At 41.6% G+C, this 121,896-nt stretch overlaps 3 protein-coding genes and 1 long non-coding RNA gene across 4 annotated transcripts in view; 2 read left to right on the top strand and 2 right to left on the bottom strand.

The window, feature by feature from the left end:
* The first annotated feature begins 15,377 nt into the window (after positions 1–15,377).
* tmtopsb (teleost multiple tissue opsin b) lies at positions 15,378–61,764 on the top strand. The gene is made up of 4 exons (XM_030079929.1): positions 15,378–15,765; positions 25,189–25,517; positions 53,096–53,329; positions 61,462–61,764. The coding sequence occupies exons 1-4, from the start codon at positions 15,378–15,380 to the stop codon at positions 61,762–61,764; spliced, it is 1,254 nt and encodes a 417-aa protein (XP_029935789.1).
* LOC115378854 (uncharacterized) lies at positions 41,648–42,649 on the top strand. Its single transcript, XR_003930172.1, has 2 exons — positions 41,648–41,735; positions 42,499–42,649. It is a non-coding gene; the product is annotated as an uncharacterized LOC115378854 (long non-coding RNA).
* Positions 61,765–104,086: 42,322 nt separating the features above from the next.
* Positions 104,087–113,861, bottom strand: and1 (actinodin1). Its single transcript, XM_030078791.1, has 7 exons — positions 113,264–113,861; positions 111,222–111,313; positions 108,947–108,991; positions 108,250–108,395; positions 106,824–107,234; positions 105,807–106,061; positions 104,087–105,638 (listed from the first exon to the last, which is right to left on the bottom strand). The coding sequence occupies exons 2-7, from the start codon at positions 111,292–111,294 to the stop codon at positions 104,607–104,609; spliced, it is 1,962 nt and encodes a 653-aa protein (XP_029934651.1). The 5' UTR covers positions 111,295–111,313; positions 113,264–113,861; the 3' UTR covers positions 104,087–104,606.
* A 2,248-nt stretch (positions 113,862–116,109) lies between these two features.
* The window catches only part of cops9 (COP9 signalosome subunit 9), a 7,007-nt gene continuing 1,220 nt past the window's right edge, over positions 116,110–121,896 (bottom strand). Inside the window, exons 2-3 of the mRNA XM_030078775.1 lie at positions 120,903–120,975; positions 116,110–116,347 (exon numbers count right to left, since the gene is read on the bottom strand). Of these exons, the coding sequence (XP_029934635.1) occupies positions 116,310–116,347; positions 120,903–120,975 (111 nt within the window). The 3' untranslated portion in view covers positions 116,110–116,309. The remainder of the gene's footprint in view (positions 116,348–120,902; positions 120,976–121,896) is intronic.

The following is a 121,896-nucleotide window of genomic DNA, read 5'->3' as shown; positions in this document are numbered from 1 at the left end:
TATAGCTCGGTAACCTCACAATGTTTACTTTTTGTGGCTTTACTAAACAAAAAAATATTTTTTAAGATTTAAAATTTCGGTCATAACACCAACAACTGGAATTCTGACTCCATGGATTATGTTAATGTTAGATTTAACCCCTTCAGACCCTGCGTCCATTGGAATGGACATGACATATTTCTGTCTCTAAACCAATAAATACTGGGTAATTGAATGATGTCAGTAATGCTGGTTACTGGTTGGATCCTGATTATCCAAACATAATCATGTTATGACTTTGAGCACGCTCTGAGAGAGTGACAGACATCGGACAAGACAAGCATGGCTGAGCGACTGTATTTTTGAACATACATCATATGGTTAATTTACAGGATTTTTTCAAAGTCTGATGTCCATTTGCAATGGACATGAAAAAATTCTATTAAAAACATGAGTTAGCAAAAATGTGTTTTTTCCACTTTGTTTTTATGTTGGAGAGGAGTCAGAATCAGTTTAAAAAAATTTTTTTTTGCCTAGCAGAAAAAATGCGGGTCTTTAAGGGGTTAAGGAACAAAACACGTCCAATGTCCTAAAGAAACAATGAACAAGTGTGACTGAAAACAAACTGTTTGCCAGAACATACTGTTGCCTCTCTTTATTATCTCTTCATACAAACTTTATTGTAACATCTGATTTTTTTTTTTTTTTTTTGGCATATTTTAGGGCAGAACTGAGAACAGAAAAATTCCCATCGTCTGTGTCCGAGTCGGAGTCCAGTGACCTGCCCACGTTGCGGTTCATTTCCAAGCTGTGCTCAGAGCCGCAGACACAATGCGATGCAAAAATGTGACTCTTTATATTGCGACTCTCCTAAAGCAACAGTTCTGCTATTAGCTGCAAGAAGATTAGCAGTGCTGCCTGATTATTTCAACTGCTGTTTGGCACATTTTGCAGAAAGGTTTAGTGGCACAGTTTACCATCTTTCTTACAAAGCCCAAACTTATTCCCCACTTGTGGTTTTTTGGTAAACATCTTTGAAGAGAAGAAGAGGAGACGTTGCTTTTCTGCAGGCGAGGGGATTGTTCAGTGATTTTTCAGCCGGCTTTGTACCGATGCAAGCCGTCTGCACCAACGTAGCCGCGTCAATCCCAGTGCCTCTAGATGCATCGATGAATTGTCACCCCCCGTAACATTTAGGATCCGGGAAACATGTCACCGCACCACTATCTGCCCTCACTGCCACGTTAAAAAAAAAAAATCAAGCTGTGTTTTATGGACCCGGCCACTTGTCGTCTAACCCCGCTGCACCCTGCTGAATGCCACAGTGTCCTCAAAGTGCGGCGTTTGAGTTATTCGGGGTGATGTCTTTGATCCTCATGCCTACGGACTGGCAGAGAAAGGATCCCTCTAATGCTGCTTGCCAGGTCTGCTCTTTCCTCCGGGTTGGACGAGGAACACGATACCGCCGGCCAACTCGGCGTCCTCAGGGGGGGCCCCGGTCCTCATTTATCCTCCGTTCAACCTCCCTGTGATGCTTCCAGCTGCTGGCTCCTTCTCTCATGACCCAGTGATGAGCAGGACTGCTGGCACCACGCAGCCACGGCCTTTCTAATGATCCCCAGCGATATGCCAGATGTTGCAGTCAAGTGGGAGACGACAAGCAAAACTCGGCTGTTTATCCTCCGCCTTGGCTACGATCTCAGCCGGTAGCAGACTGGCTGTCCGGTGACTGAAATGCCACAGGTTGGATTAAACAGTTTTACGTGCTCTTGAGTGAGAAGTTGAATGCCTACCAGCTCTGTTAAGCCATGTCATTCAGGATAAGAGCATGGGCTAGGAGTCTGGCTGCAAACAGTTTGCAGGAGCAATATCGTTTCTGTGGAGCGAAGAGCTGAACAAACAGCCGTGTTCATTTCCAAATCGCAGAAGCTGCAATTTCTGGTAAAATGTGACCAAATAGCATCATAAAAGAGGTAGTTCTGGTCCTGTAAAGATGCCATGGCTTACAAAAAGAGAAGAAAATATGTTTGTTTGTGACAGAACCAGGCAAAAAACAAAAACAAAAAAAAAAAAAAAAGCCATCATCATCATCGTTTTAATAATATTTTAAATTGTGGTTAACCCTATAAAGCCTGAACTATGAAAGAATTGGCAGAAAATTCCAATTTTTTGAAATTGAACCCTTTATTTAGTCCTATAACAAAATGTTAAAAAAAAAAAAAAAAAAGATTTTTCAAAAAAATATGTTATTACATACGGTTTTTCTGGTGTATGATATATGATATGTACTTGAAGTGCCAATGGTATGGTCCAGGGTGAACAGGGGAAGTGTTCAAAGGTATACAACAGTATTTTGGTCAAGTATTGATTAAACTGAAAATGGAATGTGTTATTTGATAACGTGTATCATATATGATACAAATGGCTTTATAGGGTTAAGAAATTCCCACTAAAATCATGTCACAATATCTGTCATTTTCTTGGTTTAACTCAATATCAATCTTTTTTTTTTTTTTTTTTTTGTATTGTAACAAATTCTAGTAAATTAAATTATCGTGATGGGAAATTATTCCTCATTTTGAAAACCAGTGATCCATAGCAGATGATGAGAAGCGCCTACAATCCTTCAAAGCAACCGGATAAACTCAAAAAGCCTCGCGGTCGGTCACGCCGCGTTTCTTCGTTCCTCCAGGTGACATTTTGCAGATACCAGGTTTTTTGCCCGACAGCAGCGGTGCATTGTGGGTCGGTCTCTGCCGCTTCGGCCTTTTGTAATGACGTGCCAGCGCTGAGCGGAGGTCAGAGAGTCATGTTGTGGATGCTCAGATCGGAGTCTGCGGAGTGTGTGTGTGTGTGTGTGTGTGTGTGTGTGTGTGTGTTTGGGAGAGAGAGATGGAGATAGATGTGGGTAATGGTGTGGATAAATGGATACTGATGCTTTTCTCAACTCAGGCACTCATTCACAGCCAAACTAGTCCCCTGGCAGAGGACAGAAGCAAGAGGCTGAGAAGGACAGAAAGAGAGAGAGAGAGAGAGAGAGAGAGAGAGAGAGAGAGAGGTTCCAGATGAAAACTCTCTCCGTTTTATCTTCCTGTCAATTTCCTTCTCGTCTCCCTGCATGAAAATTAATCAAACAAACCTGTGACTGACATTTGATTTGCGAGCACTTCCTTTGCTCTCTTTTTCCAATTCAATCAATTTATAGGCCTCACAGCCCAAAAAAAAAAAAAAAAAAAAAAAAAATCACTCAAATGGAACAACAAAAGCCAGTCTTTCTGATCTCTGTGATTTGGTTATTTGAGGTTTGATGCTGGGCTGTTTTGATAAAGCAGGCCGCCAGAAAACCCCTGATGTGCTTCATCCCCCAAGGAAGCCACTCTCAAATGTTTTGATCGTTGAATTTTACATCAGTCGGCTAAATATATGTTTCTCTTTCATTTGAGAATAAACTTTATAACTTTCTAGGCACTGACTTCTTTTCAAAACAGTCCAGAGGTCAACAAAGTTAAAGGCATATTCGGGGGAAAAAAAAAAAAAAAGTTGTTTGTGCCACCACCTGGGGTGAAAGAAACCATTTTTGCAGCCAAAACTTGAGAGCAGGTTTTATTTATTTATCTTTTTTTTTTTTTCTTCTGTTGCCTTTTATAAGATTCCTGCACCAAGACTCTCCTCTCCGTGTAGCTTGTTTTGTTTGGTAGCAAAAAAAAAAAAAAAAAAAAAAAAAAACATGCTTTAACTCAACCCTTGACCCTCTGAAGCTCATGAAATTCAAAACTACTCAAAAAAAAAAAAAAAATCAAATATTCAAAAATATTTAAAAATCACTACTGTGGCCAGTGCAGATGCTGTTTATTGATTGAATTATTTGTTTGTTCAGTTGTTCATTTGTTTTGCTGGAAAGCCCAGATTCTCATAGTAATTTGAAAAAAATGTGTAAGTTCTATCTATCTATGCATAAAGGGGCATTCCACAATTTTCATATTTAGAGTGTGTTTTTGATCCTGAAATCTTTGCACATGGTGAAATGATGGATTTATTGGAGTGATTTAAATGCGCATAAAACCCGACATGCGGTGTATTATTGCCCTTTGTCTCGCTTGTGCTGTGGGTCAGTTAAAAGCTTACATATTTCATTTTTAATTGCAAAGTCATGACGCGGCATCGGCGTTTTCAAGGCTGTGTTGCAGTAAAGAGACGCCGTTTTCTGGACTTATTAGCCTGCTGTTCTATATCATGGATCATATCCACATTGCTATTGACTGTTGATCGAAAATGTCTCGCGTGTAAATATCTTACGAAGGCACCAGCAGTTATCCTTACTATGTTGTCTCAAAATATCAATATCAAGGTGTTTGCTCAGAGACGTCATGATTATTTGATTTTGTCCGTATCCCTCGGCCCAGTTGTATTGTGTGACCTGAATCTTTGATCCAAAAAATGTGATTAAAAAAAATTAAAAATGAGAAAGCCAGTTTCAGTCAATCAGGGTCACAGGTCACGGCCTTGTTATTATGTATTATTTATTGATGTGATGTGATGGAAGTTGCATATTGTCAATTCAAGGCTGAATCTACACAAATCCTTCCTCAGTCATACAGTCCTTGTGTGTGTGTGTGTGTGTGTGTGTGTGTGTTCATACACCTGTGCATACACACAAAGCAGCACAGAATATATAACTTTAAACTCCGTACGTGGCTCTTTCGCACGGCGGCTGGGGTTACAACCAAAACAATTCCACAGCTCTCGCCTTTCTGCTCCGTCTTTTCTCCTCTCCCCGGCGATTCACCTATGCGCCTCGCCTCGCCTCGCCTCGCCTCGGCCCTCCTCGCTCGCCGCTGTGCAAACATGTTGTCAGCCGCTATAGAAACTGACAGGCCGCACGCAGCTTTAAAAGGCCACATCGGCTCTCCCGTTACACAACAGCGTTCCCTTTTCATTTCAGCGTGAACTGAAAAGGGTTCGCGCGCGTGCCGACACACAAATTTTCATATAAATTAACCCCCGCGGTGAATGGCTGAATCCTGTCAAGGCCGGACTATTCACCATCTATCCACAGACTAGGCGGTTCTTTTCTCTTTGTGCACCAGCGATGTCCACCTCATCTCACTCTCCTGTTGCATCTCGTCTCTTTAACGTAAAGGCAGACTGTCAGGTTTCAGCTGTGAGGCCACATCGCTGTGTTTATCAGTGTTAAGGCTTAATCCTCCTGTTATTTTCACATTTTTGAACATATTTTATGTTTGGGGTCATTTTGACCCCTGCAGTTTAAACTTCCACAAAATTATAATAACTAAAATTGTTATCAAAGTTTATGTGTTGACGACCTAAATAGCCCTTTAAATAAAACATAACTCCTCCCACCCCCACTTATACATCCAGTATTCCTGTTTCACGACTATGGAAAAATATGCAAATCACCTCAGAATCTCACTGATTGACCTAAAATTGTAAAGAAATATTAATTTTTGGTGTTTTAATGGCTTTATACTTTATACATTTGACCCCAAACTTAATAGGAGGGTTAAAACCCCTCAGGTTCATGTCAACACAAGTAACCCCCAGAATTAATGCAGCGCCTTTAAGTGCCTGTCTTGAATCTAATGTTTCGATGTCAAATTTGCACAAAAAACATAAACAGTGGAGCGAGATGGTCTCATATTTTTGGTTATGATGGCGTAAAAGAGTTGTCCTAAACTCCTGAGGCGTTTCTAATTTATATTCTTTTGAGAATTGAATGGCATTCATCATTCTTTACATCTTAACTTTGAAGCCTTTGAAAGAATAATCCAACATTTTGGACATTTTTCTGACTCATCCAGACCAACACTACATGTTCGAGACCATTTTCACCTCTGTATGTCCAGTGGTTCAGTTCCTATGGGTAGCGTTTTGTGCTAGCTTAGCATAAAGACTTGAAGTCTATGGGAGTCATTAGCCTAGCGCCGTCAAAGTGGAAAAATAAACTTTACAGCAACTCCGAAGCTGTCTTGTTTCCACAGTGGATTTGAAATACACATCTTGAGCTTTTCTTAAACAAACTCATTTTAGGAGAAGTTAGACGCTGGAACTATAACTGCTTATATTGTTTTAATGCCTTTCTCCTTTTAGCTTCTTTTTATTAATTGTTTTTATGTATGTTTTCTTGTGTTGCTTTCATATTGTTTAAATGCCTTTATGTTCTATGTAAAGCACTTTGAATTGCCTTGTCGCTGAAATGTGCTATACAAATAAACTTACCTTGCCTTGCCTTGCCTTGCTGAACAGGTTTATTTTTCCATATATTTTTCTTTCCATAGTGATCTGTGCACCACTGAAGGTTTTGGTATATAGAATAAAATAGAATAGAAGATACTTTATTCATCCCACAGGGAAATTCAGGTATCCAGCAGCTCAAAACGTAACACATAATAATAAATAGATAAATAAATAAATAAATATTTTAAAAAAAAGCAGCACAATATCTGTCTCACACTGGGTATGTTGATAAAAGGGTATTTTGCCCAAAATGCATAAGTATTCCTTTAAAGTCATTTCAGTTGAGAGGGACAAAGTGTGCACACCTCTAGCCATATTTTTCAGGTGTGAGGTTAAGCGCCCAACAATCACTAATTTTATTCTGTTACACTGGAAAATAATATTATTGCATGTTGGCAGCTTAACACAGTATGCAGATTTTTTTTTTCTTTATGGGATTATCTTAGTTAATGAACACTACTGCACATAAATATGAATTTCACTTAAACAATTAACCAGCTAACTAATCAAATAAATATATAGTTAATAGCAGACAGTGTGTGTGTGTGTGTGTTTCTGCATTAGTGCATGTGTCAGAACACTGTAATATGTCATGTACTAGACAAAAAAAATGCAACATGTACAACAATTTTCGCTTCCGTGTTTCATGAGCTAAAATCATATCTCTCATTTTTCCACAAAGCATTTCTTTCCGCATTTCTTTATTTGTTTACATGCATGTTATTTGCCACTGTTTTCCACCACAAATTGCTTTAATGGTTTCCTTACATGAACAGAAACTATTTAAACCTTTGAAATGGTCTCAAGTGTACATTTACTTTAATCTATATGAGAAGAAAGTGCAAAAAAAAAAAAAAAAAAAATGGGTTTCCAGTTGGGTTAGAACAGAGAACAGAACAGGTCGGAAAAGGTAGGAAAAAAGGGAAAAAAAAAAAAAAAAAAAAAGTAACAAGCACTTCAAAGCAAGAGATGGACACAAAATTAGGTTTGGGAAGCCAGCTACTCCACTGCCACACGTTTGATCCATTCTACTTCCTAATGCAATGCAATGCAATGCAATGGAAAAAAAAGTCATTAACTTGCTAATGTATTGCATATAGAGCCATTAGAAAGGTGTCAATGGGCTTAATATCCTGTTGGCAGGGGTTTGAATCTGATTTTAGTGATTCAGTTAGATCAGATTTTACTGTAATTCGTCACTTCACGTCTGCACTTGGCTTCAGAGTGGCTGCTGTGTGTGCCTCCTGTGGCTGGGCTCATTTCAATCTGCGGCTCTATTACGTTTTACCTCTCCAACTGCATCGCTTTTAATTTGCCTGTGTGCACTTTGTGGCTGGACCGCATCCAAACTGCACAGAACTACGATCGCGGTGCAAATCTGGCCACTTCAGCGTCTGCTTTTAAAGACCTGCTGGCTGTTTACCTACCACTGGATACTCTGTAATGGTTGGATGAAATCAAATTGTGATATGAAATGCAGCTGCAGGAGATATTTTGTGATAAAGTGTTGTAATTGACTTAGACTCACTTACCTTACTAGTACTGATCCCCATGTGTGGTTACATAAACATATGTAATGATTTCATCGCTAAGTAAGTAAGACTGTATGTTTATATGTAAATAAAACCATAATTGCAACTTTGGATTGACTAAAAATGTTCTGAATGTCCCCTTGATGTTGTCCAGAGAGTCCAGACTGAAATGTCAAAGTCTTTTTTTTTTCTTTTTAGTAAACATCTGTGTGATGTGTGTGTCCACAAACACAGATTCCCATTAAAAAAAGGACGGAGGACTAGCGACAGTTTCAGTTTCTTCATGAATCACCGGGTTCAGCCATGAGGAGGTCGGCTAAAAAGACAGATTGAGAGGTCAAACGGGGTTTTGCCGTCGTGCTGTGACTCCTTTGATTCTGAGTGGCAAGTTGAAGCTTTGATGATTTCCTTTGAACGCGAGCAGGGTTCATGCTCATAGATGTCTTGGTGCTGAGGTGTTGTCTCTCTCTCTCTCTCTCTCTCTCTCTCTCTCTCCCTTACACACACACACCTTTTATTTGTTGCAAACAAAAATGCTGCAAATTCTGTTTCGTATATTTCTCACTTCAATCGATGCTTTAATGTTCTCACTTCTTTTATTTCCTAGTTGCTTTACACGATGTGCCGCTGCTTCTAAGATGACATTTACTTTGGGGTATCAAACGGTAGGTGGAGGGTAATGGGGAAAAAAAACCACACACCAGCTCAGGAGCTTAAGCTTTAAGCTGATGTTAAAATCAGTACTGTGTGGTGCATTTATTTTTCAGCATAGTCCAATTCAATTCAATTCAATTTTATTTATGTATATAGCCCAGAATCACAAATTACAAATTTGTCTCAAAGGGCTTTACAGGAAAAACAACATCCTCTGTCCTTAGACCCTCACATTGGATGAGGAACAACTCCCTAAAAAAAAACCTTTAACAGGGAGAAAAATAGGAAGGAAGTCCCCACCTGTATTAACAAGCTTAGCTGCACGGTCATGGACATGGAGCAGCAGTCACGGGGTGGCATATCAGGAGAAGAGGGCAGGCGTGAGGCCAGTTTGAATCCACATTTCTGGACGGCAGCCACGGCCGCTGTGGACATGTGGTCCAGAGCATCATCCTCTTATCAGCTTTCCACGCCGGGTATTCTTGTTTTTCCTCCCGCTGCTGTCTCAGGAGATCAGCGTATAGTCGATGGCGGTGTGTGAATCAGCGCAGCCGCAGTGACGCTGTGACCCTTTTCCAGGGAGTCCAGCAGCAGCAGCAGCACTCCTTCTGCATCCCAGGAATTGGTGGCCATCACCTTGTCTGTGGGCTTTCCTGGGAGGCAGAGAGCCTGGGTGTTTCCACTGCTTCTGTTGTTCTTTTGTGCTGGAAGTGATGGACTCTGGTCTCGTCCACGATCAAATCACTTGAGAAAACTGGCTCAAAAATGTCAACACTGTCCATTGACAATTCTGGTTCTGCTCAGACCTGGTGTTTTGCGTCCAGATTGGTCCAGATTGTGTCTAGAATCAGCTGAGATGGATTCGACTTCACACCTGGCAGTAAAAAGGCATCTTGAGTGACCGCTTGTGTTCAGACATTGCGTCCACACCCCATGTCATGCTAAAGAAAAAATGTTAAGTGTTGTTATGTCCTGTTTCGTGATTTCCTGTTTTATTTTGAAATTTGACTTCCCTCTCGTTTCTGGTTACTTGCCCTTCCTCTTGTGTGTTCCTCTGGTCTGATTGTCTTCCCCGCCCTAATTGTTTCCACCTGTTCCCCATTACCTTATGTGTGTGTGTATATATAGTCAGCATTTTCCCTTGTCCTGTGCCAGTTCGTCTTGTGCCGTCTAGCCAGGAGAACCACGCCATTCACGTCAAGATTTTCACAGTTTGTTCTTGCCTTCTGCCTTGTTGTTGTATTTTTTATTTGTTACTTTGTTTTACTGCTGCCTTTGTTTAGCTCCTCCTCGCTTCAGAGTGATTTCAGTTGATACTTTTTGCACTGATTCTTGGTTGTTACTTTTTATTGATATTCCTCCTCGCTGAGTGATTTTTGGTTTAGTTATTATCCTCCTAGATTGTGTTGCTACTTTTGTATCATTAAAGACTGTTTATTATTCTGAATTTTTGTCTGTGGTCGTGCTTTTGGGTTCACGATTTTTGCTCGGCCTTGTCACCCCATGTGTGAAAACCTCCTACATCACTTCTGTTCTTTTCTGTTCCTGTGAGCCCGCTGGATTTTGGGGTTTCTTCTGCTGTTGAAATTAACATGCGCATCTGTTTATGGAGATGATGCAGTTGACCAGGTGGCCCTAGTCGGCTGCAGCCAGGGGGTGTACATGTTGTACGTTCCCATTACAAAACATGTGGACAAATGTGAACAAGCTGACACCGTGGACATTTTGAGTTTGTGGCAGATGATGCCTGGGAGATACCCAGCTCGGTGGCAATGTCACATTTGGTTACTTGTCAATCTGCCATGATGCTGTGAATCATGAATCGTGCCAGTGGTCCCCTGTGATGTGACTGTAAAAAAAAAAAAATCTTCCCTTGCCTTGAAAACTATTGGCCAACTTCAGTGATTTTTATCGAATAAAAGCTGCACTGACATTTATTCTTGCTTTCTGCTGTCATCTGTCCTGCTCTGTGTTTCATGCTCCCTTGCATTTAACACGGTATAGCTGTGATCTGCTATGGATGCAACCAGAAGCAAAAGTGCTCTTCAACTAATTCAAATTATTGGAAGGAGTTCGCATGGAAAATTTTAATTAGATTCTTTTAGGACACCCCAAGTCCAAAGTAAGTATAAATGCAATCTAACTTCAAATTGTTGGAGAAAATGCGGGGAGCAAATAGCACACCACAGTCATATATTTTGGTCATGTAATGTCGTAAGTGAATTCTGGGAAAATTCTGTCAGAGAGTTGGAGAATATTTTTGGTGTTTCATTTAGTAAAAATCTTTTGGTGCTATTACTTGGAAAAACACCAGAAGAAATTAGGAGGCAGGATGTTCACTTGTTTTTATTTTTAAGAGTAGCATTAATGAAACAAATTACAAGAAATTGGTTAAAGGATGATAATTTAATTAATTCTAAGTGTAAGGATCTGGTAAATGAGATATATGGAATGGAGAAAATAACAATGAGAATTAGAAATCAAGTCTATATATTTGAAGAAAGATGGGAAAAATGGGTGCGGTATACAACAAACAATACTCGTAATGATCCATAATATGAATGTTGTGTACTTATTTGTCTCCGAATAGGTCTATATCTTGGTCCATGTAGTGTATATCAGGGAAATGTGCCCTCCGAATGGAATGAAATCATATTGATATTTGTGTAATTAATATATATATATATATATATATATATATATATATATATATATATATATATATATATATATAATTTGTCTATTTTGTTTTTGATTGGTTGTTTGTTTTCTGTTTTGTCACTGTATTTTTGATTTTCTAAAAATGCAAATAATATTTTTTTTAAAAAAGTGCTCTTCTTCTTTTGGTAACAATTCCAGCACGTTAGCACCACCCACTTCCATAATCTTCTTGCAAGACAAAAAAACACACTTGTTGCAAAATGTACCTCAGGTTGGTTTGTCCTGTCTGAGCCACTGTAGAAACACAATGAAGCAACGTGGCAGTGCACATAAAACCGGGACCGGTGCTTCTGTAGATACAAACACACATTCTAACTTTATGAAAACACCACAACTCTTCATTTCTTACTAGATATGTTTATGAATATTACATCTTCCATTTCTGTTTGACTCGAAACCAAGGATGCAGATCACTGAAAGATGGCGGATATTTTCCATTTTCAAAGGAACCACTGACTTTCGAGGTTCCATCATCTGTGACAGCAAATAAATCAAGTTAACAGCTTCAAACTTTTCGTAGTTAACCATTCAACAAGTGGAACCACACGCAAAGTCAGAGAAATCTATTTAGCTCATCTCCTTCTAACTGAAGCCATGAACTTCTCGATCACTGCACGTATATAAAACACTGGGAAATCTACATGACAGCCAAACGTGGAACAACAAGCTTTTGGTCTCTTCTATGAAATAGTGGCAAGTATTTCAGAAATATAGTGATTAAAAAATATGAAAAACAATATGATTGAAAAGAATACCACAAGTTGAGATGTCCACACTTTACAGCCACATGCTGCAAAGATCAAGACTACCAAAAATATTAGGCCTTTACAGGAGCAAAACACAAGAGATTGCCTTCTCCAGTTAAGCTTTAATGAATAAAGATACATTTTTCATGAGGCAAAATTTTATTGCATTTAGCTAATTTTGTTTGGTTAATAATTAATTTGGGGTTTTGAGCAGTTAAATGAAGTTAAATGCATTTCAGTGTGCGGAGAGAGGGAGAGAAAACATTAAAATCCAATGGTTGCTGGGGTGAGGGACGGAGCAGGTAAGTGGATGCGCTTCTTGTGTATGCATGTTTGTGTGTGTGTGTGTGTGTGTGTGTGTGTGGTGAGCGTGTGCATGACAACTAATCAGGCCCTATCATTCTAACCTTGAGGCACAAAGGAAATCGAATACGCCACGCAGTCCCACTCCCTCACGTTACAGCTTGCAAACATACACAAGCTCCCTTTGAAATGGTCCAGACAGAAGTGTGTGTGTGTGTGTGTGTGTGTGTGTGTGTGTGTGTGTGTGTGTGCTTGTTTGTGTGTTTCTATAAGAGAGCAAGATAGACAGAGTGTAAAAAGGAGGAAGTGCAGAGACAGAAAGGAAAAAAAGAGAGAGAAATGGAAGAAAAGGCCGGCTGCAGGGAGCCAATAGCATTGATTCCCATTACGCTCAGAGTAAATTACATTGCCCGACCTCTGACATCAAGCTCAGGCCCAATCAGAGAGTCAATCGCTCTTTGACACTAGAAGACAATAAAGGACCACGGGGCGCCATGGTGTCTCACCTGGTAGAGTACATACCATGTACCAAGGCTGAGTCCTTACCACAGTAACCTGAGTTCAAACCCGGCCTGGACCCTTTGCTGCACGTCTGCCCCTCTCTCTTCCTTATCTATGTATTTATGTATCTATGTAACTGTATTTCTATGTACCAGTCTATTTATCATTAGGTCCAGTGATCCTGTCAAAATACTGCAGGGAACTGATTGGGCCTCTAATGGAGCTATAATAAGCTCTAGTTGATTAACTGATTCAAATAGTGATTACGGATACAAATCAAGTGTATTTCATATTAGCTCAGGATATTTTGGTCACTGTCAATCATGATGAGGCTCGCTAATCCCTTTTCGAGTAGGATGTGCTCTCTCTTATTCTCCTGATAGTAAGTTCATATATGCAGATTTTATATATTGACTTCATATCAGTAAAGGTTTTGCTTGCTTGCTTGCTTGCTTGTTTCACAGACGAAGATAACTCCCACCTCATTCTTTCACATGGGAACCAAATCTGTCTCTGAGTAGTTATATATATTTGTTTTGTTTGCTTTGTTACATGTGTTCATTTGTGCCAATCATTCAAATGATATTTACCACTGCTTTTACTGATCAGCATGAGTGATTTTACTTGTAAGCTGCACAGGTGTGATCGTCATAATCATAATAATCATAATGATGAATTATTTTAAGTTTAAAGTGAAGCACAAATGCAATAGATGCTATTAGAGCACATAGACAATACAAGATATACATAATTGCTCAAAGTAATAAAATTAATCATGGTGTCCCCTCCATGACCGCCGCCAAAGGGTTCTCATTTTGCCTGGTAAACTGCACCAGCGGGGGCACTGTGGCCTGTTTGTATGGTCGTTGATTCCACCCCCTTGGTGCCCCCTTGGTAGGGCCCCGAGTCGATTTGGCTCCTAGGAGTTTCAAAAGGCTGTCTGCTTTATTTCAATGTGTCTCTCGGTTTTTTTTTTCTTTTTTTTTTTTTTTTTAATGATGAAAGTGGAAAAATGGCAAGATTTGAGCATTACTGAAATATGTTTCAGCAAAATCAAGAGGAAGTGTGATATCGTCATGACGACCAGGCTGACCGGCCTGATTATTGACACGTTTGCCCTGTCAGGTTTTAGTTTGGCTGGTTTGCTCAGTGAGTTTTTGGACACTGGATATTCTGCTGTTTAATTTACACATAATTTACCAAGCTACCATTTGGATTTCATGACGTTTTGACCAGACTGGATATGGATTCAAAGTGTCAGCTGCTGGATTAAGGCATCATCTGTGAGTTTAATTTCCATTATTTACCTTTTACTGTTTCTTGTCATAGGTGGCAGTGGATGTTTGGCTTGATTGCGTTAACATCACATGATTTTGTCACTACTGACTGTAAAACTATACTTATTCACGTTCTGTTATCTGACATATCCGTGGTTGCACGCCTCGTAGGTCCAGTCTGCCTGGCTGGTTCATCCTTTATCTGGCTGAGGTCTGTGCAGGTTTTTGGCAAAAACCCACAGCACCAACCGTGGTTCTCAAATACCTGCAGCCTTGGTTTGCTAGGATGCTGTTTGTATTTGCACATTTCCCCCCTCCACTCCTCCCCTCTGTCCCCATTTGTCTTGGAAACAGGGAATATGAGGTGTTGTCAAACCCTGTATCAGTGTATAACAAGGTTGTGTTCAAATGGGATTTTTGGCATGTAAAGTTACCGGAGGCAGCATTGTTACTTGACTTCCTCTCCCCCAGGAAAAATTTCTTCGAAATAATAGTCTCTCCAAAATAAAGGCCTGACTATGTTGCGTATTGGAACTGGTTCTGCTGGTGGGTCCAGCCCGGACTGGACCAGCAGATGTGGGTTAATCCCCCTTGAGTACGGAAAATGTGGGGGAAAATCCCTAATTCCCCTTTTGACAGGAGCAAGGTTATGCTTGAGGCAGAGAGCGGGATCCATGAGAGTCACAACCACAGCTGTCACCTTACAATTAAATCCTAGAAAGTGCATATTGTCTTTGCAAAGTTAGCAAACTTTTGTGACTTTTGTCATAAAAGTGACTTCTGTTGTGTGTGTTTTTTTTTCTTTGCTTTGCTTTTCTGTTTTGTTTATTTGTTTGTTTTTGTGGTAAGGTGGGCGCAGGGGTGGTGGGGGGTTGGGTAGCATAACGCACCCTAAAGCATCCCAGATGTATGTCTATCTGTCAATCGATCTACTTTCTCTGTCACTTCATCATACACCCCCTCCCACCTACCTCTCTCTCTCTCTCTCTCTCTCTCACACACACACACACACACACACACACACCACACATACACGCACACACACTGCCCACCCCGCCGCCTCCTCTACCTCGTGTTGAGTGTTTCTGTGGGTGATAAAAGCTCAGGCGCGGTGGAGATGAACCGGTGGCCGCGCTGAGGAGCGCACCGCACGGGAGCGCACGGCGGAGGGGCGGATCTAAAATGACACGGGCACCTGTTCCCTGCTAAATCTCCCTTGGGTGTCTAACTCGTATTTCTGAACCTGTAAGGAGGGACTGGATAAGCCCTAAACCTCTGTGCTGTGAAACTGAACGAGGTGGAGGTGGAGGTGGAGGTGCGGGGAGGGACAGAGTCTCCAGATGGGTTGACGGAGTGAGCGGCACCGGTTTAAACTTCGGGAGGGTCCAAACTTCACGGCTCGGCCCGGCATGATTGTGTCCAACGTGAGCCTGAGCTGCGCGCACTGTCCCGCGGGAGGACACGGCACAGCGGAGGCGACGGCGCACGTGGTGGACGAGCAGGTCTCCGGCTCTCTCCCCGCTCCGTCCCTCAGCCCGACGGGACACCTGGTGGTGGCGGTGTGCCTCGGCTTCATCGGCACCTTCGGGTTCCTCAATAACTTCGTGGTGCTCGCGCTGTTCTGCCGGTACCGCGCGCTGCGCTCGCCCATGAACGTGCTGCTCGTGAGCATCTCGGTGAGCGACCTGCTGGTCAGCACGCTGGGAACCCCGTTCAGCTTCGCGGCCAGCACGCAAGGGCGGTGGCTGATCGGACGCGCCGGGTGCGTTTGGTACGGTTTCATTAACGCATGCTTGGGTAAGGAGGTTTTCATTTTATTATTTGTCACTGGAGACGGAGATTAAGTTAAAGACATGGAGTTACACTAAAGATCAGCACCTACAGTGAAACAGCATCATCTCTGAGAAATGAGGAAATTTTACTTTACAAAGCGAGTTATTCCAGGTCGTGATTTTATAACCCGCTGTTCAGTTTACACCTGTGATGAGTGAACTTTTCGTGAACTACGCAAAATAGCCTTGTTTGCAGCGACACCCCCGCACATTTCTGAGTTGATCCAATTTGAGCGGGTTTCATAAGCACCCAGGGGTCAGGTTCCTGGAACATGTGATCCTTCAGTTTGAGTTAAAAACCTGAAAATCGAGTAAATTAGAGATATGACGCCAATAAGCCACGGCGGGGCAGCTCGCAGCTCATCCCCAAGTTAACGTGATTAAAATCCAATTAATCCACCCTATTATCCCATTCATTTAAATCCTATTAAGCTGAGAATATATGAGCTGCTGGCTGCTGTTCATAATGTTGCGTGTGATGAGGACTACATGATCCCTGTGCTGGACTTGCACACCGAGTTTCCTTCAGAGCTGTGAGTGGTGGTTTATTCTGAGGATGTGGAGTTAACGCTTCATGCAGGGGAGGCTAGAAGTGGTGCTGATAGAGTAGCCATGAGTAGCCTACTTTTAATCCTTGAGATTATGTTTTTTTTTTTATTTTATTTTATTTAAAGTGAAGCGCTTATCCAGGTTGGTTTACAGGTGGAAGCAAACAGGGCTGCTTGTAGATGGGTCTACTGGTGCTGGGATCAAACTTGTGACCTTTCAGTTTCAGGAAAAACACTTTCACCATCCTCTTTCATTGTCACCGTGCTCCACAATGCTAAACCATGGTCCTTTTGCTGTAGTAAAAACTTTTTTTTTCCTCCATTGGAGCAAATAAACCCAGACAGAAAGCGAGCGAGTGAGTTATTTTCCACTGTGCTGCTGTCAGCGTCTCCATGCTTTTTGAGTTCAGAAAGCTTTTTTTCCCCTCGTGTGCTTAAACAGTTCAGTAATTTAGATTTTAGAGACTTTAATGGAATGATCAATCTGCTAATACACTTAAGTGTGAACCCACTCTTCCTCTCAGCTCCTCCCTTCCCTGTGAAGGAATTTACCATGAAAATCATGTGTTGCGTTAGCCGTTGTCTGACCTCAAAGTTAGGCTGGTGGTAGAGGATGGGTCAGACCCTCTAACCTCATGATCTCATTCAGAAGGGGTCAGCTGCTTGTTTGGAACTAATGACTCAACCTGTTCAGTAACTAGGTCTGTTTCTGGAAAGATTTTATTGCTTTATTACCTGATTGACTATGTAAGACATGCAAAGTGTATGTAAAATCTGAAGACCTTAAAAGCTTCTAGTCACCTCTGTCACACTGACAATCTACCTCAGAGCTTTGGTGTGTATGATTCTCCTGCTGTCACAGCATTAAAGGCCTAAAGACCATCTGACTGTTCATTTTTGTTGTAGAATACCACAACATCCCCTCATTGCATCTGTCTCTGTTGCTTTCGCCACCCTTGCTTCTCTGGAGTATTTTTTTTTTCCTGTAAAGTTCCTGGAACTTCACAGCCAAAGTTTCAGACACAAATGGTTGTCGAGGAGTAACCAGGAAAAAAATCAAGATAAAACAGTTTCTCCTCAACAACCTGGGTCTGAAAAAAAAAAAAAAGCCAGAGCATCCTTTGACATCCCAACGTCTCACCCAAAGCTCATCCAAGATGCTGTTTTTTTTTTTTTTTTTTTTTGGAATCCGACTTCTAAATTAACAGCAAAGGTAGCAACAACACTAAAGCTTGCTAACCCCCTGAAGCACCCAGAGCAGGTTTTGTTTGCTTCACAGTACATCTCCTCACATCTTGCTTGCCTGTGTGAGCAGCTGTCCAGTACGGTCCTGCAGGGCCAGTGGATACTCACAGAAATCAGCCGCTAAACCACACAAAGCTGGTCTTGTTCAACAAATTGATGCTCATTCTCTAATGAGACATGAATAATTAGATTTCACTTAATCCATAACCTGGCAACTTTAATCATGTATTTTTCATTATGTCTCTGGATCATAGAAAGCAACAGCCAAGGCAGTAACAAAACAAAAGCTGGCTGCAGCTGTGCTTTTACTCTGAAGTTCCCTTTGGAGCAGCTTAGAGGCTGAAGATCATCTCACACATACATCCAACTTTCCGAAGTAGGGATGTTAATCAAAAATCCACTTGCATGACAGCTGTCTAATGCAAACGCATGCTAATTTATGCAGGAGCCCTCGTGAATATTCATTACGGACATGAGACTTTGCCACATCCATGCGCCAATTCAGAACACCTGTTAACCCAAACGGTTTGTTAAACTAATCCACAGACATGTCGAGGGTTCACAGCACTGTCAGCATCTTATGAAGACCTTACACCTGTTGCTATGCCGTCTAATCGAACCTTTCACATGGCAAAAAAAGAAGCCTGTCTTTCGAGGTCGTCAAGATTTAAGTGCAAGCTTTGAGTGAAGCAGGTGGAAGCGAAACCCTCTGGCTTTGCCTGTTTGTGAGAGCCAAGACGGTGTCCAGTCCGTCAGTCATGGTATGATGACTGACGGACTGGACATCGTGAGTCATCGTATGACCTGCAATGATTACCCAGACAACATCGGAGCTATTGTAGCATGCAGCTCTTCGCTGCCACTGAAATAGTCTTACACTTGTCTTTAGGGATAAACAGTGATGAAGGAGACTCAGTGGTCTCTTCTCAAAGGGCTGCCCTGTCTTCCAGTACTCATACTACCATACTATTTAGTAGGCAAAAAAAAAAAAGAATTAGTTGTCCCAGTACATAGTATGTCAGATGCAGATGCAGTATACCAGGATGTTCTACTACATCCGGTCAGATTTCACAGCTGACCCACAATCCTTTGCGCAGCAGACGTTACGTCACACTGACTGAGCTGCGTGTACAAGCCACACCCACATACGGAAGACAACACACACACATATCGAATATGACAGAGGACAGCGCAGTATGAAACAGCACCGGCATTTTGACAACAACATTCAAATGTGGCGCTACGGACGGCGGCAGAAGTGAGCGAGAGGGTCAGAGGTCAGGGACGATGTATGTACTGTGTCCCAATAGTATGCATACGCATGCATACTGCATACTACACTGCATACTTTGTAAGGGCAGCTGCAGCACATACTAAAAGTAAAAAGTAGAAGTATGCGATATGGAACGCAGGGCTGGACTCTCGTTAGCGAGCTTAGGGACGTGAAGGGTGGAATGGACTGTTAGGCTATGTATCATAACATCATGAGAACCCAGATATTCCTCCAAAGATCAGGAAAAAGCTGCTAGGTTTGTCGCTTTTAAGGAATAACATGACCAAGGGGGGTCTGAAAACTCGTTAAATCTTGTGCCGTAGTTGCCAAGTTGGAAGTGCCGAGCGAAGGTCCGTGTGATTGACCCGTCCACCTCCTTACGCGACCAGCTGTGTCTTTCTTTCTTCTATGTTGCTGTATGCCTGGCTCCAGGGTCTCATTTGACTGGTTAAGACAGAATGATGATAGGAATAGATGGTAACAGCCCTCTGACCCACTAGAAGGTGCAGTAGGGACACAGAAAGATGAGGAGATGCTTTGCTTACTCAGAACCAGCACGCTGGGTCATTCATTTTACCCTAAGTCTATTCTGCACCATGTCCGATTTTAGTGGGGAGGGTTCAGGCCCCCAGGTGGAAAACCCGTTAAAATGCATCGTAGGGACTCAAAGTGAGCTGCACATGAATCAAAGACAAAGTTTCAGGCACAAGTGGTCCAGAATCCTCACCAGGCTGTGGGGGAGTGACCAGGAAAGACAAAGCAGTTACTTTTCAAAGAAAAAAAAAAAATGGATCTTGAGGTATCCCAAAGTCTAGCTCACCCAAAGCTTATCCAACAAACCTCACTTTTGTGAAACATTTTTTCATACAGTGACTTTTCTGTCAGTTTTTTTTTTGTTTTTTGTGATGCCTTTTATCTGCTACTTCTTAAAGTGGAGCAAATAAACCTAGAGAGAGAGAGACGGAGTGAGCTGATGGCTGAGGATCATTTCTTTCCCACTGTGCTCCTGTCAGCGTTTCTGTGTTATTTGAGAATAGACTTTTAGCTTTTTACTTTCCCCCTTCTGAGTTTAAACAAGTGATTTAGGGTGAATTTAAGTGAATAATCAATCTGCTAATAGACTTAAGTAAAGATCCATGCTCCCACTCACCTCCTCTCTTTTCCTCATTTCTATCTGTCACTGCTGCTTTCGCTGCTCTTGTTTCTCTGCAGTGATTTTTTTTTTGTTTTGCCGTAAGGTCCAAGGAACTTCTTACTTCTCAGGAACTTCTCAGGCAGCCTCCACTCTGTATTTCCCCATATCATATCATTTCATCATAACAAATGATTGCAATTCCTAAGCTGCTTCACAGTACATCTCCTCACATCTTGCTTGCCTGTGTGAGCAGCTGTCCAGACCGGTCCTGCAGGGCCAGTGGATACTCACAGAAATCAGCCGCTAAAGCACACAAAGTGTTCAAATTGATGCTCATTCTCTAATGAGACATGACTAATTAATTTTCACTTAACACATAACCTGGCAACTTTAATCATTTATTTTTCATGATGTTCCTGGTATATAAGGAACTTATAAAGCAATAGCCAAGGCAGTAACAAAACAAAAGCTGGCTGCAGATGTGCTTTTACTCTGAAGTTCCCTTTTGAGCAGCTTAGAGGCTGAAGATCATCTCACACATGCAACCAACTTTCCGAAGTAGGGATGTTAATCAAAAATCCACTTGCATGACAGCTGTCTAATGCAAACGCATGCTAATTTATGCAGGAGCCCTCGTGAATATTCATTACGGACATGAGACTTTGCCACATCCATGCGCCAATTCAGAACACCTGTTAACCCAAACGGTTGGTTAAACTAATCCGCAGACATGTCGAGGGTTCACAGCACTGTCAGCATCTTATGAAGACCTTACACCTGTTGCTATGCCGTCTAATCGAACCTTTCACATGTCAAAAAAAGAAGCCTGTCTTTCGAGGTCGTCAAGATTTAAGTGCAAGCTTTGAGTGAAGCAGGTGGAAGCAAAACTTCTGGCTTTGCCTGTTTGTGAGAGCCAAGACGGTGTCCAGTCCGTCAGTCATGGTATGATGACTGATGGACTGGACATCGTGAGTCATCGTATGACCTGCAATGATTACCCAGACAACATCGGAGCTATTGTACTATGCAGCTGAGGAGCATAATCACTCCTCACTGGGTTGCTCCCACTGGAATACAATAGTCCTACACTTTTTAAAATCAGGCATTAGGGATAAAAATGAAGGTAAAGAGGAGGAGGTGTGGAAGTAGTGTGCTGGAAGGATTATGAGTGGACAGCAACTGGGGAAAACAGTTTGTTGTGTGATTTGCCTCATTCTTGATACAAAACCTGAGAGAGAGACACACACAAGAGATGATCAGATCCCGTGCTTACTCAGGACCAGCACACTGGGTCATTCATTTTACCCTAAATCTATTCTGCACCATGTCCGATGTTAGTGGGGAGGGCTCAGGTCCCCAGGTGGAAAACCCGTTAAAATGCACTGTAGGGCCTCAAAGTGAGCTGCACATGAATCAAAGACAAAGTTTCAGGCACAAGTGGTCCAGAATCCTCACCAGGCTGTGGAGGAGTGACCAGAAAATCTTCGTGACATAACAATTACTTCTCAAAGTTACTTACTAGTAAAAAAAAAAAAAAAAAAAAAAAAAAAGGTCTTAGGCTCTGCTCCAAACAAACAAACAAACAAACTAAACCTTGCTGTTCTGGAACAGGTTTTCATACCGTGATTTTTATGTTGGTGCTTTTTTTTTTTTGTAATCCATTTTATGTGCCACTCTTATTCCTTCCTCATTTTGTTTTTTTGGTCTTTGTCTAACTTTTGCATGGTTGAACAGTATCATGTATGACTAATGCTGCAGTTACATTATCACTCACATTGGCTCCGCACGCAAAAACCATTGAATATTCATAGGAACGACAAGTAAAATCAGCTGCATTCAGAATAAAAGAAGAATTTTTGAGCGTGTGAGTTTGTGAATGTCAGAGTTCACATCTGCTGAACCCTGACCAGCGAGTCTGCACGTAACAAACATTGCAGAGATGATCATCACGGCAGAGGAGGCGTTGGTCGTGGCAGCGTCTTGTTTGCAGGGAGTTGTCAGACAGGAATAGATGATGTCACTACCTGGTTTGCACCACCTGGCTGGGCCATACTGCTCATGTGCATTCAGGCGCTTCACAGGAAGAGGCGAGGTTCACTTGTTAAATACTTCAATCATCAGTTTAAGTCAGAATATTATTCATTAAAGCTTTTATAGAATTATTTGTGACATCTCCTGGGTGCAATCTGATGTTGTATGGTGTTTATAAAAGGCCAGACTCTAGTTATTAATAAACGGACGGACAGAGATGCGGATCAGGACGTGGCAGAAAGTATACACTGCAAAAACTCAAAATCTTACCAAGATTATTTGTCTTATTTCAAGTCAAAAATGTCTTATTACTAGTCAAAATATCTCATTACACTTAAAATAAGACATGATCACCTCAGAAGTAACTTGTTTTTAGACAATTGTCTCTTGTTTCAAGTGAAAATTTGCTTGAAACAAGTGAAAATTTGCTTGTTTTATTGGCAAAATTTGTTTCTTGTTTCTAGCTAATTTTCACTTATTTCAAGTGAATTTTCACTTTTTCCAACTGGCAAACTTTGCCAATGAAACAAGCTAATTTTCACTTGTTTCAAGTGAATTTTCACTTGAAACAACTGAAAATTGTCTAAAAACAATTTACTTCTGAGGTGATCATGTCTTATTTTAAGTGTAATGAGATATTTTGACTAGAAATAAGACAAATATTCTTGGTAAGATTTTGAGTTTTTGCAGTGTAAGCGCTGAATTTGCTTTCCATGGCTTCTGTTGAATGTGCTGTTAGTTTCAGCTCATAGCGTGATGGTAAGGTTAGCATACCTACATGGCAGATCCTTCTAACAGTTTGCATAAGTGCATTTAGAAATAGTGATTAGATAAAATAAGATAAGCCCACACAGTCCCTCACAGTGCTGCAGCAGCAACAATAATTAAAAGTAGTGAAAGTGGCTCTGCATGTGCTATTTCACATATATTGGGGCTGGAAAAAAAAAAAAAAAAAAAAAAAGATGTGTGTGTAGGTGTTATGTACCTGCCCAGGAATCTCACCTTGCTGCCAAATCTGCAACAGGTCACACACACACTATGATTTGTTAATCATAGGGGGAAATCCACTGATATAGAAACCGTCTGTCAATCAACATGTGGGGATATCTGTATAAAAACTGCAGATGTGGCCACACATGAGCTCCTGTCCTGATTGGCTGTCCCAGATAGCACAGCGTAAATCGGCTGAACATCAGAAAAATGCATCTTGCCTATGTAGGTGTGTGTGTTGTAACTCTGTTTTAACTAGAGCATCACAGATTTTGTTGTTGTTGTTGTTGTTGTTAAAGAAAACGTGATGTAATTCTTTAATATTTCAGAACTAATATGTTATTCAGCTTTCTCTTTTGCTAAAAAAAATTAAAATAAAAAAAAATAAGTAGGGTGTACAGTGTGCAGCAGTAATGAAAAGAGAAAGCTCTTCCTCCCTCTCCAAACACACAAACACACATACTCACACACAAACACACACACTTCACATTTAAATGCAGCATTTAGGGACGCGCAAACTGCCAAAGCTGAATCAGGCACAGAAAATTGATTTCCATTACTCTTAACATTTTCTGCCGTCGCTCTCGACACATTGTTCGCCCACAACGCCCACCCACCTCGCCCCCACAAACACAAACACACCACGCTGTCTGCCAATCAGAAGCTGCCATCGTGTAGCGGAGTTGTGTGCTTGTGTGTAATCAATGCCTAAGTTTCCTTGCAGCCTCTGTGTGTAATGGAGGTGAAGTGCCTGTGGTGCGGCGCTTTAGCCCATATCTACTGATTAGCCCTGATTCAAGAGTTAATCACTTGAGCTACAGTTTTTTTTTTTTTTTCCAATGGGACACATTTGTCAATTATGACTCAGCTAATGAGGAATACCTCTGGGTGAATACAAATGGCCAGATGCTTCATTGTTGCCTAAACCAGTGTTTACGCGCACATTTTCTTGTGAGTGAATAGATTTTAGCCTCCTAATTAAGGGGTGTGAGTCTTTGGCTCAGCAGAAATTCAGTTTGATTCACTGGTTGATGATTCAATTGAAGAAAGATCTGTCTTTTTGCGAAGCGATTCAATTTGCAACCCATGACTCGAGTCAGTGCTTTAAGCCGAAATTTAGCGTCTTCTATTCGATCATCCAAAAAGTGCATCAGCTCCCCAAAAAAAACAAACAAAAAAAAACAATTAGAATAAGAATTAGATTAGAATAGATACAGCAGAGGCCCACGCTTTGGATGAAGGAAGACTGAATAGGAGTTGGTGAAATAATACGCAGATTTTTCTTTGTTTAATCGATGCATGTGTTTCAGCTCGTGTCATTCTCAAGGCCAACACGGCAAAAACTCAAAATCTTACCAAGAATATTTGTCTGATTTCTAGTCAAAATATCTCATTACACTTAAAATAAGACATGATCACCTAAGAAATAGCTTGTTTTTAGACAATTTTCACTTGTTTCAAGTGGATTTTCACTTGAAAATTTGCTTGTTTCATTGGCAAAATTTGCCAGTGGAAAAAGTGAAAATTCACTTGAAACAAGTGAAAATTGTCTAAAAACAAGCTATTTCTTAGGTGATCATGTCTTATTTTAAGTGTAATGAGATATTTTGACTAGAAATAAGACAAATATTCTTGGTAAGATTTTGAGTTTTTGCAGTGAAGCGAGAACATCTTTACGCTTTTGGTGTCGCTGTTTCTTTTATTCTATTATTCAGTGCAGGCTTCTTCCAGAATTTTACATCAATTAAAAAAAAATAGATGCAACAATGGAAGACTATTCCTTTTCTTTTCTGAAATAGCTATAATTACTTAAAGGTGCACTCTGCAAAATTGTCTGTGTTTGATTTAAGTGAAAACCCTTTAGACTCAACTGACAAAAGTGTGAAATAAGTACATAATGTATTAGTAAATCAGGATGATTATGTGAACCATGCAGCCACAACCATCACATTTTGTGTCTATTCTAAAAAAAAATAGATTTTTTTTTTTTTTTTAAGAACTGTGAATGATTCCAAGCATTTCATTTCATCTCAGGATGAAGAAAGAGCGATTGATTGTGTGTATTTCTGCGGGCAGACTGATGCGGTTGAATGGTCAGAATTCATCGATGGTAATATATTTTTGTGTTTGTGTGTGTGCACTTGTATGTGTCTCCCTCCGCCTCAGGCATCGTGTCTCTCATTTCCCTGGCTGTGCTGTCATACGAGCGCTACTGCACCATGCTGGCGCCCACGGTGGCTGATGGGAGAGATTACGGCCCGGCGCTGGCCGGCGTTTGCTTCTCCTGGCTGTACTCTGTGGCCTGGACTGTGCCCCCGCTGCTGGGCTGGAGCAGGTACGGCCCCGAGGGTCCCGGCACCACCTGCTCGGTGGACTGGAAGACCCAGACGCCCAACAACATCTCCTACATCGTCTGCCTCTTCACCTTCTGCCTGGTGCTGCCATTTGGCGTCATCGTCTACTCCTACGGCAAGCTGCTGCAGGCCATCAGACAGGTATGAATGTTATGTGTATGCAAATGCTGCATTTTTTTTCTGCATTCAAACAAATCCAGGTCTGGATCTGTGACAAAAAAAAAAAAAAAAAAAAAATTCAACTAGTATGATGAAGGATTTAAGCATAAATAATGAAAGTAGATGTGGAGTTCACCCACAATACGAAAAAAATAAAAATAAATAAATAAATAAAAAACCCACTTACATGAGTGCAATCTGTCCTTCCAGATAGTCTCTGTGTGATTTGGAGACTTCCAGTGTTTCTCCCTTCACCACAACATAATGGGGATGTATAGGGATTTGTTTCTGGAGCTCAAACTGTCAAATATTGACATGTGAAAAACTCACAGCAGCAGCTCTTCCCATCCAAAATCAGCGACATGGATAGTTTAGCTGAGATACATCTTTGCTGGCAGAATGGAAATCTAACCAAACTAAACAGAAACCACCTGGACAGAAAAAACTGCAAATGGCATGAGACAGAATATGCAGAAATCACACCATCCTCGGACCGTTCAGCAGAAAACAGGCCTTCGCCGTGTCCGTCTTCATCCTCATCCTCTCCCTCAGTGCTTACCCACAGGTGAAAGCCAACCCCGATTACTCTCTCGTTGTTGACCGAGCTTTGTCCGCTTGGTGTTTCGCCTCAATTATATTTCCTTCTTTCTGCAGTCCGCAGCTCATGAAAATCTAGAAAATCCAGGCAGGGTCTCTGCAGATACACACACTTCCAGTGACTCATGAGTGGAGATTGAGAGGGATTATTTTTTGCATGAGTCTATACATTGTTGTTTAGGAAAATCCTTCTGCCTTTAAAAAAAAATATTGAAAAAAATAAAAAATAAAAAAAGCATGAGTAACCTAACACACTATAGACGTAACTGAACAAAAATAAAAACTTGGCTTAGCAGTGTTCATACTGAGGAGAAAACTCACTGCCGCCCCATGAGAGGATGAGAGGAAGAGAAAAAATCCATGCTTCTATTTTTTCCAACTTGGACCAGTTCAGTTCTTTCCTCTCCTCCCGCGGTAAGAAAAACCTCTCACGCTTACAAACAGGTCAAACATGCAGAAGCCCTACTTTTACTCCTCACGCCGATCTCAGCCTCTCCGTTTTGGCTTCCTGTTCCTTTTAGAGTTGATATGAGGATTGTATTGATTCGTTTGAGAGCACGGTTTGGATTTCCTCCCTCTTAGATGTCAGAATTTTTAACCTTGCACGACTCTGAAATCGTCAGGCGAGGCCCTTCAGGCAATTACTGGGTCGAGGCTGGGGACCCGAGGCCATCATGCCTTTGCAATCGGGGGCCCCTTCCTTCAGGAACGAGCTGCCCGAGGATATCAGGCAGGCTTGCTTTTAATATCTGATCCCGGGCTTTTCTTTTCTCTATGTCTACTTTTGTGTGGCTCGTTTTTTTTTTTTTCCATTTTGTCTTCTCTTGTTAACTGATATCTTTGTTGATTATTATCGTTATTCAAGATTCAAGATTCAAGATTTATTCGTCACATGCATGAATGTACAGGTACAGCAGCAGTGAAATGTAATTGCAACAACTCCAGCACTGTGCAAGTAAAAAATAAAAATAAAATAAAAAAAATAATAATAATAATGATAATAATAATAAAATAAAATAAAAATAAAGATAAAATAGAAAGAATATATGACATTCCTATATACAATGAACAACCTGTATACAATATACAACAATATACAAAACAATATACAAAAGTACAAATAAGTAGAGGGTAAGTACAAATGAGTTATTATGATTATTATTATTATTATTATTATTATTATTATTGTTAAAGAAAAAGAGAGAGCGCAACAGCAGTGTGTTTCAAGCAGGAAGTGAAACCGATGATCATAATCAGGCTAATGAGCGGAGGCTGAGAGGAAACTAAGGAGCAAACAGAACGGAGGCAAACTGAGGTAGATTTGAGATACGACACCGCGAGCCCCTGGAAGAATCGGGGGGAAATTATTATCAGGGATGGAGCTTTGTGAACACACACACACACACACACACACACACACACACATCAGAAAAGCAGAGCGCTCCCTTATCTGTGGCCTGAACTACTCCACTATCAAAATGCCTCCATTCAGTTTGAAAGGTCAAAACGTGGGGCGCTTATATGGACAAAGGAAGATCTCTTGAGCCTTGGAGGTGGAGAGAAATGGGTAAGAATAGGTGCTGAGACATTCCATAAGACTTAAAGGAACACTTCACCCAAAACTATATAGTCAACCATATAGTAAATGTTAGACCCGATGGCTTGGACTTTTGCTGGGGAGTTATGTTGATTAACTCGACCTCTGAAATCTTTTATTGCGTTGCATTTATGTCGAAAGCAGTTGTACAGTAGAATCGTTTCAAAGGTATGGTGAAAGGATGATCTTCTAGTGTGTTCCTTCCTTGTCTGGTTTGTTGCCGTCCCCTGTGTATTCAGCTCCGTGCAGCCATCGAAAAGCTCCTCACACACAGTATAGCTGGAGCCCCCTCTCAGCTCTTACACACATTCAGGCTCAGTGTGCCTACAAATTGCCTTTGATAGAACAAGGTCAAAAGCTCAGGGGAAAAAAAAGGGAATGCTGTTGAAAGAAGGAGGAACCTGATGACCCCAAGAATGAAAACCGATGCAGACTCGTCCATTTTTCTCCTGAACCAGTGTATGTGTGATTTATCTCACTATTGTTACCCTGGTAGGAAGCAAGCCTTGGCCTAGTATCGCCATATAAACTCTGGCAGGGTTCATGCAACATACTGTCTTTCAGAGGCTGTAGGGGACGATTTAAAGCGAGAGTGAAGATGCTGAAATCATGTGAAACTAGACATCGTCGGCTAAATAATGCTCCAAAGTTCGGCTGAATTTTGGCGAGGGAAAAACTAGCGCGGCTATTTTCAAAGGGGTCCCTCTCACCTCAAGATATGCCCACTGTATGCTAATCCGATGCAGTTTGGGCCACAAACCATGCAGGTTTTTGCATAAAGTACAAATGTGTTATTTTTGCCTGTGCATCCTGGGGCCTCAGCAGCTTTGGAGGTGCATAAATTGGGTTTGAGTGGCAAGCGGAGACTCTTTTGGGTTCAGTGAGCCCAACTTTAACCCAACTGCAGATTTCTCACAGATATCTGCAAATGTAAAAAGTTCTTGACGCCAGATTTTTCCTAAGGGTCTTGGTGTCCTAATGTGGTATTTAGGAGGGATTTTTGACCATTTTCATCAAGTCTCCACTTGTCAAAAATGGGCAGATTTTGCACCAAATCCATGTAACAGATATTATCAACTCAAATTTGCTGCTTATGATGCATAAATACCCTGTGATGGACTGGCGACGTGTCCAGGGTGTTTCCTTGCCTTCGCCCTATGAGCGCTGGGATTGGCTCCAGCACCCTCCCGCGACCCTAGTGAGGATAAGCGGTTTAGAAGATGAATGAATGAATGAATGATGCATAAATAGGCATGGAAATTGTCATCATATGCTTCAGTCATAATGTTCAAAATCTAAATACGCTAGAAATTTTCAAAATTTGAGAAGGCGCCTAAAGAAAACAAAACAAAACAAAAATGTTTATTGCAGTTTTATGACAAGCAAATCTTGACACTGCCTCTCAAATCAATCTTACCCCTTTTCCACCAAAGCGGTTCCAGGGCTGGTTTTTAGCACTGGTTCTTTGTTTTTCCACCGCCCAAGCACCGCCCAAACTGGTTCCAAATCGGTTCCAGGCAAGCACCAACAAGCAGGGGCTAAACAGGAGCCAGAGAAAGAACCGATGACGCGACCCACCACGTCATTGGTGGGCGGGGTTACAGACCCAAACGGGAACAGCGAACGCTATAAACATATAGCCAAACGTAGTCGCCGTTCGTTCCGACCACGAATACGACAGGTAGCCAGCAATAATTGCGTTTTTCGCCTCTGGACTGCAATGTAGGCTTGTAAAGACACGAGCAGTATTTGCATCGCTATGATGGGCCGTCCATTTGTCGTCCATGTTGGTTATTGTGATTCCGAGCGAGCGTCTCGCACACCCACATCATCACGTTTTACGCTGACGTCATGACGTGGCTCTGACGTGGCTCCGCTTGGCTCTCGGCCGATGGAAAAGCAACCGGTTCTTTGTTGGAACCAGTTAAGCACCGGCTCCAGCACCAGCACCGAACTAGCACCAGGTTCTATTGGTGGAAAAGGGGCATCTGAGTACCACTGCTATGTTTCATCTGCTGTGGCCCTTTTATCCCCCCCTGAAGATCCCTTGCCCCCTTTCCATTAAATGGATCTGAAAAATGGGCTGGAGTGGAAGAGGCTAGATGCAATGTTTCATTTCCATCACCCAGAGTCAGGACATGCAGAGCTGTGCAGGGCTGAGTGTGATCAAGGCAAAGTCCATTTGGTTCATAATGTCTTTCTATTATATACAGTGCTTTAGGGACTTGCTGTGCTGCACTGATGTAATGACGGGGCGCTGCCTACAGTCCCTAATGGTGCTGCCATTTGCCTGTTTCGCTAAGCGTGGTTAAATTTATCCGGCTGATTGGCTGAGAAATGCTCACTCCAGGACGTGGATTTGGTGCTGTTTTATGTTTTTATGTGTGTGCGCGAGAGCAGAGTTACATAACACAACACACAGGGGAGAGAGGGAGAGCGTTATCGGCCATCAGCTGTCATGGCTGACTCAGCTGTATTTATGATGATCATCTGGCCTCCTCCTCACTCAACGGGATTCAAGCGTAGGGTTTTCCCTCAGCACTCATGTTTTTGTGTCTGAGACAATGGGGTTACGTAAAAAGCTGTTTTCCATCTGCTCAGTAAGGATGTGTGAAGACAACACTGGTGGCTGACTGATACAGGTTCTGACTTTGTTTTCGTTAACATTCATCACTAGAGACTTCTACTGTCTGACTGTGAAATTGGCACTTGCTGCCTTGTTTTCTCCTGACATCTGTTCCAGTAGCCTCCATGAAGACGTTCAAACTTGCGGTGAGTGTCAGCAGGTGAAGGGAGCGGCACCGCTTTCGTTTAACCCTCCTATTATCCTATTATGTTTGGGGCCAATTTGACCCCAGCCAGTGTTTAACGTCTCTAAATAAATCATAAACATCATTTTTTTTGCTTCATATTTAATGACTTTTCCTAATGTAATGGGCACTACCGGGTAAACATGAAATTCACATGATGATATGTTTTCAATGTCCTGTACACACTTTGTAACGCATCGGTTATAAATAACAAAAATCTGTACTTAGAAATAATATAAAGCCATTACAACACCAAAAATTTATATTTCTTTCCAATTTTAGGTCAATCAGTGAGATTTTATGGTGATTTGCATATTTTTCCATAGTCATGTAACAGGAATACTGGATGTATAAGTGTGGGTGGGAGGAGTTATGTTTTATTTAAAGGGCTATTTAGGTCGTCAACAAAGAAACATAAGGTACCTGACTCATAAACTTTGGTAACAATTTTAATTATAATAATTTTGTGGAGGTTTAAACTGCTGGGGTCAAATTAACCCCAAACATAAAAGATGTTCGTAAATTTGAACATAACAGGAGGATTAACAAAACAGGCGCTTTGCTTTTATTTCAGCAACATGTCGCGGATTTACCGAGCCTCTAAAGCGCTGCTGTTTGCTGGAAACCGCAACTTTTGTATTGTTGGTGCCGGGCGGAGTCGAGATGGATGGAAGCCGTCGATTCACAGGACAACTGACATGCAGCAAATTAACTTTTCAGCGTTGGCATGTCACCAAACCCGTATGGATCTTTCCAAATGATAATGATAATGCAAACCCAGTTCATTTTCATCAGGTGGAAGTTGTTTGAAAGACTCGGTTGCATGCACCCAAATTGCATGAAAAAGTTGTATGTGTTTCTTCGGCTTAAGAGTGCGTCACTTAACCCTTTGGTGCATAGCGGTCACTACAGTGGACAGCTGTTTAAAAGTCATTTTCTCCTAAATGCAATGGTTTCTATGGTGGACCCCCCCCACCCCCCACCCCCCATTTGAGGTTTATGCAGAGACTGTCAGTTCTTGTTGCTGAAAACATATTAATACCAGTATCATGACATGGTAATACCAGTCCTGCATCCTTAAAGAAGTATGGGGACTCACAAAAGTGTTCATGCCCTAAGAAGAGTAAAAACATATAAGAAAAAAATCTTGACTCAGGCTTTCATAATTCATGCATCAAAGGGTTAAAAAAAACACCTAGTTATCTCAAGAGAGGTCTGTCTGAAAAGCTTAACAAGTTTGTGTGCGTGCATCTGTATTTTGTTTCTTCTAAAAAAAAAAAATGCATATCGCTACAGGCTGTTGTGTGTGGAAAGACACTGGATTTTAGTATCAGTCCAGAGAGTGAAGGTGGCATCTTATTTAGCAGATCGTTAAGAGTGCAAGTAAAGAAACTGTGAAGAACACCGAGCAAGAGTGGGAGATGAGAAAGTTGAGAGTTGCGCTCAAGGGTTGGAGCTGAGAAAATGTCAGAGAATTAAGTTGGAAAGCTGGAAATAGGAGTTCAGAACGGGAGCTCAGAGCAGTTTTAGCTGAGCTGGTCTGCAGAGGAGTGTTAATGACAGGATTACAGGGGATTGTCTTCATTACAGAGTCTGGCGAGGCGCTTCATTAAACCTCAGGGCTTTAGACATTCACACCCTCTGTCAGCTAATAACAGGAGACAAAACCTCCCCATTCAGCTGGCACGCCGTGTGTGTGTGTGTGTGTGTGTGTGGTGTCTTTGCAGATGTGTGTTTCTCTGTGGGCGCTTACAGCTGACGTGTCTGACTGTGTGTGTGTGTGTATCTCTGTGTGTGACCGTATATGTGTTCTGGGTGTCTTTGCACATGTGTACAACGTGACTGCACTGACAAATGCATGATCCTGATCTTAACAAGTCAATTTGTCGTTTTTTTTCTTTAAACAAGTAAACACATCTGCAAGTGGGATGAGATGTTCCTACTTTTTTCCAACGCAATTTTACTTTTTTTCAGGAATTTCTCTAGGAACAAGTTTAAATATGTTCAGACAAGACAGAATAAGACAGATCAGCCCACTAAAATCAAGAAAATGACTCTTATTTTGGGGTTGACACTGATTTTTTTCCCCCCTTGTTTAAGAAACAAACATATAAAAGAGGAGATCAAGGCCAAGCCCGCAAGGAGACTTTTTTTTAAAACAGGAATATGAATTTTTTTTGAAAATATGGTGCTCCTTTTGTCACGTGGACGGTGAAAAAGCAACAGTTTGAATGCTCTGATGTCCCTGTTGTGACTTTTTTGCACGCCGGCCTCACACAGGCGGCGCTTTGATCATGACATATAGTTATTTTCCACAGCTTGTATTCATTTGTGGGTTTTTTGGAGGAGCTCAATTCTTCCTTTGTCCGTATAAACCACTCACCTTGTTTTTATCATTCCACTTCACTGCAAAAACTCAAAATCTTACCAAGATTATTTGTCTTATTTCAAGTCAAAAATGTCTTATTTCTAGTCAAAATATCTCATTACACTTAAAATAAGACACGATCACCTCAGAAGTAACTTGTTTTTAGACAATTGTCTCTTGTTTCAAGTGAAAATTTGCTTGAAACAAGTGAAAATTTGCTTGTTTCATTGGCAAAATTTGTTTCTTGTTTCTAGCTAATTTTCACTTATTTCAAGTGAATTTTCACTTTTTCCACTGGCAAATTTTGCCAATGAAACAAGCAAATTTTCACTTGTTTCAAGGGAATTTTCACTTGAGTTGCGTGTTTAGGAAAAAAATCTGTCTCTGTGTGGTCAGGGCCAAAATAACTTGCTAAGATGGAGATTTTTTGCAGTGTGTATCTGTATTTTGCCTGCAAGCATACAAAGTAAGTGTCAAAGAAGTATGGTTGCCTCTGTGTTTGTTTGTGTGAAGCATCATGCATGTGCTAATGTTGCGTGGGCTGGTGTGTGTGGCTGTCTCTGCGACCCCGACTGGCCCTCGTCTTCGTCTCCTGAGTGCATTAAGTGCAGAGTTGCGGTGTGTGCACAAGAATTTGACGTACCGCGCCATTTGCTGGTTCATGTGCCGTGCATCCGAGTGCTTCTGCGGTGCCTGCGAGCACAATTTACATCCAAATTATTACTTATTAGCTGCTGCCCTTTTCCAGAGTGACTAACAATAGCTGGGTTTTCCACCCAAGTGATTTTATGTGAATAAAGATGTATTGGACAAGAGAGAGAGAGAGAAAAAAAACAACAAATTAAAAAATAAATGGAAACAGCAAAGGTCAATAAAACTCAAAAGTCAAAGAGGAAACTGTGGTGGAAATGCATTTGTGAAATAAATGCACACACCAAACAAATGGTTCAGTTTTAAAAGCCGCTTTGGGAATCTTCACATACTGCCTGTAAAATATCTAATATGGTAAAAAAGCCATTCTCATAGTTTTTTATTTCACTCTTAAGTTTTTATTCAACACTTACTTTGCAATATTTGGGCAAGCAATGTGAATGTGTGAATGTGAATTTAAGCGATCTTAGCTGTTGGAAAAGGGATGTTTTTTGCTGCTGTAGCCCACAAGATAGGTGCATTTTTCCATAAATATGACCCAGTGCTGCTTTAAGAGTGGCAGATGCATCCACATCTGCTGCAAGTTGCTAATAAAGATGCAGCGCAACGTGCAAGAAAAGGAGCGGAGAGGAGGAGTGGTGGAGTCGGGACGCTCAGAGAGTGATGCTTCAGACTTGTTTCTCTTGCCAGTGAAGCTTTTTGACTTAATTAAAGTGAGCTGAGGAGAACAGAGCCAGATGTAGTGCGATGCCTCCCACCCTCCTCCTCTCTGCCTCTGTCAGATTAGGAAGAATGGCAGCTCTGTTGATGGATGCTTGTAGTCACAGGGAAGGAGAGAGAGAGAGAGAGAGAGAGACAAAGAGGATATGAAGAGTTATGGCTGTGTTTGTCTAGTTTATCAGGTTGGAAGCCAGGGTTGATTGCACACACTTTTATCATTTTTTTTTTTAAACTGGTAGATGCAAAGTTGCCCTTCTGCCTTTCTTTTATGCTACCACACACACACACACACACACACACACAAAGAGAGAGAGAGATAGGAAACAGAGGTAGTTTACATAAGTTAACTACCGTAATATAAAACACCCTGGCTTTATTTAAATTCAGTTTAAATCAATTAGAGCTAATAATTGGCCACTTGGCAACCATGTCACTCCTGGAAGGGGCGTTCGTCTCTCTGTGGTCCTCCATGTTTTCCTCCCCCCTTTTGGCTTCAGGCGTTTTGTGGGACTTGAGGGTCCAGGTCGAGGGAGGGGGGGTTGTTCTCTATAAACTGTGCGCGTGTAAAGCCCGTTTGAGACCGCATCTGTACTCTAAATAAACTGGAACAGGAACTTTGTCTTTATCTTATTCTTCATCTAGCCACATTCCATTGAAAAGTATAATCTGCTCACATTGTCATCTAAAGAAATATAAATCTGCGCTCTCTCTGTCACTGGTCCAAGCACAGTAGTCAGGTTTCCATCCAAATATATTGAAATTTTTGAGCGAATTTTGTCAGAATGCGCAAAAGAAAATGCAAATTTATGCCTGTTTCCATTCTTTTTGCTTTGCGATTATTGAGAGGAGAGTGTGCCGTGAGATGACGCCATAAGATAGCGTCTGTGTGTCGACTGAACAACAACAAACACTCAGCTGACACTCAACAGCTGATCAGGGACAGATTCCTCCTGAACTTGTCGGCTCTTGGGAGAAGTCTGCTTACTATTTTGGCAGCGCTAACTTTGTACCGAACCATCCTAAATAAGGAATAAGAGACTGATAATAATAATAATATTAATAACTAATCATAAGACTGTAGCATAGAAGTGTGACGTGGTATCCGGTCCAGTCATCATTTATTCGCAAAACCTGTTTCCACAGCAAAAAGTCAGATTTTCTTTTATCGATACGCTGAGAAATCCACCGAATTTCTGGCGTTTCCATCCAAGTTTTTTTTTTTGCAGTTTCTGAAAATGCGAATAAAATAGGTGGATGGAAACCCGGTTAGTAGCTGCTCATTGGCTGATCTTAAAACAGCAGTGCTGCCCGCCCACTCAGCTGAAGATTTTGTTCAGTCCAACGTGGCAACCCGCGACTGCTTAACGAATTGAATTGAATTAAGTCGCTCGCGTTTGAACCGTGTCCTCTGACCGAAAGGCGGCGCCGTTTTCTCACCCGAGCGGCTCGTTCAGTTCGACGCAGCAGCTGGAGGATTTGTTCAGGCTGAGCGCCATGAGCTCATTCAGCAACCGCATCCACGTGAAAACACAGTGGGAAAAAGCAGGGTCCTTGTGGGTTGGGGTGCATGAAATAGTACAGTTGGGAAACCATTAAATGCACAAAAAAAGTATGGGGCGTCCCCGGTGCTATAAGTCAGAGGTGCTTTAAAGCCAGAGAGCTGAGGCGGTGCAGGTTTCACGGTGCAGCGTGATAAGCTGCTGGGGGAAGAGTGCCAGGCTTGAAACACACTACAGCACTACAAGCTGCCCTCACCAAGCCTGTAATGCACCCATTCATTTATTGCTTTAAGGATCATGTGATTTACAGCCAACAGTGATGCTGTAAGGTCTCCAACCTGTCAGATTCAGCAGCTGACTCAGCAAATCCAAACAGCTGGCAGTCATACAGTACACGGGGCCTGTAAGCAAATAAACATGAGTTAAAGTAAGTAAATACACTACTCACAAAAAGTTAGGGATATTTGGCTTTTGGGTGAAATTTATGGAAAATGTAAAAATTTCACGCTACAGTGATATTATATCATGAAAGTAGGGCATTTAAGTAGAAGCATACACTGGTGATTTCCTCATCTCAAACAATTTCTTGAAACAAAAGCCAACAACAGTGGTGGATATACCACAACAAAAAATGTCAGTGTCAATAACTTGTCATGTGCCCTTGAGCATCAATTACAGCTTGACAACGACGTCTCCTGCTGTTCACAAGTCGACTTATTGTCTGCTGAGGCATGGCATCCCACTCTTCTTGAAGGGCGGCCCTCAGGACATTGAGGTTCTGGGGTACAGAGCTCCGAGCCTCTACACGGCGACTCAGCTGATCCCATAGGTTTTCTATGGGATTCAGGTCTGAGAAAGTGCAGGCCACTCCATCTGAGGTACCCCAGTCTCCAGCAGCCGTTCCCTAATGATACGACCTCGATGAGCTGGAGCATCAAACACCTGATGTGAATTTTGCTGTTAAACTCCTTGTTAGAGAACAGCAACTTGTGCAAAAAGTATTGAAACATTGAACAGTTGGACATGTGCATTCAAAAGTTTACAGAAGGTCACATTAAGTTCACCTGTAAAGGTTAGAATGCATTTTAGCTTCATCCTGAAATTTCACCCGAAAGCCGAATATCCCTAACTTTTTGTGAGTAGTGTAAGTCAGTAACTAAGTACAACCCCTGGCAAAAATGATGGAATCACCAGTCTTGGAGGAAGTTCATTCAGTTGTTTAATTTCATCGGAGGTGGTGCAGCAAAGTACTAGTGGTGTGTTGAGGTGTTCTTTTGTTGTTGTTGTTTTTTCATGATTCCATAATTTTTTCCCCTCTGCTTGGTCTAAAAAAGTAACTGTTACTGACTACCACGTTTTTTTTTTTCTTGATTTCTTTTAGTGTTTCTTAAAGCCAGAAAGTTGCCATTTGAAATGACTTTAGTTTTGTGTCATGTCAGTGATCTGCTTTTTTTTTCTACAAAATTAAACAACTGGTGATTCCATAAGTTTTGCCAGGGGTTGTATAAGAAAGTAAGCAGAGTTTTAGATTAAATGACAGACCTCATAATAGTTTTAAATGTGCAGGTCCAAGGATGCTCTGGTGATTTTTGTGCAACTCCTGCAAAGTACATGGGACTAGTTAGACTTCATTTGTTTGGCAGTTTTTAATAAAAAACAGAAGACCAGAAGACAAAAGTCTCTTGGGGCCGGCAGTCTGAAAAGATCTGAGGGCTGCAGCATGTATTGTTGGTATTTTATTACATTGCTGCCTCATTCCTTTTTGTCTGCCTGATTGGTTGTTTGTTTGTCAGCAGATTATCTGACTCTGCAAATCGGATTAGCAGGTTGTTTTTTTTTTCATGGGGCAAAGAGGAACCAACTCACTTTTCATGCCGACTGGCCCAAGCGGGTTGTAGGGATGTACAGTGGTCTCTCATTAATCGCGGGAGTTACGTTCTAAAAATAACCCGCAATAGGTGAAATCCGCGAAGTAGTCAGCTTTATTTTTTACAATTATTCTAGATGTTTTAAGGCTGTAAAACCCCTCACTACACACTTTATACACTTTTCTCAGACAGGCATTAACATTTTCTCACTTTTCTCTCTTGTTTAAACTCTCAAAGTTCAAACCTGCGTAGAAAAATAAGTCCAGTAAAAAAAAAAAAGCATGCAAAATTGCACTAAAAAAAATCCGTGAAACTGCGAGGCCGTGAAAGGTGAACCGCGTTATAGCGAGGGACAACTGTACCCGAACCCGAATACGATATTCGGAAGTCCACAAATTATGCTTTGATCCCGAATAGGTTTTCTGTCCGAAGTTTCTCCTCATTATTCAGGAGCTTTTTTCTAAAGAAAAAAAAACGTTTGGATGCGTGTTTTGAGCCTGATTTTGAGCCAGTTACAAGACATCAAAAAAAAATGTAACAATGGTGCGTGTTTTGAGTCAATCACATCCATCTGAGACTCTGCCACACTTTGGTTTTGGTGAGAGCCCTCAGGCTCAGTCCCTTACGTCATCACAGAGGAGCAGCAGGTGGATAAAATGGTGGATACTTTTTTTTTTTTGAGCGTCACAGCCCTCGTGAAACAACTCGTTTCACCAGCAGAATTTGATCCATTCAGTCCGATTACATTTGGAAAGTCTAGAAGAGCCACACGATTAAATTATTTTATTCCCATTCTAGTTCGCCGAGAGCTAAACCAGAAGTTAGCCGGCTACCTCGGCGGAAGTCTCTAGTGTACCCACCTCCGGTTTCTTCCCGAATCCGAATAACGAATCCGAACCCGAATACAAACAGTGCAATGGCTGTACACCCCTAGCGGGTTGTGGCGGCGGGCGTGGCGTTCCATAAAAATCATCTGACTTGTGAACAGATTCGGGAAAACGTGAAACTTTGCGGAAAGGTTAGTCATGTGGTAACAAAGAGCTGGTTCGTTTTTTCACTCCGAAAGAGGGTGTGCGATTAGGTTTTGGTGAACATTCAACATGTGGAACCGGCATGTCTTGGCAATTACATAGTTTTGGCAGAGGAATATGTTTTACTCAGCGCTTCCTAGTTTAGGATTGTTTTTTTTTTTTTAATACATTTTTTAACTGTAGACCACTGCTATAGCACCACCAGTGAGACCAAATTTTAATGGGCATCTTTTGGCATGGGAACGCAGTCAGCAGGTGACAAAAGAGACTGAACGACTCACCGTATTGCTCTCACCTCACACTCGCATGCCGGGTGCTTGTCACCTCATGAATGAATGAATGAGGCTACGTTTACACGGGTATTTTAAAAAACGGAGACATTTCCCTTCGTTTGTGCCCTTCATTTACACGCAAACGGCGAATTCGCCTCTGAAAACGATTCTTTCTAAAAACTCCGGCCAAAGTGGAGATTTAGGAAAACTCCTGTTTCGCGTTTGCATGTAAACTGAGAAAAACAGAGAAATACAGAGTTTCAGGCAGCCGACGTCACATTATGCACCAAAAGTGCGCGCAATGTTTACATTTGGCTGTGGTGATCATAGACATGATATATGTATATTATGTCTATGATGGTGATGATCATGGATGCATTCACAGTAGCAGTCGCATTTCTGTTGGTGCAGACACTTTCCATATGTTTGCATTTGCAAATACAGCTGCTATTTTTTTTTTTTCATTTTCGCCTTTTTTTTATTTCATTCTTCTTGATCTTGATTTTTTTTTTTTTTTTTTTATTAGTTAATTCAACATAGAGAGCAGGTATACATTTGAAAGCAGCCTCTATACAGTCAATAGCGGGGACATCTGCTCATAAACAAAATAATGAAAAAAAAAAAAAAAAAAAAAAACTAACTAAGGTTGGGCCACAACAATTATTACGTTTATAACTAAGTATCCATGATTATCACATATAGAAAAAGAAGAAAAGAAAGAAAAATACCTGCACTTTCACACAATTTTTTTTTTCTTTTTAACCCAACCCACCCCAACCCATCACCAGAGATCATTCTGTACATTTCATTACACTTTACAAATAGGATATTTCAGTGTGTCCTTATACATAGTGGGCAAAACGACTCCAAAAGACAGACAAAGCAAAAAAAAAAAAAAAAAAAAAAGCTGCTTTTTTATATCGAGGAGCAGAGACGAATGAGGGCTCAGATTTGGGTCCAACCTGGGCGGACTGCTATCTGGTTTGGCTTCTGATTGGCTTGCATGGCTTTCTCCTCCTTCCTACCCCGCCGCCCATAGGCTTGGGGTAGTTATGATGGCGCTCGACGGCGTATTTATGCGGGTTGATGTAAACGGAAACTTTTTTGAAAACGATGCCGTGTGCACGATGTTATTTTGGAAAACAGAGGGAGGGAAATATTCGTCTCTCAAAATACCCGACTAGGTGTAAACGTAGCCTGAATGAATGAATGAGAATGAGAATCAGTGACTTTCCTGCGACTGTGCTTTTAATGAAGCCCGTTTTTTTCAGAGCAACATATATATCGCACAATCTGACCAGACGCTGAACTCATTTAAAATTTGACACAGTGCCGCCGGCGAGCTGATTCGACTTGTTCACTTTAAGCTGTTGTACAGATGAACAGCTGATAGGAGAGACGACACACCACGTCTTCAGCGGCGCTCGGTGTGTTCAGTCGGGAAAGCTGCCGTTAATCAAACGTCTGTACACCACAATTAGCCGCCCTGTCATTTCAGAGTCGAGATGCGGAGATTAGGCTGTGCCGTGTGTGTGTTTGTGCGTACGGCTCGGGCAAATTTGGTTATTTCTTTTTGACAGTGACGGGAGTGAAGCGAATTTGAGTGAAACTGACAGCGAGAGATACGGCGATGAGGCAAGAGAAAGAAAGACGGGAGTTCAAAGTGAAGTTGAGATTGGCATCAGGCTCGGTTTCCATCCAGCCGACCACATGGGACTCTGTGTCTGTCACTTTAGTCCCCCGTGTGGATATACATGCCCGTGTGTGTGTGTGTGTGTGTGTGTGTGTGGTGTTCTGTCAGCAGGCTAGGTGTAAGGTTACCTGGGGGAAGATAATGTCCTGCTTACACGTGCATCTGCTCTAGCTCACGGATGCAGTGCCCATACACACACACACACACACACACACACACACTCACGCAGTTGGCAGAGTGTGATTAAACCTGGTGTGTGTACTATGAAGAAACCTGAGACCCAGAAATGAGAGGGAGAGAGGGAAGGAGGGGGACGAGGTGGTGCTGTCATTGTTAGGCTGTTTGGCAGCAAAATAACAATAAGAGGAAAAGAAAAATAGCTTTCAAACACTGACAATAGGATAGAATGAAGAAAAGAAAGATTTAAAAAAAAGAAAGAAAAAGCGGCTTCGGGACACGTTTTATGCAAATGACAAAAAGCAGAGAGAATGAGAGCGAGAGGCTCTGAATGATTCCTCTCTGGCGCAGGCTTTTGTGTGTTTGTGGTATTCATGATGATTTGTACAGCAGTTGCAAATATCATACGGCTTTGGAAATGTCTGTGTGTATGTGCGTGTGTGTGTGTGTGTGTATTTGCATATTTCTGTCTGACTGATTTGTTTTGTTTCCCTGTTTCCTATCACGGATATTAGGCTAATAGCTCTCATTTTCTAAGCGTGACTCCATCGGCGTGAGGGCTCGCAGCAGCAGTGCTCGCGCCGCTCCATATAGAGCCTGTAATCAAACAAGAAACGGCTAATTTAGCAAAATGACCGATAGCACAAAAACGAAAGAAATGACGGCACATTAGATAAGCGGAGTCCCTCATGACCCCTTAAGAGACTGAATCCTCCATGGACGACGTTGATCACACTTCATTTCATTGGCCTGTCCAGTGCTCATATTCAACTTTGATGCTTGCTGTACATTGACCCGTTTAATGGAAACACTCTGACGGTTTGGTAAAAAAAAATTCCCTTTTTCCGACTTGCCTGGACTGAGACAAGATGTTCGATGCCATTTTCACCGCTGTATGTCCACTGGTTTGGTTCCCAGTGGGTAGCATTTGACGTTAGCTTAGCATAAAGACTTGAAGTCTATAGGAGTCGTTAGCCTAACTCTGTCAAAGTGAAAAAAATAAACCTCACAGCAACTCTGAAGCTGTCTTATTTATACAGTGTATCATGTGTATCTGACATGCACATCTTTGGATTTTTTTATTTATTTATTTATTTATTTTTAAATTTTAGGAGAAGTTCTTCTCCTAAACCAATAGTCTAGTCATTTTATGAAAAACCCTTGGACAAATTGCAAGAGAAGCAAACTCAACTGATTTTGTATCCTCAGTTTGTCCTGAGTGAGGGAAAAAAAGTCCCAAGGAATCCCATTGGTGGAAAGTTTTGAAAATCACCTATTTATGGCCACATATTACCAAAAAAACACCCTTTTTAACACACAGGGGAAAGGGATCAAAATTTTACTTTCAGATATCACTATAAAAATTCACAAGTTGATTACACACACAAAGACAAGAAAAAAAGTCAATTACAAGTTCTTTGAATTATTCGGTTCTCACATGCATATCACACATTATCTGATTTGATATGCGCTAATTGGAATAAATGCCAGAACTGATATTTAAAGGTTACTATATATATAGCGTGAGGTTGTGTTGTGATTCCTTGGGACTTTTTTCCTTCACTCAGGACAAACTGAGGATACAAAAACAGTTGAGTTTGCTTCTCTTGCAATTTGTCCTGGGTTGACCCCAATTTTGGCCTAAAATTACCGGACTATGTCCACTGGTTCGGTTCCCAGTGGGTAGCATTTCATGTTAGCTTAGCATAAAGACTTGAAGTCTATAGGAGTCGTTAGCCTAACTCTGTCAAAGTGAAAAAATAAACCTCACAGCAACTCTGAAGCTGTCTTATTTATACAGTGTATCGTGTATTTGCACATCTTGGGATTTTTTTTTTTTTTTTTTTTTTTTTAATTTTAGGAGAAGTTGGATGGTGGAACAGTGATCCGCCCACCGTTGAAGGTTTCGGTAGATCTGGCAACTTCTCCTAAAACTTCTCCTAAAACAACTCTTCTTTTTAAATTCAAAGGTGTGTATTCCCGAAGCCTCGTTTCAAAACCCTTGTGGTGGCTCACTAGATGCGACCAGATAATCTTGGTTCAAGTTCAAGTTCAAGTTTATTTCAAGTCCAGTATCACTGTTTACAGTCTCAACGGGCTTTACATACCCACCAATTTACAACAAACAGGACAGGACTCCCTGATTTAATCCTCATAGTGTGAGAAAAAAAAAAAAAACAGCTGTAACAGGGAAAGCCACTCCTCAACAAGAACAGAACATTTGCTGTTTGGGTTGTCTGACGCTCTGAAATCGAGCCCAGCTTTGAGCAGACATGTTGGGTGGTCCGACACAACACCCATGCCACTTACATGAGGCAAGCACACACACCTGAGGGGTCCCACACACACACCTGAGGGGTCCTACACACAGCTATTTAGCAGACACACAGTCATTTGCCATACATCTCCATCTTAACAAGACATAAACCCTGTTTTTTCCCTCAAAACAGTGAAGAAGCGAAGAAAATCTGCCAGCGGGATGAGATAATCTGGTCTCGAGAGGATTTTTTTTTTTTTTTTTTATGTACAGTTGTCCCTCGCTATAACGCAGTTCACCTTTCGCAGCCTCGCAATTTCGCGGAATTTTTTTAGTGCAATTTTGCATGCTTTTTTTTTTTTTTTTTTCCCAGCGCATTGTGTTCTGTGTCCTGATTGGCTAAGGGACTGTAGACCATTGTCAATCAATCTCCTCCGTGCTGGGAGGTTTTGATGTTTGGTTTCATTCTATAATACTGGACTTCTTTTTCTACGAAGGTTTGAACTTTGAGAGTTTAAACAAGAGAGAAAAGTGAGAAAATGTTAATGCCTGTCTGAGAAAAGTGTATAAAGTGTGTAGTGAGGGGTTTTACAGCCTTAAAACATCTAGAATAATTGTAAATAATAAAGCTGACTACTTCGCGGATTTCGCCTATTGCGGGTTATTTTTAGAACGTAACTCCCGCGATAAACGAGGGACCACTGTATAAGTATTTCGAAACTGTAGCGGGAGCAAATGTGTAGAAGGAACATGTGTGTGTACGGAGTGGTAGGGGGAACATATACGGGGACGCACAGAGGTATGCAGGTGTGCAGAGCTGCCGGTCAATAAAAGAATACAGAGCTAGAGATGTCTCCCGTCTGGATCTTTATAGACTACATAAGTAAGGCATGTTACATGGTGTCAGAAGAGTACTGAATCCCGTCTCTCATAGTCGCTCGGAAGAAGTTGTCGGGCGAGTTAAATACATAAATAATTAACCGCGAGTCCCGGTCGGCGCGAAGCTAAGCTAACGCTAACCTGCGGTTAGAAACCGAGTGCAGTTAGTAAATAGCTAGTGAGACGGACGGCGAGGGAGCGTGTTGCGGCGCGGGAAGTTAAGAGACAACGCAGTGAGCCTGTGTAAAAAAAAAAAAAAAAAAAAAAAAAAAAAAGAAGAAGTATGGATTCCCTTTTCTCCATAAACCCACCAGAACACTTCGATTTCTCAGACTTTGCTAACTGGCCAACCTGGAGTCGTCGGTTTGAGAGGTTTCGGATGGCTGCAGGACTTGACAGTAAGGAGGATGAATATCAGGTGAACTCATTAATATATACTATGGGCGATAAAGCTGATGACATTTTGGGCACGCTAGGCTTGAGTGCTGAAGATCAGAAGAAGTATAGGCCAGTAAAGGAAGCCTTTGATAAGTACTTCATATGCAAACATAATGTGATTTATGAAAGGGCTCGTTTCAATAAGAGAAGCCAAGAGCCAGGAGAATCAGCTGAAGCCTTCATTGCTGCGGTTTATAAGCTAGCAGAGCACTGTCAATATGGCCCACTGCAGGATGAGATGATCAGAGACAGGTTGGTGGTAGGGATAAGACATCACGGCCTGTCCGAAAGACTACAAATGAACAGTGAATTAACTTTGGAAAAAGCAGTCACTGCAATAAGACAACATGAAGAAATTAAGAAACAGCAAACTATAGTGAGAGAAACAAATACTTCAGAGCAGAAAGAGACAAACGTGGACTCACTGAAATTCAAGAAAAAGTCACACAGAGAATACCAGACAGGGAAGACAACCTACGGAAAGGGACAAAAGAATTTCCAGAAAGGACAGAAAAGCTGTGGACGATGTGGAAAAGGACCAGCACACTCCCTGAACAACTGTGCTGCACGGGAAGCAGAATGTAGAAAATGTCATAAGAAAGGACATTTTGCAGCTGTTTGCAGGTCAGGTAGAGTAGGTGCAGTAGTCGAAGAGAAAGAAGAGGACACTCTTTTCCTGGGAGCGGTGTCCAAAGGAAAGAAACCTAAAAATTGGAAAAAGACACTGAAAGTGAATGGTCATGATATCACCTTCAAGCTGGATACAGGGGCGGATGCAACAGTCATTCCAGCTACCACCTACTCAAAAGAACGTCATGGCCCACTCATCAAAGCAACGATACCACTGTGTGGGCCCAGCAATGAACCTCTACAGGTGAAAGGTCAGTTTGATGGAGTGATGGCATATAAAGACAGGACGACTACACAACCAGTGTATGTGGTACAAAAGTTAGCTACTCCTCTGCTGGGATTTCCAGCTATCTCAGATCTGAAGCTGCTGCATCTGGTCGACAATGTTAGAGAGCTGGAGGCTGACATGAAGAAACTGTATCCCAAGGTCTTCACAGGACTGGGCTGTCTAAAAGGGGAGTACAGAATTAAGCTCAAGGAGGACGCCAAGCCCTATGCATTGTCGCTGCCACGACGCGTGCCTCTGCCATTAAATGACAAAGTAAAAGGGGAGCTCCAGAGGATGGAGAAAATGGGGGTAATTATGCCCATCGAAGAGGCTACAGAGTGGTGCGCAGGCATGGTGGTGGCACCAAAACCCGGAGAAAAAATCAGGATCTGCTCCGACATGACCCATCTGAACGAATATATCTGCCGAGAAAGACATATCTTGCCAGCCGTGGATGAGACCCTAGCCAAGCTCGCGGGGGCAACTGTCTTTACAAAGCTGGATGCCACGGCCGGGTTCTGGCAGATACCCTTACATCCAGAATCAGTCCCCCTGACCACATTCATCACTCCTTTCGGGAGGTACTGCTACAAGAGGCTGCCATTTGGGATTTCAGCAGCACCAGAACATTTTCAAAAGCGGCTGACACAGATGCTCACAGGGTTGGAAGGTACTGTGTGTCATGCCGATGACATCCTCGTCTTTGGTTCAACGCGTCAACAACATGACCACAGGCTGCACAAAGTGTTGGAGCGGCTCCAAGAAGAGGGCCTGACGCTCAACAACGACAAGTGTCACTTTGCAGTTGATAGGGTCAAGTTCCTGGGCCACATCGTCAGTGCACAGGGCATTGAGGCAGACCCAGGCAAGATTAAGGCAATAACGGAGATGCCAGTGCCCAAAGACGCGGCTGATGTGAAGAGATTTCTGGGCATGGTTAACTATGTGGGAAAGTTTTCTCCACGTATAGCGGAGCTTACACAACCATTACGTGAGCTGCTCAAGACAGACACAGAGTGGGTGTGGGGGAGTGCGCAGCAGAGAGCATTCGATGAGCTGAGGAGGGAACTGAGCTCGCCAGCAGTTCTGGCACAGTACAGCCTGAACAGAGAGACAAAAGTTGCAGCAGACGCTTCCTCCTTTGGGTTGGGAGGAGTTCTGTCTCAGATGCAACTGTCTGGAGAGTGGCGGCCAGTTGCCTTTATATCACGCAGCATGACGATAACGGAGCGCAGATACGCCCAGATAGAAAAGGAAGCGCTCGCGCTGACCTGGGCGTGTGAGCGTTTCCGGTCTTACCTGATAGGGATGGACTTTCTGATACAGACCGATCACAAGCCTCTCATCTCCCTGCTAGGCAGCAGAGCGCTAGACGACTTGCCGCCTCGCATTCTGAGATTCAGGCTGCGACTGCTCCGTTTTACCTACAGGATTGAACATGTGCCTGGAAAGAAGTTGATCACAGCAGATGCGCTTTCCAGAGCACCGATCCAAGCCCCGCCTACATCAGAGGACGAACAACTGGAACAGGATGTGTGTGCGTCCATCAACCTACTAATGGAGCACTTGCCGGCGTCAGAGCAGAGGCTGGTGCAGATCAGGACTGTGCAGGATGCAGATGATGTCTGCACAAGACTGAAACACATGGTGCTGACAGGTTGGCCTCTAAACAAAAAAGCTCTTCCGCCTCAACTGCAGCCGTACTGGCAGTATCACCAGGACCTGCTGATTGCGGATGGACTACTGATGAAAGGCGAAAGAATCATCATCCCTGTCACAATGCAAGAGGAAATGCTCAACAAACTACACGAAGGTCACCAAGGAGTGACAAAATGTGCCGCTAGAGCACAGCAGTCAATGTGGTGGCCAGGTCTGACCACACAGATTAAACAGAGAGTGAAAAATTGTGCAATCTGTGCACGTGAGGCCCACAATGCACCAGAGCCGCTGCTGACGACTCCATTGCCAGAGCGACCATGGCAGCGTGTGGCGGCGGACCTTTTCCAATGGGACAATGCAAGGTACCTTGTGGTTGTAGACTATTACTCACGCTACATTGAAGTGGCTAACCTTACCACCACCACTACAGCCCATGTGACAGGAAAGCTGAAATCTATTTTTGCACGTCATGGGGTCCCAGAGACTGTGGTCACGGACAACGGCCCCCAGTTCTCTGCAGCAGAGTTTGCAGCCTTCGCCAGAGACTATGACTTTACACATACGACCAGCAGCCCCCACTATCCTCAAAGTAATGGGGAGGCTGAGAGGGCTGTGAGGACTGTGAAAGCTCTCCTGAAAAGGGGGGAGGATCCACACAAGGCTCTCATGGCCTACAGAGCCACTCCGTTGTCACATGGATCATCCCCTGCGCAGCTACTGATGGGCCGCAACATCAGGACAACCCTGCCTGTCAGTAAGGAGAAGCTACAGCCAGGATGGCCTGACCTCCAGGCTTTCCGCAGGAGGGATCAGGACTTAAAAGAGAAACAGGCCTCCTGGTTTGACAAAAGACATAACACAAAGACAAGACAAGAGCTCAGACCAGGTCAAAGAGTCTGGGTGAAGAACATGAAAGAAGCAGGGACTGTCATTGGTCCAGCTCAGACACCGAGGTCTTACAACATAGACCTGCCCTCAGGAAGTCTCAGGAGAAACCGATCTCACATTAGGGTCATTCCAGAGACTCCCAGAGAGACTAGATCAGGCCGGACCATAAAACCACCAAAAAGACTTGATTTATAGGCTAGATAGGAAGCTGTGATTTTGTTAATAGGGCAGAATAATCCCTGCACAGCTTCGGGACACGGGTAGTCTACCCCGATCCCTAGAGAGGAAAGACATTCATGTGCAATGTTTGTTAAAAAAAAAAAAAAAAAAAAAAAAAAAACAATGTTGTTCTTTACAGTGGTTACATGTTATGGTAGACGTTGACCAGAGCATGTGTTGTTATGCACTTCTGAAAAAAAAAAAAAACGAAGGAGTAGAAAGGTGAATTAATGTGGTTTACTTGAATGTGTAATGCTCAGGTTAACTATTTATGTTTACTGTTCAAGTTTATTTTTAAATGCAGTAAAAAAACAAAACAAAATAAAAGTAGCTCTTGTAAGAAAGTCTGACAGTTAACTAAAGGGGGGAGATGTAGCGGGAGCAAATGTGTAGAAGGAACATGTGTGTGTACGGAGTGGTAGGGGGAACATATACGGGGACGCACAGAGGTATGCAGGTGTGCAGAGCTGCCGGTCAATAAAAGAATACAGAGCTAGAGATGTCTCCCGTCTGGATCTTTATAGACTACATAAGTAAGGCATGTTACAGAAACAAGGCAGAATAAGGCAGATCAGCCCAAATAGGATCAAGAAAATCACATTTGATTCAAGAAAAGTCTGGAGATGAGTTGACTGTTTTTGGAAGTGGGAAGATTTTTTTTTTTTGCAGTCCCTTTCTTGGAACCTGACCCACAAGCTGATCCTTTAACCCAGTCTGGGTCTCTCACAGCGGGCAGCAACAGTCTCAGCCTCCCTCTCTCTCTCTCTCTCTCTCTCTCTCTCTCAGGTGGGCAGGGCGAGTTCAGCTGCTCCTCCCTGCCAAGCTGCCTTTGTGCAGCCAAATCTGTTCGTAAGTGACTTGGCGTTCAAGTAAGCATACAGAAATTAATCTCCTCGGGGCCTCGAGCTGTGCGGTTCTTACGCAGATCGACACACACACACACACACACACACACACACACACACTTTTGAGCTGCTCCTTCGCAGGCTCGGCCTATTTCATGTGCTGATCGAGGGTTTGCGTGCTTTCAGGCTTCACTTGTGCACAGGTCTGTTCAAACTTTGCCTTTTTGTCAGTACTGCGGAGAAATCAGGCCGTGCACCTTTCACCTTTCCGTGCCTTTCTGCTGTGGCGTTACCTTTAATTCAGTTTTGTTTAGGACGACTGCACATGAAGATTGAATTGGTAACTTGCCCATGGTACAGTGATTGGAAAAAAAAAACACATAATAAATTTCATACATATATTATAAAATGAATTTCACATCAAAAGGTGGGTTTCTTAAAGCCATTCTCCAACTGCGCCGCGTTGAAACTGGAATGCCGGTGGAGGGTTCATGGAGTGCTTTCCTATAAATTTACTCCAGTGCACTTTTTCCACCCCTCAGGACGATGGAGTTTGTCCTTGATCGTATGTGTTTGTGCGTCAGCATCAGGTCAATATATATTTTTTTTTCCCCCCCCGCGTCACCTCATTGCCATTAAGGAGGCCTGAGATATTCTCGCAACACGCCTGGGCCCCCTGACGCAGCACCTGTCGCCAAGATTGAAAGGCAGCAGTTTGCCTTTGAGTAACACGGAGCGATGTTGGCCGCGCGATTCGGCTCCGCAAATCATCATTCAAAACGTGGCAGTTCAGCAATTGAGGCTTCGTGTACTCGTGGAAACGCTGAGCGCACTGGGTGTCTGTTCAAATCAGCACATCTGAACCATTTCTTAGCACCTTCCCTGGTGTATTTATTCCCCTCACGTTTTTTTTCTGACCCCTCTCTCATCCGCCTTCCCATTCAATATCTCGTCTGCTTTTGAGAAGGCAAATAACCCGATGCACATTAACCAACCAATAGCAGTGCAAGACATACACCTGTTTTTTTTTTTTTTTCCACACTGCAAAAACGCAAAATCTTACCAAGATTATTTGTCTTATTTCAAGTCAAAATATCTCATTACACTTAAAATAAGACATGATCACCTCAGAAGTAAATTGTTTTTAGACAATTTTCACTTGCACTTGTTTCAAGTGAAATTACACTTGAAACAAGTAAAAATTTGCTTGTTTCATTGGCAAAATTTGCCAGTGGAAAAAGGGAAAATTCACTTGAAATAAGTGAAAATTAGCTAGAAACAAGAAACAAATTTTGCCAATGAAACAAGCAAATTTTCACTTGAAACAAGAGACAATTGTCTAAAAGCAAGTTACTTCTGAGGTGATCATGTCTTATTTTAAGTGTAATGAGATATTTTGACTAGTAATAAGACATTTTTGACTTGAAATAAGACAAATAATCTTGGTAAGATTTTGAGTTTTTGCAGTGCATCCATCAGGAAAACGTTTAGGTATCGGCTCCCACAGTATTTGGCGACAAATTAGTACAATTAATGCTGATGTAGGTGTGGCTATACAGCTTTCCATACGCAGGAGCTTCTCTCAAAGTCGTGTTTTTGCATGTAAATAAATGTGGCAAGTTCATTCCAGTACAAAACAGCACATTATGACATGTGGTGGCTTTGTGAGAAGCCAGCAGCGGCTGTTACCTGGAAGTGACTTGGCAGCGGCGGCGGCGCTGAGCATCACAGCACCAAACAAAACTGTACGGTTGGAAAACATCCCCGCGCCGCGCTTCAATCAGAATCTGGATTGGGTCTCGATTGGGTCTTCTCCTCTCTTTCTCGCTCTCTTGTCAATTTACATTTTCACTGAGAAATGATTTGTGGATGTTTTGGGGGCTGCAGAAAGCAATATTCATGGTGGGCGAGGAGGATCCGATTGTGTTTAAATGCCAATTGTGCCTCTGCAGCGGCTGGCACTGTGGATTTCAATATATTCTGTTTTGTTGTTATTGCAGATATGTGTGTATGTGTGTGTGTGCGTGTGTCTGTGTGCATGTGTGCCTTGTTGGAGGTGTGTTTGAGGCTGCAGAGCCACATGGGAGCTCTTTACAGCATCTGTAGTTTTAGTGCTTTCTCTCTGTTCTGCAGTGAGAGGATTCAGTAATGAACCACAGAGCTCTCTCTCTCTCTCTCTCTCTCTCTCTCTCTCTCTCTCTCTCTCTCTCTCTCTCTCTCTCTCTCTCTCCATCTGTCTGTCTCTCTGCGTTCCTCGGGGCTCAGGTACAACACACAGACGAGTAGACCTGTCAGCACGAAGCCCTTTCTATTGGCTGACATCTCAAGTGTGTGTCTTTTTTCGTCTGTTGCTTTGAGCCCCATCAGCAGCAGCATGAAGCTCTATGAGTGACAGCGTCAGGCGTTGTGTTTGCCTTTTCAGTCACGTGACATTGGGCTTGCAGTTAGGTGTCACAATGCTCCATACTCTAGTGGCCTCACATGGTAAGATTAATTTTTCTATTTCTGCCGAGACACACCTTCATAATCAGTGACAGGTAACATATGGTTGTGTAAAGAGTGAGAGGAGCACACCGACACATTGCCACCTGCAGTGCCGCTGTAGCATTTCTATAGTCTCTGACACTGTGATATGACTCACGAGCAAATTGTAGGGGAAACACTGTTAGTCAATAGTGTAACAGTGAATTACCAACGAAAATAAATAAAAGCATGGTAGTGACACTGTTGTAACCTATGAAGGACAAAAAATGACAAAACAGTAAATATATAAATAAATAAATAAATAAATACACATATAAATAAGTAAATGCACAAATAATTAAATTAATACATTTTTCTACATGTATGTAGAAATACAGAAATAAATGTAGGAATAAATAAATAAATGTAGAAATAAATGAAGGAATAAATGAATGAATAAATGTGGAAATAAATAAAAATATAAATGAATAAATGTAAAAATAAATATATAAATATGCAAATGAATAAATAAATGTAGAAATAAACAAATACATACATACACACATAAATGTATAAATACACAAATAAATAAATAAATGCATGAATAAAAACAGAAATAATTAAATAAATACATGTAGAAATATTTATTAATTTAATTATTTATGCATTTATTTATTTATATGTGTATTTATTTATTTATTTATTTATTTATTTATTTATTTATTGTCATTTTTCGTCCTTCATACTAGTCCGTTGAGATAATGAACATATTAAAACAAGGCAGACGAAAAAAAATAATACAAGTCAGTGTGCTAGTATCAAGAAAATGAGACTTGCTCCAAGAAAAGTCTGGAAAGAAACATCAGGCCGCCCGAGGAGAGTTGAATCGAGGTCAGCTGGCTGGTTGTCGGCTCTTGAAGACGTTTCGCTTCTCATCCAAGGGGCTTCTTCAGATCTGGCCGACTGGAGGGGAGTCCCAGCTATAAGACTTGTGTGGAGACGAGCTGCATGAATGAAAAGTGAAACGTGAAAAAAGGGAAAAAAAAAAAAAGTCCAGCCGCCTTGATTCAGCTCTGCTTGGAAAACCGTGACTGGGATCCTTCACAGACACACCAACTTTGGGTGGCGCTGCTTTTCTCTCATTTCATTTGCACATGAAAAACCCCTTCAAACACTCGATAAGTTTAGTTTAGTTTAGTTTATTTGCACATTATGTGACTTGCATAAAAACAGTGAAAATAATAAATTTAAACATTGTGCAGGAGAGGTAGAAGCCAAAAGAGGCTTATAAAAATACCTCCCCTATGTAAAAATTAAACTGAAAATAAAGACAAAAACAACAGCAGTGGTCTATAATACAGATAATACAGAAATTCATGTCACAGCAAATAAAAGAAAGAATAGGAGAAAGAAGAAAAAAATAATAATAAATAATAATGAAAAATAAAGATTGAAAATCCAGAAGTGCTACAACTTGTGACTAAAAAATGATTTTCTCAGTTGTTTTTTGACAACCCTAACCCCACCGGGCGTGTCTTTGTGAGCGTGAATACACAATACAATACACAGTCAATCAATTAATCAATCAAGAGGGAACCACACTTTAATTTCATTATTCAACCTGTTGTATAATGACAAATAAACTTCCTTGTATCCTTGTATCCTTGTAAAGCGTGATGTTGTGGGAGGTGCATGCAGGTGAGGTCTGAACTCCACTCCTCTCTGTCTCAGGTCCGCAGTGTGAACTCGCTGGTGTCCCGTCGCCGAGAGCAGCGGGTGCTGCTGATGGTAGTCACCATGGTGGCGTGCTACCTGGTCTGCTGGCTGCCTTACGGAGTGGCGGCCCTGCTGTCCACCTTTGGCCCCCGTGACCTTTTGACCCCGGAGGCTAGCATCATGCCCTCGCTGCTGGCCAAGTCGTCCACCGTCATTAACCCCGTGATCTATATATTCATGAACAGACAGGTGAGGTGCTCTCTCTCTCTCTCTCTCTCTCTCTTACTCCACTTATTCAGGGGTGTCTGAGCATCACACCGCCTTTCAGATGCTCTGATCAGCAATATCATGTAACCATAGCAACCTGAAAGCGTCAAACATGGACAGCGGTTTTTTTTTTTTTATGTTTTTAAGTGTTTTAAACAACTGCAAAGGCCACATATCAAAAAGTTGCTTTATACTTTGGCAGCAGAATGAAGAGCAGAGATTTTTTTTTTTTTTTTTTTTTTTTACTCGTAAACACGGGTATCAAAGATATTTCCAAATTTCTCATGTACAGTTATGACTTCATGCGCCACGAGGCTTGGGCCAATATCTGATAAAATCAAAGTGCTACCATCCTCACTTATCCTATAACATCTCCTTGCGTTCAGTACATCTTTCGGTTTTACCATTTTTACAGTATTTCATGTTTGTTTTTTCCTTGTTATCCAATTCAGTCAAGACTTTGCTTTCTGTTTTCTTGTGTTTCTCTTGTTTGTTCTGTTTTAAGATGAGATGCTTTTACAATTACATTTTTTTTTTCACCCCTTCTTTATATTTTACGCAACACTGTGTCACGTCTGTGTTTCATCCCCGCGCGACTAATCTAAAAAACGAAACCAAACAGAATTAAACTAGGTCAGCGAGGCAGCGGCTCCAACAGCCCAATTATCTGTTTGTCCAATTATCGCTCCGTTGTTCAAGCGAGCCGGCGCCCGGGCCATCAGCTGCTAGAAGTTAGGAGAGATTCACACCCAGAGGAGAGCGGTGGAGATGCAAATAGACTGCAAATAGACCGCACCACTCGCAGTCTGCTGGCTCCTTATCAACACCTTCAAGCAAAGCACACACACACACACACACACACACATAACTGCACACAGCACGTCCATGCAGGTCCACACAGGAACACCATGAGGTATTGTGATGCCAAAGCCATAAAAACATCAACACAGCAACCCCCTCCTCCTCCTTCCCTGGTGGTGAGATACACATCACTGATATTCAAGGACAGAGAAAATAAAAAGAGGGAATGACTAATGAAGACGCTAAAGAGATGAGAGAGGAACTAATCTGTCGCCGCCGGCTTGCTTGATTGACACAGGAAACTTCAAGGTCCTCCGTGTTGCATTTTTCCATCAATAAATTATGACCACATTCATTCGGAGATGTGAGTATAATGAACGTAAACAAACACGGCCGTGTCAGATTCGGCCGGACCGCCGCTCGATTGATTCACGCGCGCAAAAAATATTTCCTCACTTGAAACAGACACACCACTTTATAGAGTTGAGAAGAGGACGGGGTTATTTTGGGCGGCCAGGGTTCTGAAATTAAAAAAAAAAAAAAAAAAAAAAAAAAATCCCATCTATTTTCCCGATTGCAGCCCGTCTGAGCGATTCCAGCACTTGGAGGGGCGTGAAAGTCTTTCATCATCAGCACAAACAAATCCCAACTGTGCTGAAATCATTCGCATTTATTGAAAAGAGATGAAAAAAAAAAAAAAGAAAAAAAAAGTTGAAAGTGAAAACAGCGATGGCCGTACCGGATTGCCGTAGTGATGTTCGTTTATCCAGGACTCTTGTGTGCGTCAGGGTTGAATCAAACCGGGGCTTGAACATGTGCGTAGCAACAGGCATCACGGGACATGTCGTCACACTGACCTCATGCTGCGTCATTTTAACCATAAATTAACCTTCACATCCTCTCCCTAGTTGTATTTACTACTTGGAAATTAGATGTAACTTTACTCCCTGCACACGACTTTCCCCACTTTGCCACACGGCGTCATCAACATGGAAGATTTTCGGAGCTCATTGTGGAAAAGCGTTCCCAATTACAAAACTTAAATAAAAGTTCAAAAGACAGTCTACAGTGGTGGAAAAAAGTTTTCGGACACCCTTAAAATTTTACACAATCTCAAATATCATCATGAAATATTTGTGGAAGAATCTTTTTTTGTGTTTCAAAAGGTGTGGCTGCATTAGACAGATACAAACAAATACAAATGATATTTTTTTGTTTATTGTTTACAAGAAAAACTAACAAAACTAAATTCTTGACCGTTGAATCTTTATCTTCAGGCGTGTTTCCTGCGTTAGGTTCCTTGTTTTAGCCATTTTTGTGTCTGAAGAACTTTCAAATGTGCTGCTTTATATAGACACCAAGCTTGGCAACAGAAATTGTGTCTTTTAATAAAAAGAACAACCTTCATCACTGGTACAAAAATGACCCAGTACTCAAAATTTCTTATGTATTTTTACGGAACCAATCAATTTTAAGTTTTTAATGGCTTTTTTAGGATTTGTTTAGTATTTTGGCTGTGACTGTACTAAAAGAAATTGCACTTGAAGACCTGAAGAGTGATTTGTTAATGCAATATTTCACAAATGCATGGGGTGTCCGAAAACTTTTTTCCACCACTGTATGTAAGCTTCTCAACGCTTTTTTTTTTTTTTTTTTTTTTTTTTTACACTTTATAACACATAGGACCTTGAATTTAGTCAGAAGTGATGGAGACATTTTTTATTTGTCACCCTTTCCTGTCTTCTTCCTCTTCCATCACCTCACAGTTATCATGTATGTTCATTACAGTGACTTTCATGCACCTTCAGTGTAATAAGTGACTTGTTGAAGAAAGAAAAAAGAGAGGGGGAAAAAGGAGAAGAGAGAAGGCAGAAAAGTGAGGAGGAGGGAGGGAGAAATGTGAAAGGAGAGAAAGGTGTCAGGAAGAAAGGAAGGAGGAATTAAGTCGGTAAAAGAAGGGAGGAAGAATGTGAGGAGAGAAAGCAAGAGAGAAAGAAAAGGGAGGAGGAAAGAAAGTGCAGAGGAAGGAAAAGAGGAAGATGGACAGTGGACGGAAGTAAAGAAGAAAGGAATGGGGGTCAAGAAGGAAGGAAGGAAGGATAGGAGGTAATAAAGGAGAAAAGGCTGGTGGAGAGGATGCTGGAAAGAGGGAGAAATGACGGAAAGGGTAAAAAAAAGAAGGGGCGAAACGATGTAAAGAAGGGAGGATACATGAGGAAGGAAGGAAAGATAGCAGGAGAAATGGAAGAGGTAAACGAGAACAGAAAGGAAGAAGTGCAGGAAGTAAGAATGGAAGGAAGGAAGGATCAACAGAATAAAGAGGGATGGAGAAACAAGGGAACAAAGGAGGGAGAAAAGAAAGAAAAGAAGTGGGACGATGTGGAAGAAGAAGGAAGAACGATAACAAAAAGGGAGGAAGGAGTGTGAGGGAAGGAAGGAAGGAAAGAAGGAAGGAAGGGCAGAAGAACGGAGGCGGTGTCGAAGCCAAGAGGGAAGGCAAAGTGAGCCGGGAAGGAACGAAGGGAGCAAGGAGAGAGGAGGAAGACAGGAAGGAGAGGAGGAAGGAAGGGAGGAGAGGTGACAGAAAAGAAGAAAGTTCTTTAATCTCCTAAAGGGAACGCAGCTTTGATTTTGATTAGCATGTGATGCTATTATCAGAGAGAAACACACTGTGGCGGTGACCTTTCCCGCTTTAATCATCACACACACACACACACACACACATGCGCACACACACTTTCTCTTTCTCTTTATCTGTCTCTTTTTATCTGCCTCTGTCTGTCTGTCTGTCTGTCTCTGTTTGTCTGTTGGACTGCCCGTCTATCTCTGTCACTTTTCAGGCTGTTAGACATTTAACTGTCTTTGATGACTGTCTGTTAGTGTGTGATGTTTTTTTGATGTCTGCTTGCATAGCACACTATGAAGCGCTGTATCTATATGGGTGTGCATCCATACACACACACATGCACGTTCACACACACACACACACACACACACACACTGCAGGCCTGTGTGGCGCTTTCAGTCTTCAGTTCCTCCCAGCCCATAACTATGGCAGCAGTGTGTTGAGGCGAGTTGAAGACTTAAAGTGCTGTGCAGATTCAAGCCATGGATCCACGGCGCCAACCATAACTTTATTTATTTTTTTTTTTTTTTTCCAAATATGTCAGTCATGTCAGCTGTTTCCACCTGATCTGTGACCCAGGAGACACATGCAGCTGCAGACAGGTGCACCTTTAAAAAAGAATAAAAGAAAAAAAAAAAAGTCACCTGGGAAACTCAAAGCACTCTGAGTTCTTTTGTGTGTCTGCCTCATGTGACAGTTGCGACTAATGATGTCAACATTTGCAAGACATTTGCAAAAACATAAATGCTGCTCCTGGAAAAAAAAAAAAAAAAAAAAAAAAGAAATGAATGATTGTATGTAATGCATCACTATGTGTGCTTTCCTGAATCCTAAATCAGATTTAATCATTGCATTATCCAACTAGTTTGATTGATGAAAAAATCTGATTCATATAGGGGAGAGTGGGGTAAGTAGTGCCAATTTTTACTTAAAGTGCCTTTAGAGCAAGGGGATTACAGTAATGCCTCCAACTAAAATATGCACATATAGTTTAGGATGTTGTGCATCCCTGGGAACAATCACTTTGGATCTCATATAAACTGTTTGAGAAATATAGCTTTCGAAAAAAAAGTGGTTTTGTGGCACAACTTGCCCCCGGTGCGGGGTAAATTGTGCCATTAGAGAGAATGCACTGGGGTAAATTGTGCCATTGATAATTGAAGTAAAACAGATCATTTTAATCTCACAAATGATAATGCTATATAAAAGCAAAACAAATTCAATACAAAATTTATTTAACATTTATTTATTATTTTAACAAGATCACAGGCCACTTTTCTATAACAAGGCCTAGCGCCACATGAACACATACCCAGAACAAAATAAAAATTCAGAAATGAGCACCTGCAAATCATCTTCATCTGAATCTGAATAGTTTTAGTGATCAAAGGTAAGAAGACAATGTACAATAACAATAAAATACAATAAAGTAATATATAGTATATAATCACACATTGTGCCACTGGCACAACTTACCCCAAGGCCCTTTGGTACAAATTACCCCAAGCCCACCATTCTGAAAAAAATGCATCCCCCAGCTGTTCTGAGCTAACATCATGCTAACTGTATAGACTCATGGTGTAGCTTACTAAAGTACTAAAACCTGTGTGAACTGTTTTCAGAGTTTTCTATAATTGTTCAAACACAGCAATCAAAAAACCTTGATCATGGAAATTTTACTTTGGAGGGCAAAAAAATGTTTTTTGAACTTAAATGTGCTTACCTCTCAAGCCATGTGTCTCCTTTCTTTGTAGGATGAGTGAAATGGATGCCTCTTCAAAAATATGTGGTCACATGACCAACTTCTTCTATGGTTTTCTAGATAACAGGGGTGGCACTACTTGCCCCTTGGCACAAATTACCCCACTCTCCCCTAATAATGTAGTTATTTTTTCTTTTCTTTTTTTTTTTTTTCAAATGAACTGTTCACTTGTTTCACATGTGAAAAAAAAAAATCAGTTCACAGGGGAAAATGTAATTTTCACGTGATAAAATGTGAAATTTCCTGTGGCTTTTCACATTAAAGGACTCTTCCAGTTCTATTTTGACTCATATCTGTTATTAAGGTGCAAATTATAAGTGATTGTAACAGAGGAAAGTGGTAATTTTATCGATGTAGAGCAACCTTCAGGTTTCATAGAGCGCTTTTTCATATTTTTTGAAGATGAATGTGAGTGAGTTCGGGGGTGAGTCAGCCTTGACGTCTCAGCCACCAGAGCATTTTCTTTACACACACAACAGGAGGTTAAAATAGCACCGATAAGGCCAGGCAGATCAAGATAGAGAAGCACAGATGTACCTGCAGTACACAGACACACACATGCATGCATAGCAGCACTGTCACATGTATGTCTGGTGCACGTAAAGACACACACACACACACACACACACACACACATATTCAGACACAGGTGAGGACTCGTCGGTCTTGAGATCCCAATCAGTCCCTGAGCTCAGAGATAATCCCCGGTGTCGCCTACTTGTCCTCTCTCCATCGCGCTCTCTCCCTCCTTCACCTCAGACATCCCGTTCTCCTTCACACTCTCTGCCTCTCACCGTCCGTCCTCCTCCCCCTCTTAACACACATCTCTCTCTCTCTCTTTCTCTCTCTTTCTCTCTCTCTCGTGGCCTCGGCAACTATCTTTTTTTTTTTTTCTTCTGTACTTCATTTCACTCTCTTGCTTCAAGCACTCATTTTTCTCCGGTGGGGTTTTTGCTTTTTAAATCGCCGAATCCTTTTGGCCCCGCAGACGAAGACCCTGAGATTGGAGACATTTATTGGAAGGGGGCGGGGGCGGGGGGGTTATTACCTAAAGATCCCCATCCAATATCTGCAGAAGTTGAAGAGCTCACTTTGCTGACTCCATATAGTCCCGACATATATTTCTTCACAGCTTCTAGAAATTAACATATATTGATCTGATTTCGTATATCATCACCGTTCAGGAAGAGCCATGATTTTCATATTTTAGTGCAATATGAATATTTATCCGCCCCTCTATTGGTTCAGAAAGTCCTACAGCCCTTGGGGGTTATGAAAGCGTTACAAAACTAATCAGATGAGACTTTTTCTTAGTTTGTGAGAAGTCGACACTTACAGGATGTACTCGTTTTTCATCGGACCACAGTGGTATCCATCATTTCATAAGAGTGGATGCCACTTTTTTCCCTTTTGTAGATAAGTCACTGTGGAATGAAACTTGTGATAATGACGATGATGATGTTGATGCACAAAGTGTCCTTCCTGTGTCTGCTTGACCTGCAGCGCCCTGGGGAAATGTAGTAGACTATAAGTATACGTGTGGAACTGGAGAGTATACTAAGTACACTACGTTTATCCAGGGGAGCGTGCCGTCTGCCGGCCCGCCTGCATGACGCGAGGAAAAACACAACATCTGCATGGAGCTGACCTGAACCTTTTCACCTGAGCCCGACTGTCCTCTGTCTGCTTCCACTGACAATACTAAACATGCATATCAGTCATTTTGCAAGTGTGGATGTACTGCTGTTACTACAAGTACTATTACTCTTATTGTTAGTCGTTCTACCACCACCACTACTACATGTGTACTCTGAGCATGTTAATGTTATTATTTTATGTGTGTCTTGGGATGCAAGTCAAATTTCAATTCTATTGGTACTAATCTAATCTAATCTAATCTAATCTAATCTAATCTAATCTAATCTAATCTAATCTGATCTGATCTACTACTGCCTATGATTTTTCTGCCATTGCTGCTACTCAGTCTACACTGCAAAAACTCCAAATCTTACCAAGATTATTTGTCTTATTTCAAGTCAAAAATGTCTTATTACTAGTCAAAATATCTCATTACACTTAAAATAAGACATGATCACCTCAGAAGTAACTTGTTTTTAGACAACTGTCTCTTGTTTCAAGTGAAAATTTGCTTGAAACAAGTGAAAATTTGCTTGTTTCATTGGCAAAATTTGTTTCTTGTTTCTAGCTAATTTTCACTTATTTCAAGTGAATTTTCACTTTTTCCACTGGCAAATTTTGCCAATGAAACAAGCAAATTTTCACTTGTTTCAAGTGAATTTTCACTTGAAACAAGTGAAAATTGTCTAAAAACAAGTTATTTCTGAGGTGATCATGTCTTATTTTAAGTGTAATGAGATATTTTGACTTGAAATAAGACAAATAATCTTGGTAAGATTTTGCGTTTTTGCAGTGATATGACTATTGTTTCTTCTACTACTGCTATTACTGCTGCAAAAGGTTGACTATTTCTACAGTACTGTTACTTCTAATACTACAGTACTTACTGGTACTACTGTCTGGGCCCTTTGGAGGAATATTGCTGCACTGCAGTAACTGCTACTGCTACTAGTACTACTACTACTCCTGCTGCCAGCAATAATAATAGTAATCCAGGCACTCCAAATATCAGGACATGTGACAACAGGGGCCCTAAAGTCCTGACAAAGTCTTTCACGGTCGAAGCATGTTGGCTTTTTTAATGATTTAGCCATCAGAGTAAAGGTTTTTTCATTTTTCCTCCCTCGTTGTTACATTTCCTGGTATTTAGATTTCCTTTATCACTGTCTTAAGTACTTTGTTTTCCCCGTTTCCAAGAGCACCCGACATATTCTTGATCTTTTTCTGTTTGTCAGTAATAGTAATCATTTTGTGTGTGTGTGTGTGTGTGTGTGTGTGTGTGTGTAGTTCTACAGGTGTTTCAGGGCCTTCCTGAGCTGCTCCACCCCCGTGCGAGGCTCCACCTTGAAGACACTATCAAGGGCGACCAAAACCGCGCGCACCGCCCGCCAGGGGAACGAGCAAAACATCTCCGTCGCCGCGGCCTCCACAGCCCGGCCCACGCCCAATCACGTCCACGAGTCATCCGAGGGAGCCAATCACGTGGCGCCGTGCGGCTGCGACGCCCCGCCGGCCCCCGCCGCTTTCCAGACTGTGACCGCCACCAGTCCCAAGCCCAAAGTGACTCTCGTGGCTCACTACAGGGAGTAAGGACAAAAAAAAAAAAAAAAACGAACAACAGGGAATGGAAAAGAAACTTTACAGGAAAGAAAGTGAGCAGAGGACGGGGGGCGCCGGCCTCCAATTAAGATACCGATCTCAGTTGATAGCAGAAAAGAGTTTGCACAAAGAGAGTTCAGCGAGGGTCTTATATAATTTAGATAAAGTCATCTGTTAAAACAAAGATCAAGGACAAAGCGTTCATACATTTACTTGATCTTCCTCTGCTTACCCGTGCTGTGGCTCCCAGTAGCGGCACATCACATGAAGCAGAGCGTCAACACGGAGCTCGGCGGCTAAGCGCAGTGTTTGGAGGATGTACAGGGATACTCGGGAAGATTTTTCCCCCTTGGAATGTACTCGTGGCGAAGTCGTCCAAAGCGAGGCCGGGCGTTACGCCGCCGAGCACGACCAACCCCGCTTCTACGTGTCTTACAGTGATCATACGCATACACACAGATCCCACGCTGAATGTCACAGCATGAATGCTCGCTCACCTGTCGCACACGTTCTGTAAACAGGCCAAAAATCACAAGGCAGCAAGCTTCTGTAGATTTATGTCGTTTTTGTCTTTGGTAAAGATAAAGACCTTAAAAGAGTGGGTGGTGTGCCCGTGCAGTCGGGGGTTAAAACCAGATGGAGTGAACGTGAAGAGGCTAATTTCAAAATGAGGTTTCCACTGTTTGGAAAAATTGATGCTTGCCCTCAACAAAAAAAAAAAAAAAGGCATGAAAGGAAAAGCACATCGCGGTGAAAGTGATTACTCATGTCGAGAGCTCTGCTTACAAAACCGAAATGTTTTCTGAGGGCAGGCTCATCTGCAGTTCTGCAAAAGAGAGTGCATACTCATGTAGTGAAGTTTTTTTTGAAAATGCTTTTGGAATGAATCCCCTGACTTGTGAATTTAGAGCTCTATTTTTTTCCTCTTTGTTTTATTTTCTCTTTTTTTTTTTATTTTGTGAGGATTTGATAATAAATGTGTAATGTGTACTCTTAGCTACGAGCCAAGAATTAGCATGTTTATTAGGTTGGTATTAGCATGTTAGCAATGGACATGGAAATAAGCACGATAGCACTTTACTGATGCAACGGGAAAAGATGGAGAGGAACATGCAGAATTGCATTCGCTCTGCCCCAATAATGCAATTACAAAAAAGATCCACGAAAATAGGTCAAGCCTTTTTGCTTGTTTTGATGAGGTATGTATCGCCGTTATGTAACTAAATGATGTTCTTTCTTAATCTGAGACATAATGCAGGACCGTTTCTGAGAAGCACAGTGTTCTTTGGCAGAGATTTGATGAACTGTTTGGTGACGGCTTTTTTGTAAACGAGGCGATGAAATATTTTGTCAGCACAAGTACGCACTGTTATCGGGATTACTAATTTTTTTTTTTTTCAGTGCGGATGAGTAAGGGAGGGGTATGCGTTTTTTTTTTTTTTTTCCCCTACCCCATTTTCATGCCTGTTAGTTAAGGATTTGTATTAAAGTAGAGTATTAAAGTGTATTAAAGAAAGATTCGTTAGCAGTGTATGCCACAATTTTATGCAATTAAGAACTGTCAAGGTATTTACCATGCCAGAGGAAGGCATGCCTTTAATTTTCACCTTGCTTTATAAATAAATAAATACGTATATACAGATACATACAGATATATATATATGGGCTTCCTGCCGTTGATGGTGGGACTGTCATGAAAACCATTAAAGGGACATTTCACTTTAAAACCTGTCATTGGAAGAAGTGCCACTGCTCTGAGTTCAGTAGTTGTGTGCGCGGCTGCTGTTATCTCTCTGTCGTTTGGTGGAAACATGGCTTTGTGTTGTTTGTTTCTTATGGACTTATTGGATTTTGCACTGCTTGTGTAACATAAATGAAATCATGTCACAGATTGATTTGGGTGTCGCCTCGTTCTGTTGTGTTCACTCTGCATCTTTTTGTCTAGTTTTGAGTGTGTGTGTGTGTGTGTGTGTGTGTGTGCACGTCTTCCTTCAGAAACTGCAGGGGTATACATGCAGTGTGGCCCCCTCTCTTTCCCATTATCTCTCTCTCTCTCTCTCTCTCTCCTCTAACTTATATTCATATATGTTGATTAATCCATGCATTATTAAGTGCAGCTTTAGAGGGAGGAGAGCAGATTAAAGCTCTAAATTACAGCCCCCGTCTCAGGGAGAAACAAACAGCGCTCAAACATTAGAACCGAATATTACATCTGACATCCATGAATGAATAATGAGACCAGGGCTGCACATGCACACACACACACACACACTCAACGAAACGTCTCTCACTCTACTTTGGGATGATGGCTGCTTGTGTGTGTGTATGTGTCGTGTGTGTATGTGTGTGGGTGTCTTTCTTGTCTGTCTAGAACACAATTATAAACATTGCTGCATTTCTGGAGTTAACCAGCCGTGGCTCCATCTCTTGCCAAGGCAGAGATCACGTAATAAAACAGATACAATGCGGACTGATTATCAGTTCCAGACATCTGGAGCATGTCCTCATATGGTATTACATATTGCTATTGTGCGGATGAAGTGAATCCATTTTGAGAAACTTTTGCTGAGAAGTTGCACGTGTCACATCCGAGCGGCAAACCGCACGCTGCTTAGCAAACAGAACGAAACAGCGTGGTGCACCATGTTCATCTTCAGTACTTCATTCTAAGACCGCACAGCTGAAGCAATTACTGTTATCTTTGCATTGTGTGGACATCTATTTAATACACTGCTTAGCACCCACTGGTTGCATGCCGCATTGCATTGATCAACATTTTCATTTTTGTTATACAAATCAAACTACTCTGATCTTTTTTTTTTTCTTTTTTTTTGTGCCAGTTACTGACACACATACCATAGCAAAAAAAAAAAAAAAAAAGTGTGATAAAATAATCCCAATTATTTCCAATACTCTGAAAAGCCCCCTACTAGATACCCAAAACACATGGATTAGCATTGGGAATACGTGAGATTATCTAAACCCATTTTTACCTTGTTTTGAGAAACACAAGACTTTAATACTGCAGTGTGGAAAAACTGGGCTCGCCTGTGTGTTTCTTCTTCTTTTTTTTTTTTTTTTTAGTACACAGTACACGCAAAAGCACTCTCACATGCAAGCTTTTTTGTTGATTTTTTTTTTTTACTCTCTCTCTCTCTCTGTGTGTTTGTGTGTGTGTGTGTGTGTGAGTGTTTAGCACTGCTACGTTTAATTTATGCTGACAATAGATTGCCACCCATCCTTGGACCTGCTTCCGCCTGATAGACCCAGTTAATGAAGCAGCTCAAGATATGATGGGTTGAAGATGGCTTGTGAATAACATTGCTTTTCTCATTGCGCTGTTTGGAGCTGGAATCAATTGTCCACATGATTTAAAGTATTCTGCGGCGCGAGGTAGCGGGGCCAGATGTCATAATAAACGTCAAATTTCATTTCAGGCCCAGTCCACAACTAAATACTCTTACATGGGTAGGTATAAAGAATTTCTGATTTCCAGTGCCTTCCAGGAGCATTTTTATGTGTTGTGATGTACTTTTTTTCGGTTTGCCCACTTTCCCTTAAGCTGCATTCCTCCTGCATTCAGCCAGGGGTCACATGTGCAGGTGGCGACGCAAATAGTAGAAGTGGTAACAGAGTGAGAGTTTTTGCAGCCAAGAAAACGCAGGAGTCATGCCCGCATCTCACAACACATGCTGCCACTGCACTGTTCAGTATTCTGGTCTGTTATTTAAGTTACTGGGAGGGAAACTGGCACCATTCCTCGATGCCAGTGTGTGTGTACCGAAACATTTACCACTTCTGTTTTAGATAACTCCATTATCTGAGAGGAGCTGGAAACATTGACACTTTTAAACTTTTAGACTAAACACCCATGTCTTTGGTCTGGCCTTTATGTAGTGTCTTATAATATTAATATTATCAAGATATTGATATATTGTTATTAATTATTATTAATTAATATTAATAATGTTATTAATATTAATATTATAATATTATAATGTTATAGTTTTATAGGTACTCTATTTCTTATTTATTATTTTATCTGTATTTGTTTTATTGTTATTTTATTGATAGTTTTGATATATTTTATTCTACATTCTATTTTATTGTTTTTCATATTGTTTTTATATATTACTCAATATCTTATTCTTGAGTTTTTATTATTATTATTATTATTATTATTATTATTATTATTATCATTATTATTGCTGTGTCTTTATTGTTTTAAATTGTTTCATATTGTTTTTATATTTTATTCAGTATCTTATTCTTGAGTTTTTTTGTTTTCTTGTATTGCTGTGTTTTTATTGTTTTAAATCTTTTTATTCACTCTCTTGTATGATCACTCTTATTTCTTGATCTTTTTTTTTTTTTTTTTTTTTTAATTAACCATATTTTATGAGTGTGCATCGGTCTCCTTGTCCTTTCACTTCTGATTTTATGCTTATTTGTCAATTCCGATGTAAAGCACCTTGAATATCATGCATTTGTTTGAAAGGTGCTATATAAATAAAATTTGATTGATTGATTGATTGATTGTAGCTGCACTGGGAATATCATATCTGCCATGTTAGGCCAGTTACCCATGGTGAAAAATGTTCCCTGAAACACAATTTATAATGCCAACAGGTTTTAACAGTAATACAGTGTTGTTTTCCTTGAATATTTCATACAGTAACAAGAATCAATACAGCAGAGAACTGACTGCACCAAACATCAAAATGATTAACAACAGAGAAAAGATGGTAATGTTCCCCCTCAGTGATGTGATATAAAATGGACTGGTCAGTCCGTCAGCAACACTCCCAGGACTATTAGCGTCACTGTGGCAATTACAACAAATCTAGATAAATACCAGCCACCACACACACACACACAAAAAAAGATGAGTCAGTCAAGATAAATGAGCTAATTATCAGTGTCCTCTCATTACCAGCCAACGCTTAGTGAAGGAGTAACAATGGAAAAAAAAAACAATCCCATTAGTAGCAATTGATTGTTTCACATGTCCTTAGCGTGTCCCTCCTCTGGCTCAATTGAAATTGGATCGAGCCGGGCCATTCTTCCATCACATCACTATCTCATCTGTTAGCGCGGCGAATTCAGTCATCCTACTGAGAAAGTGAGTTAGTGTCTGTTTCCATAGGATCAATACATGGATCCTCATTGATAAAGAGAGGCGGCATCCAGCTGGTTTTGCAGGATGAATGTCCAACCTGGTCCCACTGGGGTGAAACAGCAGACACAGAAATTTGGTGCAATGGTGATTGAGTGGTTATAGAAAAAAAAACAATCGCAAAAAAACTGAAAGGTAACAGGTTTAATTCTTGCAAAAGGTAACGAGTGTCTGTTTCCAGCCACATGACCTTGACAGAGACTCGTTCACTTTTAAGCTTAAGCATAAGCATATAGGCATAGGAAAAAGTCACATGTAGTTTGGACTTTGGATATGACTGTGTGTGACTGGGCTGGTTGACAAAATTCTGTAAAAAAAAAAAAAAAAAAAAAAAATTCTTTCAAGACGCCATAAAAATGACTCTTTTTCTTTGTACTTACCCCCCTACTTATGTGTACTTTTTGTATATTGTATATTGTATACAGGTTGTTCATTGTATATAGGAATGTCATATATTCTTTCTATTTTATCTTTATTTTTATTTTATTTTATTTTATTTTATTTTTTATTATTATTATTGTTATTATTATTTTTTTTTTTATTTTTTATTTTTATTTTTTACTTGCACAGTGCTGGAGTTGTTGCAATTACATTTTACTGCTGCTGTACCTGTACATTCATGCATGTGACGAATAAATCTTGAATCTTGAATCTTGAATCTTGGAGGAGTTCACACAAGGTATTTATCCAACTTTGACAATATTTTGTGGATGTTAAATGATGAGCTACACCAAGCATAAGGATAGCTTCTTATGAGTTTTACATGCACACAGGCAGTAGGTAGTAAATGACCCTTTGTTAGCAAAATGACCAAAATGCACCACCCTTAACCTGTCAACCCTGCTCTCCATCACCAGGTAGCGGCCTGACTCGCTGATCCATTATCTGACTGAGGTTTGTGGACCGTGGCCTCGAAATACCATCAGCCTCACTGTGCTGTGTATTGATAAATCTATGGTGCCGGAGTAGCAGATGGATTTGTAATTGTACCCTTTTCACTCATTCCTGCCCTGGATCCTGGATCTATAATACTCTCTAAACTAATTACTCAGAATTGCTCAGTTCCATAGTATTTGCAGCCTATATACTCACAAGTAGCAACATGTTGTCACAGAGGAGCAAGAGGATCATAGAGACGCACTGCTGCCTGTAGTAATCCGGTAATATACCTTTATTATTTCTATGATCATTCAGTGGTATCTGTGCTGCTGAAAATACACTCCAAACCAAGCCATGCAGTTGGATATAGTTTTTACTACTGCTGTTTGGTGTCACCTGGGAGTGAAGCAGGTAATGTTATTGAGGAAATTAACCTGCATTGACTGCACTGCGCTCAGCTGCAAGGTAAGGTTTATAATGTCAAAACTAAGATGCGTTTTCAGAAATAAGCATTATTAAATTCCTTAATGTCTACATCCAGTAAAAGAATAGGCCTATACAAAAAATGCATTTAGCCTAATTGCAGTTCTATTAAATCAAATTTATAATCACAATTATAACATTAAGTATTAGAATAGGCCTATGTAATAATCATGTAGTCCTAGTGTAAAGTATCCATACAGGGTTCAAGTGGATGCAGTGAATCCCAGAGAGGGAGAGAGAGAGAGAGAGAGAGAGAGAGAGAGAGAGAGAGAGAGAGAGAGAGAGAGAGAGAGAGAGAGAGAGAGAGAGAAAGGTATAGCGATGCACCTTAATTTGCATGATATTTCATTTGTCATTTAATTCTTCACTTGCAATTAATTCAAATGTTGTATGGAAATGCAATTTGCATGGATGGGAAAAACTTTTTTTTTAAAAAAAAGTGTCCTTCTGTGGACGGAAAGCAAATCACACAAATAAGCCCTTAACCAATATTAACCAACATAAAGTTAATGTAAGTTGCTAACTTTAATCCTCTTTTTATTACTCCTGTATCTTCTGTATCTAAGAATTGTTTGGCAAATAATCTTTTAATCGGTCACTTAAGTTTTGTTGACTATCTCCTATTTTTGATTCTTCTGTTTGAAGTTCAAGAAAAGTTTTTCCTGCAGTATTAATGCACAGTGATGCCCAAGTGTCTATTAAGATAAGATAAGATAAGATATTCCTTTATTAGTCCCACAGTGGGGAAATTTCAAGCATTACAGCAGCAAAGTGGATAGCAAAATATGAAGCATAATTTACATTATAAACAGTATAAACAGATAATAAATAGCAAAAAGCAATATAAACACTATAAACAAGGAATATGGCTACTTTTGTAACTTCTTCTACTTGAAACCAGCTGTGCTTTATTCACTTAGGGATGGCTTTTTCAGCAATTTACAAAAATGGAAAACGGTGTCGGTTTGAGTGGCTTCACTCAGCAGGCGGCAGTCTCTCAGCAGTCGCCTGTGACAGCGGGCAGAGGGAGAACACCAGCCATGTTTTCAAATCAAAAGGCACGAGTTCACTTCTCAAACCATTAGTCAACCACTGCTCACCCGAGGATCTGCACTCGCAAATAGATGGAGCCCGCCTCCTAATAAATGGCCCTCATTCAGCACAGCGGTCCTATTGATACCTATTCCTATTGGCTATGGACATGAAGACGCTCTGCTCTAATGGCCACCTGACGCAAGGCAACCAAAACTGTAAGGGATCCCTTGACACTGATCACACACTGTTCCAATGTTCTGCTCATCACCAATCAATCAGAAACTCATTGACACATCGCTGCAGTTTGAATTTATGGTTTAAGCTTGTGAATTTAAGTCTATAAGCTCTGGGCAGAGAAAGTAGAATTACAAATCCTGAAAAAAATGCGGAAATTAAGTGCTAAATATCACTATTTATGGCAGGCAAAGGATTTTTGATAGCAGATGAATAAACTGATGGACACGGACATTAAATGGAAAGATAGAGAAAGTGCAGCAGAGAGCGAGAGAGCACATGTTCATTAAAAGAAGACACCACATCATTCATAGTGATTGCTCCATGCTACTGAGAGCCTACACACTGTGGTGAGTGATTGTTGGTAACCTGCACTGTCCAAAGGTGGACTGACTTGTACGTAATGAAAGGGTAATTTTTTTTTTTATTATATGGCCTAAAGATTCATACATTTTAAAAGTGAAATATTAGTAACTCAATAAAGTAATGAAGCTTATCTCCGGATCCGCCTCATATAAAATGTATCAGTCTTGCCAAACTGCCAGACTCGGTAGTATATTTTAAGATTACAAGCCATTTCGCTTTACAGACACGAGAGAGGAGTAATTACATTAAAAGGGGAAAGTCAAAACCCCTCAGTGCTCCTGCCAAGGCTGAGGTTAGACTGAGCCACTGTCCCACACTTAAAAAGTCTCATTTCCAATGCAGTTTCACTTGTTTCATTTTTTTTTCTGTAAACAACTATAAATATGTTGTAGGATTGCCCCCAAATATTCGACCAAACATCAGTTAAAGACAAGAGTGTTAGTCACCCACATTTTTAATGGTCGGCTAGTCGCAGAACAAGAACAACCTCAAATTCAGACTAGATCAAAACCAAACCTAGAATAAGTTGGCTGGACTGTGTTTGAAATGCTACCGGGCTTTTATTTTGAAATGAGAGACTAGGGGAAGTGGTGACAATCAGGCACTCCGTCAGACAGGGACAGACTTTTGTGCTTTTAGACCACGGAAATCCAAAGTGTGCGATCATGAAGGTAAAGGACGTGCAAGGAGGTGATATGCAAACACATCTGGTTAGAGGGAGCCCGGATATGTGAAACAAGGCAGTTCAGCCAGCTAATATGAAATCAATCACATTTGATTCAAGCAAATTAGTCCAGTAATTTTAGGCCAAAATTGGGGTCAACCCAGGACAAATTGCAAGAGAAGCAAACTCAACTGATTTTGTATCCTCAGTTTGTCCTGAGTGAGGGGAAAAAAGTCCCAAGAAATCCCATTGTTGGAAAGTTTTGAAAATCACCTATTTATGGCCACATATTACCAAAAAACACTGTTTTTAACACACAGGGGAAAGGGGTTCAAAATTTTACTTTAAGATATCACTATAAAAATTCACAAGTTGATTACACACACAAAGACAAGAAAAAAAGTCAATTACAAGTTCTTTGAATTATTCTGTTTACACATGCATATCACACATTATCTGATTTAATATGCGCTAATAAGGAATATAAGGAATAAATGCCAGAACAGATATTTAAGCAGTGAATTAAAAGGTTATTATATATATATATATATATATATATATATATATATATATATATATATATATAGTAACCTTTAAAATTTACTGTGATGTAGTAACCTTTTAATTCACTGTTTAAGTATCTGTTCTGGCATTTATTCCAATTAGTGCATATCAAATCAGATAATGTGTGATATGCATGTGTAAACAGAATAATTCAAAGAACTGGTAATTGACTTTTTTTCTTATCTTTGTGTGTGTAATCAACTTGTGAATTTTTATAGTGATATCTGAAAGTAAAATTTTGAACCCCTTTCCCCTGTGTGTTAAAAACAGTGTTTTTTGGTATTTCATGGTCATATAGAGGTGATTTTCAAAACTTTCCACCAGTGGGATTCCTTGGGACTTTTTTTTCCCTCACTCAGGACAAACTGAGGATACAAAATCAGTTGAGTTTGCTTCTCTTGCAATTTGTCCTAGGATTTTTCATAAAATGACTGGACTAAATTCTAGAAAAAAAACATTGATTAGCATTGGAAACAAGAGGGATTATCTCATCCCACTGGCTGATTTATTTTCATTTATTTCAAGAAAAAGAAGATTGATAAACTGAATATGAGAGTAAAAAATGACTTGTTGGTTGTGTCTTCTTGTCAAATCAGTTTTTCTAACGGGCCTGTCTCCCACAAACTTGGTGTGCCTCCTCGATGACCCTCTTTGGGGACAGCTAGTCACTGAGACTCCCAGCATGCAACAGGAGAACAGACCTTTTCATGTAACCCTCTTCCCTTTTCTAACACCAAACTGTTTATTTCCCACCTTTGACTTTTACATGATCTTCAGCACTCAGCACACATTTGCCTGCTTTCTCCTACAAACTCACTTTCACTCATACATTATTCTTACTTTTTGCTGTTTTCTCATCTTTTTAATTCTCATTTAATTCTTTCCTCTGTTTTCTAAGCCTCATCATGCCTGAACATCTGAGGGAATCAATCACACAAAATAAGGAAACTAAATGATAGTGAACATGTGCTTATGCAGTAAAAACGTGTGTGTGTGTGTGTTTCAGTGTCTTGTTAATAAGAGATTTCTTCTGAGTGACTCCCTCCCTCCTCTGACCTCTCCTCTTCCTCCTCTTCCTCCTCTTCCTCCTCTTCCTCTCTCTCTGGCCTTGGCCATGAGATGCCAGTCTTTCGGCACAGCTGCGAGCCGACGTGCTTTCAGTGTCGACAAGAACTTAAACACCGACGCACGCGAACACACCGGGTGCGCTTTTGTCGAAGGGCACGGTGAGCCGGGAGAATCTGTTCATCGCACAGTAAATAACACACACACACACTCACACACACACACACACACGCAGAGTCATACACAAAGGTTTCATCATTTGGCGACATGAGCGCCGAGCCACGTGAAGCGCGTTTTTATCGCCACGCTATTCTCCTCCATCCGTCTTGTCTTAACATGTGGCCTCTCTATCCCGAGGATGATGAAGAGGAATGCCATTAGTCATCTTCACCCCATATAAACATCGTCACTAATATCCTTGACCTCTGTGGGCCCTGCCGATACGCTGTCGCCATCTCTCCCCCACCCATTTTCTGTCTCGCTCCCTTCCCTCTCTTTGGCCGTCGAATGAGAGTCGTAAACATCCCGCAACACCGAGACTGAGACGCACACGCACAACAACAACAACAACCTGTGTGGAACGTAAAGGTGAGATGCTCAGGGGGGCAAAAAATAATCAAGAAAGGAGGGGGAAACTGCCACTAATGCAAAAAAATATCAATATTTATTGGGTACTTGGAAAGTTCTTGTGAGCCTGTGTCCATGTGGCCTCTCACAGCCGCGTTATTATTATTATTTCATGCTTTTGTGTAATTGGAAATGCTGCCCGACAAATGATATTTTTGCATTGTTGGTGACCGGAGAGAAGCTGCCGTTTTTGGTGAAAATAAAACAAGTGGGGACTAATTAAGCGCCACCAATAATAACTCACTTCTGCATCTTAATGACTTTCTTCTACTAATACATTTATTCAAATACTGTACCTAAGTACAGTTTGGAGGTTTACTTGAGGTGTTTCCATTCAGAGAGACTTTTACTGCACTACATTAAAGCCTTTTCATTGCACTCCATTAATCTGACAACTGAAGTTACTAGTTATTTTGCAGATTGCATAACATTAAATATGCTGCGACGTTAGAGTGTAAACAAACCAACAATATAAGGAGAAGTTAGAGCTGCTAATAAGTTTGTACTTTTGCTTAAATAGCATTTTGAATGTAGGACTTTCACTGGCATATTTTTCAATTGTGGTATTGCTGCTCTCATATACACAAGAGCTATCTTTCTTGTGTTTTTATTATATATTTTTTTTACATTTTAAACGTTCACTAGCAAATGTTAAGTAATGCTTCATAATGATAACCTTTTCCTATCCTTGACCAAGCACTCTTGTACAGTAAGGAAGCTAAAAAAGCAAATAAAAGTGGCTAAAATGGCTAACATACTAACATTAGTAAGCAGTCACACATGCACAAATGTTAACAGTCAAGTGATGTTGACATATGGTGTGTCTCAAATCGCGCACTCCCGTTAGTGCACTGTCTGTAAGTACACTTAGCTGACACTTACCAGCACAGTGCGCGAATTTCGACAGTGAAGGGTGTCTCAATTGGCGCACTTCCCGTTGTGCACTTACCGGAAATGACGATCGCCACAGTCGGCATCAGGCGAGCCAACCGCGGCACCGGCCGCTCACCTGTCAGCTCCGGCAGACCTGACCGGGTGGGCGCGGTACCGGCTGGTGCCGCAGCCGGCCCGCGCATGATGCCGCATGGTGCCGCATGGTGCCACGGCCGGCTTTGGGTTTCGGTGGTAAAGTTATCCAGAAGTAGACGTGTGCACATCCTATCTTCAAAATAAAAGCATCACCACTGCTTCTAAGATATTAGAGTTTTATTTTTGTAAACAACCGGAAGTGACTGTACTTTGCACAATCGCTAGCTTGAGAGTTATCCGAAAACGTCGAAGCAATTTTCAAAACAGACATTATTTGGACAAACTGACCACATATTTGGAATCTACGTAGTTACTTTCTTGTCTGAAAAAAAATTAAAACTTAATAAAGTGACATATTCACAGTCGTAAAGCGAAAAGTCAACTCAGATTTTTTAGGTAGCTCCTTCCGGTCAGTGGTGCCGTCAGGGTGAGAAGTGTCCATCGTTCCACACTCAACTTTTTGACCGTTTTGAGTGTACATCCGGGTATTTGCAGTGCACTGCATTTTGTTAGTATTTTCAGTGTGAACGCACTTATGCACTCAAAATACTAAGTGTAAGTGCAGAAGTGCGCGATTTGAGACACGACAATAGTTTGGCTATAAGTCTAAATGTTGATATGCAACATTCTCTTGGTTCAGAAATGTCGAAATTTCAATATATGTTTTGGTTTGCAGGAACGTAAATTAGCATCATCTTATTCTGGTGAATGGTTTGATAAAAAAAAAAAAGTCAATGAGTTCACTATGTTCACTAAAAAGAGATGCTCAAGGGCGCCCCGGCCACTTGTTGCATGTCACCCCCTCTCTCTCCTCTGGCTTTCTTGTCTCTCCTTACTGTAACTGTGAGAAAAGCAGAAATGCCAAAAAAGAGATGTTCAAAAAGAGCCATTCGTTCATGAAAAGCCCAACACAACTCTTAACTTACATCCTAATCAAAACATTAAAAATACTTAAGCCCAAATTAGCCCAACAAACAATACCCAAATCGAATGTGGTAAAATGACACAATTTATCTTCCTGGTGAAGTTGAGAGGACTCTAACATGTAAAACCCTTCCACAGGCAACGTGAAGGACAAAGAAATCTGAGCTATAAAAAACAATTCACGCTAAACGGCTGCAGCCATTTCAGACACGAGCAGTTAAACCCGAACGTAATGAAAATCCACCTCAACTCATAGGAGATTCTCACGCTGCTGGAAAATAAGGAACAACGGTTTTATGTCACCGTATTAAACTGTGACCATAGATCACTGAGGGTACGCAAGTCACAACGCAAAGTGCAAAGAGTGCACACACATTATTATAACTTTGTGTTACAGTTTCTGTGTGATTTGCGAAGGTTTAGATAGATAGATAGATAGATAGATAGATAGATAGATAGATATACTTTATTGATCCCAACCAGGGAAATTCTGGTGTTCCAGCAGCAACAGTAGAAACATACAATAAAGTTAACTAAAAAAGAATAAAGGCTAAAAATATACAATAGAGACTATAAAGACTAAAGACTCAAAAAATACAATAACTCAAAAAATACAATCTGCCTCAGTCTTCCCAACACAACACACAAAATAATCCACCACTGGTGACGTTTCTTGCCGAGGAACAACCTGCACTTGGCGTCCTGTAGGGGAGAGTGGGGTAATTTGTGCCAATTTACCAATTTTCTTCCAATTTACCCCGCACCGGGGGCAAGTTGTGCCACAAAACCACTTTTTTTTCAAAAGCTATATTTCTCAAACAGTTTATATAAGATGCAAAGTGATTGTTCCCAGGGATGCACAACATCCTAAACTATATGTGCATATTTTAGTTGGAGGCATTACTGTAATCCCCTCGCTTTAAAGGCACTTTAAGTAAAAATTGGCACTACTTACCCCACTCTCCCCTATCTATCCGCCTCGAAGGAGTGCAAGCTCACTCGAATTGCTGCAATGCACTGGTGTTCATCGGTGGGATTATGCCAGGCGTCCGTGTCATTATTTCTGGAAAGAGTTGTTGCTGTCGAGCTTTTTGTTGGAAATTATTGCCCGTTTGAGCTCCACAGTCAAATATTAATGCAGCTCCATTGTACTAAGGGTGGAGGGAGGCAGGGAAGGTTGCGGCACACTGGAAACCCCACCAAATCACAATTTTGGGTGTACCTTCCCTTTACTAGTGGACTGTTATTCACAATACCTTTTTTTCCCACTGAGGTTAACAATCTGATTAAAAATGCCAATAAAACTGTTTGCATGAGTGTTGGTTTAAGTTTTAACACCATGTTCTCTAAATGCTGCGTCTGAGGGCATTCCACAGCAGCACATAAAGTCTTGGGGAAAGACACACACACACACACACACACACACACACACACAGACAGACAGACGTGCTGCCTTAGCTTTGCTTTGATGATTACTTCCCTGCCTGCCTCTTTCTTCCTGTCTCTCCTCCCCGACGTCTCTCTCTCTCTCTGTGTTTACCTGCTGAGTCCTGAACTTCATGACTCTTTATCTGACTTCAGCTTGGCTCCATGTGTGTGTGTGTGTGTGTGTGTGTGTGTGTGTGTGTGTGTGTGTGTGTGTGTGTGTGTGTGTGTGTGTCGGCTCAGACCACAACAGATGAGGGAGAGAGAGAGAGGAGGAGCAGAAGAACAGACATGAATTTGAGCGTTAACTTCTAATATCAAACTGAATGACTACCACAAAGACAAAGACAAAAAAATATTCTCCTTGATGGAATTTTTGATGCATTATAAATACCTGTGCTTGACTGATTAAATTGAATATGTCTGATATTGTGTTTGCAAAAAAATATAATGTTTAGAGTTCATCTGCTGGTGGTCAGCCTACGTGTTGTATCAGCTTACAGACTGTCAAATTTATTCAAAATAATGGGTCTTACTCAGGTAAGATGTAAAGCCGGTAAAGGTGAGGTAGAATGAAAGAGTAATACATACGTGCGAGCCATCAAATTTTGAATAAATAGTGCTGAGTTCAAACAGAAACATATAAAAATGTTTCAGGGTTGACACATATCATCTGTTTCAAAAGATGAGTGCTATTATTTTGAAGAGATTTTTAATCTCAGTGAGCCTTTCCTGAAAATCACAGGCAGTTTTACTCAGTAAATAACTGAATGCATTCATTCAACATGAAAAATTAGTACATTTAATTGGTATTTTTAACGGTATTTTTAATTTAATTGATATTTTAATCACAAGACTCAGACTGTGACAAGAAAATTGAAATACTGTTAAAATGAACGCTGATGATCTCACCTCCCGTCTGTCCTCCAAAAACCTCACACACACACACACACACACACACACCCTCTCTGTCAAGGGTTAAATGTGAAGGCCCTAAGGATTGGAGAAGGGGCCATCTGTTGCTGTTTTAAACAGCTGCTGTCTCCCTCGCACACACACACACACACACACACACACACACACACACACACACACAGGGACACAAACCCCAGGCATCATGGCTCCAGATGGCACAGCTGCACGGCCCGACGTGAAAAGTTTTGAACACACACACACACACACACACACATGTACACACAAACATAAAGTAAAGAGGCACACCGACATATTTCAGAAGGCACACGCACGCACACACACATTTAGACCTACATGCAGTACTGTACTCCAACAAACTTGATTAGCGTGGACTTTGTCATGCTGAGAGAATGGCTGCTCCACTTTCATGGCCCTTCAGATTTAATTTCCAGACCGTCCCGTTACTTGGTTTTAATTAAATGACGAGAACGAGACACACAGCAGGAAGCAGAGCGAGAGTTACTTCTGTTAACCAGTTATCTCTGGGAGCAGATGGGAGGCATGTCTTACCACTTGACTTCCACACACACACACTCACACACACACACACACCTGGCTGTGTTTTAATAAGTGATTAATATTTAATCATACAAGCGAGGGACATGCCCCCCCTCCCCTCCCCACCCCAGCCCTCCGCCCCTGGACGGCCGGATGATGAACGAGTGCTTAGAGCGAAGGATGGCAAGATAAACACCGGCACATCGCCAAGACGACAGCGGGAGGCGGGGCCATCTATCACACCAAGGTTTCCACGACAACCTGTCGGCGGCGGTGGCGGCGGCGGCATCGCCCGGCGACCGCTCTGCGCTGCTGGCCTTTGAGAGCCGCGGCCCTCAAAACAACACGCGCCGCGAGAGCCAACTAATCACCGAGTTGTGCTGCTCAATGGCAAACGGGGTTGGAGGAGAAACAAAAGGGCAACGTGAAACTTTGCAAAAGGGGACGAGAGACAATAGACAAGATAGAAAGAGAGAGAGAGAGAGAGAGAAGGACACTTGGCCTTCAGAAGTCTACATACTCTCTCTCTCTGGATTCGTTTTTCAAGTCTAGACAAGCAAATGAACCGTACCCCTCAGAAGGGGAACAGAAACATAATTACATCTGCATAATAATGTCAGTGTGTGGAACATGTAATTGTTTCCAACACACCTAACATCGCTAAGTAATTAATAGTAATTTTCATGTAAATTCGGTATGAAATGAGTTCACAGCTTTTTTTTCTCTCGCTAAGCAACCCTGCTTTGCAACGATAAGACCGGACCGGCCCGCTCCACTTCCACCTGTCTGTCTCTGCCGCTCCATCGCTTTCTGTGTCTCTCTCTCTCTCTCTCTCAGCCTCCCCGTCTCTCCTCCAGCGTTCCTGTTTTCTGCAGGGAATGAAAAGAAGCAAAATCACCGAGTTAGACCAAAAAAAAAAAAAAAAAAAAAGACCTGATGTGTTCAGTCATAAAGGCTTAACAGCGAACGAGTAATTAAACATGAGGTTTTTGGATTACTCTACAACGCAGAGGTTAAGACTTGCAGACGTGTTTGGGCTCTAGTCCGCGTGTCATCATTATTTCATGTGTCTTTAAATCCTATTTTTTTCAACATAACGGGAGAGGGGGATTAGCACTGCGGGAGAGTTTTGCTTTACTTTCAATAGGTTTCTTTAAACCAAATGTCATACTGAAATTAAGAACAGCGCTATTCCACATTTCAAGGCTTGTAAGCCGTTACCACCGGCTGGGGGGGGCAAAAGGTGGAGCCAATATGGAGGAGGGGAGGTGAATAGCTCTGTCATTAGGCCTATAGTTTACTAATTTGGGTTTGCAGGCCAACAACTACAAATGTACCGTATTTCACCAATTAATCGTCCGGGCGTTTACACAAAATCAACTTGGACTCCTGGCGTTTAAAAGAACCAGGCGGCTATTCGCTGCAGGCCTTTATTTATTTTTACACAGACCTGCACCAGGCCATTATTGTGATGACAGTTACTGTCCAACATATTTACAGTCGGTCGATTTAAGATTACGGTACACCCTTTTTTCTAACGTTAGCTAGCGCTCTTATTTTGACAGAAAACGGAAGTGTGGCACAGTTATTGTGCGGCTAACTGTTTACTCCTGCAAAAATAAGGTGAGTAGCTTTATTTTGGGTTACCTCAATATAATGCAAATAATCGCCCCGGCGGTTATTCGGGTGGGCGTTTAATACGCAAAATGCGTGCAGACCCCAGGCGTTTAAAAGAACCAGGCGGCTATTTGCAGCCGGGCGATTAATTGGTGAAATACGGTAATTTTCTTAAAAAAAAAAAAAAAAAAAAAAAAACAGAGAACAGAGAAGGTGTAAATGCAAAGCAGGCCACATTTGCAGTGTGACGCTGGCTGAATCATCTGTACACACCAAGAGTCTTAGGAGTATAAACACCACTGACGGTCACTTCAGGACAGACCAAAAACACCCCACCCCCTCCATCACGCAGCCGCGACACAACAAGCTGTTTGATTGTCAAAATATGCAGGTCAGCAACTTCTTTTTTTAATACTTTATTTGTGGCCATCATTTGCTTTTCATCTTTTTTTTTTACATAGTTTTCTTGTCAAACAGTGATGACACACATATATATTTTATATGTGAGTGAGTGAAACACCCTGTGGCTATTACAATACAGAAAGTGATTAATGAGTAGGTCTAATAGAAATAAATAAAATCAAATTTAAACAGACATCCATCAGGTCTGCAACTTCAAGCATCTGAAAGGACACAGTACCACACAATCTGGTTTTCAAATGGACTCTATTCGCTCATTCACTCGTGCTTGCACTGACATTATCTACTGTGCAGTTGTTAGTCGAAACCGCCACACAAGGCGAGTTAGCCCCAGTCCCAGCCATCTACAGAATCACAGAAGTCAATGAGGCATTAATGAGGTCAGTTTTAAACTTCTTTGGATCCACATTATAATCATTTCTCTACAAAACACTGGGATTATGCTGCACGAGTTGTTTGCCGAAACCTGATGGGCATTTTCTGCTGTTGTGGAGCTGTAAAGTCATTATCTCATTAACTTCAGTAGCTGGGGGGGGGGGAGAGTGAGCTGACTTGCTGAGGTTGGTGGTTCAGTGGTGCAACTTCCTGCACTGTCCTTGGAAATGAGCCGATAATGAGAGAACATTCATTTTGGGGTGAACTATTCCTTTATAATAAATTATTATTACATATTATCCACAGTACATGTTAACAGAGTCATTTTTAACACCGTCGCTGAGGCAAATGTATTAGCAGCCCTGCCACATGTACAGTATATGTGCTGTGTTATGTTATGTTTTTGGAGAGTTTCTTTAAGATTTCTTATTTATTTATTTACCGGGGCGTGCCAAGGGGAATTAATTTTTTTTTGCTTTATTCAATAGAAAAAGAAAAATGAAAGGCAGGGGAGAGAAAGAGGGGATGACATGAAGTAAAAGGCCTGGGCTGGACGATACACGGCGTGCGCTCCACCAGGCGAGCCACTGCAAATGTTCATTTTAAAAGTACCTTGTTAAATTACAGGATTACCATCATTAAAACTAACTTGTTATACTTTTATCAGTTGAGAAATGTAACATATTAGAGTATTTTAGAGCTACTAAAATTGGAACTGGTGCATGCCTGGTGCATTTTGATTATTTTTACTGCATATGTCTTACGATAGTCTTTGTTTTTAGTGTTTGCTGACTGTGCTCATCAGCAGTAAACCTGTACAACCTTATTAATTGTTTTTACACAAACAAAAGAATCAGCATAGGAAATAATGTTCAAATTACTGTGATAATGATTATTTGAATGACAGAAAAATAATGTTTTAGGTGACCAGGTACCCAAAAAAAGCATTCTGAGTACTGTTTCTTTATGATGTGTTATTCCCTACACTGCGTATATGGCATGTAAAGCAAAGTGAAGCCCGTGTGCGTCGTCCCTATCGTCCATAAGCGGCTACTTTTTATTTTAGGGCCTGCAAGTTTCCGATCCCCTTTTCGAAGATGCAAAGTCAGGCTGCTGGAAGTCCGTGAAGGAGGACGGGAGGGACGTGAATGACAATGTGGGACGGTTTTGCGGGGGTAAAAGTTTCCCTCAAATCCCCTATTTTCAACATTGTGGACTTTTCCTCAGCTTAATCCTGCAGATACAGAGCTTGTGCAAATCTGCTTTGGAAAATCGCTGACTCTGTGCTCCTCTGCCCTCTCTTTGTGTGATTGCGAGTGCAGATGGATCTCGCGCGGTGATGGAGTCACTCTCTCATACATCTTGAAATACGCCGCGCCACTGACAACTTTTTTGGAACTATAAAGGTCATTTTCCTCACTTGAGGTAATGCCAGTTGCCTGATGTCACCCAACAGTTTTATCATGAAGCCTCAAAATAAACAGTCTTGTCTGTAATCTAATCATGTAAAAGAAAAATCCACCCTGTAACACTTAATCCCATTTAATTGCATTCCAGGCCTTATTTTATTATTTGGCGCTGTATTTTTCTTGTTTTTTATGGATACCCGGTCAGATGCGGACAACAGAAAGTCGTGTAGAGATATTTTCGGCACAGCTGCAGGTTATAGAAGGACATTTTTCAGCTATCTCAAACGTCAGCAGTAAATGTCAGGTTTTGGTGTCGGTGTCTCGAAGATAAAAGAGCAAAGGCTTCTTTTTAGACTCATCACTGTGCGCCCACATTCAGCAGTCGTACCAGGGGAAATCGTATCAGAATAGGCAGAGATGCCGATTTCTCCACTGATGCTATCCTAAAGAGACAAGAATGCAAAATATTTTGTGTTTTGAGCACACGGCGGAAGAAGGAATATTCCAACGTTTTAGGCAAAATACACTTTTTCCTACTTGCCCAGACTGAGACAAGACGTTTTTTTATTTTATTTTATTTTATTATTTTTTTAGACTTTATTTGAGCAGGCACAGTACACATTAATTAACATCTGCAACAGCTGTAAATGTGTCAGTGTTAGCCGAAGCTAATTTTCAACTGTAGTCCCTGGGCCATGATGTTAAATAGGCAAGAGCTAGAGGAAGAGAAGCCAAATTAGAAAGCACAAAAGCATGCAGATTAGTTAATTAGTTAAAAACAAGGTTAAATATAAAAATAAAATAAAATAAGATTAAAAAAAATGGAAGAAAAGGTACATAGAACATAGCAGCACAGTAACAGAACAAGCACATTGACCATATGAACATGAGCAACGTGTGCAGACAGACGTTTGATACCCTTTTTTTCCTCTGTACGTCCAGTGGTTTCTACGGGTAGCATTTCATGTTAGCTTAGCGCAAAGACTTGAAGTCTATGGGAGTCGTTAGCCATGGCTCAGTCAAAGTGAGAAAATAAACCTTACTGCAACACTAAAGTGGTTTTACTTACACAGTGGATCATGTGTATGTATGCAAGTTCAGAAATTTTCTCTGAGGGCTGTTGAAAGGCATTTATCTTACACTTTGGAGGCTTATAGTCGTAGAGTCGATGTTAGAAATTGCATGATTTTCTTCATCGCTAAAGCTCCACACCAGACAGATATAATAGATAGATACTTTATTGTCATTGCATATTTCTACACAATGAAATTTAGTTTGGCAACAACCACCAACTTAGCAGCATCAGCGAATAAATAAGATAAAAACAATAAAAAACAATTGCTCCTGAACCCAATAAAGAATCATGAAGTCTGTAAAGTGCAGTCAAGGCCAGTTCAGATGTTCGGCCGTGGGTTCAAACATTTGTCCGTGCCTTCATCACCGTTCACCTGCCTGAAGGAAGGGTGTGAAGACGGCAGTGTCCAGGGTGTGTGGAGCCTCTCCCGATGTTTTCAGCTCTCTTCAGGAGACGGCTGGAGAAGATGTCTTTCAGATGATCCTCCGGGCTGTTTTAAGGATCCGCTGCAGGTCTTTCCTCTGCTCGGTGGTGCAGCTGGAGAACCACACAGTGTCAGGACCCTCTCGATGGTGCACCTACAGAAGTTTATGAGGACTTCTTGGGGGCGTCTGGCTCGTCTGAGGGTTTGCAGGAAAAAACAGTCTCTGCTGTGCCTTTTTCACCAGCTCACTCTCCAGATCCGATAATGTCACGTGAACAAAATAATCCTCAGTAACAGCACAGGAACTGCTCAACATACGTGTGCTGTGCTCGTTAGCGGTCACACTGAATTCAATCTACGCGCCAAATCTTGAAGTGACATCACATGCGGGCGTCGAGGAACATTTGAGTAGCACCAGCTGGCATTTTGATAGAAATAAACATTGTTCAAAACAGATTCAGTGCTATTGCTGCCTCACAGCCGACTGACAGGCAGGCAGTTTGCCATTGAGCTCATAATGTGGGAGCGTCATAGTATACAGCAGCAGGTAGTGGGAAACCGGCCAAAATCAAAGACTACGCCACTGTTTTCACCACCAAGGACAGATGTGTTTCTATTAGTAGTACGTGCAGATTTGCAGGTCATCACATTTGTGTGTGGTCAGTGCAACTGTTTTCTGAAAAATTACATCCATTTAATTACTTTCCCAGTTTCCCTAACACTGCTTGTACCTCTGAAGAAAACCAGCAATGGACTTTTCCATCTGTGGCCAAGTTTTGTTGCATTTAGAGGCAAAAGAGACTTTATGTGCTCGTCTCCCCGTATATGAAAGTCATTGTAAAATGATTCAAAGCCAACCACTGTAAAATGGCTTAACTGGTAATAGAAGACCTTGTGGCAGACTGTAAATTGTCTGGTGTTTAAAAGTATTAAATAGTCTGTGATGTTTCTTGACCTCTGTCGGATTGAATTGAAAGGAGCGGCAACATCAGTAGGATTTATCTCCGCCTACACAAGGCTCCGGCACAGACGCTCCACCGGCACGCAGAGATGATATAAACACATGGAGCTCCAGCAGAAGTTCAGCCAGGAAGACTCTCATCTGCTCAGGCGTCAGCTTTAGTTGCGTTTCTCACTTCTCTCTCTCTCACATGCTCATTCATGACATTCCCTCCTGGAGCCGATCAGCTTTTCCCATCACCCGGTCATGTACATCCAATAGCACAGCAACACACCTCCCCTGTTTGCCTAGCATGTGTTTTTCTTAATGTTCTTCTTTAGTGCCGCTTACGTATCCCGCCGCCTCCTCCTCTCCATCTGGACCTCACAGCTTCATCGGCTCTTCCGGCCTCCCCAGGCCGTCCTCTCGGCCTCCTCCTCCACCAGCAGGACTCCATGTGGGGGATTTCATGACACTTGCTGCCCCTCAATCTCAAAATCTCCCCGTAGAGTTGAAGCACCTTTATAATCAAAGGACCTCTCGTCACCTGTCTGCTGGAACAAACAACTGCCTTTCCTCCGTTCAAGGATTCAAGGAACTTTATTGTCATACCAGCTCACATTTACACGTTAGTGGTACGAAATTAGAACTCAGGTCCCAGTATAAATAATTAAATAAAGCAAGGTAAAAAAAAAAAGAAAAAAAAAAAAAAAGAAATGTAAACATAAAATATAAAATATATAAGTATGAACAGTATATATCTATAAATATAAACAGTATGTATAAACTATAAACAGTATATGTAAATCAATATAAACAGCCTATATAAATGTAAACAGTGTATATATAATATAAACAGTGTGTATGAATAGATATAAGAAGAATATATATAAATATGTACCAAGTGACAGAATTAATTTCACTTTGTTCAGCTGCTGTATGATGAATGTGGGACTTTCCTGGATGTGTGTGTCAGTGCAGGGGAAAGACAGCGATCGAGGAACTAGGAAAAAAGATGGGAGAGGGAGACAGAAAAGAGGGATCATTCAAAAGGGGACTGATCCTCCTGGTATTTTTTTTTTTTTTTTTTTTTTAACCTTCAAATCATGACATCTCATAATCAGCGGCGTGCGCTGGAATATTCCGGCAGAATGTGTCATTCTGTGAGCCTGCCCTTTAGCAAGACGCCTGCTGTGTCGCTCTCTCTCTCTCTCTCTCTCTCTCTCTCTGTCTCTCTCTCATACCTTCTCTTTCCTCTGTCTCCCTGCTGTAAGTCACTTTTAAAGATGTCTTTCTTTTCCTCCTCTAATTTTGTCTCTTTACTCTCTTTCTACCGCTGTCTTCCCTCTCTCTTTCTCTCTCTTTTCCCCTCCCGCCTCTCTCTCTCTCTGTTTCTTTCGCTCTCTCTCACTCGTCTTCCCTCTTTCACTTTGTAAAGATCGGTAATTGGAAGTGAGAGCCGAGTTGGACCCCCCGCGGTTCTCAGCCCGCCGGCGGTCCGCCTGGTACACTTCCTGTTACAATCCAGCACAAACGCTCTGAACCCAAGGTGACTCAATTAGCACTTTTTTTTTTTTTTTAGGTGACGCATCGTGCCGACATAACATGACAGCTCATGAGTCACTTCCTGAGGTCCATCATCTCATACGTCTGGAATATAGAGAAACATGTTGTCAAGCAGTAACTCGTTATCTCTTATCCTTCACAAAGGCAATTAAAACAACAGAGTTTGATTTCATTTTAGTGGGGAGTAGGGATCATTTTCTCCTGCGGTGCAAATCGAAATTTTTTGGAACAAAGTGGCTAGAATTAAAGATTTTTTAATGTAAAACTACATTAACAGCTACACGACAAGTATTACAGTAATAATGCAATGCCGATCTGATTTTCCCTACCTGACTTGCCTCAATTAGATTCACACGGTTTGCCCAAATTAAAGTCACTGGAGATAAAGCCGCTGCCAGGAAATCTCCTCTAGGAAATGAGAAATCAAAACTTAAAGTATTAATCTGTGACATTTGCAAATAAATGTCAGTTTTGTTGCTCTCTAATGTCAAATGATATAACACAGTGGTGATTCAGCCGTTTGCTCGCCCGCATGCGGGGAGTGTTTTATGTCGACGTCAGCGGCGGGAGAAGTTTGTTTGTAAGTAATCAGAGGAGGAACTGGGTGGTTAGTGCGAGGAGCGACAGCCACCGTGACTCACCAGGAAGAAAAAAAAAAAAAAAAACACCACCTTCAAAAACTTAAACTCAAAACTCAAACTAACAAAACACCAGCGCTGCATCTGAAGAGTGAAAAGCACTCAAAGATGCACATGAGGCTTATTTTCTTTCATTCTGGTTCTGGAGTTCTGGTACTTCTGTACTGGAGCTGTAAGTGAAATGCATTCACTCATTCATTCACTCACTCACCCTCTCACTCAGTGACCCACTCACTCACTCACTCACTCACTCACACGCAGGCTTACAGCATTTATACCCCTTTTCCTCCAAAGAGGTTCCAGGGCTGGTTTGGAGCCGGTGCCTGACTTAGCACCGGTTCTTTGTTTTTCCACCGCCCAAGCACCGGCCAAACTGGTTCCAAACTGGTTCCAAACTGGTTCCAAACCGGTTCCAGGCAAGAACCAACTTCGAGCAGGGGCTAAACAGGAGCCAGAGAAAGAACCGATGACACGACCCACCACCAGAGTCCTGCACTGGGTCGGGTACCCGCAAAAACAGCTGATTTGCGGGTGGTTTTGGGTGGAAAAAATAACATGTGGGTCGGGTCGCGGGTTTTAGATTGACACATCAAAAACCTATAAAATAATAATAAATACAATATAATAAAAACATAAGTTGTAAGCTGGTTGTAAGGCGGTGACATGATCCATGGGCTGTGACTGCAGCAACACGTTACGGCTCGTAGCTGCTGAACGTTGCTCAAGTCTGGACAGAAAGTAAGTTTACTATTACACATGTAAGGTTCCTTTTAAGAGATTAAAAGTTTAAAAGCATTAAACGTAACAAACTGATTTTACAGTCGTATGGGAGAAGAACACAGAGGGTTGATGATGGAGCTGAAGTCAGGCTTTTATTGGAAGAGCTGCTTCATTCAGGTGCGTTGTTTACTCACTGGCACCTGAACTGCGGCGATATGCTGTTCAATATTCAGACAGTATGACCCAAAATGATTACTTTAAATACGGGTTACAGGTCGGGCTGCGGGTCGTGTTTCAACGGGTCGGATCGGGTTGCGGTACTAATCGGGCTGATGCGCGGGTTTGCGGTTCGGGTGCGGGTTTGTACGTCCCCGGGTCGGGTCGGGGCGGATCTTGAAAATTGGACCCGTGCAGGACTCTGCCCACCACGTCATTGGTGGGCGGGGTTACAGACTCAAACAGGAACAGTGAACACTATAAACGTATAGCTAAACGTAGTCGCCGTTCGTTCCGACCACGAATACGACGGGTAGCCAGCAATAATAATGTTTTTCACCTCTGGATCACAATGTAGGCTTGTAAAGACACGAGCAGTATTTGTCGTCCATGTTTGTTGTTGTGATTCCGAGCGAGCGTCTCACACACCCACGTGATCACGTTTTACGCTGACGTCATGACATGGCTCTGACTTGGCTCCGCTTGGCTCTCGGCCGATGGAAAAGCAAACCGGTTCTTTGTTGGAACCAGTTAAGCACCGAACTAGCACCGGGCTCTTTTTGGTGGAAAAGGGGCGTTAGACGTGTCCCTTTCATAGTGATGGGGAGGAGCAAAGAGCTTGAATGGGATTTCTTTTTTTTCTTTTTTTTTGGAGAAGTGGGAGCTATTGCCATGAAATTTGGTGTGTATGACGTCTGAGCGACCATGATGAATTTGACGCCATTTGGCCCATAGGTGGCGCTGTAGCTTTTATTATTTTTTTACGCTTCTTCAATCTATTTCCTCTCTCTGTTTCAGCTGATAAGTACAAAAAGCCGACCGGCTGGTAGTAGACGTATTTTTTTGAAGTGATATGAGGACATCGTATCACGGGAGCATGTCTCGCTGCCGCTCCCAGGAGGCGTCTTGACTCACCGTCGTAAAAAAGGAGGCTGCATTTTATCTCACGTTTCAGAACACAGGTGCAAATAAAGAGCGGTGCTGAGCGTCTCTGACATTGTGGGTCCTTGTTCTGTTGTTTGTAGTCACTTCACTTGTCTCAGCGGCGCAGCTATCGCTCCTTTAATCGGAGCCGCCGTGAGTCGGTGTACGGTAGTCTGACGTCACTCTGTGGTGAGATGATGAAAAGTTTCGGAAAAGTTAAAAAAGGGTAACAAGTGTTTTTTTTTTTTTTTGCATCACAGATCAGACAAGATCACCAAAGTGTAATACCTCTGAGCATAGCTTTAACTTCTCATAGTAACCATTAATGCATTTTGCAGCAGCTGAAATATCCATAAAGTGTAAATATATACAAAATATAAACTTTTTTGTTGTTGTTGTTGTTGTTGTTGTTGTTGTTGTTGTTTTTACCATTTTCAGGGATCCAGCTCCGCAATCCACCTCAAGTTTTCCATTATGAATTAGGAACCACAAGAGGGAGTCTCAGCTCTTACACTTAGTGTGTGTGTGTGTGTGTGTGTGTGTGTGTGTGTGTGTGTGTGTGTGTGTGTGTGTACTCCTGACAGATTATCTGAGCAAAGGTTTTGACTTTGAATGCTGGAGGAAAACTCACTCGTGGATATATTTAGGAGAAGAGAAAAAATGTCTCTCTGTCTCTCTCTCTCTCTCTCTCTCTCACACACACACACACACACACACAGATAGATAAAACACCATGCCATCACACACTTCTTTACTCACTCAGGCAATGTTTGCATCACTCTTTCGTCTCGTCTCCTCTGTTTGCTCTTTTTACTCTGTCGTGCCCCGCGGGCGTCCAGAGACAAAAGGTAAAGAACAGAGCGCCTCTTTGCTTTTTACAGCGATGTGATCTCTCCCTCTCTCTTTTACAACGCCGTGTTTTATCTCCGCCTGTCTTTCGCTCGCTCTCTTTCAGCGCTCTTCAAGGAAACACGTCCTCTGCAAACTCGCTCCACATGCCTCGGTGCAGCAGACGGAGAATAAAGACTCGTACACATACTGTGCGCGTGTGTTTTCCTGCTGTAACCATACAGTTTATATAGGCCACATCATGTTTTATAATTCCCAAGGCACTTCCAGTAAAAACCAGGTTTAATTACAGACCCTTTACACAGTTTGCACTCATCTCTTCTCCCTCAGTGTGTAATACCACCTCAGCCAAAAGCCCATCTTTCTTCTCCAGTGAAACGCAGCACAAAGAATCAATGAAACAAGGTCACGTCTTGAGGATTTTAGCGTCTTCACACTGTTTACCTGTTAGTTTGAAAAGATTTTATCGCTTGTAAAAATTTTACCAATCACAGATGGCGCCATCACCGATCTGTATCACCGAACTTGTCACGTCAAACGAGGCGTGCCGTGGTCTGAGGGCTTTGGCTTCGCTCCCAACGGCCGATTCAAAGTGTAGATTATATAAAAAAAAATAAATAAAAAAAAAAATAGAGGCGCACGACCTTCCTGAAAAGCTGACGTAGGCTAAATCTGCATCATTTTCCAACGACCTCTCGTTTTAAAACTCGTCTCCACCGCGCCGGCTTTTATGTAACGACCTTTCATTAATCGTGCAGGATCCCCCTTTTATGATGCGGCCGTTTGCTCAGTCATCAGTCTGTCACACAATTGATTTTGACGAAGTGATAACTCACAGCAACAGCTTTTTTCAAAATAGCACTTCACTTCACTTCACGCGCCATTGATCGGATTTTGAGGAAATTTTGGGAAATAATGCATCACGTTCGGCCCAGAGGTGACTGCAGCCTGTGTTATAAGCTGCCTGTGTTGTAATTATAATAAAGTGTGTTTTGCGTTCCGCCTTTTCTGTCACACATCGTTTGCTGTGAGTGCTGAGGCCAAAGTGGGGAGCTGACCTTTGACCCCACAGAGGGCCTTGCTGACGAGATGAGAGGCAGTGCCAGGCAGAGGCTCCTGGCTTGGATGGATGCCCAGCACAGGACGGGCGAGAGGGCCTCGGGATCACCGTCGGAGACTGGAAACACTGAATTATGCACTAATTTATATCACATATAAATATATTTGACATATTCTGCATTGAGCTGACACTGTTGTCCCAGAGCAGAAGAGCTGACAGCCCATTTCCAGACACACTAGAGACTGCAGAGATCAAACCCGGGACCTTTCAGCTACAGGACGCTCTTTTAGCCACCTGCCACTTTTTGATGTAAAAAGCTTCAACTTTGTGTCACTGCAAAAATGCATTGTTAACTAAAGCAGTTAGAGGAACCCAGCAAACAGGCCTACAATAAATCAGTTCCACACATAAATGTATTTCAGCTACTAGTGTAGTTTCCTTTGGGAGTTCCATACATCTAAAATGGATGCGGTCATTGATATATATGCATTGTCAAAAATGTTCAATAGTCAAAAGGATTCAAATCAATTCATTTATTAAATACACACACATTACACTGAATGAAAAATGTTTATGATTTATTGTTGTAGATTAATTTAACTGCAAAATCAGTGTGGGCCTAGTGAGGCCTGTTTGCTGGGAATTTTGCCTGCAAATTAAAATATGAAGACATGCAGAAATATGTTCGTGCTCATATCTTCAAGGAGCTTTTCCCCAGCTTTTTAATATTTCTCACAATAACAATGATGAGAAGAAGAAGAAGAAGAATGATAAACTTTATTTTTTTTTAGCACCTTTCATATCAGGAAAAGCTGCTCAAAGTGCTCTACAACACAAAACAGAAAACAGGTATTAAAAAAAACAGAAGACACAAGGAGCAAAATGTACAAAGGAAAATAATTACGAGATAATAAAAAACCTAAAAAGATTAAAAAAGAAAAAAAAAATAGGTAAACACTAATAACAAAATAAGCTGTAAATGATGAAATCAGTCCTGAGATGTGTGAAAGCAGAAAGTATAAAAGGTATAAAACAAGTATAGGAACTGCAAATGTAATATGAAAATAAAAATCAGCATCGTAAAAATAGGTTTTAATCTGTTTCTTCAAAGGGACAGCCTCGCAACCCCCCCGGCATACGGATTATTTAATGCACACATACATATATACATACATACATACATACTAATTACACATATAAACACAGTTAGTGTTCTGACCTATAAAGCACTATCAAAATCATTCATTCATTCATTCATTCATTCATTCTTTCTTTCTTTCTGTCAGCCAGTGCTTCCTCTCTTCTTTTCACAGCATCACTGATGATGTTTTGGATGAAGTTCAGGTGTTTTATCCCAGGACTGCACTGTTTCTCACCTTGCACATCACTGTTTGGGTGATACACACACACACACACACACACACACACACACACACACAGTTCTGACAGCCCAGATGGAGCAGTGTCTTGCCAGCTGCTTGCCTCTTGTTCCTGGCACACCTGTAACATTCAAGTCTCTGCCAGTCAGTTTATAGACATGAGCAAAGCTGCCAAAAATCCAAAGCATGAAGCTTGACAAGAACTCAAATATGTATCAAACGAATGACCTTACCTCACACCTTTTTTTTTTTTTGGAGAATATCGTAAGACCTTGCAATCACTCATATGTCATTACAGTGCTTGGCAGAACATTTGCAGCGATTAACTTGATAATATGAAGTGGAGGGTGGAGGCCTTCTTCCGAAAGCTCTCTGGTTGCTCTAAAACTGGAGGGTCAAGAGGTCACGGTTCACATAGAAGCTCGAAGGCAAATGAAGCATGGCCTTGGATCTGACAGGTCGATAGTGTGGGCTGGCTGGGGATCAGATGCCAACATGCTGTTTGTAAATCTGGCCACAGAATAGGGCTTTGAGAGCTTACAGCGTTTGAGAGCTGCTCTTAGTGTGGTGAACAGATAAATTTGTACACATAGCATCCAAAAAAAAAAAAAAAAAAAAAAGGTGAAAAGCTATACTGCATTAACAATGAGCAAAATGTCATATTTGTCTCACGCCAGGTCAGACTACATGAAATCAGCCACAATTCGACACAATTTCCATTATTGCACCTGAATATGAAGTACATAAACAACAGCTGGGCGGCTTTAAACACGTGGCAAGTCAGAATTTTCTTGTTTTTGTGTGTAACTGGCGTGACAACTTCAACCTGTGATGTGTGGACGCTGGCTGACACTGATTGGTCAAAGTCAAATGTGTAGTGTGGTCTCTCTCTCTCGGCTGAAATTTGGCAAGAACATGTCACGATTTCTCACTGTCAGCGCCGAATATGGCATCGCGGCCGTCATGACACACAGAAATATTGTGTCGTCTGTTCCTGGCATTTGCAATAATGTGCCAACTTGGTGCACAGAGCTGTACTGGCAGCGATACCAGAAGCACACACACACACACATACTCACACACACGTACATTTTGAGATTTTGTACCGTAACAGTCACATGGTTTCCCCCGACCGTGGATCAGTTCCTGTCTTCTGGTTCCTATGTCACACATGGATCTGGCTGCAGAAAAGTACAACCACAAAAAAATACAGCAGTTGGCAGACACTTAAACACCCAAAGCACCCTGCAATGCCATGTGTGCATACTTTTTTTTTTTTTTTTTTTATCATGGTTGGGCCCACTGTGAATCCAGCTGGAAAACCCTGACACTGTTGCTGTCATGCTCCATCAACTTTCTCCACACAAGGCCACTGCACTTCTACCTTGACTGTACCACTAATGGAGAGGCCAGTATATGCAAGCTTTGCCCTTTATTCTGCCGGGACCTCAGTGGCGCTTGGGTGTGAAATTAAAGATGAAGCTGGCAAATGATAACATGGCCCTGTGTAGCGGGTTTGCCTTAAAAAGGAAAAATCCACGCTCACGTACTCCTACACTGTCACAGCCTGTGATCCTCCTGGAGTTATTCATTTTTTTTTTTTTTTTTTTTTTTGTGCAGCCTCAACCCTTCCAGCTTTCTGCTTCTGTTCGGGATTTCCTACTGCACATTTCCCAGAATGACACAAGAGGCCGTTCCTTTCAGGTGCAGGTAATGACAGATTTTACAGCCACCCTTTCACCAAATGCACAATGCCCTGTGGCTGCACTGCATTATGGTCAATTGAAAAAAAAACTGTCAATGAAGAAATTGGTAAATCTGCCTCTTCTAGGACTGATTTCTCCCTCTATAATTGATGAACGGTGCAAGAAAGAAGCCTTTTCTCTCTGACACCAAAACCTGACTTTTGCTGCTCTTCTTTAAAATGGTAGGTGTGTCGATGGTGATGACATTTTAAATAAGGAAAAAAAAAAAACCCACAACAATAAAACAGGCACAGAGAGTGAAGTACATCACCGATAGCCAAATGTTTTAGGCTGGGCTTTTACTTTGACGGGACAGTGGCTGTTGCATACAGCAGCTGTGTCTTGTGTATCTCAGTGGGAGAAGAGCGTGGAGTTCAGTTTCCACGGCAGCCATCCATGCAAAAACCACACACCCTCCCACTGCGAGCAGGATGAAGGGGATAAAAGCATCCGCCCAGTGGCATTATGTTAATTGCGACGTTTTAACCGAATTCAGTGGAAAACAAAAAGTTAAGATGGACACTGGAGAGACTTTAAAGTGTTTTGGAGTTTGACACCATAATTGCACTTTGGCTAAAACTGTTTTATCAATACAAATTGAGCGAGTGATTTGCAACCTCATTATCCCGCCGAAGCCCCATTTATCTGAGCCATTCCGGATATCCATTATCTTCTTTTTTTTTAAAACCTTTTTAAAATGTTTATTAGGAAAGAAGTATACTGAGCATCTTTTTCAACATGATTTAGCTTTACATTAATGCAATTCATTCATTTACATATGGGAGCTTCCACTGCAACTAAAATGTCCAATAAATCTCACTAAACACAGTTTTTGTTTGTGGTCAGTTTCTAATATTTTTTAGATAACCCCCCCTATGGCCAGTTACACATTTCCCAGCTCATCTTGTTTTATAAAGACACAATACCCGCCAGAGCAAGAAGCAGATGCAGAGAGAGAGATATAAAATGAACAGCAAACAGCGCTGCACACACAACAGAGGCAAATCAATAATTAGTCTCATCTGCAGGCCTATCTGCAATCGACATTTTGTCAAAACACATTTTCAGCAGCTCCTTGGCTAGAGGGTGCAGAGGGGTGCTTCCTAACAGCAGCAGATAACCAGAGGGGGAAAAAAATAAATAAAACAGAAGACAGACAGAAAATAGCAACTTTAAGAGTGACGATGAAAAGGCAAAGTTTGGATTGTAATTATAGTCATGATTACGAGAGACTCTTCAGGTTGCAGGCAGGAGAGTTTTGTTCTTCAGGTTCTTCGGCCCTGCAGGTGTTACACTCCAGGGGTGCAGGAGGCCAGGAGGTATCTCAGTATAAATATTATTAATATTTATACTGATTTTTATATATTAATATATTTTTTTAATTCTAATATTTTTTGATTTATTTTAATATTTTGTATATTTTATTTATTCTATCCTATTTTGTTTTATTATTTTATTATTATTATTATTACTACAATTATTATTTTACTTTATTTGATTTTATTTTAATTGATCTTATCTTGTTTTATCGTGTTATCCTACTGTGTTTTTTTACCTTTTTATTCTGCTTCTATTGTGTTATCTTGTGGTGTTTTATCTTGCTGTGCAGCACTTTGGAAAACCTTATGTTTGTTAAAATTGTGCTATATAAATAAAGTGGATTGGATTGGATAAACCCCTCAGCTCAGTCCCAGTGGCTCCCATCAGCCCTGCTTGGGTTTCTGTCAGCTCTTCCCTCCCTGGAGCCGCCGTGCCTCTACACTGCTCAAAATGAATCATTATTTTCATTTCATCAATTAATCAGATTCATTTTGAGCATGTCAGAGTTTCTAGTTTGGAACAAGTTAAACGATCATATTAGTGTAATTTTACCTTCTCATCAACAGCTGTGATAGCATCTGTATGTCAGAAATATTGGCTCCAAAACTTCAGCAGCTTCCATAAAGGTCAAGGCTAACTCATCCCTGTTCACTCCATTTATGATGAAAAAAAGAAATTCACATGTGAAAATGCATATATAATTATAGTCCATATACAAAGAATCCAGTCACATGTGAGAGTGTGGAATTAATGTGAAGATGTTGCTCTCATGAGTGATTCAATGTCAAATGTGTTGTTTTCACATGTGAAAATTGCAGTTCGCATGTGAGGAAACTATGGTCACATGTGATGATGTGGTATTCACATGTGAAGATGCAAATTTCGTGTGATTTCATGTTGTTTTCACATGTGGAAATTCTAGTTCAAAGGCCACTTAAACACGAAAAAATTAATTCCACCAATTTTCTTTTCACATGTGGAAAACTTCAGTCACGAGAAAATAGCAAATCGCATGTGGAAATATCTGGTTCACATGTGACCTTGTGTTCTTTTCACACGGGAAAAGTGAAAATCACACGGGAAAAGCAAATCACAAGTGAAAAGTTAAAGTTCACATGTAAACACTGCCAGTCACAGGAGAAAATGGTAAATTCACATGTGAACTTCAAATTTTCACATGTGAAAAGGTAGATTATGTTCTGTACATTTCTACTGTATTAGACAGGCACAGTGCAGATTGACAGGAAATAAAGTAATTCAGCCATGACTTCTCCTTTGATATTTTACACAACTTTGTGCAGTCTTATTCAGTGGCGGTTCTAGCAAGTTTGACCTGGGGTGGCGAAAAGGTGGCATGACGTTCTGGCTGGGGGGGCAGAGGTTCTCTCACATGGTGGGCGCAACCATTTTTTCTTTATTTAGAGGGGTGGCAGGGAGGAGTGAATTCTGAACTGGTGCGTAAAACATCAACTATGGAGAAATATCTGCAACATTTATCATCAACGTTTTTCAAAGTAATATTTATAATATTTCATTGCATGCAATTAGGGTGGCAACTAGGGTGGGAAGGCATTTTTCTAGGGTGGCAGCTGCCTCCCCCTGCCACCCCCTAGAACCGGCTATGGTCTTATTATAAGGCAGTGACTGACGGTTCAACTGCAACATAGAGGTATCAATGTTGCATCAATGTAGAGTTTTTTGGTCACCTGTGCATCACTGTGCATAAAATCAGCAGAAATTTAGGCTCTTGTTCGGTTTCACCTCTTATTTGTTATACGTTAGAGGCCTGCTCTGCAAAGTTTGACGTTTCTGAAGCTTCACCAAAGAGTAGAAAACATTCCCTGCATTTGAGACCGCTCTATCGCTGAAGATAACTCAGCACTCGGCTCTTCTGAACCATGACCCATGAACCAGACTTTAAGTCCTCCACCTGCCACCTTAATACTGTTTCTGCTGAACTCCTCAAACATGCTTTTAGCTTTTTTATCTACTGTCAGCGGCTCTCTGACCTCCAGCATTTTCCATCCAGGTTGAAGCGAGTGCTGGTTCAGCCCCTGCAGCAGAACCCTGCGCTGGAACTGTAAAGCTGTTTCCAAACCTACTTTTTAGTCTAAAGTTGTCAAGAAAGTCATTTTTTTAATTATTATTATTTTAACAACATGCTTGAAAAAAAAAAATCGATTATTTCAGGCTGCTTCATTGCATCCAGACTGCTGAAACCTCCATTTGAGTTCTTGTGCAGGCGATCGAGCAATTTTAGTTCCTTCAGTTTCGAGTGCAGCTTTTGAAATGTTCCAGTTCAGCAGCATGACGTCCAAATTTCATGATACAGCGCTTTGTCCGGCTCTGTTTAATGGGAGGAGCAGGGAGCAAGCCTGTTGGAACGGGGCTGCACGTTATGCTAAATAGGCATCGCATTAATTCTCATTAATTACGTGAATGTTGCTACAGGACACATTTAAAAGTCGAATTGCTCGGGTTCATTCGAGCTTTGGGGAGTTTAAAAGGTTGCTAATGTCTGGGGGCTAAAACTTTAAAACGAATCAGTACAATCTCAAAATCAAATCTGAAACAAACAGACAGCCATAATTGCGGTGATAAAACTGCGGGAGACAGTGTGTTTTCCGTGTAAGCTGTGGGCGAGAGAGAGTAAAAGCAGTTGCGGTGATCTCAGAGAATGGAAAGAAATATGTGGCATTTCCTTCTCCAAATCAGCTTAGGGTAGTGTTTGAATAAAGAACAAAGCAGAAATGCCCATAAAAAATAATAATAAAACTGAAAAATAAATGGGAAAAGTAGTTTTGGACAGCCTGTTCTTAAAACATGAAGGCTTTTACGTGGATTATCAGACAGTCAGGGTCGCTGGAGGGACACATTATGTTTGTGGATAAGATGACTGACGGGAATTATGTTTTGATACCCCATAATACCTGTTTAGAGAACCGATTAGCGAGATGAACCAGACTGGAGCAGCAGGATCTGGAAAACCAAGCCAGGCTCTAACTGAAGCTGAACAGGCGGCACACAATATTTAACTCTTTCTGCTGTTTTCCTCCATTTAGCTCTTTAGCTCTCCCAACCTGTGACTGCTCACCTGTCCAGGCTCAGCTCGCCCTTCCTGCTGATGTGGCTGCACAAAAAAATGATCTCCAGATGTAATCCAGCTGTGGTCAGCGTTCGTTCACGCCCTAAACTTTATCACAGTCGACCACAGGGCAGCGTTTGTCGATCTGATGTATGAGGAATTGTTTAAACTTCAGATTAGGGGATGCAGAAACACTTGTCAATAACTTATACATGATACATTTACCCATTATTTATAACAGGCGAGGAACAGGCCACATTCAAGGATACAAGGAAGTTTATTGGTCATTTAACAACAGGTTGTATAATGAAATTAAAATGTGGTTCCATCTTGATTGATTAATTGATTGTATAAAAAATAAAATTATTAAACATGGAGGAGTGCAGATGGTGCATTTAGTAGTCTCACAGCCTGAGGGAAGAAGCTGCTAAGCTATATTCATAATATATGTCAATTAATTTGGCTTGAATGATTTGTTGGTGAGTATGTCATAATTAATTAGTCATTTGTAGATGACTTGCATCATGTTTGTGATATGTTAACATCGCGTAAATGCTTGTTACTAAGTCATTCGAATGGTTATCAGTTACTAATGATTCATTATTATTTCATAGTTAACTAATCATTTATTGTTGGCTTACATGTTTGTGATATGTTTACATAGTATTAACTAGTCATTTAGTCTTTTAATGTTTTTGCTCATGATTTATTCATCAGTAACTAATGCCTTATTAATGACTTACTAATGATCATTATTATACAGTGTAACTAAGCTATTTCTTACATATACAGTGAAATACAGCACACAGAAACTGATAAATTCTCCCTAAAGTCCAGCTGTCTGTATGAAGCCAGGATTGGCCATTGTCTGTGCTCTTTTGCTGTTTCAATTACAGAAAAAAAAAAAAAAATGTGTCAAACAAAGCTTTCTTAGTGACTGTGGACACGGCTGATCTATTTTAAAACACCATCTATCAAGCATGAGGCAGCACGAGCCAACGTCGCTTGCTTGATTTGAGGCTATAATTAAGCTGCCTGCTTTCTCGCTGGCTTGCTGGACTTTTCAACCACCTGCCAACACATGAGGTTGTGTGTGTGTGTGTGTGTGTGTGTGTCATGTGTGGATGTTTAAGGTTGCGGCAGCAGCGGCACGGTGATGTGGACGAAGGCCCCGGCCGAGCGAGTCTACCCTCTCTTCCTCCTGCATGCCAGCTGGTGTGAGGTGGTGCTTCGCGTTCCCCGCTGGGCGCTATTTATGTCCCTGCCTCTCTCTTTTCATCTTCCGCTCCGTACTAATATGTGATGACACAAGGTCAGCGAGTCTGTGGACATTTCAAACCGACCTGTTGTGCATGTGAATGACCGGGGGGAGCCGCAATGATGACAGCTTGTACACCGTGACCGCCGCGCCTGCCACCACGAGGACAGCAATTACAGACGAAAATGAGTGGAGAAATAGCAGCAGGAAATAACGTTTCTACTGTCTCATGTCTGGTAAATGCTTTGGGAAAGATAGCTGGATGGTGTGTGTGTGATGCGGATGCGAGTGTCTCGACGCGGTGAGAGCTTCCCTCCGGACCTCCCGACAGGCGGTGCTGTTAGTGCGTCTGAGTGCTCTCGGATCAATGAAGTCAGGCCTGTGCTCTCCTTGACCCCCTCATGCTGTCTTTTGTGTACATGGAATTGACTGAGAGAGCCGGCAGCACGGTGGAGGAGGGAGGTCAAGAGAGGGCCGAGATGAAAGCGGCGGGGGGGGGCGGGGGCCAGAGAAACCCCTTATATAAAGAGAGAGGCGCAGACCTGCCCGTGTGAGTTCAAGTCCTGCTTGACTCGGCTGAAAAGCCATTCCGAGAATCCACAGCTCGCTCCTCCTGACCTGTCAGCATGAAGACGCTCAGCTGGGAGCTTCAATGACTGACTGGAGGAACACGGAGGACAAAGACGGATTTTAGGAATGAATCCATCGACAACTCTTTACAACTTTACACTTTAGCACTTTGCACTTTAATCAGCCCCTCGGTATACACTACTCACAAAAAGTTAGGGATATTCGGCTTTCGGGTGAAATTTCAGGATGAACCTAAAATGCATTCTAACCTTTCCAGGTGAACTTAATGTGACCTTCTGTAAACTTTTGAATGCACATGTCCAACTGTTCAGTGTTTCAGTACTTTTTGCACAAGTTGCTGTTCTCTAACAAGGAGTTTAACGGCAAAATTCACATAAGGTGTTTGATGCTCCAGCTCATCGAGGTCGTATCATTAGGGAACGGCTGCTGGAGACTGGGGTACCTCAAATGGAGTGGCCTGCACTTTCTCCAGACCTGCATCCCATAGAAAACCTATGGGATCAGCTGAGTCGCCGTGTAGAGGCTCGGAGCTCTGTACCCCAGAACCTCAATGTCCTGAGGGCCGCCCTTCAAGAAGAGTGGGATGCCATGCCTCAGCAGACAATAAGTCGACTTGTGAACAGCATGAGACGTCGTTGTCAAGCTGTAATTGATGCTCAAGGGCACATGACAAGTTATTGACACTGACATTTTTTGTTGTGGTATATCCACCACTGTTGTTGGCTTTTGTTTCAAGAAATTGTTTGAGATGAGGAAATCACCAGTGTATGCTTCTACTTAAATGCCCTACTTTCATGATATAATATCACTGTAGCGTGAACTTTTTACATTTTCCATAAATTTCACCCAAAAGCCAAATATCCCTAACTTTTTGTGAGTAGTGTATAATTTAGTGTTTAAGCAGTGGTGAAATGCGCACGGTCCCCTGAGCCTTGGCCTGTATGTTTTATGATCGACTATGTTGTTTGTTTTGTTTTGTTTTGTTTCTTTTTATTCTGTTGTGTATGAGCGTTATGTACAACGCCAACCTGCCAATGGGACTGGAGATGGAAATTAGCCGCACGGCTACAATCTCATGTGTTCACATTTATATGTGCATTAACATGTACTGTCCCATTTCTTTTAAAAAAATAAATAAATCTACAAATCTACAAACTCGCTCCTGTTTTATTCCACACTGAGTTGTCGTTTATTGTTTTATTCACATCTTCTGTTTTATTTTGTCTACTGTCTACTGTACTTCATATGAATCTACTGTACTTTATATGCATCTACTGTACTTTATGAGTCTACCGTACTTCATATGAGTCTACTGTACTTTATGAGTCTACTGTACTTCATATTAGTCTAATGTATTTTATGAGTCTAATGAACTTTATATGAGTCTACTGTACTTCATATGAGTCTAATGTATTTTATGAGTCTAATGAACTTTATATGAGTCTACTGTACTTCATATGAGTCTAATGTACTTTATATGAGTCTAAAGTACTTTATATGAGTCTAATGTACTTTATGAGTCTAAAGTACTTTATATGAGTCTAATGTATTTTATGAGTCTAATGAACTTTATATGAGTCTACTGTACTTCATATGAGTCTAATGTACTTTATATGAGTCTAAAGTACTTTATATGAGTCTAATGTATTTTATGAGTCTAATGTACTTTATGAGTCTACTATACTTCATATGAGTCTACTGTACTTCATGAGTCTACTGTACTTTATGAGTCTACTGTACTTCATATGAGTCTAATGTACTTTATATGAGTCTACTGTACTTTATGAGTCTACTGTACTTCATATGAGTCTAATGTACTTTATATGAGTCTACTGTACTTTATGAGTCTACTGTACTTCATATGAGTCTAATGTACTTTATGAGTCTACTGTACTTCATATGAGTCTAATGTATTTTATGAGTCTACTGTACTTCATATGAGTCTACTGTATTTTATGAGTCTAATGTACTTTATGAGTCTACTGTACTTCATATGAGTCTAATGTACTTTAAATGAGTCTAATGTACTTTATGAGTCTACTGTACTTCATATGAGTCTACTGTACTTTGAGTCTACTGTACTTCATGAGTCTAATGTACTTTATATGAGTCTAATGTACTTCATATGCATCTACTGTACCTCATATGAGTCTACTGTACTTTATTTGAGTCTACTGTACTTCATATGCATCTACTGTACTCTATATGAGTCTACTGTACTTCATATGAGTCTAATTACTTTATGAGTCTACTGTACTTCATATGCATCTACTGTACTTCACATGAGTCTATTGTACTCCATATGAGTCTAATGTACTTCATATACATCTACTGTACTCCATATGAGTCTACTGTACTTTATATGAGTCTACTGTATTTCATGAGTCTACTGTACTTTGAGTCTAATGTACTCCATATAGTCTACTGTACTTCATATGCATCTACTGTACTTAATATGAGTCTACTGTACTTCATATGCATCTACTGTACTCCATGAGTCTACTGTACTTTATGAGTCTACTGTACTTCATATGCATCTACTGTACTCCATGAGTCTACTGTACTTTATGAGTCTACTGTACTTCATATGCATCTACTGTACTCCATATGTATCTACTGTACTTCATATGCATCTACTGTACTTCATGAGTATACTGTACTCCATATAGTCTAATGTACTTCATTTGCATCTACTGTACTTCATATGCATCTACTGTACTTCATATGCATCTAGTGTACTTCATATGAGTCTACTGTACCTCGTATGCATCTACTGTACTTAGAGTTCTCATATTCTGCCCGAACCCGACCCGACCCGACCCGACCCGACCCGACATTTTCGGGTCGGGTCGGGCCTAAAATTTACGTGAATTGGGCGGGTCGGGTCGGGCTTCGGGTTCTGTGGGGGATTTTTTTTTTTTTTTTTTTTTTTTTTAAATAAAAAAATAGAATTATGTGTTCTGTTATTGATTATGACGTTTCATTTTTATGTGACTGGTGGAGAGAGTGAGAGACTGGATTGGATTTGGAGGCTAAACTGTCAGTGACAGAAAGACAACCAGCTGTGCGAGCGCAGCGCAAACAAGTGAGAGAGCGTTGCAGCAGTATCCTGCTGTGCTGGCAGACTCGGCAGCAGGGACGGTTTCTGCTATGGGCAGTGCAACTGCCCAAGGCGCAATCTACTTGGGGGCGCACGAGAAAAAAAAAAAAAATCTCCAGTTTTCTAGACTACCGTATTGACCCGCACATGCCGCGGCACCATCAGTCGGCATCAGGCGGGCCGGACGCGGCACCGTCCGATACCGCGCCCACCCGTCAGGTCTGCCGGATCTGACAGGTGAGCTGCCTGATGCTGGCCGGTGCCGCGGCCGGCTCGCCTGATACCGACTGATGGTGCCCCGGTGCCGCGGCCGACCGGCTCTGCTAAATAATGGCGAATTTGGCGATTTTTTTTTTCGGGCTTTATCGGGCTGTCGGGCCTAAAGTTCGGTTAATTAGTCGGGTCGGGTCGGGCCTCGGGCTGGCCCAGTCAGGCCCGGGTCGGGTCGGGTCTTAATTTTCAGGCCCGATGAGAACTCTAACTGTACTCCATGAGTCTACTGTACTTTATGAGTCTACTGTACTTCATATGCATCTACTGTACTTCATACACATCCACTGTACTCCATATGCATCTACTGTACTCTGAGTCTAATGTACTTTATATGAGTCTACTGTATTTCATGAGTCTACTGTACTTCATATGCATCTACTGTAATTCATGAGTCTAATGTACTTTATGAGTCTATTGTACTTCATATGTATCTACTGTACTTCATGTGTATCTACTGTACTTCATATGCATCTACTGTACTTCATGAGTCTAATGTACTTTATATGTTGTCTTTTATTGTTTTATTTGCCTTTTCCTTTTTTAATTCCACCCTGTGCTGTTTTATTCTTTTTAATGTTTTTTTTTTCATTTAATGTGTTTCAAATGTTTTTCTTTTTATTGTGAAGCACTTTGAGCTGCAATTCTTGTATGAAAGGTGCTTTACAAATAAAGTTTTATTATTATTATTATTATTACAAACACAAAATAATTTAAATGTGAATCTTATGTTTATGTCTACAGTTATGTTATCAGTGTCTTTACCATTTTTCAAAAGGTAAACACTTCACTCTGGAGAGAAACTGTATATTTAATATAGGACACAGCGAGTTTGTTACATCTTTTAGTATCAGTGATTTCATATGAGGGTTTTTTTTAAGGTTGTAAAGAGGATGAATAACTGCAGAAATAGAGGTAGTGTCATAAAAATCTGCCAATGAGGGATCACTCCCAGTGAGTCCAGTTTAAGAAATTAATTGGATTGTAGGAACGTAAAATTAAATATCCACCAGCAGAAAGAAGTGAGTAAATTGATGGAGTAAAATAAAACAATTTATGTGACTATTTTATGGTTTTGTCAATTCAGGCTGACAAAATCACAATATTTTAGAGACTTAAGGAGTTCTGTATGGTATATAAAATTATGTTAACGAGTTTTTATTCCAAAATAGATAAAACACTAACCTCTTCAATTAACGCAGCAGTAAAAGGCAGGCACAGAAAATCAATTTCAACCTCGCTATGTGAGCAATATATCAGGGCTGAGTTTTCCAAAATCACCTCAACACACAGAACATCTTTCTCCCATTGATAGTGAGTGGGTAAATATGATTTTTAGGCCGGGTGGCTGCATCAAAAGCAAGGCGTCACTCAGTAAAGCAAAGGCACACCCTTTTCTGGAGCTTTTATTAGAACATTCAAAGTGACAAAAAAAAAAAAAAAAAAAAAAAATCTTTACATAATCCATCATTGGCAACAAAGCAACAAACAAATAAAAACATGTGGAATGCAGAGACGCGGAGGTGAAGCTGAGCGTGGAGAAGTGAAGAAACTGAAAAGCAACAACAGGTCGAAAGCAGCGACAGAGACGAGAACATTGTTGGAACACCTTCAGCCTGCCAAGTGCGCTCCTACGGCTAAAGAAAGGCGTGTGTGTGTGTGTGTGTGTGTGTGTGTGTGTGCGAGCATGTGTGCATATGACGTGCATGTTGAGAATTTCTGGACATTCTGTGTCAGTCGGTCCATAGACTTCCCATGTGTCCCATATCTGCTCCAGTTAGACCGGATGTGCTGTTACTATCAGTGAGGCAGTCTAGAGCATATGCTAAGCTGCAAGAACATATGTCCACCTATATGCACGTGTGTGTGTGTGTGTGTGTGTCTATGTGTGTGTGTGTGTGTATGTGTTCATTTCTTGCGGTAGTCGTCTGCATAGGCCCTGTGATCATCCTGCTCGGGGAACTTGTCTCCGTAGAGCCTCAGTATGTCCTGGAAGCTGGACATGCCCTGTGAGGCCTGGGGGTAGGCCATGTAGGGCTCCTCCTGGCCGCTCTCGTAAGGCTCCGCCTCCTGCTGCTCCTGCTCGCTCTCCGCCGCCCCCTGGCTGTGCTCCTCCGAGACGTGGCGCTCCGGCTGGGCCTCCTCGGGCTGGGCCTCCTCGGGCTCGTAGCGGCGCAGGCGGCAGTCGGGGTCGTACTCGGGGTCGCAGTGAGGGTCGGCGGGCTCGATGACGCCGGCTCGGGAGCCGTCAGAGTTGAGGTGGGGCTCGTAGTCCCGGGCGGGGAGGGCGGGGAAGGCGGGGAAGGCGGCGTGGCGGGAAGCTCCGGAGCGAGGCTCGCTGGGCCTCACTGGGAAGCACTCGCGGTCGTAGCCGATGAAGCAGTCGTAGCCCTCTTTGGTTTTACCCGGCGGGCCCAGAGGATGGTGCTCCTCCTGGGCGGGCTCCTCGTAGCGGGGCTGGGGAAGCGGGTACTGCTGCCTGGGGACGGCGGGGCCGCGGCGATGCATGGCGGCTGCCGCTTCACGGAACATAGCAAAAGGATCGTTGGCGTTCACCTCGGGGGCGGCCTCCATGCGTGGAGAGTAGGGGTCGCTGGACTGGGCTTGGGCCATGTACTGGCGCAGCATGGCGTACGGGTCACTCGCTGGAGCCGGAGCTGGAGCCGGAGCGCTCGCCTGGCGGTACATAGCAAAAGGATCGCTGGCTCTGTTAGCGTTAGCATTAGCGTAAGCTTCTCTAAACATAGCGTAGGGGTCGTGGCGCTGCTCAGCGGCAGGAGGGGCAGCACGAATGGCAGCGGCTTCCTCTTTGTCCTCGTTTTTGTACGTCCCCGGGGGTGAGGAAAACCTGGTGGCAGTCAAAGGGTTGCAGCCATCCTCAAACAGAGGATTGCAGGAACCTGGGCCAGCAGGGGCAGGAGGGTTAGGGGCACGGGGCGCCTGCAGGGGCAAATAACACAAAAAACCACCATGATCAGATTCTGCAACAGGCGTCTATATGGTACAGCACTTGTTTTGGAAAGCACTACATAAGTAAAGTTATTATTACTCTTCTTTAGTAAAGATTTGAGTGCGAAAAATTTTGAATCAACAATAGAAAAAATATACCACGAGCGAGGCTGCATAGGCGCAGTAGGGGTCTCTGAGCGGGTCGCAGCCCGGGTACTGGAGGTAGAGACCGGAGGGGGCTTTCTGCACAAGCTGGGGTTTGCAGTTGGGGTCGCTCTTGGGGTCGCAGCCCAGGTGGGCGTAGGAGGGCAGCGGCCCGGCGGAGGGCTTGTAGCCGTAGGCGGCTCTCAGGTGGTACTGGAGACACTCGACGTCATCGGCAGAGCAGATCCGCAGCAGCTCCGCCTTCTGCTCCTGAAGAGAGAAAAACAGGGAGAATCAGCAAAGGTGTCGTGCCGGTTAGAGAGACTGTCGCACAACAGCCAAGTTACTATGAAACACTTTAAATAAGACCATCAGCTCATATGAAAAAAACATAAATAAGGACAAATGGTTTTTAGTTACAGTGAGCTTTCCCAGCATTGTAACACAAAAATATTTTTTAAAGCACAAATATTCTTTAAAGAAATATTAAGCATGAAAAATAGTTTTTCCCAGCCTTGTGAACCGCTAAGGTTTGTATCAAACTGATACATACACTGCAAAAAGTCAAAAGTTATTTGTCTTATTTCAAGTAAAAATGTCTTATTTCTAGTCAAAATATCTCATTACACTTAAAATAAGACATGATCACCTCAGAAATAACTTGACTTTAGACAATTTTCACCTGTTTCAAGTGAAAATTTACTTGAAACAAATTTTTACTTGTTCACTTGTGTCACAATTTGCTTGTTCCATTGGCAGAATATGTTTCTTGTTTCTAGCAAATTTTAACTTGTTTCAAGTACATTTTCACCAGAAATAAGACATTTTTACTTGAAATAAGACAAATACTCTTGGTAAGATTTTGACTTTTTGCAGTGTATTTCATAAAATCTAGAAAAAATTTCTTTTTAGTCCATAAGACGTTATTTTATTACACCAAACAGCCTTTGTGAGCCAGTGGGCTGACACTGAACTTAAATCCTTCCATAAATCACAGTAAGGAGGAATATATGATAATGCAACGGCGGGTACCTTGGAGAGGAAAGACTGCACTGCAGGGGAGTAGTAGTGATACCCTGAGTGGGGGTCCTTGACTGGGACAGCAGAGCGGACGTAAAGAGGAGCCGGGGCCTTGACGGGCGCGGGGGCCGGGGCCGCGGCGGCGGGGAGCACCAGGGGCAGGTAGGGGCTCTTTCCCTGCACCAGAGCGGCGTACAGGCAGTACGGGTCTTTGGTGGGATCGCAGGTTTTGATCGGCGCGGGCTTAGGGGGTTCTGGTTTCGGCCTGGCGGTGTAAGAGGCCACACAGTTTGGGTCTTCCGAGTCGGCGCAGGACTTGTAGATCTCCCCCAGGTGGCGCAGGTAGGCCTTGTACGATTTGCGTCCCTCGGCGCGGTTCTTGTTCTGCAGGTAAGCCAGGTAGATGCGGTCCAGCTCCTGAACCTGAGAGCGAGGGAGGCATTTAGTGAGATACTTAGACACATCGGCAGAGCAAATTGCAACTTTCACGAGGAGAAAAAGACACAACTGAATTAAAAATCACCCCTTTTCACCACGTTGGCTGATTTTTCTTGTCATAATGTATACCCATTTAAAGGTGCGCTATGCAAAACTACTGACAGCTGATATAAACAAGACTCACTTAACAGAAAACATTGAAATAAGCATGTAAATTATCAGTGAGTTGGGATGCACTGCAAAAACTCAAAATGTTACCAAGATTATTTGTCTTATTTCAAGTCAAAAATGTCTTATTTCTAGTCAAAATATCTCATTACACTTAAAATAAGATGATCACCTCAGAAGTAACTTGTTTTTAGACAACTGTCTCTTGTTTCAAGTGAAAATTTGCTTGAAACAAGTGAAAATTTGCTTGTTTCATTGGCAAAATTTGTTTCTTGTTTCTAGCTAATTTTCTTATTTCAAGTGAATTTTCACTTTTTCCCCTGGCAAATTTTGCCAATGAAACAAGCAAATTTTCACTTGAAACAAGTAATAAGACATTTTTGACTTGAAATAAGACAAATAATCTTGGTAAGATTTTGTGTTTTTGCAGTGTAATAATGCACCATGTAGTTTAAAGGGGTCTTCACTTAAATCAACCCTGGGAAATTGTGCACGGTGTCCATTTGACAATAAATGTAAAGATAAAAAAAAATACCAACTTTTCATTCTCTTGAATCAAACTCCCTTTAGTTTCACTTTCTGGACGGTGCATCTGTAACTCATGCTGAACCAGTAGGTGTGAATAAAAACCAATAAAACATCAAAGATTTTTTAACTACCTTTCTCCTCAATGATCTCTAATTTATTTACACCTTTTGAACAGGAGGAGGAGGAATGAAATGCATCAAATTTGGAAAGCAAGATGTTCTCAAAATGTCCTTCTACTCTGGCTTAAAGAGGAAGCGTCAGGGGGAAAATCCAAAGCGTGGTGTGCTTCTTGTGTTTTACTCACTGCCTCTTGGTTGCCGTTGTCGGTGAAGTACTTGTACCAGCTCCAGAAGTCGGCGTGCTGTTTGTACCAGCTGATGTTCCTGCGGTGGCGGATCAGCCTCCTGTGTGCCTCTGCGGCGGCCGCCTTCTCCTGGATGCTTTCCCCCGCTGAGGACGGGAAATGGAGGGGAGACATGCTCACTGGGAGGTCAAACTCAGGGACTTTTCAGTGACCTTCAAGGTTTCTCCCGATCCTGTAACCCTGTATTTGTCATGTCTTTTTTGTGTTTCTTGGACGGGATGTAACTTAAACTGAATTTCCCCTTGTGAGACAAATAAAGTATGATTGATTGATTGATTGAGGTTTCATTTGGCGAAATTCAAACGCTCATAAAGTGGCACGTTCTGGGGCAAGACATACATATTTTTTTTCTTTTTTTCTCAAATTTATTCCAGGATGAAAAAAAAAAAAATGAGGTAGACTGATAAATTTGTACGTTATATTTTAATTAAAAAAAAGATTTTCATTCCCACTTCATTAAAGAAAAAAATCGAGCTTTAGGAGACAGAGAAAGTGGAAGAATAGTTTTGAAAATGGATTTCTGTTACACAAGTGGAGTCAAGCGGTGTAAGCATTAAAAAATAATCACGGACACATTTATTACAGGCACGGCGTGGTCTATGAAAACAGCATTTTACAGTGGAAATCACATCCTTACCGTTTCCTTTGTGTTTCTGCACAACCGGTCCAGCAGACAAGAATCCTACAGGGACAAAAAAAAGAAAGAAAGAAAAACAAAATAGCAAAGAAAAGCTGTAACACACAGATGGAATTGCTTATTCTGTGTATTCTGACTTATTTTTTTAAAGTGCCTGTAATCCATAAATGATCATGTTTGACATTAAATCTCAAACACATGTTATACAGGGCAGAGGTAATTGGCTCTGCCTGAAGGGCTGGTGACTGCAGCTCTTTGTAGATTTTATAGGTGAGCCTGTTAACAGCAAGCCCACGCTGCGCTACCTCAAAGGGGCTGTGTGTGCACTTGTGTGGATACGTGTGTGTGTGTGTGCGCCTACGTACACACACACACACACACACATGCACACATTTCTGCACGTACGTGTACTGTTTGACCCCGGCGGAGGAAAGAGTGGATTCAGCTCTGCTCCCGATCTCTTTCATCTCCACGGGGAAAAGGTGTTAATGCCTCACAGAAGGAGAGGAAGAGGAGGAGGAGAAGGAGGATGAAGAACGAGGGGGGAACAGCAGATGACAGGTTTAAAGGAGACATCCAGAGGGAGCGATACAGGGGCTTCGCGGCGCGTGTCGGGAGTGTTAAGCGTCTCGCTCCTGATAAAGGTGGAGGGAGTGAAAAGGAATAGGAGGGGAGGGAGATGGAAAGGAGGCGGGTGTTGATAAGCTCTGATGGACTAATCAGGGAGATACGCGGCGAATCGTCGCGTGAAAGGTCGCCGGGAAAAAAAGAAAAGAGTGCAACGAGCCAAAGTACGGAGAAACTGGGGGAGAAGTGAAGGTGACCGGGGGAGACGAGGGCTAAACGACGCTGTCTCGGTGTATCCGCTGCATCGTTTTTTACAAGCCTGTAAAAAAAAAAAAACGGCTGGCACATCTGGAATCCGCAGGGCTTTAACAGGGTGGTGGTGGTTTGGAGAAGGTGGGGGCAATGCTGACAGGTACTAATCTTTTACAGGACCAGGAGCCATGAAAGAAACCCACCCGTCTTCCCCCTTAATGCTTCATCCTCCTCCTCCTCCTCCTGCTGCTTCTTTTTCCCCCTCTTTCCCTTCTAACTATCAGACAAGTCTGTTTTTAAAAGCCGTTTTTAAGAGAAAGATGAGGCTTCAGGGAGGCCGGGTCTGGTGTAAATATGTCAGGAACAAACTGGAAACAGGCGGGGGGAGGAGAAATCAGCCCTCCCTTTGCGGCGGACCGGTGACATATGATGGTCAAGGGCCATAATGGAGAGCCGGGCTGTCATGTACGTGAGGCGCAGCTGAGTTACAGCCATGTTAGACCGATGTGGCCATGAGACGCCTCCGTCTCCTTGAACCGGCGAGGGCCTCATCGCTTAGAGAGATGAGTCCATATTGGCAGAACGTACACTTAAAAAAAAAAAAAAAAAAGAGACTATAAACAGTTTATACTATCATAACTCAAGTTAGAATGCCTTTACTGTCATTATACAAGCAGTACAATGAAATTAAACATCACAGAACATCACGAGGGACAGCTCGCACACCCAGGCCGTGGACTGTTTGCTCTCCTGCCCTCAGGGAGGCGCTACAGGAGCTTGAGGAGAAAAACAAACCGACTCAAAAAAAAAAAACAGTTTCTTCCCCCGGGCCATCTACGTGCAAATACATAATGCAATTTAAGCCAAGTCAGATTCATTTAACAGGTTCACAGGAGATATATGAACACATGAAGAAAAAAATGAATAAAAGCAGCATGCGGTTGTCTGGAAGATGAGGAAGGAGCCAACAGAGAAAAGCAACTTTGTAAATGTGTGCTGAATAAAAGCAAATGCATTTTGTTGAGCACGTTTGGGGATTAATTGACCTCCAAAATCTACAAAACAGTCAATTTATTCCAATGTACCAACTGTAGTTTGAAGATAATCACCGTCTTCATGCAGCTGCTATTTGGAAAAGTGTAAAATGATGCATGTTTGTAATTTTACAGTGGAAATGCGAAGTGTTTATTTCAAAGTGTTAAACAAGCTCATCATTTAGTATTGCTGACAGAAAGTGAACCTCTTCCTACTTTCCCTTAAAAGTGAACCATTATTTATTTTATTTTTTTTTCATTTCATGCTTTTATTTATTTTGTCAGAATGGGTAACACCCATGATAATCTTGCTTATTAATATTATAGTAGCCTCCTACATATTACTGATTATAGCCCTGGTAAAGGCTATGTGTAATGTTCCTTATTCCAGTGTGTGTGTGTGTGTGTGTGTGTGTACTCACCAGGCAGTAACACCACAGCCAGCGCTGCAATGATACACACACCGGAAAACGATGTTCTCCGTCCCCCTGCCATGACTCGGCCTCCTCCTCTCCTGCCGGGACCACACACACACACACACACACACACACACACACACACACACACACACACACCAAAACAGTGTTTCCTCCACAAATGTTCCAATCCAATCCAACTTTATTTGCATTAGCACTTTAAAGTAACCACAGAAGTTCAAAGTGTTGTACAGTAAGATAAAAACATAAAACACATAAAAACATAAAACACAGGACAATACAGACATCACAGAAGACAGTAGGGGAGAGTGGGGTAATTTGTGCCAAGGGGCAAGTAGTGCCCCCCCTGTTATCTAGAAAACCATAGAAGAAGTTGGTCATGTGACCACATATTTCTGAAGAGGCATCCATTTCACTCATCCTACAAAGAAAGGAGACACATGGCTTGAGAGGTAAGCACATTTAAGTTCAAAAAACATTTTTTTGCCCTCCAAAGTAAAATTTCCATGATCAAGGTTTTTTGATTGCTGTGTTTGAACAATTATAGAAAACTTTGAAAACAGTTCACACAGGTTTTAGTACTTTAGTAAGCTACACCATGAGTCTATACAGTTAGCATGATGTTAGCTCAAAACAGCTGGGGGAGGCATTTTTTTTCAAAATGGTGGGCTTGGGGTAATTTGTGCCAAAGGGCCTGGAGTAAGTTGTGCCAGTTTAACAACTTGTGATTATATACTATATATTACTTTATTGTATTTTATTGTTATTGTACATTGTCTTCTTACCTTTGATCACTAAAACTATTCAGATTCAGGTGAAGATGATTTGCAGGTGCTCATTTCTGAATTTTTATTTTGTTCTGGGTATGTGTTCATGTGGCGCTAGGCCTTGTTATAGAAAAGAAAATAATTAAATGAAATCATTTTGTATTGAATTTGTTTTGCTTTTATATAGCATTATCATTTGTGAGATTAAAATGATCTGTTTTACTTCAGTTATCAATGGCACAATTTACCCCAGTGTATTTTCTCTAATGGCACAATTTACCCCGCACCGGGGGCAAGTTGTGCCACAAAACCACTTTTTTTTCGAAAGCTATATTTCTCAAACAGTTTATATAAGATCCAAAGTGATTGTTCCCAGGGATGCACAACATCCTAAACTATATGTGCATATTTTAGTTGGAGGCATTACTGTAATCCCCTCTCTTTAAAGGCACTTTAAGTAAAAATTGGCACTACTTACCCCACTCTCCCCTACATATAAGAACATATAAAATCAACAACTTACACGGAGTTAAAAGCCAAAGAAAAGAGGTGAGTTTTAAGAAGAGAAATAACAATAATAACAAACGTTCACTCTCTATTGCTCTCCATCATTTGTCTTATTAATAATTTATGTTTTAGAAACGGACGCAGCTCATCCATTGTAACTTGTCCCTCTCTCCTGGCTATGAAACTACCTCGTCTCTTCCCTTCACATCCAGGCCTGATGGAGGGTTTTAAACTGCACTGAGCATCTTCGTAAAGGTGCCCGCTACCTGCACCTGTAACGTTCGTGAGCAAAACACAAACTTTTCTCATCCACGATACAAGGACTGATATTTTTGTCTGCTGGCCCTCTTTGTATTTTTTTTTTTTTTTTTGTGCAAGCCAGTTTGACTTTTATATGAGGATGCCCCCGGAACAGGACCTGGTGACCTGCCAGAGCGGCTGGCATCGCAGACAGAACTTAGAAATGAGTAGAGTCACTGCTGGAAGGTGTTCAATTTCCAGCGTGACCCCCCCGGCGCTGGGAAATGACACTTCATCTGGAAGCTTTGGACGAGCGTGTGAGCAGAGGGTGCTGGCCTCAAGCTGGCTTCTTGTCATCGTAAAATAAGACAAAGCACCAGGTGTGTGTTTCAGCCGTCAAACTGGACTTCAACCTGAACTTGAATGCCTGGTAAGTACCTGAATCCACCAACCTGGGTTTAAACATGTAGTGTGTGTGTGTGTGTGTGTGTGTGTGTGTGTTTACTCTCTTACCTGTGCTTGCTTATCGGTCCGTCTCCGTCTGTCTCCGGATCCTGACGTGCAGCCGTATCTGATGCAGCCGAAAAGGCCAGATGACTCGGTCCTCCTTGACGTGTCCTTTGACTCTCACTCTAAGTGTGTGTGCGTGTGTTTGTGTGTGTGTGTGTATTTGTGTTTGAGTGTGTGTGTGTGTGAGTATGAAAGAGCGTCCTGGTGCACCCTGTCCCTGTGGCCCTTCTGACAGACTGCCCAGATGAAGGGATCCAGCAGGTTTTAAACAGAGCCTGTCATCTTGGACGCACACACACACACACACACACACACACAAACAGGTATTCATTAACATACACACAGAAAAACCGCACACGCAGACCTCCTGAGGGGGTTGTGGGGCACCGCTACTTGACAACTGATTGGCTGAAACTTTCCGAAGGACCTGACCAATCAGAGGCCCCGTAATTAAAGACAGGAAGGGAGAGAAGGTGGGAAGTTTAGGACCGAATTTTAAAGATGGAGACGTTGAAAATTGGGGTTTTTTGGGGGGTGGTGGGGGGGTAAGAGAGAGGTTGTCTTAGGTGATGTTTGTTGACATGTTTGTTGTTGTTTGTCTGTTCTTGGATGCAACATGTTAAAAAAAAAAAAAAAAAAAAGTTGGACAGAGGGAGGCAAAAGGAAAACAGAGGGGAATAATGAGGGGAGCTGAGGTGCCACATAAGCACTTCTCAAGACCACAGCCTCTGTCTACATGTGAACACACACACACACACACACACACACACACACACACTGACAGCTGGTCCACACGAGGAATTTCATAATCTTTAGTTTCCTCCTCAGTTTAGCTGTGTTCAGGCTTGCCAGTAATAAACACACACACACACACACACACACACAGACGGATGATTTTGGCGTCATGTGCATCTCTAAATAGCCGTAGTGCAGCGATGAATGATGCAATCCCAGTCAATCCAACTGGTTGCTCCAGGAATTTCATCATACAGACGTTCGGCAGTCGTGCCGGAACCGATTTTTGGGAAATGTTTGGAGCCGTTTATGTAGAAAATGGGATATTCACCCTGAAATAGTGTCACCTAAATTTGGAAGCTGATTTCACAAAATTGAATTTGAGCTTTTAACTGTTTGGAAAGGATGCACTGAAGTGAAAATGGCCTTAAACATGTTGCAGTAGTTTGGAGATGGTGCATGATTACTTAAGGTGATATTTTTTTGGATATAGTCAAAGCTGGAATAAAGAGATCATTTACAAAAACAGATCTCTCCGTCATTTTCATTTCAGTGCTTTTTGTTTCCAGATTGCATCAACCAAAAAAAAAAAAAAAAAAAACAGGCCTACCTGGAGGCTATTGCATCAGCGATATTGAAATCAATTTGGATTTCTGGAAATATGTTTGGTGAAGCATCACATACAACAGCCAGTTGATTCTCTTATTTTATTTATTTATTTATTTTCAAGAATGACATTTGTCTTTTTTCCCCCAAATGAACTTGTCAAATATTTTTCATCATTTTTTGTCTTTGCTGAGGCGGCTGAACACTGAGCGACTCCAATGTGCACTGCAAAAAGTCAAAATCTTACCAAGATTATTTGTCTTATTTCAAGTAAAAATGTCTTATTTCTAGTCAAAATATCTCATTACACTTAAAATAAGACATGATCCGCTCAGAAATAACTAATTTTGCCAATGGAACAAGCAAATTTTTACTTGTTCACTTGTGTCACAAGGAAAAATTAGCTTGTTCCATTGGCAAAATTTGTTTCTTGTTTCAAGCTAATTTTCACTTGTTTCAAGTAGATTTTCACTTGAAACAAGTGAAAATTGTCTAAAGTGGCGGTAATGCCCCATCGCAAAGGTGGCCAGCCGCCGTTAAAAACCATAAAGAAGAAGAAGAAGAAGAAAATTGTCTAAAGACAAGTTATTTCTGAGCTGATCATGTCTTATTTTAAGTGTAATGAGATATTTTGACTAGAAATAAGACATTTTTACTTGAAATAAGACAAATAATCTTGGTAAGATTTTGACTTTTTGCAGTGAGTCTTCGCGTTAGTCTCATTTGATTTTTCCTTTGTTTATTTGACTGCACATAAAAACAAGTCCTAGTTGCCTGATTTATCTGACTAGGCTTATTCTGTCAAAGCAACTGCTTCTTCAAATTGTAGTAATCTGCTGTAAACAGTCTTCTTTCTGTCCCTTTGGGGGAAATGTCCCACTTTCACATTACTGTATAAGCATATAAAATTAGGATTATAATGACAGTGTGGTTGTACGGCCTAAGTGTTTTCATTTTTCATGTCCTCTGCCTCTCCGGACAAACCAGCCCCTTCAGTTTGAGGCAAAAAAACAGAAAATGAAGACATGAAAATCTGATTTGTTGTCAAAGAACTCCCAGTTTCATAAAGCAATCGATACCAGTGTTTGACGAGCGAGGTGTGACTGTAATCTGAACGGAAAATCAAATCAGATCTCTCCCATGACTGCCTCTTCCACATCGCCTGGAAAGCCGACCTGACAGCGAACCGCGTCTCCGCTCCAAGCCGCGCCCGAGTGTCGGCGCTTCGTCCGCTCAATATCTTTTCTGCATCTCCGCGCTTCTGCAGCCCCCCCCCCCCCCCCCCCCCCCCCCTTTCCCGTCCCGCGGTGCCCCAACCAAACATTTAGTGGTCATGTTCGCACTGTATCTCGTATGTAATTACATGTGCCAACAGGTGTTCCCCGGCACCCACAAACCTGCAATCCAGCCGCGAGCAGATTCAAACACGACGACTGCAAAACCATACTCATAATTTTCTCCGAGGCAGGAATGTATGGGATTCCCAGAATTCACAGACACCTGGTTCACCATGAGTCTTTTTTTTTTTTCTTTTTTAAAAAAAAAGGCTTTATTTCAGCAAAGTGGTGACTTAAAGATGTGTGTGTGTCTTTGGGAGGGTGGCAGCAGGAGGCTACACAAATGCAGAGCTTGTATCAGGAAGGATAAAGCCCAAATTTCTTCATTCTGATGAGCAGACACATACAGGAAGACGCACAGAGGTATCCGGTCATTGCAGGTCGTCGTCATCGAACAGATCCTCGAAGTCTGCAGGTGTGACAGACAGAGAGAAAAGTGCAAAGTGGAGAGAGAAAAGAGAGAAAGACAGAGAGAGGGGCAAAGTTTGAATTAGTCCCTCTGTTCCCCTGCTCTCCTACATTCTCAGCTAATTACGCTGCAACCTGCCGTGTCTTCCTGCCTGATGTGTTTGCAGCTCTTATAAAGACACTAAGTGCTGTGTGGACGGGTTAAACCAAGCGCTGCACAGCCTCCATGCTCCGCGTGTCCTACCGTTCAACACACTTCTGTGTGTGGAAAAAGCCGCATGCAGCTTTTCAGATGCACAGACAGTATATCTTACATTTCTAACATTTCAACACTTAAACATCTCATATTCTTAGGCTACTTTATTGTATATACTTAGCCCTTATTGTCTTTAGTGTATATATTTTGCATATCTAGTCTCTACTGTATATACTTTTAATTTTAATTTTATTCTATGTTTTTATTGATGATGCTGCTGTAACGTGTGAATTTCCCAGTTTGGGATCAATAAAGTATACCTATCTATCTATCTATCTATCTATCTATCTATCTATCTATCTGAGCAAACTAATGCAAGAATAAATAACAAATATAGATGTGTATCGGTTATAGGGGTAAAAATATGGAATGGATTAGATAAAAAGTTAAAAAAATTGTAGTTCAATAAATCAATTTAAAAAGATGTACAGATCAAATATAATAGCGAGATATAGAGCAATAGTGTGATATGAATAACGTAAAGGTTAGTTTCTAGTACTTTTCTGTATTTCTCTTTTGTCTTGTAAATTCAAGTGATATATTGTTTCATTTCCTTTCAGTTGTTTTTTGTGTTTGTTTTTTTTTTTGTCTGTTTTGTGTTAGTCTCTGTTTACTGTTTGTTTTCTGTTCTTGTTCTGATTGTGTTGTTGTATCTTCTAGTAAGAAGATATTTAAGGGTCTAAAGGGTAGGCACAATAAGCATGATGCACCTTTTGGTTTTCGGCTTTTGCTCGCTCCTGTGGGAGGATGTTCGAAAACGCGAGGCGCAGGCGAGCTCGAACTGCACCTCGCAGCATCTTTGCCATGACTTGATCTAATTTATCGTTTATTTTTAGTCATCATTATTTCCAGAATCACGTCTTATAGTAATTACTGGAAATTTTACTTTACGTGTCGAACAGTCACTGCCATAAATATCGCTGAGAATTAATAGGTAGCATTTAGCTTCGGCCTGTGTGTAATTTCAGTGTTATTGTGCGATTACTTTTACTAAACTACTGCACTACATTGTTGGAAACATGCCAACATAGAGTCCAGCGTTTGCATACTGTAATATTTCTGAATTCATACAAAGGTTTCAGACATACCGAGAAATTTCACACACTGTTTTACCGCACGAAACGGCGAGTTAGAGTGGAATTTCAGACGCAGACGTAACTTCAAATGTCCACATCCTGCATTTATCATTGTGGCCGTGCTCACTCTGAGGCTGTCACTTGATGAAAAATCAAATGTTGTATTTATCCGTTCAAATTCAAGACTGGAGGATTGCAGCTGACCGTCTGAAGTGGCGTGGCTGTCAGTTCCAGGAGGTGCTGGTCTTAAAACGCACGTTCACGTTAACATTTTGTGTATGGAAAATAAAACAGAAGGACATAACGAGGCTTTAAACAAACAGCTCACTTTACAGAAAAGAAGGGGTGGTGGTGAACGCTTCAGGGGCTCGGTGTTTGAAATGTTTAGAGCAAATGAACTCAGGTGCTCTTCAAGGGGAAAATGTCCAGAAACCAGTTAAGAGAAAACCGACTGTCTTGCGGAAATACACTACTCACAAAAAGTTAGGGATATTCGGCTTTCGGGTGAAATTTCAGGATGAACCTAAAATGCATTAGAACCTTTACAGGTGAACTTAATGTGACCTTCTGTAAACTTTTGAATGCACATGTCCAACTGTTCAGTGTTTCAGTACTTTTTGCACAAGTTGCTGTTCTCTAACAAGGAGCTTAACGGCAAAATTCACATCAGGTGTTTGATGCTCCAGCTCATCGAGGTCGTATCATTAGGGAACGGCTGCTGGAGACTGGGGTACCTCAGATGGAGTGGCCTGCACTTTCTCCAGACCTGAATCCCATAGAAAACCTATGGGATCAGCTGAGTCGCCGTGTAGAGGCTCGGAGCTCTGTACCCCAGAACCTCAATGTCCTGAGGGCCGCCCTTCAAGAAGAGTGGGATGCCATGCCTCAGCAGACAATAAGTCGACTTGTGAACAGCATGAGACGTCGTTGTCAAGCTGTAATTGATGCTCAAGGGCACATGACAAGTTATTGACACTGACATTTTTTGTTGTGGTATATCCACCACTGTTGTTGGCTTTTGTTTCAAGAAATTGTTTGAGATGAGGAAATCACCAGTGCATGCTTCTACTTAAATGCCCTACTTTCATGATATAATATCACTGTAGCGTGAACTTTTTCCATTTTCCATAAATTTCACCCAAAAGCCAAATATCCCTAACTTTTTGTGAGTAGTGTATGTGCTGCAGTCATGGAGGGAGGTCCCGAGGCACTCTGGGGTGTGAATATATAAAATCCTTTATTCGAACTGGGAGACCCAACGCGTTTCGATGATTACATCTTCATCAGGGGTGTGTGAATCATCGAAACGCGTTGGGTCTCCCAGTTCGAATAAAGGATTTTATATATTCACACTCCAGAGTGTCTCGGGACCTCCCTCCATGACTGCAGCACACATTTCAGCAAGACAGTCAGTTTTCTCTTAACTGGTTTCTAAACAGCTCACTTTGTTCAGACTCATTCAAACATGATTTCTGGACACACTGACAGCCCTGGTGCAACGTGTCACGTGCACTTTGTCAAGCAGCCGTTGCAGTGCCGTGAGCAACGCCGCTGACGGGTGTGCCTGTTCTATTTTCTGACACTACGCATGGAGTTTAAGGGAATTCCTGTCATCGTTAAGAGGAAATTGACTGTCGTGTTAACAGCTGCTAGTTCTGACGTACGCCGTGTGAACAGCAGAGGAACCTGATTCTCAAACATTGATGTGACTTGTTATATCTGGACGAGGTGTTCGCTCTTTTCCGCTGGTGCCGGAGCGGATGCCGAACCACGACCCATTCTGACGGTTTCGACAGCAAAAACACCGGCGCTCGACCAGGAAAACTGGCGAGGAAAAAAAAAAAGAGTGAATTAACCCCCAAAACAGTTTTCTTTTGACATTTTTCTGCCAACATGATGCAGCAGAGAAGTCCAAACCAAGTTGGAGAGTTCACAGAGGAGATCCATGCTGTGCGAGGAAAAGCAAGCCGCTGTTATTCAATCTATGGAGCGAATAATGAAGAAATTGAAAAACATTAAAAGAGAATAAAAGCACTATAAGAAAAAACGCAAAGGGGAGTCATGTCTATAATACTGACGTCTTCCCTCATTCGTCTCTCAAGCTGGTGGAAATACAGGCTGGCTCTTGGAGGAGTTGAGCCGAACTTCCACACAGCACCGCCGCCGTGTCGATAGAAAAGGGGAACGTGAGAGCAGGATGACAGGGGTTTGGATCCCAGTGGGATTTAAACCCCTGATAGTGACATGTTCTGCCTACTGAGCCCGAAAAAGGCTGAGCCACACAGGAGCCGAGGCTACGGAAGTCACTGGGAATCCACAGCAAGTGTTAAAAACACCAGCAACCCAAGGATACGTGTGCGTTTTCGTGTGTGTGTGTGTGTGTTCAAAGTGGCTGACTGGCGGGATGTCCTGCTGAGTTTCAGTCTAACAGCAGCTATAAACCCAATTTACCATCTCTCTCTCTCTCTTTCTTCTCCTTTTTAACAATCAGCTCTTTTCTAGGTCATGTGCCGCTGAGCCATAAACTGTTTCGCCTGTAGCCGACGCTGCAAGACGGAAAACAGATTAGCTTGAGTGTTTGTATGTTTCTATGAACGCCTGCGTGTGCGTGTGTGTGTGTGTGTGTGTGTGAGTGTGTGTCTGCACACATGTTTCCGTGTGCGTGTCTGCCTGCTGGTGCCTTAACTGAAGTCTACAGGGAGACAACAGGTTTCGAGACTCAAGGTGGGAAGCCACTTTTGTCTGAAAGGTAAATACTGCCATGGATTTAAGTTATAAGTGTTAATATCTAAAGCTAATAAAATACTGATTTTACTTAGTTTGTCAATTCTGGTGTGAACCTGTGCAATCCATGCAGAATTACTGAGTCCACAACCGGGTTTTTACTTTGCTACCAAACATTTCTCTTTCACTTTGTCTTTACGTCCGGGTCATGTGGCTTTATCCTCTTACTGTTCGCTTCTTGTCATGTTGCAGATCTACAAAATAATTTATGTTTTCCAAAATGATTTTCTCCTTAACTCCTCAAAGCTGCCCCCCCTTCAGTTTCTGCAGCAAACTGTGCCCACGCCACGGACCCGCACATTTACAATACTGTTCAATAAATTAAGTGTAAGTACCAGACTTGTTATTTGAAATGCATGTTATGCAGTGTGCATGATACAGTTTAGGAAGAAGTAGGGTTTGGGATACAGGTTCATGATGCAGGAAAGGAACAGCCTTACCATTGAAGAAATCAGAGTGCACTGCTTTTTCATTTGCTGCAAGGTCCATGAGCAGGCCGCTGCTGCCTCCTGCCTGCAACACACACAGGTACAGCCAGTCATGTGAGCACGTCGGACAAAAACAAGGAAAATTAAAGACTTTTGTTCCATAGGAATTTACAAACAACTAGAAAAAAGAACAATAGCTGTCTAAAATGTTTTTTTGGCCAAATATTTGGTCTCTTTTGCAGAGACCTCAGTAGGTTTGGGGAAATCACCACCTGTTTTGCCCAGGAGGGAAGAAGCATATTCCAACAGGATGAACAAGCTGCCTGTCTGCTTTATAGAGCGTATGGTTAGGATTTGTCTTTCTTTTTCTTTTTTTTTACTCCATCTAAACAGTTTGTTGAGCATGAGATCGCCCTAAATAAAATCAGCATCATGCCAGTGTCTCAGTGCAACACCGCTTGATATGTTTCATAGAGTGCAGTCTATTTTTCAGGTATGAATCAGACTACCGTGCAGCATTAGGAGACATCTTTAAAATAAACAGCTGTTTAGTGAACGGCAACTTTATTTGTCAACCTGACATTTCATTAAAATGTCTATGAAGTGACGTGAAATCATAACCATGTAGGCTGCTGCACCGATTAAAAGCCAAAGACAGGAAAACTGTCCTAAAAATAAAAATAATTTCCCATAATGATGTGGAGACAAGAGGTGAACAATAAATCGAAATGTTATCAAAATCACAATATGGGCAAGTACTTTCTTTTATTTTCATTATATTTATTCATTTATTTATTTATTTATAAAAGGTAAAATGTGTGAAAAAGCACACTTGTGACTGCAGAGATGCCCTGGCCTTCAAACCGTATTTTCCAGAAAACATTGTAGTCCAGTCATTTTATGAAAAAACCTAGGACAAACTGCAAGAGAAGCAAACTCAGCTGATTTTGTATCCTCAGTTTGTCCTGAGTGAGGGGAAAAAAAGTCCCAAGAAATCCCATTGGTG

The sequence above is a fragment of the Myripristis murdjan genome, chromosome 20 (assembly GCF_902150065.1).
Source record: "Myripristis murdjan chromosome 20, fMyrMur1.1, whole genome shotgun sequence".
Lineage (NCBI taxonomy): Eukaryota > Metazoa > Chordata > Actinopteri > Holocentriformes > Holocentridae > Myripristis > Myripristis murdjan.
The sequence above is the reverse complement of the archived record's forward strand: the minus strand, read 5'-3'. Positions and strand labels throughout refer to the sequence as shown.

What these genes read in the sequence shown, in the direction of transcription:
- tmtopsb (XM_030079929.1), top strand. Translation starts at nt 15,378, where the DNA reads ATGATTGTGTCCAACGTGAGCCTGAGCTGCGCGCACTGTCCCGCGGGA. An exon ending in TTTCATTAACGCATGCTTGG is followed by an intron (nt 15,766 to 25,188) that starts GTAAGGAGGTTT and finishes CCTCCGCCTCAG; the next exon opens with GCATCGTGTCTCTCATTTCC. An exon ending in TGCTGCAGGCCATCAGACAG is followed by an intron (nt 25,518 to 53,095) that starts GTATGAATGTTA and finishes TCTCTGTCTCAG; the next exon opens with GTCCGCAGTGTGAACTCGCT.
- and1 (XM_030078791.1), bottom strand. Translation starts at nt 111,294, where the DNA reads ATGGCAGGGGGACGGAGAACATCGTTTTCCGGTGTGTGTATCATTGCA. An exon ending in GGCTGTGGTGTTACTGCCTG is followed by an intron (nt 108,992 to 111,221) that starts GTGAGTACACAC and finishes TTGTCCCTGTAG; the next exon opens with GATTCTTGTCTGCTGGACCG. An exon ending in CCTATGCAGCCTCGCTCGTG is followed by an intron (nt 105,639 to 105,806) that starts GTATATTTTTTC and finishes TTGCCCCTGCAG; the next exon opens with GCGCCCCGTGCCCCTAACCC.